This window comes from Hyaena hyaena, unplaced genomic scaffold, assembly GCF_003009895.1.
Source record: "Hyaena hyaena isolate Hyena2069 unplaced genomic scaffold, ASM300989v1 scaffold_914, whole genome shotgun sequence".
NCBI lineage: Eukaryota > Metazoa > Chordata > Mammalia > Carnivora > Hyaenidae > Hyaena > Hyaena hyaena.
Window position 1 is genome coordinate 48586 of NW_024081545.1, and position 130649 is coordinate 179234.

The following is a 130649-nucleotide window of genomic DNA, read 5'->3' on the forward strand; positions in this document are numbered from 1 at the left end:
GTGGACTTACAGATGATTCTTTTTTTGTAAGTTGATAGCATTTTTCTGAAACAGAGAATAATTGATGAAGCAAGGTCCAGGAGAGACCAAAGAGGAAAGAGTCAGGGTGAACACAGAAGAATCTGCCTCAGACATGACAAACACCTCATTCTTCAGAAATGTGTGGAAACAGAATTGGTGGCGATATGGATCAACTGGAGCATGGTCTGTAAGGGTTGGAGAACTGGGAGATGAGACATCTTGCTTTGTAGCCTGGTCTGTCAATAAGGATAAGGATGGGACCCAGGCTTGAGGAGAGTGAAGAAGGTTTGGAATCATCACTGAAGGAAAGAGAAAGGATGATCACCAAGGAAAAGGGAGGAAAAGTACAGTCCTGAAGTTTTTATTACTGAGTCCTAGACATAGCAGCATTAACTGCAAGGCTAGCTATCTGGCCAGAAAGAAGAGAATGGGATTCTGGTGGACTGCTGTATCCGTCTTGTCTCTGCAGCGCTGTGGCTACCTGAGATATTGTCTGTAACCTGGATCACTTTTCCTGCCCCCTCACTCATTCCATATTCTATTGGACACCCATCCATACTCAGGTCTAACAAGTTCCTCTTTTGACAAAGGTTTCATAAATTTATTGAAGCTGATGGAAATCTTAGAAATTCTCTTAGCCAATTTCCTCATTTTGTAGATGAGAAAAATGGTAAATCATAAAGATAAAAGATTTTCTGGTATTGCGGCATAGCTTATAAACAGTGGAGTTGGACTGTCCAACGTCAGTGCTGACTCCATGATGCCACAGAAATCCTGTGTAACCGTGATTAAAATGAAAAGGATACTATGTCTGTGATCACTACAAATATTTATACAGCAAAATTAAAGGTAAGACTTGTGTTTTGGAAATTAAAGAAAAGTACTCCTGTTGAAGGGAATGGCATGATGTAAATATATATTGTAATTAGTTGTATATGAAATGCATAAAATATATGAGGACAGGAGAATAATTTGAATTAATGCATATCCCTAATATCACGAGCTTCTCTGAATTCTAAAATTTGCACCACACTCAAGAACTACAAAACACTATTAGGGGGCTATGCCATGCTTTTAGAAGGATTACAGTGCCCTCTACAGCTTCAGCAGAAATAAACACAGTTTGGGGGGCAAAACAGTAACTTAAGTATCATCGTGGAACTGTGTGCAATTAACAGGCCTCAAAAATTTACTTTACCTTCTTAAACTGAATGAAAATATTTATGTAAAGATCACATTTTAAGCAAAGTACACTACAACATGTACAGCAAGTATTTTTATAAAAATATATACAATATAGGAAAAGAACTATATGTACATATATCTATAGATTAATTTGAGGGTAACATGCCAGGAAATCCAAAGGTGCTTTTGGGATGACAATGGTACCCTGGGGATCAGATGTAGCAAGAAGGTTTATTTTTCACTGTGATTCTTCATGTACTACGTAAATACTTTTGTCATGTGCGTGTATTAATTTTCCAGGTAAGAAAAAATTAATCAATAAACCTTTTAAGTACCTTTCAGAAGAAGGATATGAAACCAAATCTTAAGCCTCTCTCTCCAGAAGTTCCATAACTTCAGACAAGTTGTAATCTGTTTTTAAAAAAAGGCCCAAAATAAAGTCACTTAAGTTCAGCCTCACATCACCAAACTGAGACTTAATTACTGTCTCAGCTTTCCCAGAAATGGAATCTTAAACCAATCAATCAGGAATCACCTAATGAGTATCAGTTAGATAATCTGCCTGATAAACCCTCCTCTCTCCTAAAGGAAAGTAACTTTTCAAAATAACGAACCTGATTTTTTTTTTTTTTTTTTTTGCCTATTATGACTTGTTTATTCCTATTCCCTTCTGCCTATAAAAGTCTCATTTTGTATAGCTCCTTGGGGCTCCTTTCTATCTGCTAGATTAGATGCTGCCTGGTTTGAATCAATTTTTGCTCAAATAAACTCTCAAAAATTTTACTATGTCTCAGTTTAACTTTTAACAAATCTCTTTGCTTTTCCTGACCACTCAGTTTAAAACATATCTTCCTTAACTCTGTTTTATCTTACTGGATACAGCCTAGCATCTTCATAATTTAAAGTAATCTACACTAGTTAAAAAACCAATGAGTAGACTATTTTATACACAGTTTTTATCTATTAACTAATCTCTTAAAAGTTGAGAGAAACAATCTTCATTAATTAAGATATAAATAATTATGAGATAGTATACAATGAAAGGGAAGTCTACTTTCTAACAGTCCTCCGCTCCTAAGCAGATTACTTGTCCTCTGTGCAGCTTTCCCAGAAATGGTTAATAAGTACTTATAAAGTGATTAAATAAGCAACTTTTTAATTGATGTTTACTATACTCTAAGTCTCTTTTTTTAAGTTCATTTATTTATTTTTGAGAGAGAGTATGCATCCATGTGTGCACACATGAGCGGGGGTGGGGCAGAAAGAGAGGGAGATGAGAATCTCAAGCAGGCTAGGTGCTGTCAGCACAGAGCTCCATGCGGGGCTGGAACCCACAAGCCATGAGATCATGACCTGAGCCAAAATCAAGAGTCAGACACTTAACCCACTGAGCCACGTAGGAGCCCCTCTAAGTCTCTTTCTAGATACACAGGGTAAGGTATAAACAAAAATGTTGCTGACCACTAGTTAGAGCTGACACTCTAGTGGGAGGAAACAAATAATACACAGATAAATCCATACATACATATTATTTCTTAAAGTTTTAAGTAATCTTAAAAGAAGAGTAAAGAAAGAGAAGTAGCAGACAAGCGAGTTGTTATTTTATACAGAGTTCTGAAAAGGTGACATCTGAGCAAGATACCAATTTAAATGGAAGAAGAAAAACAGACATCTAGGGTAAGAGCCTACCAGACAGAGAACAGCTAATGCAAAGGCCTTCAGAGAGACGGAGCCTGACTACATTCAAGAAACTGTCAAGAGGCCAGTGTGCCTGGAGTGAAAACAGCAAAAAAGAGAGTGGTACGGGGTAAGGCCAGAGGGATAGCAAGAGGCAATATCATGTCAGGGAGACAGCTGAGACTGTGAGTCTTATTCTGAGAAAAATTGGGGTTGGGAGTGGCACTGGGGGTCTTTAGAGAGCATTAATATGGTCTAACTTATATTTGTAAAAGATCACTCAAATCACTGTGTTGGGAATAGGCTGGTACTGTGGGTGGGCAAAGCCAGAAACATGGAGTAGCAGAAGTTGTGACAAATGGCCATATTCTGGAAGATTCTCGAGGTAGCCCCAACAGAATTTTCAGGAACAGCAAATGTAGACTTTGAGAGAAAAGAAGTTGAGCATGATAACTCCATAGTTTGTTGTCTGGGTAACCACAAAGGGTGGAGTTCCATCAACTGAGTTGTGGAAAACTGCAGATCCATCAAGTTTTGAGGGGATGATCATGAATTTGGTATTAGACATTTTAAGTTTGCAATATCTATTAGATATCCAAGATGGGAGAAATTAAGGCAAATGTTTGCTAAAGACCAATTTATTGAGAACAGGAAATGACAACATCAGACAGAAAGAAGTTAAGCTGGAAGGGGCAGGATCTAGAGCAAATGTGGAGAGATTTCAGAGTGGAGGACAGAGGATGTTCACCTAGTTACAATCTGGAGGATGAGGTAAATGGCACAGACAAGCAGGTCGGTAACCCGGTTGGCAGGAGGCAATGCAAAATTTCTTCTAGCTGCTTCGATTTTCATAGCAAAATAGAAAAGAAAATTTTGTTTGAATAAATGAGGGAATCCCTTTTTACTTCCTTCCATTGGCTTCCCCTCACCATTGGAATAACAGCCTAACATTTTAGCATGGCCCACAAGGCCTCACAGGACCTGGCCCCATGTACCTCTCCCCTTTGCCCAAAATGGTTCAGCCACAGGGGCCTTCTTTCTATGCCTCCGACATGTACAAGACAAACTTGTATAAGCCTTGGGCTCTTTGACTCACTTGTCCCTCTGTCTGAGACAAATAAAAGATGTACTCTTACCTTCCCAAGCTTGGCTAATTCTTGTCATATAAGTCTCACCTCAGAAGTCCCCTCCCTAGACCTTTCTTGAGCATCCCATCTAAAGTGGCACCTCTTTGGAGCACCTGGGTGGCTCAGTGGGTTAAACGTCCAACTCTTGATTTTGGCTCAGGGCACGATCTCATGGTCTTGAGATCAAGCCCCAATGGGCATGGAGCCTTCTTAAGATTCTCTCTCTACCTCTGCCCATCTCTCTCGAACATGAGTGCTCTCTCTCTGTAAAAAAAAAAAAAAAAAAAAACCCACAAAGTGGCACCCCTTCTTATCATAAGACCCTAGAACTACATCTGGCATATAGGAGATTAGGATATGTTCAATGAATATTTCTTTATGACCATATTTGGACAATTAAATGGAAAACTGCATGCAGAGCATACAACAGAGGAGCTGGCACATAGTAAATCTCATTAAATGTTAGCTGCTGTGATGATGGCAGCAAAGACTAGCATGGCAACAATCATGAGCACAACAACTCTGAAACGCAAACCCTTCTCTGCTTTTGAACCACCCCCCTTTGTGTTGTCAGAGATTTTCTCTCACTAATGGCATGTCCCTTCTTCCTCTTTATAGTGCTTCTTTTCAGCTCAATATGTGCAATATTTCACCACCATTTTTGAAAAATCAGTTAAAATATACTTTCCTTTACTCTGTCTTACTAGGTGCATCCAAGTATCATCACATTTTAGCTATGAAAAAAGAGTAATCTAGGGGCGCCTGGGTGGTTCAGTTGGTTAAGCACCCAACTTCTGCTCAGGTCATGATCTCACAGCCCCTGAGTTCAAGCCCTGAGTCAGGGTCTATGCTGACAACTCAGAGCCTGGAGCCTGTTTCAGATTCTGAGACCCCTGCTCTCTCATCCCCCACACTCTCTCTCAAAAGTAAATATTACCAAAAAGAATTTTTAAAAAATAAAAAATATAAAAAGAGTAACCTATCCTAGCTCACAGCTAAGTGATCAAACTCATTTTTTATTTACTGTTTTTTTTTCTATTAACTAGTTTCTTCAAGTTTAACAACTAAATATTTTCATGGTTACAATATTACTAATTATAAAATATTATACAATGGAAGGTAGATCTACTATCTAACTCATCCTCCCTCATACCAAGAAAATTAGGTATATTCTGTTTATCTTTCCAGAAATTATGTATGTATTACCGGACACATAATTTTTTTTTAAATATCAAAGAGGATCATATTGTGTATAAATATGACACCTTGGGTTTCTTTCAGTTAATGAAACACCTTGAACAGCTTTCTAAAGTACATATTAAGACTGGGGCACCTGGGTGGGTCAGTTGGTTAAGCATCCGACTTCGGCTCAAGTCATAATCTCAGTTTGTGGGTTCGAGCCCTGCGTGGGGCTCTGTGCTGACAGCTAGCTCAGAGCCTGGAGCCTGTTTCAGATTCTGTATCTCCCTATCTCTCTGACCCTCCCGTGTTCATGCATTCTCTCTCCTCTCTCTCTCTCAGAAATAAAGAAAGCATTTTAAAAAATTAAAATAAAGTACATATTAAGAGCTATATCATTCTTTTTACCAGCTACATAGCATTTCATTGTGTTGATAAAATACCATCCATTTAACTAGTCTCAGATTTATTATTTATTGGCACTTAACGTGTTTTCAGCCATTTGCTATTGTAAGCAATTCGGCAACCCATATACATATATCCTTGCACAGTCCTTCAAATACATACATAAATTCTTAAAAGCAGAATGGCCTGCAAAAAGGGCATATATGTTTTCCGTTTTTTATTGATATTGCCAAATTTACTTCCCAAATAGTTTTATTAGGTCATTAGAATTTTCTACTCCTATAAGTAATAAACATTTATTAGTAACTGCAGGTCATATTTTTGGTGAGGGAAAAGGAATACTTCCTGAAGCTCCTTAAATCAACTAAGAAAGGGAATGAAATCACTCTTTAAAAACATGTTAACACTTTACTATGATACATAATTTTTTAAAATAGCACTATTTCCAGGAAAGAATTTTTTAGAATAATGTTCCCACTCTTGGTAATAAACGTTCACCGCATTACTCAAAGAGTTTTTCCAGTGTTCAATAATTCTTTCTAAAACAGCCTCTGAGGAACTCACTGCCATTGGAAATAGGAGTTCAAAGACAAAGGAAAACGTAAAACTCAGAGTTTCTAAGGAGCACAATATGATTCTTACGTTTCTGGGCAGCGCAGTGACTTTCAATTCTTGTCTTTTAAGGTGTTTTTAATTAAATAAAACAGGAGATTCTTAATTCTGTTTGCGGATTTAAAGGTCTTAACTCTTGGTGGGGGGGGGAAATTCTCTGCCTTGTTTTCCTACAGACCGCATACTCTTTGGGGGTGAGGTTTGTAAACAGCTGCCTGCATTTCAGTGGCTTTTAGCAGATAATAGCCAGATAAAATAGCAGATAAAGCCAGAATAGCCGCTTCCGCCTGCTTCCAGCCTGCTTCCGAGTCCCGTCTCTGGGACTCCCTACCCTACTGTCTTCCAGATCCTTTATTCCCCCCTGCACCTTTTACCGTGGACGCGCCTCCGGCCTGCGACTCCCCCCACGCCGCGTGCATTGGAACAATCCATGACGTCACGATACCGCCACCCAATCAGACGCGTAGTTTGGGAAATTTTAAACTTAAAGGCGGGGCGGTCCGTGCTCTCAGCAGAGGAGACGCGGAACGAGACTGTGCCGGTTTCTTGGGATCTAGGCTGGCAGGATGGCGGAGGAAGGGGCTGTCGCGGTGTGCGTGCGGGTCCGGCCGCTCAACAGCAGGTAGGTGGACCAGACCGAGAGCGGGTCCCCGCTGCGGCCTCTGGCGCTGGCCTGAGCCGGAGAGTGGGTTCTCGCTGCCCCTTCCTGCTGCCTGGTATCTCGGCCGCTTACCCGCTTTGTGCCAAGGTGTCCTTATCAGTTAGTGACGACGGGGAAGGATCGGAAGATCAGGAAGATAATTTCCAGCTGTAGGAGTCCTTTAGATGTTAACTTGGGTTTGCCAGCGTTAAAAACTTCAACGCCGGCGCTGCACTCCTTCTCCCCACATGCGCCTCCCACCCCACCCAACTCCACTCCTTAAAGGAAGTCGTATCGGAAAGATTTTTATTGGTACTCATCTGTCATTTTGCACTAAACCGTCTCTCCCTCTTTACTGTATACTCTTTGAGAGCAAGGACTAGTCTGCCTTGTTGCATTGTATTCAAAGGCACTCAAGACTTCAGTCAATGACTCAATTTAACATTCAGAACGTTGAATGGCTGATATTTATCAATACCGATTTTTTTAGTACAATGTACACTACCACACAGACACTACCATAGTTGCCCTGTGGATCTACATTCTAGTGCCCAGACAGAAAATAAAGTAAAAAATATAAAATGTTAAGTTGACATAATGTTATAGGAGTCATAAATGCTACAGAGAAAAAAAGCAAGATAGGGAAAAAATGAAGTCTTTGCTTTTCTCTGATCTGTGGCCCTCACTACAGAATACTAATGTATTTTGTGTTTGAGAAATATTTGTTAAATATCACTAGGTGTTAATAAATGAGAATATCGAAATGAAGAATTTCTTTTTTTTTTTTTTTTTACGAATTTCCTATTTTTAAAGGGCTCATTACCTAATGCATTAGAAGACAGTTATGCTACAATTACAATACACAGTGACAAGTGTTATGATAGGTAGAGAGTGTTTGCTCTAGGAGTCATTAATCCCTCTGAGATGACATGGGGCACAGGGCTGGTGTCATGAAACTCCTGACACCTTTTAAGAATGAAAGAATAGCTAAATTACTTAATGGAAAGGTAAGTCAGGTTTATTTCAGGCACAGAAGGGCTGAATCTCTTATTTTGAAAGGGACTGTCAAAACTGTTTGCAGCTTTAGGTATATATAGGAATTTAGAGCAAGATAACGTTGAAGAGAGAAATAAACATGTTCCAGATCTAGTGTGCCATATTAAGAATTTCAGATGTTTTTTAATAATTTTGAGCAAGAGGCACATAATCAGAGTTGCATTTTGAATGTATCTTCGCAGCAACCAGTACTGGGTAGGAGGGTGGAAATGAAGAACTTCAGGAGAAAACTCCCATGGGAAGGCAGGAGGTCACTGAACCCCACTTAAAAGTGCTGACTCCTCAAAAGCAGATTTTCCATGTTTCTCATATCTAGTATAAATCAATACCTTCTTTTTTAAGTTTATTTATTTTGAGAGAGAGAGAGACAGAGTAGGAGGGGCAGAGAGAGGGGGAAAGAGAAGGAATCCCAGGCAGTCTCCTTACCACCAAGGCAACCTGGGGCTCAAACTCAGAAATCATGAGATCATGACCTGAGCTGAAACCAAGAGTCTGACGCTTAACCCACTGAGCCACCCAGATGCCCCAATACTATCTTTTAAAATATTCTTCAGAAGAGGTGCCTGGGTGGCTCAGTCAGTTAAGTATCCAACTTTGGCTCAGGTCATGATCTCACAGTTTGTGAATTGGAGCCTTGCATCGGGCTCTGTGCTGACAGCTCAGAGCCTGGAGCCTGCTTCCGATTCTGTGTCTCCCTCTCTCTGTGTGCTTCCCCCACTTTTACTCTGTCTCTCTCTCAAAAATAAATATTTAAAAATAAATAAATTTATTTGTTCATTAAAATAAAATATTCTTCAGAAGATAGACTCTTTTAAATTATCTGTCATATAACATGATTTCCATGACCAGTTATACTAAAATGCAGTGTTTTTATTTCAGAGAAGAAGCTCTCGGAGAAGATACCCAAGTTTACTGGAAAACTGACAATAATGCCATTTATCAAGTTGATGGCAGTAAATCCTTCCATTTTGGTAAGCTTATAATAGCATGAAGAGTTAATATCTATCATTTTCCTATTAGGACTATAAAAGGCTTATCAATAATCCTGGATTTGTCATTAAAGATCAAACTAGGCTTTAGTAGAAACTAAAATATTGTTCATCCATCATGATGACAAGTAAGATAATAAATTGATATTTAAAATGCAGTTATAGTCATAGTGCCTTAAGGTTGAAACTAACGTTTTTTCCTCTTATTTATTAATTTGTGGCCTAAAACCCAATAAGCCTAAAATATATTGCTTAATATCAGGTCATCTTTAAGATCTTTCATTGTAGTATAGACTTTCCACAATTATTTTAAGAATAGTGAAGATATTCCTTCTTTTTCTGTTAGAATACAGCAGAGACCTACCCCTGCTTTTTGAGAACTTACCATATGATGAGACAGAGGCTTTAAACAAGTAATTACACTTGTCATGGCATAAGCTTTGTGGGATTTATAGTGGGATCTAACTAGTCTAGTTGTCTAAAATGGTACCACTGACACTAAGACAGAGGGTCATGGAGGCCCTGAAGGTTGACTCGGATGATTTATTGATTTAATATGGATATACTGCTGACAGTGTGCCAGATACAGTTCTCAGCATGTCATATATATTAACTCATTCAATCCTCATAACAAGCTTATGCAGTACGTACTACACAGTAGGTGCCTTTCCATTTCAGCAAGGAACTAAAACAGGCCTGGAGTCACACAGCTCACAAATGGAAGAGTCAGACTCACTAGCATGCTGTCATTTAGGTACTGCTGAGCAACAGTGAGGCCCTCTCAACAACTCTGGGAATAAAAATGGTTAGGATGTTGAAGTAGCATTAAACTAGAAAGCCATCATAAAAGGTTTTAGAGCAAAGATGTAAAGAAGAGAAAACAATTTCTGGTAAAGTACTGTTTTAGAGTATTAACATAATTTTTTAAAAGGTAGTACAATAAATGCCAGAGATTATAAAACCAAGAGTGAGGGATACACAAGCATTCAGACTCATGATCTATGGGTTTCTCTGTAGCCATGTATGCCCATCGTGGATTTGGACTCATCCACCTATCTAAAGTAAATGGCATTTAGATTTGAATCATCCTGCCCTCTGTCCTTGCTCTGAAATCATAATCCCTTACTAAGCAGTCTTCAGATGGCGCTTTGATTTTTCCATAAAGTCCTGCCTCAGGACAAATGTGTGGTCATGAGGCAAACAGTGTGATCACTGAATTTCTCATTGCAGGTAGATGTATTTCCCTCCTGATTTAAATCCATTTCTTGTGAGCTTTTTCATATGAGGCCACCATTGAAAGAGTAGTCCATTTTTAATGTGCTACTTATGCTAACAAAACAGAGAGCCACCTACTCGACTAGTTAATTCATCAATACAAATGTACTCTAAACCCAGCCTCCTTTAGTAGCCAGCCATCTGGTCATTTCTTGTAACATTTCAGCTTTGTTCAGGTCTCTTCTTCCATAGGTGTACATATCTTGGTGTAGTTTGATCTAGGTCCTCTTGCTAACTACGTTATAAACTTTAAAATTTCTCAATAGTAATAGTCCATATTTCCTAAGTATTGACTATAGGTTCACAATAATTCTATGAGGAAGAGAATAGATATCCATTTTACAGACTGGGCACAAACGCAATAACCACCTTGCCCAAAGTCACATAGCTTATAAGTGTTGGCACCAGATTTGCAGACAGTCTGATTTGGTAACTCTGTATTCAGCCATTTTGCCCTACTGCCTCTTAAAAGCACATATGATATCTGAGAAGTCTAACTTGTATTTTTTCTGTGTGAGGACCAACACATCTTACCTTATAGAGAAATATATTTTCAGAGGATATATTTTCAACCAATAAGTTGAAGAGAATATCATGTCTTAAATATTTTATCTTACATATCCTGACCATTTTATTTCTTTGGACAACTACTAGGAATGAAAACAAAGTTGATTTGATTGATTTAACTTCTGTGTGTATGTGTGTGTGTGTGTTTTTTTTCAGATCGTGTCTTTCATAGTAATGAAACTACTAAAAATGTGTATGAAGAAATAGCAGTACCTATCATAGATTCTGCCATACAAGGCTACAATGGTTTGTATTCATTGTAGAAGTATTTTGGTTCAACTATTGATAGTTTCACACCGTATAGACTCATTTTTAATCTTTGCATGTGTGTATTTTGTTTTTACAGGTACAATATTTGCCTATGGGCAGACTGCTTCAGGAAAAACATATACCATGATGGGTTCAGAGGATTATTTGGGAGTAATACCCAGGGCAATTCATGACATTTTCCAAAAAATTAAAAAGGTAAATAACTTGGGTAAATTCTGGCACATAAAGGGAAAAGTAGTAATAGTAGAATGGAAACCTTAATATTTTCTTACAGTGATGAAAGGAAGTAGATTTATAGTTATCTCTTAGCCATGGGTAAAGAAGGCATAACAGATTTATTTTTTTCCCACAAACTTACTGTGTTGAGCAAAAAGTTTTCCTTCTTTTTCTTGAATACTGAAACAGTACTAATCACACCTGGGTGTCAAGGAACAGGAAAATCTTACTAGAATGGTCAGCTCCTATTTGCCTTTGTTTAACTACCAGTGATTTCTTTTTATGTTTATTTATTTATTTGTTTTGAGTGAGGGAGTGTATGCATGCAAATGGGGGTAGGAGCAAAGAGAGAGAAACCCAAGTAGGCTCCACACTGTCAGGACAGAGTCTGACACGGGACTCGATCTCACAAACTGTGAGCCAAAATCAAAAGTCAGATGCCCACCCAACTGAGCTACCCAGGCTCCCTGCTACCAGTGCTTATAAAGGAACAGAGACGGGTGCCTGGGTGGCTCAGTTGGTTAAGCGTCCGACTTTGGCTCAGGTCATGATCTCACGGTACGTGGGTTCGAGCCCTGTGTCAGGCTCTGTGCTGTCAGCTCAGAGCCAGGAGCCTGCTTCAGATTCTCTCTCTCTCTCTCTCTCTCTCTCTCTCTCTCTCTCTCTCTCTGTCCCTCCCCCATTCATGCTCTTTCTCTCTCAAAAATAAACATGAAAAAGAAATTTTATTAAAACAAAAAAGGAACAGAGAAAAGCAGATTTAGAGAAAAGACAGGAAAGAAAAGCAGAAGACCAGAATAAGCAATCTAAGTAATTAAGATTTGGTTTTAGATTATTTTTTCATTACTATTTTAATGGTTTGTAGTGTTTTTATTTGAACATCCATTGGTAGATTTCATTTTGAGTTCAGACAGTTGGACCGGGCATTCTCCTCTTCTAATTCTTTGATGCTATACTTTTCATTATTACTGAAATGTGTTTTTATATTTTTGTGTTTATTGTGAATATAAAGCCACATGAGGTTTTGTTTGATTGTTGCTTGCTTTGCAAAGGTAATTTCTTAGAATATTTTAATATTTAATATTAGCACATAAGTATTCAGTATTAGGTTTTCAGAAATGGATGATCTCTGATGTTTTTACATCTAGCTTCCTGACAGAGAATTTCTCTTACGCGTGTCTTACATGGAGATATACAATGAAACCATTACAGACTTACTCTGTGACACTCAAAAAATGAAGCCGTTAATAATTCGGGAAGACTTTAACGTGAGTAACAGAGTTAGTGTGGTTCTAAAAATAGACTTGCTTCTTGGGATTCATGTCCTTGTTCTATATTTTTTGAACTGTCTCCTGTTTGGTTTATTTTTTAAGTGTTTATAGAGATAGCATATGAGCAACATGTATCATTTTTAAACATTGACAGCTGTAATGTTTTGGTATAAGTGCCTTTAAAAAGAGCAAATGGAAGCATCAGGTTAGAATTTGGTACATAAATAAATTGTACATATCATAGTTTACTTGTTATTTTCATCCATTTTTCACTTGTAACTTCTACAAATGAATTCTATACTAGTTCACATCTTTTGATTTGCAGACTTCTTAGTGACTTCCTCTCTATTCTTAAACTTGTTTCAGAGGAATGTATATGTGGCTGATCTCACAGAAGAAGTGGTTTATACATCAGAAATGGCTTTGAAGTGGATCACAAAAGGAGAGAGTAAGACTTTATACTGTATTTTTCCAAAAACACTTGTAAAAACTATTCAATTGAATGTATTTAGGCTTCAAATCATACTTTTTGGTCTAAAAAAGAAGTTTATATTTTTCTTTGAATTTTAAAATACACACCTGAAATATGACTCCCTTTTTACAGAGAACAGACATTATGGAATTACGAAAATGAATCAAAGAAGCAGTCGTTCTCATACCATTTTCAGGATGGTAGGTAACGCTCTGTTTGGTCTTTGCAATTAAAAGTACACTAATTTTTTTACAAGTTTTCTTTTTTTTCTGTCTAGATTTTGGAAAGTAGAGAGAAAGGGGAACCTTCCAATTGTGAAGGATCCGTCAAGGTGTCCCATTTGGTGAGTATTGATGGACCATGATCCCATACCATATGGGCCAAACCATCATTTAATTTGGCTGCTGGATATTTAGCTTCATAAGAACTGTTAACTGAACCAAACAGGCAAAAATATCTATAAATTGGTAGTTTAGTCTCATCTAGAAACATGAAATTTCAAGCTAAAACATAGGAAGAATTCAGAGGGTCTTTGTTGTTATGTTATGGCTGATATCTCCTAAAATTTAGATCAAAGCACTTTTCCTAACCTGAGTTCTTGGGGAAGAGGTTTTCCATATGCATTTAAGAGTATATTCTTGAAACAAGGGTGGGGGCAATTTGGTTCTTTTGTTGTTTTTGTTGTTTTGACTCAGCCAATAAAATGGAGACTCGTGAGATCAACAAAAGCCTAGCTGGGATGGTTTAAAAAGTAAATCACATTATTCAAGTTCATTCTTCAATAAAATAAGGAAATGTTTTAAATTATAAGCATAGTGTTTGAGACTGGAAATGCGTTGGAGAGTGACATCTTACTCATCTTTATAGCCCCAACACAGTATATGTAGTTTATATTCAGTACTTGTTTGCTGAATAGTGAATTTAATCATGTTCTAAACATTTCTTTTTTCTACATAAGTAAGCCACCATTTCCTTCCTGCTGCAGTGAAGCCGTTCTCTCTCTTTTTTTGTGCTTCCTTCCTGTTCCTTGCCAATATTGCTTTATTCTCCATCTTCAGGGTCTAAATTTCCTAGCTTCATGGAGGATATGACTTAAGTTTATTCTTGAAAACTTTAGGGAAAAAAATAATAAATCTCTAATTATTCACTTTCAGATTTGAAAAATCAGTCTTAATAAATATCTAATTCTTGTTCACCTCAGTTATCTCACCATACCAATATAAAATTTATTTTAGTAGATGGTCTTGCTTTAATTTAACAACAAAACACAGAACCTAACTTCCGTTTTGTTTTCTAAACCCAGTCTGTGATATTTCACTACAACTTTAACTTTTCTCTTAATAATTTCTTTAATACTCTTGACTTGGTCAGTGATCCATTTGATGACCTTTTCATATAATTTGATGCTATATCACCTAGGGACTATAGGACCATCTGGTCCAACCCTTCAGCCTTTCTACTTACTGTAAGTATCTTCTTGGAAAGAAGCCTTCCCCCAAAAGATCATTTTCTGGCTCTTTTTTTTTTTTTTTTTTTTAAGTGTCTTCTGATCTTTCTGGTTCACAACATCCCGGTTCTTTTGGCTGTGCATCTTCTCTCTTACTTTTTGGGAATTCTTTCTCCTACTCTACTCTCCAAGACATCGGAGTGTTCTGCTTCGGCCTGTCTTGCTTCCTGTGTCTGCCCTCAGATGTTGTTATCACTTCTGTATTGATGACAGTCAAATATTTATTTTATCTAGAGTTTCTGAGTTCTAATTCACATCCCTATAAAGATGATTATAATTGTGTGTCCCACTATTACTTCAAATTTCAATGTGTCTAAAACAAAATTAATTACTTTCCATCATAGTGAATATTCCTTTTTTCCAGGAGTACCAACATTATCTTGGTCACCTGGGTGAGACCCGAGTCTGTTCTGACTCCTCTCTTTCAGCCTTCCCCTTGAGTCCACTCATCAGCATTTCTTATTCAGCATTCCCATGGGCATCACACTCATTTAGGTCCTCATCTCCTGACTGGCTTCTATGACTCTGGTCTTCCTTTCTGTAGTCTCCTAGCAGATTTCTGATGTTACGAAGTACTGCTTTTGTTATGTTGCATCCTTTGACAAATTCCGGCCACTCTCAACCAACCTAACTTAATTTCCTTCTACTCCACATGAGCCTTCTCTTGTATATAGATTGGAGCCTCTTGGTGTCTTTGAACACTGATACTTGCTCTCATCTTTATTCCTCAGTTCATGCTGCCTTCATCACCACTCTGCCCCTTTATTATTTATTTAGGTCTTCTGTAATAGATGCCATATAAGAAACATTAGACTGAGAATTTTAGAGAAAGTAGTGTCTGAGATAGGACATAATTAAAACAGGAGTACATAATTACTGCCCATCCGTGAAAGTCTCTGACTTTGTTTTAAGGCACTGAGAATATTTGCCGAGGCCTCATCATGTTCTGAGCATAGTACTAGGCCCTGAGATTAAAAGAATAAGGAAGACATCCCTCCACCACTTACTGTTTTCCGTCTCACCTCACTGCTCCAAGCCACCATCACCTCTCAGATTCCTGCATGAGCAGGCTCCCAGCTACCACTCTTGCCTCCCTGCATTCCTTCTCTACCCATGCTTCTCACCCTTCTCTGCCAAAAGTTAAATCAAGATATGACTCCCACTGCCTTGCTCAAACCCTTTCCCATCACATTTAGAAAATCCAGAGTTCTTGCTCTTGCTTACCATGCCCCGCACCATCTGACCCTTACCCACTTCTCTGACCTGATCTCCTCTCAGCTCCACTTCACCAACTCTGCCCTTTCTATTTTTTGAACACGCCAAGCTCATTTCTGCTTTGTGACTGGGTATACTGGCTGTTCTTTCTATCTGGACTATGGCTCCCATGGGCTTTCATGGTCAGCCCCCTCTTCTCTGTCATTCCAGGTTCTAGCTTAGTGGGAGGACTTCCCTGCCATCAAGTCCAAAGAACCTACTCTGTACCTTCCTCTTTCCCCTTCTAGCACTGTATTTAAATGATCTGTATGGGGGCATCCTGGGTGGCTCAGTCCCTTGAGTATCCAACTCTTGATCTCGATTCAGGTCATAATCTTAGTTTGTGAGTCCAAGCCCTGCATCAGGCTTTGCACTGACAGCACCAGAGCCTGCTTGGAGTTCTCTCTCTGTCCCTCTTTTGCTTTCCTCTCTCTCTCAATAAATAAATAAAACAAAAACAAATTATGTATATTACACTTACCACGATGCATTTCTTATCTTTTTGTCGCTTCTCACCAACTTTCTCCTCTCCCCGTCCTGCCCCATGTAGAATAAAAGCTCAGTGAGAGCAGAGAACTTACTTGTCTGCATGTCTGATTCACTGCCATATCCTAGCACCTAACACACTGCCTGGATCATGACAGGCAATCACTTGTTTCCAACAGTGTTTGTGAAATGAGGGAGAGGCCCATGCTTTTTAAAGGTGCTACAGTATAGGCAGAGACACAAATGATGAGCTCAGCACAGTAAGTGCTGAAGAATAAGGTAGATCTCTAAAGACCCTTGGGTACACAATTGAAAAAGCAGTTAAAGGTGTGGGCGAGGAATGATAAAGATGGCAAAGCTTCACGAAGGAGGTAACAATTGTCTTTGGCCCTGAATAAAGAATAAGGACAGACTAAACATTAGAACTAACTAAACAAAGAGAAAGGCAAAATGTAGGTATTGGAAGCACAGAAGTACAGGAAGCATTTTGGGCATAGTGAGTAGGTCAGCTAGAATTCAGAGTGAGTAACACAAGTGCCAGATTGTAAAGAATTATATTCACTATGGTGAGGGTTTGAACTTTGTGTAGTAAATAGAGAGCCTATTCTGACAACATTATGGAGGCTATATTATAAGGGAGGAAAAAAGTACACACATCAGTTTGATTCGGAAATGGGAAGGCCCCGAACAGTGGAGTGAGAGACCAGCAGACAGAATGGGGTATGCAGGTAAAGCATGTGTTAAAATTGTTCTTTCAGCCATTGAGATTTTATTATTTCAAGTTACCTTTCCTAAAGTTTCATTTTCGTCTCTCTTACAGAATTTGGTTGATCTTGCAGGCAGTGAAAGAGCTGCTCAAACAGGCGCTGAAGGTAATGGGAACTCATAAATGTGTTGGCCTGAGTGTCCTCTTATTCTTTTGCAGAATAAAAAAGTGCTACCTCGCATTTTAGAAACTAATAAAGATAGTAATTTTGTGACAAAACTCCTTAATGTAAAAAAGCAGCTTCCATATCTAACAAGTTATCTATTTTGGGCTACTATAGTATCAAGTAAAAAGCTAAAACTATGCAGTTGGTAGAATTGTATAGCTACAAAGCTCATGAGAGTACCATGAAAACCATCTAAATTTTCATAATTAGTAAGGAAATTCAGGAAGGTAGATACAAAATTAATATATAGACATTAATATCTCCTAATATAAAAAACAACCAGCTGGAATATTTAGTGTACAAAAAGACTCCACTTACAATAATGACTTAATTGATCTGATATCTAGGAAGAAACACGACACAAATTACATAAGACCAGAATAAAGAAAATTTTAAAACATACTTAAAGGATGTAATCAAATATTTATAACAAATGGAAAATCATACTTAGATGGGAAGTTTCAAAATCATGAAGATGTCAAACCTTTCTATGTTTATTTCCTACAGCCTGATGTAGAGACCCTCATCTGAGCATGGCTTCTATCTACCAAACTAGTACAACAAGAAATAAATGCTTGTTGTTTTAGCTGGCTTGTTACAGCAATAGCTAAATAATGCACCTGTAAAGTAACAGCTGTTCAAAACTATTTGTTGTAGTACTTTTTATATATGTGGCATATTGAAAACCTACATGTCCCTTAACAGGATGCTGAATAAGTAAATTCTGATACATCCATACAATGGGATTTTATGCTGTATAAAAGAATGAAAACACGAGTGTTTCCTGATATATTGCCAAGTGAAAAAAGCAAAGTGCAAATTACCATGTATAGTGGGCTACTATTTGTGTAAAAGAAGAAAAGAAAGAAATAAACATATATGAACTTGAATTCCTAAAAATCTCTACAAGAGTCAACTAATAAAAGTGGTTTTCTGGTAGGAGGACAGGAACTGGTTGAATGGACCACAGGATTAGGAGAGAGCTTTTTCAGTGTACTTATTTTCTTTTTCGATATATGACTCATGAGAGCATATCAGTTTAAAAGTAAGAACTTTGTTGGGGTGCCTGGGTGGCTCAGTTGGTGGTGTCTGACTTCAGTTCAGATCATGATCTCATAGTTTGTGAGTTTGAGCCCCACATCAGGCTCTGTGCTGACAGCTCAGAGCCTAGAGCCTACTTCTGATTCTGTGTCTCCTTCTCTCTCTGCCCTCCCCCACTTGCATTCTTTCTTTCAAAAATAAACAAACATTAAAAAAAATAATTATTTTTTATTAATTTGGCTATAAGTCTATAGTTACCTATATTTGGAAGTTTGGAAAAAATAGATTTGATCCGATGAATTAGGCTCTTTGGGGAAATGAACTTCCCTTTAATTTTTTTTCTTAACTATCTTTTTCTCTTTGCTCTTTCTCTAAGGCTCTTTCCAATGCACTTAATAGGTAGGAGGAATAGGGAAAGAGCTCCTTCAACCAGTGATATTAAAGGTGGGCTCAGATCTAATCCAAAGCACAGACTTTATCATCTGGCCCTTAAATTCCTAGTTCTTCTTAAAATTTATTGATAAATAAGTTAACATCTAGTACAGAGGCCAGTCTTAGTTTTCATATTTGCTTAATAAATGCAGGTGTACGACTCAAGGAAGGCTGTAATATAAATCGAAGTTTATTTATTTTGGGACAAGTGATCAAGAAACTTAGTGATGGACAAGTTGGGTAAGTTTATTCCATTGTACATTTACCTATTAATGCTTACATTTTCCATTAGGTTGAGAATTGTAATAATTCACTGACACTCAAACATCCTGATTTCTTCGATATGTTCCAAAGCTTTTGTGATTCTGTGAGCATGCTTAACTTCTTATATATATGACTATGACTTCCTAAATATACTTTCCATTTTAAATATTTTTTACTTAGTAGTTTTGATCTGCTTCATCTAACCTATAAAGGATTAATTTTTAAATTGTATCTAATTTAAGGTTCTGCATTAAAAACCAACCACTTTTGTTATGTAAAAATTCTGACTATTTTTCCCCTAAACTCCTTTCTCACTAAGTGGTTTCATAAATTACCGAGATAGTAAATTAACACGAATTCTCCAAAATTCCTTGGGAGGAAATGCAAAAACCCGTATTATCTGCACAATTACTCCAGTGTCTTTTGATGAAACCCTTACTACTCTACAGGTGAGTTTGATTTTTATTTCAGTATTTGGGGGAGGGAGGATCGTCTTTAAGAAAAATAAATTACCCACTAAAATTAGGTATTTTTTTAATGACATAACATACCTATTACAATAAAATTGATGTATTACCTACTAAATAGTATTCCTTAATTTTCCCAAATTTCAGTCATTCATTTCCCACCTCCACAATTTTGCCATATCTAACTCTATTATACTGATACCTTTCCTTAAAGAAAAACCTCACTATTTCTACTTAATTTATTGTGGAAGGAAACTTTATGTCAGTCCCATGAATGAAGAACTAGTATCACTTTCAACAAATAGGTGCCCCAAAAAACACATATGTATGTGTGTTTTTAATACAATAACTCTTAAATTCCTGCTAGCTGATTGTTAATTGTCTTTGCTCTGAGCCTAAGGCTTACATTTTCTGTTTAAAAAAAAAAAAGGAAAAATAAGAAATGTCAATAGAATAGCCATCTCAGTCCAGGATTGTGTTATTTAACGGTCACCTTCATGGACTCAAAGTTACTCCTGATTCACTCTAAGAAACATTGTTTTAAATAGCTATTGGACACTGGCTCAAAGTAGTATCAGATAAAAATAGAAAGTACAGTCGCTGACTTCCCAATTTATAGTTTTATAGGGAAGGGGTGCCTGGGTGGCTCAGTCAGTTAAGTGTCTGACTTCAGCTCAGGTCACAATCTCACAGTCATGAGTTCAAGCTCTGCATTGGGCTCTGTCCTGACAGCTCAGAGCCTGGACCCTGCTTTGAATTCTGTGTCTCTGTCTCACTTTGCCCCGCCCCTGCTGGTGCTCTGTCTCTCCCTCTCTCTCTCAAAAATAAGTAAATATTAAAGAAAAAGAAAATCTTATAGTACTATAGGGAAGATAAGACCTGTCTTCCAATGTGGTTGGCTTGGATTAATTAACTATTAATTAATGGAATAGAGTTCAGAGCAATCAAAGCTTCAGAGGAGAGGGAGCATTTGCTCTGGACTTTGACAAGTAGATGGGAGTCTAGAAAGCCAGTGTTTGTAGGTTCTCTGTTGGCATATGTATTCGAGATATTTCCCTGATTCTTCTGAAGACTAGCAGCCAAGGCAAGCAACAAGGATAGAGAATACTCTCTGTGTTCAAAAGTATTAAGCCACCTGGGAGGAGGATTGATCTTTCCTTATAAAACTTAATTACAAGAAACCTAAATATTGTTAATGATTTTTCTGATGTTGAACACTTAACACTCTTCTGTTTTTCCCCAGTTTGCCAGCACTGCCAAATATATGAAGAATACTCCTTATGTTAATGAGGTATCAAGTGATGAAGCTCTCCTGAAAAGATATAGGAAAGAAATAATGGATCTTAAAAAACAGTTAGAGGAGGTATGTATGAACCGTGTATTTCAGTAAAGAATAGGGACAGATTTGGGGGTGCCTGGGTGACTCAGTCGGTTGAATGTCCAACTCGATTTCAGCTCAGGTCATGATTTCACAGTTCTGGAATCAAGCCCTGCGTCGGGCTCCATGCTGGCAGCACAGAACCTGCTTGGGATTCTCTCTCTCCCTCTCTCTGCCCCTCCCTTGCTCCTGTACTCGCTCTCAGAATAAATAAATAGAAATTAAACAAACAAAAAAAAGAATAGGGGAGGATTTAGAACTAAGAGCTGCCCAAATGCCCAGAGAGTCTTAACTTACATCAAGAGCTGAGGTCTACAACCTATTTTTTTTTTTTTGGGGGGGGGGGGGGGGTCTGGGTCATAATTTTTTATGGTTAGAAATAACCAAAATTTTACCATTTTTAACCATTTTTAAGTGTAAACTTCAGTGGTATTAGGTACATTAACAGTGTACTGATACAACCACTGCCACTATCTATTTCCCAAACTTCTTCATTGTCCCAAACAGAAACTCTGTACCCATTAAACAATCACTTCTTATTTTACCCGTACCTCCAGTCCCTGGTAATCTCTACTATAATTTATGTCACTGTGAATTTACCTATTCTAGCTACCTCTAGCAAGTAGAATCATACAGTATTTACCCTTTTGTGTCTAGCTTATTTCACTTAGCAAAAGGTTTTCAAAGTTAATCCAAGTTATAGCGTGTATTACAACTTCATTCCTTTTGAGGAATGAGTAGTATTCCATTGTCTGAATATAACACGTTTTGTTCATCTATTCACCTGTTCATGGACACTTGGGTTGATTCTACCTTTTAGCTATTATGAATAATGCTGCTGTGAACATTGGTGTACGAGTATTTCAGTCCCTCTTGTCAGCTCCTCTGGACACATACCTAGTTATAGAATTGCTGGGTCGAAGGTAATTCTATGTATAACATTTTGAGGAACAACCATATGGTTGGTTTTTCCATAGAAGCTATACCGTTTTACATAACCATCACAATGCATGAGGTTTCCAATTTCTCCCCCACTTTAACCAATGTTTGTTATTTTATTTTACTTTTTTTAATATAATAGCCATCCTAGTAGGTATAAAATGATAAGAATGTTTAGTTTTATGAGAAACTCCCAAACTGCCCTCCAAGGTGGTTGCATTCCCATCAAGAATAATTAGGAGTTCTTGTTGCTTTGCATTGTTCAGCAACTGTTATTAGCAGTTTTTTGGATTTTAGCCATTCTAATAGATGTGTAATAGGTATCTCATTGTTGTTTTAATTTGCATTTCCTTAATGACAAATGACATTGTCTTTTCATATGTTTATTTGCCATCTATATATCATCTATGGTGAGTTGTCTGTTCGGATCTGTTGCCCATTTTTAAATTGGATTCTTTTCTTGCTGTTGGGTTTAAAAGTTCTTGGTATATTTTGGATACTAATCCCTAACCAAATATGTGTTTTGCAAATATTGTCTCCCAGTCTGTGGCTTGTTTCTTCATTTTCTGAACAGTGACTTTTACAGTGCAGTTTTTTTTTTTTAATGCAAATATTATTCAATTTTATTTATTTTTTTTACAGGAGACTCTTTTTGGATTTTTAATTTTAGTTAAATCCAAGTTCGGTAACATATAGTGTAATAATGATTTCAGGAGTAGAATTTAATGTTGCATCGCTTACATATATCATACATACTGTTTTTCATTTCCAAAGGCAAAATTTGAGATTTTCAAATGGGCCAAGCAGAGATATTCTTCTAAATTGTCATGAATGCATAGGGAATTAGGTGAAAAAAGAGAGACCATGTATAATTACTTAAAAGTATCTTTTGTATTTTCACATTATCTTGAATTCTTCTGACCCTAAGATAATAATCTAATAAGATAGCATAAATATTTGTCATTATAATTTGTTTTAACATTGTGGTCCCATATTTTGTAAAAATTTTATATGTTATATTTTTCAAAATGAGCTAAAATATCAAATGGAAGTCTTATGAGAACATCTGTTCCTTTGCTGTAGGTATTCAAGTCTTTTTATGACTCTCTGCCTAGTATTTACATATTTTTTGGCAATTAACAGAATTGCTTTAACAGCCTTGTTCTAATCTATATTTCCATCTAGTCACATGGAAAGAAATGTGTATTTTACTTTATTACAAGTTAGAAAATTTACTGATTGTGGCAACTGCATATTAGTATTCTATAGGTAAGATGTATTTTATTTCAGTAAAATTTAAATTCTCATAGTTCACATATAAATTTAATATTTTATTCTTTAAAGCTTCTTTCAAGGCTTGAAAATCTAGCTACATTTATCATTAATATAACTTAATATTATATTCTATAGGTTTCTTTAGAGACTCGAGCCCAGGCAATGGAAAAAGACCAATTAGCCCAACTTTTGGAAGAAAAAGATTTGCTTCAAAAAGTGCAGATTGAGAAAATTCAGAACTTAACACGGATGTTGGTGACCTCTTCTTCCCTCACATCACAACAGGAATTAAAGGTAAAATTTAAAGGAATGACAACTCAGACTTGGTATATAGAGACTAGGATTGGTATTCCTATATGTTTATTATATAGTTATGCATTTCTTATCCTTTGTTACAGTATATTCAGGAAACCCAGAACATTTTGTGTGTTGGCCTATGTGTCAGCAAAACCTAACAGGTTCATTAAAAATACTGATCTCTGATCCTGCATGTAGAGATCCTAACTCAAGAAATCTAGAATAGGGGCACCTAGGTGGCTCAGTTAGTTGATCATCCAACTCTTGATTTCAGCCTAGGTCATGATCCCAGTGTCATGGGATTGAACCCCTTGTCAGGCTCCATACGGAGCATGGACCCTGCTTATGATTCTCTTTCTTCCTCTGCCCCTCTCCCTCACTCATGTTCATTCTCTTTCTAAAATTAAAAAAAAAAAAAAAAATGCACAAGAAGTCTGGAATATTGACAAGGAATCTATGTGCAATATGCTTCTTAAGAAATTCTAATGAAGTTGATCAAGTGATTGGGAACCACAGGTGTCTAGGGTATATGGGAATATTCTCTCTTTAAAGAAACTGAAATATTAATCTCAGGATACTTGATCAAGAATATAAGTCAACATATTGATCAAAATTCTGGCTTCTAGTATGTATACTTTTCTGATCAAAATTCTGGCTTCCAGTATGTATACTTTTTATTTTTGCTAGAGTTAGAGGGTTTTTTGGTCAGATAGGTATCTTTTGGCTGTAATGGTATCATGGTTAAAAGGATGGCCTCTGGAATTTGACTGCCTGGATTTGAATCCTGATGATGCCAGTTCCTAACTCTTTACCTTTGGCAATTTCTTAAATACACTTTGTTGCAGTTTTCTTATCTGTGAGATAGCTAGATCCCCACCTCATAGGAATGCTGTGACAGTTAAGTTAAATAATACATAGAATGTGCCTAACACTACACTTTCCACAAAGCAAATCCTCAATGTATATATGCTCTTAAGGTAACTATTAATAGACATTATGTTCAAGACACCATAGTTGGTGTAAAGAATACATTCCAAGAGCTATTTGTTGATAGACTGATGAGTAGAAAATAGTTCAGTAGAAAGTATAAGGAAGAATATTTTAGGAAGAGATCTACATGTACAAAAGCTTGAAGTTGTGAAAACAACATAATATATTTCTTGGACTTAAAATGTTTTGGTGGCAGGGACATTTTAAACCACAGTGAAGGATTTGAATATTGTGTTATGCTAAGGACAAGGAAAAGCCTTGTATGCAACACAGTCAGAATTGTATTTTAGAAAGGAGTGCATCAGATTGGTTGGGACTGTATAAGGACTGTGACTCTGGAGATGGAAAAGAAGTGGATAAATGGGAGAGCTCTGTGGGAGGGAGACTCAATAGGACTTTATGATTGTTTAGATGTGAGGAGCAGGGATAGGGAGGTATCCAGAATACTTTGCAACCATTGCTAAGCTTGCTGGGTAGCTGGTAGCAGTATTCGTTGTTAAAGAACACTGAATGAAGCTCAGTGGAACTACTCCGTGTTTTATTTGGGACATCTCCAGTTTAAGGTGTCATGCTTGAAAATGCAAATATATGAAAACCAAGTGAAATTGTGAGGTGGAGATATCAATGTGGGCATCAGGTACTGCAGTATCCAAAGTAAAGTCATGGGAATGGATGGGCTTGTTCTGGGAGCATGTTGAGAATGAAAAGAATAGAGAGCCAAAGACCAGACCCCAAGGACAACTTTTAAATAAAGGCAAGAGAATCCCAAAGGGAGCCCAGGATTAGCTCTAGAGTTAAGAAGGAAACCAGATGAATGTGGTCACTAAGAGAAGAAACTATTTCAGAGAGGTAGTGATTAGCAGTGTTAACATTCTTCTAAGAGCTTAATTAAGATAAGTATAGATATGGGGCACCTGGGTGACTCAATAGGTTAAGAGTCCACCTTCAGCTCAGGTCATAGTCTCGCACTTTATGATTTCGAGCCTCACGTTGTGCTCTGTGCTGACAGTTCAGAGCCTGGAGCCTGCTTTGGATTCTGTGTCTCCCTCTTTCTCTGTCTCTCCCATGCTCATGCTGTCTCTCTCTCTCTCTCAAAAATAAAATAAATATTAAAAAATAAAAGATAAATATAGACAAAACATTTTTGGATTTGGATATAAGAAGCTCATTTACAAAAGCAATTTGAGTTATGTGGTAGGAGTGAAAGCCACCTTACAGAGGGTTAAGATGGCCCCGAGGGATGGGATCATGAACACAGTAGAGAGAACTGGCTTCAGAAGAAAGGATCATTTATAGATCTATAAGTAGGATGTAGTAGTAGGATTGTTGAGGGGATCAAATAAGATAATACTTGGACCTCGTAGAGGGACAACAGAAGAGTGGTAGCCATGAAATATGGTAAAACACAAGCAGAAGAGGAGAAACCAGCAAAGCAGAGTGAGAGGTGAGGACAGCTAGCTAGATGAGGAAAGCTAGCTGGAAGACAGAGGTATTTCTGGAAGGATGAGGAAGGAGTAGATGGATGATGAGGAAGAATACAATGGTAGCTCCAGAGAAGTATGCACTGAAGAGGTTGTTTTTTTGTTTTTGTTTTTGTTTTTTAATAAAATCGAAAGGAAATAGGGTACCTGGATAGCTCAATCAGTTGAGTGTTCAGTCATGACTCAGGTCATGATCCCAGGGTACTTGGATTGAGCCCCAGGTCAGACTTCCTGCTAAGCATGGAGCCTGCTTAAGATTCTTTCTTGCTCTCTTTCTCATATGCATGCTCATCCTCTCTTTAAAAAAAATACTAAAATAGAAGTAAACAATGAGGCTTGAGCATGTATCAGGCTAATCGGAGGGAACTGGTGAAGATGACAGATGAAAAGATAACCCTGGGAGCAAGGTCTCACGGGAGAAAGGAACAATGAGGTCAGGAGCGCAGGTGGAGGCATTAGCTTTCCTGAACTAGAAGAGAACTGGCATTGTGAAGGCTGTGTGTGTGAGATTCACTCGCTGAAGGAATTTCAAGTGGACTGTCTGTCCCTTGTCAGTTATAGCTGGATGCTCAGAAGTGCTCATTTAGGTAGCTATTGTGTGGCTGCAGCAACTTCCCTTCTAGAGAACACTGGATTACCCTCTTAAAGGGGTTTTGAGTCCGCCAAATTCTTTCAATTAAGTCCCAGAAATGTTTGTAAGTAAACCTTCAAATACAACATGAGATTTATTTGTTTCCTCACATTTTTTTATGGGTTAAACACTGATTTTAAAAGTTTGTGTTCTTGCAGGATGTCCTTAGACCAATAGGATATTATGTAGGCTCAATAAGAATTCTACCAAGTTAGTGGTTTCCAAAAATGGAAACTAACTCCCTTGTTTTATGATGTTTGATTCCAGATCTGTGAGTGGTAATTATAATTTCTTTCTCTTTAGGCTAAAAGAAAACGAAGAGTCACTTGGTGCCTTGGAAAAATTAACAAAATGAAGGACTCAAATTATTTAAATGAATTTAATATGTCAGCAAATATAACAAAAACACAAAAGGCAGCTGTAACTATGATAGGAGAAATTGATGAATGTGAGTACTTTTTCAGCTGCTTTTAATTATAAAAGCATCCCTGTAGGAGCACCTGGGTAGCTCAGTCAGTGGACTTGATTTTGGCTCAGGTCATTGTCCCAGGGTTGTGAGATTGAGGCCCATGTCGGGCTCCACACTCAGCATGGACCCTGCTTAAGATTCTCTCACTCCCTCTGCCCCTCTCCCCAACTTGCTCTCCCTCTCTCTAAAATAAAAAAATAAAAATCAAAACAATGAAATATCCCTGTAAAGAAAGATTTTGTTTGTAATCCAGTTAATTTGGTAAACACATTTAATAAAATGTATATATTTTAGATATAATTACAGATAGAGATAATGATAAAAAATATTAGTAATTTTAAGAAAGTAAACATTCTCTATTATTTTCAAGTCTCAAGAATAATGCACAGTAGTTGAAACACATATGACATAGTTTTATTGTTTGGTTTTGTTCTAATCGTTACCCAATTAAATTGATACCTATAAAACATCTGCCTTAAACTTTGTTTAATCTAGGAAGGGAGACATTACACATATGTTTCAAAATAATGTCTCCAATATTATCAGTATTTTAAAAGGGCATTTTAAAGTCTAATTACAATGATCAAATCTCAAATTCAGATTTTTGTCCCTATAATGTAGGCTACTATATTTTATTAAGGATCCATATTTTATTACTAATTCCAACCGGGGATCTTAATTCATACAATACTATAAATGATCATATCTGTTGTTAATATATTCTTGGCAATCATATTGTGAGCACGTTAGCTAATTGGAGCTTACTATAACCTTTGATCAGATTTTTATTAACATTTTTATGGATAAATTTCTTTTTCTCCTCGTTATAGCTATCTCTTCAGAATCTGATATTTTCAGTAGCACTCTTGATCCATTAACGGAGGTAGAGTGGAATCCAGCAACAAAGCTACTAAGTCAGGTAACTTAAGTGTATTTCACAGACATTATACTTTCACTCTTTATAAAATTCATTTTTTATTAGTGTTCACTGTTGAAACACATTACAATTACTAACTTAATTTCAGTAACAGTTTTGGTTCTAATTACTGATTACATTGCTAGTTGCTAACTGGCGTGTGGAGGAGGTGAAAAATTTCATACTGTAGGTGTATCATAATAGACATACCTCTGCTTCTGGTTCTTTACCAGCAGATCTTGGTATCTGTGATTTTTTTTTTCCTTAGGTTTTTGTTTTTACTTAGACTCCTAAGGGTAAAAAGGTGGATTTTTTAAGAGTCAAAATTCTCAGGCATATCATAGAAAAATGACACATCAGGAAGGGGGATAATATTGCTGAAATACCGAAATATACTGAAAAATAATACTGAGAAATAAAAGTAAATGCATTATATATGGCCTTGTCAAAACTTTAAATAAGGAATACTGTAGTGAATACCTTAGTGAGTATAGAGTCCAAGTTTACATTCTAGGCTACTAATATCCAAAGAAATACAATATAGTTTTATAAATGTATTTGTTAAGAAAATTTTATTTTAGTTTTAGAATAAAATTGCAGTGATGCTTGGATATTATTACCATTAGTTAACCATCATATTAGTTACAATTAGGAGAGTATTCTAGATAAAGTGCTTTTATGTCCCCAAAACATCCTCTAGAAGTGAGTTATTTTTGGGAAATTCATGGTGTTTATTTTTGTTTTTATAGCTTACAGTTTATCTCTTTCTATAATAGTATGGAAAACAGAAACAAGTCTCTTTTGAGTATGGTAAAACATGGCATTAGAGGTCAATAAATAATATTTCTGTTTCCTTTCCTAACTTCAGACCTGTCTGAGAAATAAAACAGGCATCAGACAGGTAGAGAATTAAATTATCAGCTTTATTACTAAGGAACTTAGGAAACTGTGGTCAAATGAACTTTCTAGTATGCGCTTCCCTCCCCAAACTCCTCCTCCCAACTTTTCCAGTTAAATATTGGCAGTGCATTGTTTATACGATATTTCCTTTCAAAATTGTCTGCTCTTCTAAATTAGCTAGTTTACCAAAATGCACACCCTTTATTTTACCCCAGATTAAACTAGACCATTAGAAAGATACTGAAGAAGAGTCTACTTCTGAAGCCAAGACAACACTGTAGGTTAGCTAATTTGAGAATGAATAAAATTAAGTTAAAAAGAAAGATATTGAAGAAGAGAATGGCCTAAGTTACTACATGACATAAAGTTAAATTAATTACATGAGTAATCTAAAAGAAACAAAGAATATATGATTTGAATTCTGTGTATCTTAAAATCTGGTTTTGTTTCTAATAGGAAAACTTAGAAAGTGAGCTGAATTCACTTCGTGCCAACTATGATAATCTGGTTTTGGACTATGAACAACTGAGACGAGAAAATGAAGAAATGGAATTGAAATTAAAAGAAAAGAATGATTTGGATGAATTTGAGGCTCTAGAAAGAAAAGCAGAAAAAGATCAGGAGGTAAGAGATATGGAAAGGTGAAACTAAAACCATACTTTAAAAGAAGTATCATTCTCTTAAAGACACTTATTTCTAAGGTTGATATAGGAACCATTTTCCATATGTAGACACAATTTAAGAAATAATTTATTTGTGTTATTTTAAAAATATTTAAGCATATTTGTCTCACTTGTTCTCATGCACAAGAAGGAAAAATTGCAAATGTCTTTGGGAAGGTTTGGTGCATCTGCCTATTGGTGGATTTATCTTGAAGAAATTATTTCATTGTAATTTGTATGTTATCAATTAATTTGTTGAGCACCCCAGAAATACTATCTAAAGTATAACCATTTTCTACTGAGACCAATATAAATTTTACTATCTGACTTAATGTTTTATGCATGAATACCATGTATTAATGGATTTCATTTTCTTTAAAAAGTATATTCTAAATATTTAGAACATTACTAGAATAGATGGGGAAGCTGATTTTGTTCATGTCTTTTTCCATATAAGAGAGTTGTTGTGAAAATTAGTGTAACTACATACTAAATACTTGTAATGAAATTTTTAGAAATGAAACAGATCACTTAAATTTTCTAATTTTTTTTAATGTTTATTTTTGATAGAGACAGACAGAGCATGAGTGGAGGAGGGGCAGAGAGAGGGGGAGATGCAGATTCTGAAGCAGGCTCTAGGCTCTGAGCTGTCAACACAGAGCCTGATGTGGGGCTCAAACTCACAGACTACAAGATCATGACCTGAGCTAAACTCGGACGCTTAACTGACTGAGCCACCAGGTGGCCCAAATTTTCTAAATACATATTATTAGGCTGTACGTTAAGAGAACCTAATTCAGAAACCCTCAAATTTCAGACACTTAGAAATTGTCCAAGAGATTTAAAATTTCTTAGAGCAGACAGTCCTCAACTTAGAGTTCAGACATTATAAAATTATTTTGCAGAATTTTTGAATGCATATTCATTTTTCTGGAATAAGAATCCATAGCTGCTATCAGACTATGAATCCATTCCTACCCTCCCCCCTCCCCCACCCTGCCAAGTAAGAGCCAGTATTCTGGGGTAGTTAAATTATGAGTTAATTTGCAACTACTTCTAAGATTTCTGTATGGATAACCCAAAAGGACACAATGCTTTTTTCCTCAGTATCATTGTATCATTTCTCACCCTCTTTTTTTCTTTAATAAGGAAGAAAGAATTCTGTGCTAAAACTATTATTTATGTATATACAAATTAAAGTTAATCCTACATTCATGATTATATATCCTAAGAGACAGTCTGTATGTTCTCCACAGCGGTTTCATTTAACTTGATTTAAAATTTTTATTTTTAACAAAACACAAAATGCATATATTGACCCATGGACTTCAGTCAATAAAACGGAGTTTTATAAGGAAGGAGGTGGTCTGGTGTCATGGTTAAGAGCATTGTCTTTGGAGCCAAACTGCTCAGATGCAAGGCCTTGAGCAAGTCCCTGAATTTCTTGGGGGCTTACTTGCTGTGTCTTCCACCCTGGAGGTTGAACCAAGTGCTTGCCAAGGCCCGTTCTAACTCCAAATTTCATCTAATTGTTTGTAAAGTACTTGTTATAAACAATAGGACATAAAATTAACTTTGAACATAAGTATAGCGATTATTTCTCTTTTTTACATGATTTCTATATTCAGTTAATAACAACTGAAGCTCACTAGATTGTCTCACACAGAAAAAGATTACAAAATAACACATAAGACTTGACTCTCACATCCCAATTTTTTTTTCCTTTTTAACCACAGTCAAGGAGGGAAATAATCCTATTCTCTTCATCTTTAATTGGACACAATTAAAATTCTAGGTTCAATAAGGTAACCTAATAGATTAAGTAATAAAAACTTAACTCTGTTCAAAGGTCTTTTGGCAACGTCCATTCATTTTGAACTAAGAACGTAAGTCTGCATATACAGTAAAGGTGTTTCCAAACCTCCATTTTGGAAAACAGCTTAACCAGAAAGGAATAAAAAGTCAAATTATGGCCTTAAGACATGTGGGTATTGCTCTGGTTTGCCAATGGTCTTATAAATCACCAAGGCTATGGATAATTTTCAAATGAGAATATAGAAATACAGAATGTTTAAATAGTGATTTTAGAAGGAGGGTAAACACAGTCAAGTATGATGCTCAGAGAACAAAGTAAATTCCAATGCTTTACCTGTTTTAACTTGATTATTTTTAGAATTTTAACAAGTTGGAGGCTTTTGTCATAAGTTAAATATTTTTATTTCACCTGCTGAAAATTACAGTTGAAATCCATATTATGTGGCCAACAATTAACTTTTTTTTTTATAAAAATTTTTTTTTAATGCTTTATTTATTTCTGAGAAAGAGACAGGCAGCGTGAGCAGGGGAGGGTCAGAGAGAGAGGGAGACACAGAATCGGAAGCAGGCTCCAGGCTCTGAGCTAGCTGTCAGCACAGAGCCTGATGTAGGGCTCGAACCCACGAACCGTGAGATCATGACCTGAGCCGAAGTCGGACACTTAACCGACTGAGCCACCCAGGCACCCCCACCAATTAACTTTTGATTGTATCATATATACTTTCTCTTTATGCTCAGCATCTTAAAACAATACATCTTTGGGAAGTTACACTTGGAGCTTTACAAAAGTTACTCAATCTTTTTTCTGTTAATGAGAATCAATAGTTAAAGTGCTATTTCAAATGAAAGTAGGATAGTTTTTCTTTCTAAATGTTTATTTTCTAAAATGAAGATTAAATATTTAGTTCTTCCTTATTGGCAGATGTGATTTTCTCTCACAAAATTTAGAAACAGGAAAGAAAAGATAAAAGATGGAGCCAATTTAAGTTATAACCAATACAAATGTCTAAAATTTTGCTGAACACTTGGTAGCTACTTACCACATTTGGTGATTTGAGTATTTGAAATATAGCCAGTCTCAATTGACTTAAGTATGGGGAAGAAAAAATGTAAACTATTTCCTTAATTTTTATATTGATTACATGAACAAATGATAATATTTTGGATATTTTAGGTTAAAATATATTATTAAAATTAATTCTACTTGTTTCTTTCTTTAATGCAGCCAGTAGAAATTTTAAATTACAAATTTGGCTCACATAATATATCTGTTGGAGGACTCTGACCTAAAATAGGAACGTCAACACTAATGCTAGTCTGAATCTGAAACTAGTTAGGACTGAATTAAACATTGATAAAATATTATTCGAACAAGATGCTGTTTTCCTAAGTCCCTTCCATTCTCCTAGAATTTGCCTTTACTTTTAAAGGATTCATCAAGTTATGAAGATTAAATAATTCTAAGGGAAAATACGTTTATCTGTGGTAAATTGTCATTTACTTGTTTTGACATGTGTATCTGGAAATAAATATCTCAAATATTTAATGCTTCAGATATTTGATGAAAAGAAAAATTTTAATAGAAATACTTGTATCTTTAAGTATTCTTTATACTTTTAGACAATTGAAAAATGTAAACCAATAACATCGTCTTTTCAGTATTTTCTGTAGACTGAATTGACAAGGGAAGAATCGAGATAATCTCATACATATATCTGTAGCTTTGGTGAACAGTAATATTATTGTAAAGAAACCACATGAAGTTACTTTAATAAACCTAAATTCAAAACAAAAATCTATTAAAGGTGTGTTTAAGGGGCGCCTCGGTGGCTCAGTCGTTAAGCGTCTGACTTCAGCTCAGGTCACGATCTCACAGTTCGTGGGTTCGAGCCCCGCCCAGGGCTCTGTGCTGACAGCCAGCTCAGAGCCCGGAGCCTGTTTCAGATTTTGTGTCTCCCTCTCTCTCTGATCCTCGCCTGCTCACGTGCTCTCTCTCTCTCTCTCTCTCTCTCAGAAATAAAAAATAAAATAAATTTAAAAAGCCACATTAAAAAAAGGTGTATTTAGAAAAAAAAATTTATGTTATTTTTGAGAGTGAGAGTGAGCATGGGGGTAGGAGCAGAGAGGGGGAGACACAGAAGCTGAAGCAGGCTCCAGGCTCCAAGCTGTCAGCACAGAGCCTGACGCGGAGCTCGAACTCGCAAGCTGTGAGATCATGACCTGAGCTGAAGTTAGACGCTTAACCAGCTGAGCTGCCCAGAAGCCCCTTAAAGTGTATCTTTTAAAAGTTTCCTCCAAGGAATGCATACTAATTTGCTTTTAACTTTATTATAGCATTATTAACAGATGATATAACTGTTAATTGGGTCATGCTGAGGTTTTTTTCTTGTTGGCTTGTTTTATGGGCATTGGGGATTTTCTGTTGAGTTTGTTTCTATCTGTTTAATGGGGTTCTCTGTAACAGTAGCTTGAACAATTGATCTCTCAGTCCCTTCTTATTGTTTTGGTGATTCTTAAGTGGTGAATAAATGAATCTGTTTTGGGGTGGTTCCTTATTTTCTTTTTTTTTTTTTTTTTTTTTTTTTTTTTTTTTTTTTTTTTTTTTTTTTTTTTTTTTTTTTTTTTTTTTTTACTATTGGTTTGCTCTGTTGCCTGTTCACATACTCTTCCAGATGCAACTANTGGGGTTCTCTGTAACAGTAGCTTGAACAATTGATCTCTCAGTCCCTTCTTATTGTTTTGGTGATTCTTAAGTGGTGAATAAATGAATCTGTTTTTTGGTGATTCTTAAGTGGTGAATAAATGAATCTGTTTTGGGGTGGTTCTTTTTTTTTTTTTTTTTTTTTTTTTTTTTTTTTGCTTTATTAACTATTGGTTTGCTCTGTTGCCTGTTCACATACTCTTCCAGATGCAACTAATTCATGAAATTTCCAACCTAAAGAATTTAGTTAAGCATGCAGAAGTATATAATCAAGATCTTGAGGTGAGCATTTATGTTGGTATTTCTACTGATAAGGAACTAGGCCTAAAATGTACATGATACATAACTGAACATGATTTCAGAAAATACAAGAATATATTTATTTTTTTCAATATCAACTTTTTAAATTTTACTGTGTATGTAAACTATTAAATATAAGTTCTTTTTAAGCCCCCCCAAAATTTAAATCCAATTAAATATGTTTCTCTCTTTTTTGTTTCACACTTCTTTTAGAATGAGCTGAGTTCAAAAGTAGAGCTGCTTAGAGAAAAGGAAGAACAGATTAAGAAGCTACAGAAATACATAGACTGTCAGAAGTCAGAACATAAGTCAGAAGATACAAAAATGGACTTGTCATACTCATCGGTAAAAATCAGGTTTATTTTGTTGTGTACTCATGTAAGCATTTATAGTACATCATCATTGTTATAGCAAATGCTTATATTGAATCTGCTGTGTGCCAAGCACTGTTGTAGTTTTACATATAGTATTTTATTTAATCTTGTCAACCCTATGAAAGAAGGACTATTGCTATCATTGCCATTTTATGGATAAAGAACTATTCATAGAGAGTTGAAGATACCATTCTTTAAGTGAATATAGGTAAGTTAGGGATGAGCTTCCATTAAAAATCAATAATTTAAGAATTTTTTTATTTTTTTCAATTATTGTATGCACATGCATGCAGAACCATATAGTAAGTGTCTTCAGATGAGCACTTATGTTGGTATTGATAAGTACCTGGAGCTATACGGGTCACATGTAACTGAGCATGATTTTAAAATTTCATCAATTTGATTAATATTAATGCATGCTCATCATAATTTAAATAACTATTTTAACAGTTTGTTATTTTTCAGAAACTGTAGCTCTAGATAATTTTAGTTGGTAGAAGATAATGACATTAACTAACATTGAATTTCGTGATGAAATCAGTAATTTTTGCTGTTTGCTTTCTATTCTACTTGCTTTCAGTCCTCCATGATTACTTCAAGAAAGTATCAGTTTGATTCTAGTTTTTAACACCCTTTTTAAGAAAGCAGCAATTTCTAGCTGGAACTTTGGTTTCCATCATGCTTTTGTTTCCATTTGAGTTTTTCAGGGTACTTTTTATTACCGTCTGTTAGTATTTTTCTGTCACCTGTTACTAATGACAAATGATTTTTTAATAAAAGTGATCTTACTGTTCTAAGGCCCTGAGAAGAAAGGCAGGTTTCACATAATCCCAGAGTGTCTGTTGATAGAGTATCAAGCAGAATTGCACACTTTTTAATCATTATTATTTCTTTTTCTTTCTTCATCCAATTCATTCATTCATTCATGCATTAATATTCTGCCAACACACATGGTTGAATTTATATAAGCTAAAGTCATGTTAAAATGCCACTTCTCAGGGCACCTTGGTGGCTCAGTTGGTTAAGCTTCCGACTTCAGCTCAGGTCATGATCTTGTGGTCCTTGAGTTCAAGCCCCATGTCAGACTCTGAGCTGAGCCTGCTTCAGATTCTGTGGCTCCCTCTCTCTGTCCTTCCCCTGCTCATACTCTGTCTCCTTCTCTCTCTCTCAAAAACAAACATTAAAAAAAAAATTTTTTTTTAAATGCCACTTAAAAATGAGACCGTAGATCTTTTTCATTTGTATTTTCTCCTCTGTGAGTTGCCTATTCTTTTCTGTTTTTCCATTGGATTTTTGTATTTTTCTTTTCAATTTGTAATTTCATATCCTTAATTTTAACTATTAACTACTTACCTGTTATGTTTTAGAATAACTTAAAAATACATAGGAAATTTTAACAAGCTACCTGAACAATTAATTGTGTTAGCCTTTTTTAAACAATAACCAATTTCTTAAATCTATACAATGCTTCTGTAATTTAGAAAAAGGCAGGATTTTAAAAATATTTTTATTATGGGAAATATTTTTTCATCTTTCCTAAATAAACATTTGGTAATTGTCATATTTTCACCTTTTTTTTATTAATTCAGAATAACATCTATATGTACATGTTCTCTGAAGTGTTTTCCAACTCTCCTAAAGCTAGATTTCACTAAATTTTTTTTGTCATGTGTGTAGGAAAGCACTGAAGACCTGAAACAAATGAAACAGACTCTGCTTGATGCTGAAACTGTAGCCCTTGATGCCAAGAGAGAATCAGCCTTTCTTAGAAGTGAAAATCTGGAACTGAAAGAGAAAATGGTAAGTGACTCCTATGGTATTTATAATAAAGCAGTTATTATGATCAGTACATTTACGTAAATTTGCAATGTTTCTCTCAATAGAAAGAACTTGCAAGTACATATAAGCAAATGGAAAATGATATTCAGTTATATCAAAGCCAGTTGGAGGCAAAAAAGAAAATGCAAGTTGATCTGGAGAAGGAATTGCAATCTTCTTTTAATGAAATAACAAAACTCACCTCCCTTATAGATGGCAAAGTTCCAAAAGGTATTTATAATTTCAGACTTACCTCTTTGCAGGTTTGACTTTCTCTAGAAACCTACATAAAGAATTTTGCAACTACATTCTTGTAATTAAAAATCTATTATTCTTGATCTGATTTTTTCAATAGCCTAATAAGTTTCAATATCATTTGGTATCACTGTTGATAAATGCTTCTGTGGACTTCAGATTCATAAGGGTTTAGGAGTTATTTTTCAAATAATTTTTAAAGAGTGATTGAAGAACTATTAACAATTAGATTACCTGTTAACCAACATTGGCTCTTTCTTTAATAAATTTTATATAGTCTGATTCAGGCATCTAATTTTGCATGTAATTTAGATTGTCCCAGTAACTACAAGCTGTTTTAATTAATTTACCCAAAATGTGCTAGATTTGCTCTGTAGTTTGGAACTGGAAAGAAAGATTACTGATTTGCAGAAAGAACTGAATAAAGAAGTTGAAGAAAATGAAGCTTTACGTAAAGAAGTTAATTTGCTCTCAGCATTGAAATCTTTACCCTCAGAAGTAGAAATGCTGAGGAAACAGGTAAATGCATTTTTAAGCAAATAAATCTTCTTCTGAAATAAAAACTTCATAATAGCACTTTAAATATTTTGCCGTAATTTATTTGAAATTAGCAGGCAAGAGACCGTAAACATTTGACTAATTTGTTAGGAACAGAAATGCATGTAGTTCCTCCTCTAATTTCTCTTATATTACTAGATGTAAAAATACATTTTCAGAGTGTATTTAACAGTTTACTTAGTAGCACGAGCCATGTAGCAGACATTTCTACAGTCCTCAAGTGTTTCATTTAAACAGTTCTGTGGGGGTGCCTGGCTAGCTCAGTCTTTAGACTTAATCTCCAGGAGTTGTGAGTTCGAGCCCCAAGTAGGGTGTAGAGATTACTTAAAAATAAAATCTTTTATTTTTTCATGTTTTTTTTATTTTTTTTATTTTTATTTTTTTTTATATTTTTATTTATTTCTAGGAGAGAGAGAGAGACAGCCTGAGCAGGGGAGGGTCAGAGAGAGAGAGGGAGTCACAGACTGAAACCGGCTCCAGGCTCTGAGCTGGCAGTCAGCACAGAGCCCGACGCGGGGCTCGAACCCACGAACCGCGAGATCATGACCTAAGCGAAAGTCGGACGCTTAACCGACTAAGCCACCCAGGCGCCCCTGTTTTTGTTTTTTAATATAAAGTGAAATCTACTTTCCAATTTGAAAAGAACACAAAATGGCAAGAACTATGTAAACCAGAGGGCACACACCTACTCTAGAGGACCAGCTACCATTCAGCTCCAGATGATTGTTGCCTTGCTAGGAGGACTTTATTATAGATATTCTGGTTTTTCTTTTTTTAAATTTTTGCTTCATAGTTTATTTTCAAGTTGTTTCCATATAACACCCAGTGCTCATCCCCACAAGTGCCCTCCTCCATGCCTATTACCACCCTTCCTTTCCCCCCACAAAAGCCCTCAGTTTGTTCTCAGCATTCAAGAGTCTCTCATGGTTTGCCTCCCTCCTCCCAACTATTTTACCCCTTCTCCTCCTCCATGGTCCTCTGTTAAGTCTCTCCTAATCCACCTATACATGCAAACATATGGTGTCCGTCCTTCTCTGCCTGACTTATTTCGCTCAGCATAACACCCTCAAGTTCCATCCATGTTGCTACACAAGGCCAGATTTCATTCTTTCTCATTGCCATGTAGTATTCCATTGTATAGATAAACCACATCTTCATGATCCATTGGTCAGTTGATGGACACTTAGGATCTTTCCATAATTTGGCTATTGTTGAGAGTGCTGCTATGAACATTGGGGTACATGTGCCCCTATGCATCAGCACTCCTATATCCCTTGGGTAAATTCCTAGCAGTGCTATTCCTGGCTCATAGGGGAGTTCTATTCTTTAACTTTTTGAGGAACCTCCACACTGTTTTCCAGAGGGGCTGCACTACTTTACATTCCCACCAGTAGTGTAGGAGGGTGCCCATTTCTCCACATCCTCGCCAGCATCTGGAGTCTCCTGACTTGTTCATTTTAGCCACTCTGACTAGCGTGAGGTGGTATTTCAGTGTGGTTTTTGATTTGTATTTTCCTGGTGAGGAGGGATGCTGAGCATCGTTTCATGCATCTCTTGGCCACCTGGATGTCCTCTATGGAGAAGTGTCTGTTCATATCTTCTGCCCATTTCTTCTCTGAATTATTTACTTTTCAGGTGTGGAGTTTGGTGAGTTCCTTATAGATTTTGGATACTAGCCCTTTATCTGATATGTCATTTGCAACTATCTTTTCCCATTCTGTCGGTTGTCTATTAGTTTTATTGATTGTTTCCCTTGCCGTGCAGAAGCTTTTTATCTTGACGAAGTCCCAATAGTTCATTGATTCCCTTGCATTTAGGGATGTATCAAGTAAGAAATTGCTGTGGTTGAGGTCAAGAAGGTTGTTTCCTGCTTTGTCCTCTAGGGTTTTGATGGTTTCCTGTCTCACATTCAGGTCCTTTATCCATTATGAGTTTATTTTTGTGTATGGTGCGAGAAAATGATCTAGTTTCATTCTTCTGCATGTTGCTGTCCTCTTCTCCCAACACCATCTGTTAAAGAGTCTGTCTTTTTTCCATTGGATACTCTTTCCCACTTTGTCAAAGATTAGTTGGCCATATATTTCTATGTCCAATCTGAGTTCTCTCTTCTATTCCATTGGTCTATGTGTCTGTTTTTGTGCCAAACCAAACTGTCTTGATGATACCAGCATTGTAGTAGAGGCTACTAGAGGGATAGTTCTAGCTTTGAGAAGAATGCCAGTACAATTTTGATTGGGATTGCACTGAATGTGTAGATTGCTTTGGGTAGTAATGACATTTATTTATTTATTAGTCTTCCAGTCCATGAGCATGGAATGTTTTTCCATTTCTTTGTGTCTTCTTCAATTTCCTTCATAAGTTTTCTATAGTTTTCGTCATACAGATCTCTTGTGTCCTTGGTTAGGTTTATTCCGAGGTATTTTATGGTTTTTTGTGCAACTGTGAATGGGATCAGTTTCTTGATTTCTCTTTCTGTTGCTTCATTATTGGTGTATAAAAATGCAACCGATTTCTGTACGTTGATTTTGTACCCTGCAACATTGCTGAATTCATGGATCAGTTCTAGTAGGCTTCTGGTGGAGTCTGTTGGGTTTTCTATGTAGTGTATCATGTCGTCTGCGCAAAGTGAAAGTTTGACGACTTCTTTGCCAATTCTGATGCCTTTGATTTCCTTTTGTTGTCTGATGGCTGATGCTAGGACTTCCAGCACTATGTTAAACAACAGTAGTGAGAGTGGACATCCCTGTCGTGTTCCTGATCTCAGGGAGAAAGCTCTCATTTTTTCCCCATTGAGGATGATGTTAGCTAAATTACTTTTATGATGTTTAAGTAAGTTCCTTCTATCCGGACTTTCTCGAGGGTCTTTATTAAGAAGGGATGCTGTATTTTGTCAAATGTTTTTTCTGCACCTATTGAAAGGATCATATGGTTTTTATCTTTTCTTTTGTTAATGTGATGTATCACATTGATTGATTTGCGAATATTGAACCAGCCCTGTAACCCAGAAATGAATCCCACTTGATCTTGGTGGATGATGCTTTTTATGTGCTGCTAGATTCGATTTGCAAGGATCTTGTTGAGGATTTTTGCATCCATATTCATCAAGGATATTGGCCTGTAGTTCTCTTTTTTTGCTGGATCTCTTTCTGGCTTGGGAATCAGTGATGCTGGCTTCATAAAATGAGTCCGGGAGTTTTCCTTCGGTTTCTATATTTTGGAATAGCTTGAGAAGAATGGGTATTAACTCTGTTTTAAATGTCTGGTAGAATTCCCCAGGGAAGCCATCAGGTCCAGGGCTCTTATTTGTTGGGAGATTTTGTCTATTTGGGTGCTCTTTCTTTTGAGAAGCCTGGCTAGAGGTTTATCAATTTTCAAAAAACCAACTCTTGGTTTCACTGATCTGTTCAACTGTTTTTTTGAATTCAATATTTTTCTGCCCTGACTTTTGTTATTTCTCTTCTTCTACTGGGTTGAGGTGCTCTTGTTGCTCTCCTTCTAGTTCCTTTAGGTATGCTGTTAGATTTTGTATTTGCGCTTTTTCTAATTTCTTGAAATAGGTCTGGAGTGCAATGTGCTTTCCTCTTAGGACTTGCCGTTGCCGCATCCCATAGAGTTGGGATTGTTGTATTTGTATTTTCATTTGTTTCCATATATTTTAAAATTTCTTCTCTAATTGCCTGATTGGCCCATTCGTTCTTTAGTAGAGTGTTCTTTAACCTCCATGTTTTTGGAGGTTTTCCAGACTTTTTCCTGTGGTTGATTTCAAGTTTCATAGCATTGTGATCTGAAAGTGTGCATGGTATGATCTCAATTCTTTTATATTTATTGGGGGCTGCTTTATGTCCCAGTATGTGATCTGTCTTGGAGAATGTACCATGTGGACTCGAGAAGAAAGTGAATTTCATAGCTTCAGGATGTAGAGTTCTATATATATCTGTCAAGTACTTCTGGCCCAATGTATCATTCAGGTCCTTTGTTTCTCTAGTGATTTTCTGTCTAGTTGATCTATCCATTGCTGTCAGTGGAGTATTAAAGTCCTCTGCAATTATCACAATCTTATCAATAAGATTGCTTATGTTTGTGATTAATTGTTTTATGTATTTGGCTGAGTCCAAATTTGGTGCGTAGACATTTACAATTGTTAGCTCTTCCTGATGGATAGACCCTGTAATTATTATATAATGCCCTTCTTCATCCCTTCTTACTGCCTTTACGTTAAAGTCCAGTTTGTCCGATATAAGTAGAGCTCCTCCAGCTTTCTTTTGACTTCCAGTAGCATGATAGATATTTCTCCATCCCCTCACTTTCAATCTGAAGGTGTCCTCACGTCTAAAATGAGTTTCTTGGGGCACCTGGGTGGCTCAGTTGATTAAGCATCCGACTTCGGCTCAGGTCATGATCTCACGGTTCATGAGTTCAAGCCCCGCATCGGGCTTGTGCTGACAGCTTGCTCAGAGTGTGGAGCTTCTTTCAGATTCTGTGTCTCTCTCTCTGACCCTCCCCTGCTCATGCTGTCTCTCTCTCAGAAATAAAACATCAAAAAAACAAAATAAAATGAGTGTCTTGTAGACAGCAAATAGATGGATCTTGTTTCTTATCCATTCTGATACCCTGTGTCTTTTAATTGGAGCATTTAGTCCATGTACATTCAGTGTTATTATTGAAAAATATGGATTTAGAGTCATTGTGTTCTCTGTAGGATTCATGCTTGTAGTGGTGTCTCTGGTGCTTTGTATTCCTTGCAACATTTCCCTCTTAGAGCCCCCTAGGATTTCTTGTCGGGTGGTTTAGTAGTAATGAATTCCTTCAATTTTTGTTTGTTTGGGAAAACCTTTATCTCTCCTTCTATTCTGAATGACAGGCTTGCTGGATAGAGGATTCTTGGCTGCATATTTTTTCTGTTCATCACATTGAAGATTTCCTGCCATTTCTTTCTGGCCTGCCACATTTCAGTAGATAGATCTGTTACTACCCTGATGTGTCTTCCTTTGTATGTTAGTACCCTTTTATCCCTAGCTGCTTTCAGATTTCTCTCTTTATCCTTATATTTTGCCAGTTTCACTATGATACGTCATGCAGAAGATCAATTCAAGATATGTCTGAGGGGAGTTCTCTGCCTCTTGGATGTCAGTGTCTGTTTTCTTCCCCAGAATGGGGAAGTTCTCAGTTATAATTTGTTCAAGTACTCCTTCAGTGCCTTTCCCTCTCTTTTCCTCTTCTGGAATTCCTATGATACAGATATTGTTCCATTTGATTGTATCACTCAGCTCTCGAACTCTCCTTTCGTGATCCTGGGTCAGTTTATCTTTCTGTTTCTCAGCTTCCTCTTTTTCTATAATTGTGTCTTCTAATTCACCTAATCTCCTCCTGCCTCTTCAATCTGTGCATTGGATGCCTCCATTTTATTATGCACCTCTTTTATAGCATTTTTAAATTCATCACAACTATTTTTAAGCTCCATAGTCTTTGTAGCAATAGCTTCCCTGATGTCTTCCATGCCTTTTTCAAGCCCAGCAATTAATTTTTTGACTATTGTTCTAAATTCTCGTTTAGTTATGTTGCTTATATCTATTTTGAGCAGTTCTTTAGCTGTCATTTCTTCCTGGAATTTCTTTAGAGGAGAGTTCTTCCGTTTTGTCATTTTGGCTAGCTTTCTGTCTCTTGTTAGTTTTAAAAGCTTGTTGGGGTGCCTGGGTGGCTCAGTCAGTTGGGCGTCCAACTTCAGCTCAGGTCATGATCTCATGGTTAGTGGGTTCGAGCCCCGCGTCGGACTCTGTGCTGACAGCTAGCTCAGAGCCTGGAGCCTGTTTCGGATTCTGTGTCTCCTTTTCTCTCTGACCCTCCCCTGTTCACGCTGTGTCTCTCTCTCTCAGAAATAAATAAAACATTTTTAAAAAATAATAAAAAAAATAAATAAAAGCTTGTTATGTGCTCTGCACCTGCGAGTACTGCTATATTAAAGGAGGCTCTTTGAGTGTCCAGGGCTTGTCCATTCAGGAAGTGTTCTTTTAATGGTGTCTCTTGGTCTCTCTCACTGAGACTTTGGTCATTTTATTTCCCTACTCATACTGGTTTGGGACTCTCCACCATGTATACTTTGGCTTGTTTCTTGAGGTAGCCTTATGAAGTTGTCTTCCCAGTGGACTCTGTATGTTTTCCTCCCAAACTCCTGTGGTTCAGTGTCCTATGGCTTCAGGCCTTCTCCGTTTGAGAGATGGAGGTGAGTGAAATGTAGAACTCCCTACTTCTCCACCATCTTGCCTCTTCTCCTTAAAACTAAAATCTTTTAACAGAGTTCTGTGGGCCATCCTTTTTTTTTTTTTTTTTACTAGTCCTATCACTATGTTGAATACAAGAAAGTAACGAGACAAAAGAGAGGGCACTGATAAGAGTTTAGAGATCAGTGTAAATCTTGCAGGCTAGTAAACAATCCTGTAAACCATCTGCCAGCCTTTCTTTTCTCTCCGCCTTTCTAAAAGAAATAAAAGTGACAGTTGTTTGAACAATCTATGGCAGACATCATGCTAAAATACTCTAGCAACATTATTTTATTTAGTCATCCTAAAAACTCTTTTAAGTAGGTGCTGTTTTTTAGCTTAACCAATAGTTATGGGACCAATAGTTGAGCTGCATAGATATGCCTCCTCTCCTAGCCCAGTGAAACAACTCTGCTGTGTTACCTCATCTGTGGTCTCCACTTTAGCTCACCCCTCTCCTTCCCACCACTTGTACCTTACCTTTCACAGTGATTTTACTGTTTATAAATTGGATATGGTTTATTTAAATAATAAAAAACTTGATTATTTAAATTATTCTTGGATTACGTTTTTAAAAATCAGAGCTGCATTCAAAGGGTTTAGGTGAAAAGAGGTCAAATTCTAAGAAATACCATGAATTGTCTGATACACCAAGAAGTTAGAAAATACTTTAATATGATAGATGAGGAAATAAAGGCATGTCATGAAATAAAGTGTTTCTAGTGAGTGTCCTCCATGCAATCTTTACTCGAACCCAAAGAGATTAAAAACCAAAACTTTGAAGGTAAAGTTAAACTGAGTAATATATTGTTAAAGGGATGGTAACAATAAAAATGTTGCATTCCCTCAGTCAGATCTTTGCTTAATATCAATGTCTTTTTTTTTTGCATAGAATTTTTTTTCCTTCAAACTGCCTCACTAGACCATACACTGCTAACATAGCTAAGTTTTATTTCTTTTCCTTAGATACATGATAAATCTGAAGAGCTCTGTCTAATAACATCGGAAAGAGACAAATTATTTTCTGAAGTAATTCAAAAGGAGAATAGAATTCAAGATTTACTTGAAGAAATAGAGAAAACTAAAAATGACCTAGCAACTACCCAGTTGAATTATAAAAGCACTGATCAAGAATTCCAAGATTTTAAAAACCGTCATCTTGAATTTGAGCAAAAATATAAGATGGTCCTTGAGGAGAATGCGAGAATGAATCAGGAAATAGGAAATCTCTCTAAACAAGCTCAAAAACTTGGTTTAAGTTTGGATGCTTTGAACACAGAGGTTGGTATAAGACACCCCTGAGGGAAGCAGTCTTTAGTCTTCTGAGGTTTAGCTTCCATCTATGTCCCATAGACTGCTCTACTTTTCACATTTATTTGTTCTTGTTTTAAAGCTTTCTCCCAAAACCAAAGAACTTCAGAAAGGAACTGAGAGTCAAGAAGGGTTAAATGAAGTGGAAGAGCTAAAGGAACAATTAGAAAGTAGAGATTCTAGGCTGCAAACTGTTGAAAAGGAAAAAGCACTGATCGCTGAGCAACTTCAGCAAACTTTAGTGGAAGTAAGAACTTTAACCCAAGAAAAGGATGACCTAAAACAACTCCAGGAGAGCCTGCAAGTTGAGAGGGACCAACTCAAAAGTGACATTCAGGATACTGTAAACATGGTAAGGCTTTGATTAAATGCTAAAAACTGAGAGCCTTTATGAAAACATTATAGGAGCCGTCACTTACTATTCATGATCAAGTAGTCACTGCAAAATTCTATGGTTTCATATTATTCTAATGGAACTTGTTCTCTGTTTCTCTGACAAAGAATATAGACACCCAAGAACAATTACGAAATGCCCTTGAGTCTTTGAGACAACACCAAGAAACAATTAACATGCTAAAAATGAGAATTTCTGAGGAAACTTCCAGGAATTTGCATCCAGAGGAAAACTTTGGAGAAACTAAGGATGAATTCCAAGAAAAGGTAAATGGTATTTCTCTTCAAAGCTTTCATATTTGTTTAGAAGAACTTTTTCTTTAACTTCAAACACTTAAGTACATAATAGTAATCTCAATCTTGTTTATTATTCACAGAGCTATATAACTAACAATAATTTACAAGCATAACCCTAATGTCTTTAAAATAACTTCAGATATAACTACTTACAATCAGTTTGAAAAAAAAAGGCAAAAATTAGTTCAGACTTTGAGCTGATATTTTCTGAGGCTTGATGTTTTGTAAAATCTTTAAAAGCCCTTCTGAATTCTAAGAATATAAGAAAGATTGCTAATTATTATGTTAAAATATTTGTTTTATATAAGATTATACTAAACTTGCTTAGCATTCTATAAAATCAATGTGTATATTGTATTTATGCCTGTTTCTAGGGCTTGTGCTATAATTTTACTATTAGGTGCTTAAATCTCACCTTAACTTATTCTAGGTAGTATGGTTCATTTTGTCCTGACACCTTAGGAGCATACGGTGTTGACTGGTTCTATAAGTATATTCAAGAAAGGCTGAGAAATGGTACTGATAATTTTTTTTAAGCGGGGGTGTATCAGTCTACTAGGCTGCCACCATAGAATAGCATAGACTGAGTGGCGATAACCTTTAACAGAAAGTTACTTTCTCCCATTTGTGGAGGCTAAAAGTCCAAGACTAAGGTGCTGGAAACTTTGGTTCGTGGTAAGTCTTCTCTTCCCAGTGTGCACATGGCACCTTCCTTCTGTGTCCTCTCATGGCCTTCGTCCTATGCTTGCGCTGAGGAGAGTGAGCACTGGTGTTTCTTGCTCTTCTTAGAAGGACATGAGTTCTACGGATTAGGGCCTCAGTTGTTTGTTTGTTTGTTTGTTTTTTATGTTTAGTTTTGAGAGACAGAGAGAGATAGAATATGAGCAGGGGAGGGGTAGAGAGAGAAGAAGACACAGAATCTGAGCTGTCAGCACAGAGCCTGATGCAAGACTGGAACCCTACAGATTGAGTTCATGACCTGAGCTGAAGTCGGACCCTTAACTGACTGAGCCACCCAGGTGCCCCAGGGCCTCAGTTTTATAACCTCATTTAATCTTAATAACCCTCCTTAAAGGCTTTATCTTCACATACAGTCACACTGGAGATATGGGCCTCAATGTAGGAATTTGAGGGCAACGCATTTGAATCCATAACAAGGGATTGCCTATAATTTCATACAATGGATTCATTTACTGTATGTTTCTACTGTCAGAAATACCTTTGATTTATATTATCAACAGAATTTTTTATACTATCTTTCATTTTTATTGCAGTACTTTTTAAGCCAGAATATTTACAACTAGCAATTTAAAGCATTCATCAATAAGATATTGGTGAAATAATCTTTCATACATCCATAGCTCAGAATATATACACATATAATATGTATACCTATGTATATATATATATATATATATACACATACATATATATATATACACACACATATACATAAAACTGGGCTTTATACAGTTATATAATTTTTTAAACTACATTTTATATGCAAACAGAAAAATCACCGGGTTGGACATATTATTAAATAAAAATAAATACTACTTCAGAATACTGTAGTAAGCCCCAACTTATATAAATAAATCTTTATATAGACTTATATACTATTACTCTATAATGAGCTTTTTTTTCCCATTTACCCCAGGGTACAGTATTCTTGCCTTGGAAAAGCTTTCCCTCTCTATCCCTATGCTTCGGTTCTTCTCTTCTAGAAGAGCATTTTTGTTTGTTTTATAGCTTGTGTTTTCAGCTTATCTATAGTTTGGATCAACCAAATGGGCCAAAAGATTTGACCTTGATTTGAAATTTGTAACTTTTAACTTTCATTAGGGGAAGATTTTTTAAATAAGATACAACAATCAATACCTGCTTTTAAACAAATGCAGAAATGTAATCATACAACCCCCATGAGAAGGGGCAATAGCAGAGGAGTGAGGGAAAAGGAGAGTTATTTCCTGGGACTAGCTGGTCTGTGTTACTAAGCTTATGCTGGATCATCTCTGTTGATAAAAAGGTGTGACTGGGGCTCTGCTGTTTCCTGGGGCTTCTCAAATCTGCGATGGCAGGGTAGGATCGGTTTGGTCTTCTGTTACCACATTCATGCTAGAATCCCATGCGGACCCCTCTGTTCACCTGGACCCAGAGGGCCCCATTAGTAGGTCTATAATGAATCGTCTTAAGAGTGTCCATTTCCATTCCTGCTTCATGTTTCTCTCTCTAGAAATGCAGTTTCCCTCATGTGTCTCAACAGAAATTTAAAACAATGATTAGTAAGCTTATCTCAAAGCACACAATTCTTATTCTATTATTTAATAATAAGATCTGTGGTAGCTGAAATAGTTGCTAGGTTGAGTTCTGTTCTGCGGTGTACCTCGGGTATTATTTCATAGTTTGTCTCAGCCTCCTCTGTTTTTGTGTACATTCCTATACTTAGGGGTACAGATGCAAAATTCTGAATCACAGTATCTGACAAGATAGTCCCAATGACTGTATTCCTTACCTTAGATTCTCATGAAGTTAGCTCTGTGCTCACCATTGTCAGAAACTCATGGATATTACCAACAATAAAAGAATAGTTAAGTAAAGTATGTTCTGTCCATACCCACTCTAGAGAATTGAGCAACTATTAAAAGTTATAATTTGAAGATTATGTGACAACATGGAAAAATGCCTATGATCTAAGTGGGGAAAAAAGCAAAAATGAATTTTGTATATATATTAATCATAACTACTATGTTCAAAAAATATTTTTTTCATGGACAAACTCTGAAAAGAAGTATTCTAAAATTCTTTTTTGGGGGAATTATTCTGGAATTCTAGTAGTGGGTTGTGTGAAGCTGGTGGCATGGGGTGATTTTTTTGCTAATGTAATCATAGACTATTATAAAACTTTTAAAAATATATGTGGCCAATATGGAGCTGTATTTATTTCCTGGATGTATGAGGTTATATAGTGATACCCTAATTTTATACCAGTGATTGTAATATCAGTCTTTGTCTCTGTTTATCAGGGAGTACACATATTATGTTACCTTTGCTTAAGGCCTATTTATGGATAAATGAATGTATATAATGTGCTTTTCTTAAACAATACATGAAAGTGTATATTTAAAAAGGTGGCTTTTACTATTAGAATGTGAAATCTATTTCTATCAAGATTATTTTGCCCTCTCATACAATGGAACTCCAGCCTTTTGTGAATATGACTGCTTCTGAAAATCACCATTTTTTGGGAGTCATTGCCAGCTTTTGATGGAAAGAAGGTGGTTGAGTTCAAGGTGGCTTACTCTTCATAAAATTAAGTTAACCCATCATCATTCATGAAGATAATTATTAATTATCCATAGCTGTCCAAGGAGTTCTTATCCATGAACAAGAGTATGAACAAGGGCACAAACTGGAGCCAGACATCTTGGTCAAAACATGAGTGACCTTGGGCAAGTGACCTGTCATCCTCTTTAGGATTCAGTTTTCTCATATGTCAAGTGGAAATAGTACTAGTGCCTACCTTATAAGGTTATAGTTAAGATTAAATGTGTCCATATATGAAAATAGTGCCTGGTAAATAATAAATAATACTTTTGGGGGCAATTTTTATTATTATTAAAATTGTTATTAACTGAGAAATTCTTCTTTATCTATATTTTAGATGGTTGACACAGATAAAAACCAGAATTTGAAAGCCAAAAATACACAAGCACTAATTACAGATGTTGCAGATAATGAGCTGACTGAGCAACAGAGAAAGATATCGTCTTTAATACAGGAGAGAAATGAACTGGAACAAATGTTAGAAAGTATTACAGCGGAAAAGGAACAGTTGCAGACCGACCTAAGGGAAAATATTGAAATGGTAGGATTTAGCACTGTATACTTAGCAATATGTTTTTCTTTGCGTGTTTTAGATTTTTACAATTTTACTGAGGCATAATTTACATGCAATAAATGTATCTGATAAAAGTATACAGTCTGGTGACTTTTAACAAATGTCTCTATCGGTGTACCCTCCACCCCAGCCAAGGCATAGAACATTTCCCTTATCCTGTAAGGTTCTCTCGCATCTCAGCCCAGTCAGTCCTACCCTCACTCTCTACCCTAGATAGTCACTGTCCTGAGTTTTTTTTCTCCTTAGGTCACTGTGTCTCTTCTAGAGTTTCATACAAAAAGAATCATACAGCATGTACTCTTTTGTGCCTTACTTTTTTACACTCCTTTTTTAGTGCTGGATAATGTTCCACGTATGAATAGGCCACATAGTTTGTTTTGCCTTTCTCCTGTTGATAGAAATTTGAGTTATCTCTACTATTTAGCTATTGTGAGTGAACTTGTTATAGACATTCTTATATAAAATCTCTTTGAACATTTTTTAAAATTTCTCTAGGGTAAGTATCTAAATGGAGCAGCTGAGTCACAGGGAGGCATATATTTAACTTAGTGAGATTTACTAGACTGATTTCCATTTTACGTTCCCATCAGCAAATTAAGAGAATTCTGATGACTCTACATCTTCACCAGTGCTTCACATTATTCATGTTTTTAATTTTAGCCTTTCTATTGGGTATGTACCTCATTGTTTTCATTTGCCTTTCCCTAATGACTAAGAACATTGATCATGTTTTCATATGCTTATTGGCCATTGCATATCTTTCTATAAATTATCTGTTCTCTCAGTGATATGTTATAGATCTTAATGTACATGTCTTGTCCGTATTTTGTTAAATTTGTTCCTAAATGTTTCTCTTTTATTAATTTGTTGTCATTTTTAAACTTAATTTTTAATTATTTGTTGTTAATGCTTGCCGTATTGCCATATCTACTTTAATTTTTGTTTCTGCATTTAGGGACAATATAATATATACAGAATGAAATTAACATTTTTAGAGGTTTGCTATGGATTGCAGGAGAACCGAACTTTTGTGTAATTTTCCATATTTCTTGGGATTGTCTAGTCAAAATGCTGAGTATAAACAAGAATGCAGATAAAAATCATAGTCTCTTATTGGTGTCAAGCTTGTAATGATTTTGTGGCCATACTTGAGGATGCCACTGTTAAGCTTATAAGTAGGATTAGCCCAAGTCATGCCAGCAAAAGATGGCTGCCACTTTGAACTTGCTGTTAACTGGTGCCCCAAACCAAAGCCATGCATTCTAGCATTTGAAAAGCCTGTTACTGTAGTTTCATCATCAGTCCATGAAAGCTTAGAAACCATCTCCTTTGGTTTAGGGTAGCAAATGAGCAAACCTCTCAAGAATAGAATACTAAATCCTGTTCTAATTCTCATAATAAGAATATAAATGTAGCAATAAAGAAACTGTGTAAAGGGTACCTGACTGGCTCAGGCTGTGGAACCCTGATCCGAGAGTTGTGAGTTCAACCCCCACTTTGGCATGGAGCCTAAGTAAGGAAGGAAGGAAGAAAAAGCATATAAGAGCAGATGTTTGAAATCCTACATGATTAAATTAAAGGCTGACTTTCTTTGTAAGATAGTCTTTTCCAGTAGAGTTTGCCATGATTTCTTCATTTTTAGGCTGAGGCAAATGCTGATTTTTACCTCATTATAAATGTAAGGTAATATTATTTATTTTAATTTCAACTTAAAAAAAAAATCCCCAGACTATTGAAAACCAAGAAGAATTAAGAATTCTTGGAGAAGAACTTAAAAAGCAACAAGAGATCATTGCACAAGAAAAGAACCACACCGTAAAGAAAGAAGAAGAGCTTTCTAGAACCTGTGAGAGATTAGCAGAAGTTGAAGAAAAGCTAAAGGAAAAGGTGAATCTTTAAAATTACCTTCCTGGCCATATTAGATTTCCTTATTAAACTTTTTTCTTTAAGTTTATTTTTTTTATTTTGAGAGAGAGCACACAAGCGGGGAACTGGCAGAAAGAGAGGGAGAGAGAATCCCAAGCAGACTCAGCACTGTCAGTGCAGAGCCTGATGCAGGACTCGAACCCACAAAGCCACCCCTAAAGTTCTTTTTCCTTTTTTTTCTTTTAATACATTTTGATTGCAATAGAGCTGAATTCTAGAAATAGTATGTATGTCCCAAATGAACAAATCTTAATGCTAATATTGTGGACAGTTTCAATTCACACCTAGATCTTAACCAACATCCTTTGTGAGGATATATTATCGTAGAGTCTTTAGATGAGAGAGAAGGCCTTCATTCAACTAAACTAATCATGGAATATATTCAATCATAAGAAATTTATTGGGAAGTACCATAGGCCAGGTGTTGTTCTGGGTGCTTGAGATTCATTAATCATAACATAAAGATCCTGCCTTTATAAAGATGTGGTAGTCATTCCTAAAATGTAAGATTTGTGACTTTACCATCTCTTAGATGTATACAGTTTCCTGAGTCACTTTTATAGAAGTAAGATGTTGTAATATTTGTATAAGAGATAAGATTGTTATAATAATTGTACTGCCCAAGTAATTTTAAAAATGCACCCACTGAGATCTTTGTATTTTTCTAACGCCTATACCACATCCATTATGAATAATATATTGTGATTTCTGTGGAGTGTATTTTTCCTAGTATGTAGTCTCTTAATTCTCCTCCCTTTCACAATCACCTAATTAAATTTGCTAGAACCTAATGTCTGTGTCATATTCATCCTAAAGAAGTGAAATTCATAGGCTTATGTAAAAGTTTATGACTCAGTGTTTTTTTGGCCCACCCATAAGGACCTTTTGGAAATAAAAATAGATGATACAAAAAGATTTTAAGAGATGAGGAATTATAGTTATTTGGCAGCATATACTTGCATATTTAATTAGTCACTTTTCAAGTTTTTCTCATTTTCACTTTACCTTCTTGATTAACCTAGTGACAGTATGTTAGTTTCCTAGAGCCTCTGTATCAAATTACCATAAACTTGGCAGTTAAAAAACAACAGAAATTTATTGTCACATTTCTGGATCCTAGAAGTCCAAAATCAAGTTGCTGGCTATACCATGCTCTTTCTGAAGGCTCTAGGGAAGAATCTTTTCCTGCCCCTAACTGTCCTTGGCTCCCACCTGCCTTGACTGTCCACAGCTTGTAGCTCTATCAGTCTTACCTCTGCCTCCATCTTCACAAGAGTTTCTCTGTGTCTCTGTGTGTCCTTTTTTTGCTTCTTATAAGGACACTGTCATTGCATTTAGAGCCCACCCTAATCCAGTAGGATTTCTTTTCAAACCTCAATGACATCTGCAAAAACCAGATTTCCAAATAAGATCATACTCTGAAGTTCTGAATATACTTGAATTTTGGGTAGGATGCTATGCATCCACTATAGACACCATGCCTAGAAGGTTACTTTATTTCCAAGTTGTTTGTCTGTTTACATTGGGGTTGTTGTAGGCAGGGCTACAATAATGATTATTTTGGTGTGGCAAAGTACATTTTCTATAAGAATTTTAAGGGACCATAAGCAAAATGATAATTAAACATTTTATTTATCAAGAGCCAACAACTACAAGAAAAACAGCTACAGCTTCTTAGTGTACAAGAGGAGATGAATGAGATGCAAAAAAAGATGAATGAAATGGAGAACGTAAAGAATGGATTAAGGAGCCAAGAATTAACATTGGAACATATGGAAATGGAGAGGCTAGAGTTGGTGCAGAAGCTTCATGAAAATTATGAGGAACTGAAATCCATAACCAAGGAAAGAAATAATCTAAAGGAATTACAGGAATCATTTGACATAGAGAGAGAGAAACTTAAAGAATGCATAAGAGAACTCGAAATTATGGTAAGTTATACACTTTTCTTTCATCTATTAAATGTTTCTTTAAAGCTGAGCCAGTTGGAGAAGGGAGAGGCAATGCTACGTTGACGTTGTAATATTCTTTAAATTCCACTTGCTACTAATAAAGGGTCTAGAAACAAAAGAAGAACTAAAAATTGCTCACGTGCATCTCAAAGAACAACAAGAAACTATTGATGAACTAAGAAGAAGCATTTCTGAGAAGACGGCTCAAATAATAAATATTCAGAATGACTTAGAAAAATCCAATACTGAATTACAAAAAAAGGTTTGTCTCTTCTTCTTTCTCTCTTTGTCCCTCTTTTTTTTTTTTTGAAGGAAAGGTGAGAAGTTAAGTAGTGACTGTGTTACAGTTCATTTATCAGGTAGTATTTGTTGAGTGTCTAATGTGTCAGACAAGGTCCTGGGTTATAGGAAATAAAATGGGAACAAGCTGGACAAAACTTCTGTGACCGTAGAGCTTACTTTGTAGTGGAAAGAGTTAACTGGTAAATAAGCAAACAAATGAACAAGATAATTTGAGATAATGGCAAATATATAGAGAAAATGAAACACTGGGATAACTGAACCAACCTATGTTAAAGGCCACTGTGTACCTGCCTTTGAAACTATGGATATGAATAAGACACTCTTCTCTCCCCCTAATTTGGGCATATAAAATAATCCCTCCATCCCAGTAGGACAATTACAGAAATATGATATGCAAAGTTATAGGGGGAATCAGCCCGTGTATGTAAACAATTTGAGAAGTAGCGTTGGAGGTCATATGAGAATTAGGGACCATTCATTTATTGAGATATAATCTCAACATAAAATGATTTTTCTCCTATAGCATTTGGGCACTAGTATAGAAATGAAGAAGTATGCAACTGACTGAATGAACAGTGTGCTAGTTAGGTATAAGAAATGATTCACTTTGGATGTAAGCTGGAAACAGAAAATTATGGCAGAATGTGACCAGCAGAAAGGCCATGAGTAGCTTTGGCTACTCAAAGGAAAATGAATAAATTGTGAATCAAAGGAAAATAAATAAATTGTGAGTTTATGATCCATAGTAGGCCATGGGATCAAGATCACTTTTATTTCTATGGACAGTATTCTCATCTTTCCCTTTAAAAAATTATGATAATGATCTCCAGATAGTAACCTTGGTATTTCCTGCATATTACAAGATGCCAGTGCTTCATGAGGAACAAGAATTACTGCCTAATGTGAAAGAAGTCAGTATTACTCAGGGAGCAGTGGATGAACTGGAGCTATTGGAAAAGCAATCCAAAACCAACGAGTCAATGACCTCTGCATGCATAGAAATGGAAAGGCTTGGGTTGGCTGAAAAACTTCCAGAAAGTCAGGAAGAAATGAAATCTCTAACTGATGAAAGAGACAACCTTAAAATGATAGAAGAAGCAGTTCAGGCTGGACGAGACCAGTTGAAAGAAGACATTAAAGAAACTTTGGCTAAAGTAAGTTTCATCCTTTCCTTCTATTTACTAAGTGTTTTGTAAGAATCAAGTCTTTGGGAAAGAAAGCACTTGTGTTATAGTGATAATGTTACTGCAGTGTTTTCTTTAAATGTCTCCATTATGAAGTGGTTGGAAACAGAGCTAAAATTTTCTCATAAATACTAAAAAACTATTGAAATTGAGAGAAAATGTTTCAGAGAAGACAGCTGTTTTCTTAAATATTTAAAATGATTTAGAAAAACCAATGGTAAATTATAAGAAAGGATAAAGCCATAAAAACTATTTTCTTTCCTTCTTTAAATCTATTCCTGTAGCATCTCATAAGGTAGTTCCTCAATACCTGAGACAGAAATCTGAAAATCATCCTTCCCAGTATCCTTTCCTCCCACTCACTTTATAATCCAAGCTTCAAACCTTGTTGATTTTGAGGGGTATATGTGTGTGTGAGAGAGAGAGAAAGAGAGAGGGAGAGAGAAATCTTCCCTCTTTCTCTCCACATTGCCAACACTGTAATCTGAGTTACCATGATTTCTGTCCCTGGCTTTCTGTAATAGCCTCATACTGGTCTCCCCATATTCAGTCCTTTACTTCTCTAATTCATTCCTCATTCTGAGCGCAAGCAATCTTTTGTTCTTTAAACCTTTTAATAGGGGTAGCTGCGTGGCACATCTGACTCTTGATCTCAGCTCAGGTCATGATCTCACAGTTTGTGAGTTCAAGCCCTACATCGGGCTCTGCAGTGGTGGAGCAGAGCCTGCTTGGAGTTCTGTCTCTCCTTTTCTCTGGCCCTCCCCGACTTGTGCTCTCTCTCTCTCTTTTTCTCTCTCTCAAAATAAATAAATAAAAATTTTTAAAAATTTTAAAAACATTTTAATAGCCTATTACTACTCTTGAACTAAAGACCAGAATCCCACACGTGGAGTATGAGGCCCCAGATGCCAGACCTTGCTGGTCTCCAGCCTTATTTCTGTTCCTCTTACCCTTGCTCATCATGCTCCAGCATCGTGCTTTCTCTTTCATGGCTTTCGGATGTCTGGCCTCCCTGCCTGCAGCATTTCCCTACCCCCTTGCCTACCCCGTGCTGTCATCCTTCATGTCTCAGCCGAAGCTTTCCATCCCCCAGGAAGCCCTTCCCAACCACTCAGGGTCATTCAGTGGCCCCATACCTTGCAAGGACCCAGCACCTCTGTTTGGTTTGATTTAGCATAATGTCTGTCTTTCCCTCTAAGGTGTAGATCCCAAAAAGGCAAAGATCGTATAAGTCTCGTTTACCATTTTACCTCTAACCTCTGACGGGGTACTGATGGCACAGTGAACCCTCAGGAAAGAAGCATTCAATTCCTGAGTGATGACGAGTGGGCGAGTGGAAAGAATGCTCCGTAATGAGCCACTGAGCCCCGACTTATTTGTTGTAGAAACTATCCTGATTTCTTTTCTCCGAACGTAAAATAAAGTATCTTTGGATGTCAATTCTGTTGTTTTTAGGATTCTTTTAAGATCCAAGAGGCTCAAGACAAACAAGAACAGTCCTTCAATATGGAAGAAAAAGATGGTGCTACTGAGAAACTAAGGAGCGAGACGGAGCAACTGAAGGAGCAGCTCAAAGCCACAGAGTCAGCACTGCAAAGAATGGATGTGGAAAAGCTTGAGATGGCTGAGAGGCTTCAGGAACACTGTGATGAACTGAAATGTGTAACTAAGGAGAGAGATAACATACAAAGACTGCAAGAAGTTCTTCAGTCCGAAAGCAACCAACTCAAAGAAAACATGAGGCAAATCATAGCTAAGGTAGGTTTCATCCTTTACCCATGCGCTTTTTTTTTTAACCTTTTGTAAGCAGATATTTTTTGCAAAAGCTAAACTTTCAGGAAAAAAAGAGAATATAATGGTTATAATATTTCTGTAAATTTCTTAACATTTCCTCTAATAATGAAGCACCTGGAAACTGAAGAGGAACTGAAAGTTGCTCATGGTCACATGAAAGAACAGGAGGAAACTATTGACAAGCTGAGAGTGAATCTTTCCAAGACGGAAAATGAGCTGTCCAGCCTTCAGAAGGAATTAGAAACAACCAATGATGAATTACAGAAAAAGGTAAATTGGGGGTGAAGGAAGTATAGGAAAAAACCTGAGGGAGCTAGCTAACTGAATTATAGAAGCTACTTGTGTATACTAAACTGTTACAGAGAACATCGTGGGTCCTTTTCCTATAAAAACAAAAACATACATATGTATACACACATACACACACATGCACGTATAAGCAGGATTTATGTGTATGTATATTTTAGCTATTATTATTATTATTATTTTAAGATCCAAGAACTTCATGAGAAGCAGGAACAATTGAATAGCACCAAAGAAACCATTGAGACTCAGGACAAAATGAATGAACTGGAGCAATTAAAGGAGCAACTCAAAGTCAAAGATTCATCACTACAAAGTATAGAAAGTGAGAGGCTCAGGTTGACCGAGAAACTTCAGGAAAGTCAAGATAAAATAAAAACTATAATTAAGGAAAGAGATGAACTGAAAAGGGTGCACGAGGCCCTTCAGATGGAGAGAGACCAACTCAAAGAAAACATTAAAGAAATTGTAACCGAAGTAAGTTTCCTTCCTCTAGTGATTTTTTTAGGTACGAAAATAGTGGTAAAGTGGTTAACAGTAGTATTCATTACTGCTTTACTAATTTGTATCTAATCATGAAGGGACTGAAAATCAAACAGGAACTAAAAACTACTTATATTCTTTTGAAGGAGTACCAAGAAACCATTAGTACAAGGACGTTTTCAAAGATGACAGATCAAGAAGCAAATATTCAGAAAGATTTAGAAAATTCACATGCTGAATCACAAGAAAAGGTAGGTCTTGTTAAGTTGGAAACTGACATCTGATTATTGTGTTCCTCATATCCTTGTGGAAGAAAATAGCACATATATTAGATAAAATGTAAAGATGATTCACTTGATTTAGAAACATTTCCTTCTTTTCCTAAAAATTTGTGCCTATGTCCTAACTTGTTTTTTTCTCAGATTCGAGAACTTCAGCAAAAAGAACATCAGCTTCTTAAGATGAAAGGTGTCAATGAGACTCGGGAAAAAATGTGTGAAATAGAACATTTGAAGAACAAATTTGAGACCCAGAAGTCAATTCTGGAAAATATAGAAATGGAGAATGTAAGGTTAACTCAGAGACTTCATGAAAACCTTGAAGAAATGAGATCTGTTACAAAAGAAAGAGATGATCTTAGGAGTGTAGAGGAGACTCTCAGAGTAGAGAGAGACCAGCTCAAGGAAAACCTGAGAGAAACCGTAATTAGAGTGAGTTACTGTTTTTCCCCCATCCAGTAAATATGACACTATGTCGTAAAAGAATCATGGGCGATAGGGTTGGCAGGAGTGAAAACTGGTCCAACCTTAGGGAAGGTTGGAGGAGGAGATATTTGATAATATCTTCCAAATATTTCAATAAGTTTATTCGTTGACCCAAAAAGCCCAATTGTAGCTACTTATCTTACACACATTAACACAGTTGTACAAAGATATCTATAGAATATTCATTGCAGAAACTTGTAATAACAAAACAAAGCAAACCACAAAAACCAGGGAAAATGCTAACTGTCCATTAGCAGGGGACTGGTTAATGAGTGCAGCACACTCAGTACTAGGCCATGGATAAAGAATGAGGCAGCGCCATGGTGGCGATTTGGAAGTATCCTCTTGGGGAAAGAGATATGTTGTGGATTAATGTATCTAGCATGTATTGACGTTTAAGAGTAACTTAGAGGATGAGGCCTAAGAGGGTGGGAGGCATATTTACCTCTTCCTACACACTGAATTTTATTTCTCTGAAAAATCATTTTCCTTTCTCTAATGACAAAGGACCTGGAAAAACAAGAGGAACTAAGAATCACTCTCATGCATGTGAAAGAGCACCAGGAAACTATTGATAAACTCTGGGGCATTATTTCTGAGAAGACAGACGAAATATCAAATATGCAAGTGGATTTAGAAAACACAGATACTGCCTTAAAAGCACAGGTATAGTTTGTATTTGAAAGTTTATATTAGGTCTTTTGTGTAATGAAACAGGATATAAATTAGCCTAAAATCAAAGACAAAGATTTGCCTGCTTAATTTAGAAAATACTATTTATTGGGTGCCTGGATGGCTCAGTTGATTAAGCATCCAACTTCGGCTCAGTCCATGATCTCACAGCTTGTGGGTTTGAGCCCTGTGTCGGGCTCTGTGCTGACAGCTCAGAGCCTAGAGCCTACTTCAGATTCTGTGTCTCCCTCTCTCTTTGCCCTTCCCCTTCTTGCACATGCATTCTCTCTCTCTCCTTCTCTCTGTCTCTCAAATAAATATTTTTTTAAAATATTGTTTTTCAATATCAATCTACATCTTTATTTATTGTATGATTATCTCAAGATCCTAGAACTTCAGGAAAAAGAACGTCAACTTCTTAAGGTAAAAAATGATCTCAGAGAAAATATATATCAAACAGAGCAATTGAAGAAGCAATTAGAGGCCCAGAATTCAATCCTGGAAAGTGGAGAAATCGAGAAGTTAAGGCTGAGTCAGAAACTTCATGAAAACCTTGAAGAAATAAACTGCATTACTGAGGAAAGAGATGGTCTACGAAGAGCAGAGGGAGCCCTTAGGATGGAGCGAGACCAGCTCAGGGAAAGCCTCAGAGAAAAAGAGTCTAAAGTAAGTTGCCCTTCCTCTGCTGGTGAGTAAATGTGTGTTTTTCTGAGAGCAGTGAACCGTGCTTTGATGTGAGTGGTGCTATTGGTGTGAGTGAACTGATGGAACCTTTTGCAAAGGCAGGTAATTTGGTATTGTTCTTCACAATTTTTAACTCTGTGACCAGTATTTTCTTTGTGAACTTCATCCTACATGTATATTTATATACATAGACAGACACACATACACCACAGGGTGTCCACTGTAGCAATTTGTAATAAAAATTGGGAAACAATCTAAATGTCCATCAGAAGGAAACTGGGTAAATACGAGCAGTATGTCAGATTACTATGCAACACAATTTTTAAAAAATGAAATAGATTCGGATGTTCTAATTTGGAAGCCCAAATAGCTCATAAAGGGAAAAGCAAGCTGTAGAATAGTGTATGTATCATGTGTTTGCCTCTCAAAAGTAGGAGTAGGCTGTGGGGAGGTGAGGACACGGAAAAGGAGGAAGGGAAAGCTTGTAACTTTCTAACATCTTAGATGTAGAGTAAGAAGTAATTGTTTTAGTATTTTTACTAAAAGAAATATCACTTTCATAAAAAAAGAATATACTAGTCAATGTTAAGCTGTGTAACCATTCTTAAAATTTCTTTAATGACAAAGGACCTGGAAACACAAGAGGAACTAAGAATCGCTCGCATGCATGTGAAAGAGCACCAGGAAACTATTGATAAACTCCGGGGCATTGTTTCTGAGAAGACAGATGAAATATCAAGTATGCAAATTGATTTAGAAAAATCAAACGCTAATTTACAAGAAAAGGTATGAACAGTGTGCTTGTTTGGGTATTTGATTTATTTGTTCCTAAATTCTTACGGGGACGTAAAATGGTTTAACCACATCAGAAAACATCCTGATGGTTTTTACTAATGCTGAACGTACAGCTGCCTGTGGCTCAGCATTTCCGTTTCTTGGGTACGTACCTGAGAGAAAACAGTGCGTACTTTCACATAAAGCTACGTACAAGAATGCTCATAACAGTTCTAATCATAAGAGCAAAACATGGAAAGCAAGTGAAACGCCTGTCATCAGGAGAATGGATAAAAAACATTGTGATTTTTCACTTGTGGGGATGAGCACTGGGTATTATATGGAAACCAACTTGACAATAAACTATTTGTAAAACAAAACAAAACAAAACAAAAAACATTGTGGTTTTTAAGTTCAAAAGGAGGCAAGACTCCTCTAGGATGAAAAAAGTTCAGAATAGTGGTTAAGCTCTAGAAGGAGGCATGCAGGCACCTTAAGGGGTACTAGAATTGTTTTACATTTTAATCTGGTCTGTAATTATATAGATGTATACGTATGCTGAGAATAATTTAGCAATACACTTAATATTAGTGTATTTATGTATATTATACCTCAAAAGAAAATAAATTTTGTGTGGATATGCAAAATATTAACAAATGACGTGGGAAAACTATTGCCATAATCAATTTAGAAACTTTATCCTTCCCTTAAAAACTGTATGTATCCTAACATGTTATTTTCTGATTATGTTAAGATTGAACAAGTTAAGGCAAATGAACATCAACTTTTTAAGTTAAAGGAAGATGTCAGTGAGACACAGAAAAAAATGTCTGAAATAGAACGATTGAAGAACCAATTCAAGGACCAGAGTTTAACCCTGCATAAAATAGAAATGGAGAACTTAAATTTGGCTCAGCAGCTTCATGAAAACCTTGAAGAAATGAAATCTGTAATGAAAGAAAGAGATAATCTAAAATTGGAGAGAGACCAGCTCAAGGAAGACCTACAGAAAACCATAGCTAGAGTGAGTTGGGCTCTTTCTATTTATCCAATTAACATGTTTTTCACATAAGAAGCTTCCTTCTTTGGAAATAAATAACTGTTGGTGAAAATGTAAATGTTATAAACTTTCCAGGGAAACAGTTTGATAATGCCCTATTAAAGATTTATCAGCGTATATATCTGCTGCAACAATTCCATTTTGTAGGAATTTCTCCTACCAGTATAGTCACACATCTGGGCAGAAATACAACAGCGTTCACCACAACACTGTTTGTGCTGACAAGTGTGGAAGCAGTCCCAGTGTCCACCGATAAGGCACTGGCTAAGTGGGGTTCATCTGTACCATGGAGTACCAAGCATGAGAAGAGGGCCCTGTTTCTGTGATAGTGATGTCAAATGATGTCCGAGCGCTATGAAAGAAAGGAAAGCAGTTGGCAGAGTTCAACAGGAAACCCAGCTAGGATGGTGAGGCCAGGAACTGGGACTTGACTGTATAGCCTTCAGTACTACTCTCATTTGGGGATGGTGTGCTGCTTGTGAGCGTGCATTTTTTAAGATTTTGTTTAACTAGTTCATCACTAAGGAAATGTAATATGCCTTTACATCATAATATTTCTTAATTTCTTCTTATAATGAAGGATCTGGAAAAACAACAAGAACTAAAAATTGCTCATATGCATTTGAAAGAACACCAAGAAACTATTGATAAATTCAGGGAGAGCGTTTCAGAAAAGACAACTCAGATTTCAGATATTCAAAAGGATTTAAATAAATCTAAAGATGAATTACAGGAAAAGGTATATGTCGTTCTTTGGGGAGTAACTGTATCCAAAATCCCTTGTGAAATGAGAAAGAAAATGTGTACAGATATTTAGAGATAGATATAGATGTACATTTATAACGAATAGACAGGAATTCTTTTTGCATTCTAATTTGTTTTATAATTATCTCAAGATACAAGAACTTCAGAAAAAAGAGCTTCAGCTTCTTAAAATGAAAGATGTCAATAAAACCCATAAAAACATAAACAAAATGGAACGATTAAAGCAGCAGTATGAGGCCCAGACTTTATCTATGCAAAGTGTGGAAATGGATAACGTACATTTGACTAAGAAACTTCATAAAAGACTTGAAGAACTAAGAATTGTAGCTGAGGAAAGAGATGAGCTAAGGAGGACAAAAGAGTCTCTGAAAATAGAAAGAGACCAATTCAGAGAAACGTTAAGAGAAATGATAGCTAGAGTGAGTTCAGAATCTTCCTTATCTAATAACTGTAGGAATTAAGCTTTTTTGGCAAGGGGAACAATTTGTTTTTTTTGTTGTGGGGTTTGGGGATTTGTTTTTTATTGTTTTGGGGTTTTTTTTCCTTTTCTTTTTGGAAACTTCTACAAACAGTAAAGGGATAATGGGAAAACTATTACTATAATTTTTCACATAAATAGAGAATACAGTTTTAAAAGCAGCCAAAGTGTTTTTCAGAAAATACCATTTTATTTATTTTTAAGAAAAGATTTGTTACACAAAGCAGACTATTTTCCTTAATGTAATTTTTAAAAGAGTTTTTAAACCAGGAAATGACATTATCTTTACTGAAGAAATGTTTAAAGGACTAGATCTATGAAAGAGTAAGTGTGCCATTTCTCTGCCTCTACATGACAGAGTTTTAGGCATGGGCTCTTCTCTCCCCTCAGTTTGAGAAGCGGCCAGAGACACAGAGAGAAGAGCCCAACCAGTAAGACTATAGGTATTCAGAATCACATGTCTTAAAAAAACCCAATTGAGCCCTCTAGAAAATAACATAAAATTCAGACAAATAAGAAATTGCATCAAATCTATAAGAAATCTGTTTTTATTCTCATAATTCAACAATAGAGCAGAAAACCACTCTATTAATCATCTGCGACATTAATAGAAACATGAGACACTTGGGAATCATCTTTATGTGGGCCCTAATGAAATTTATAAAAAGATTTAATTCATTCAACAAATACTTATTGAACAGTCGTTCTTCTAAGTACTGTAGTGATAAATGGGAGAAAAGGTTTTGTGTTGTTCTTTGAATCAGAAGTCCAAGATGTAATATGATGTGCATTTTCTATCCCAAGGCGCTGGGAAGAGTCTAAATAGAGATATTTCAGGTGGTTTTGGTAGTGTGTTATTTGGCAGCGATTCAAACTAATTCTAATTTGGAGACTTGGAATAGTAGGAACCAGATATATAATTCCAAAATCTAATTTGCAGTTGTGGCGGTTATGGGAATAAATCCTATCTCCAAAAAATATGTGGTTCTTCCACATTTTTTTCCAATGAGTCGAGGTCACTCACTACAATAATTAGGGGAACTGTTACTCATTTTCTGACCATCATTCTTTTGTTTTTGAGTTACAAGTTTTTAATTCCATTATTGAAATGGTGTGAAAAAATGTAATCGGAAAAATATATAGACCTTAAATGTGAATGTAGTTATAGTTGAAGCCTTGTTTATTTCTTTGTATAGAAGCAGGACCAACAGAACCATAAAGAGGTAGTAAAATATGAAAAGAAGTTACTATGTAATGGAAAACACCTCACAGAAAGCCTGAGAGACAAGTGCTCTAGGATAAAAGTAAGTGTCCCATGTTAAGATCACAAATAAGTAATTTTTTTAAGTAATTCCAGAAGCCTAGAATGGAATCAAAGGAACCTCTGTGAAATGATTAGATAGTGCTCAATGTTGTTTTTTTTTTAACTTTATAATCTCATATAGGTGTGCATGTGTGTGCATATGTATATACATAAACATACAAAATGGCCGGGATGCGGGGGAGTGTGATTTTTAAGGCCCCACTGGAAAGGTGATATTTGAGCAAATACCAGAAAGAGATAAAGGATTGAACCATATAGCTATCTGAGGGAAGAACAGGATAAGAGAGAATAACAAGTAAAAGCTCCTGAGGCAAAGCATGCCTGGTGGGTTCAAGAAGGGAGAAAGCTAATAAGAAATGAGGTCAGAGAGTTCATGGGGAAGATGCAGGCTGTGCAGGCTTGAAAGATGTTTGGGTTTTAGTCTGAGTGAGATGGAGATTTATTGAATAGTTCTGACCACAAGAGAGACATGATCTGACTTACATTTTAGAGGGATGACTCTAGTGGTTGTGTTGGAATAGAGTGGAAGTAGGAAGAGCATTTGAGAGAAGAATTTCAATAATCCAAGCAAAGATGATGGCGGCTAACCCAGAGAGGAATCAGTGAAGTCGTGGGAAATGTTTGATTCTGAATATATATTGAGGGGAAAAACGAACAGGATTTACCATCAGTCCTATTAGAATGCAAGATCCCTAAATATGTTGTGTGTTTTTTATGGCTACATCACTTAGCACGTTCCTAATGGAATATAAATTTACTAAAAGTACAAACGAATGACTACACAGTGCTGCTGCATACCATAATATGATTCATACTAAGATCAAGGCAGGAGATGAATGAACAGCTAGCTTTTCCTTAAGTTATTAAAAAGGAAGCTCATTATTGTCAGAAGCCCCTTGTTCTATTATTTAGCACCCTGAATTAAACATGTTATTTGTTATATGACTGTAGCAATTTGTACTACTGTGTTCTTACACCTGCACTTTCACCAGTGTGTCCCCTGCCTGGCTTCTAGTCATTTGAGCTTATAGGCCAGGCTCATTGGGTATCTTCCATATGCTAGGCACTATACCAGTGCTTTACCTCATGAGATACTTATTACTCCATTTACAAAGAAACTGAGGCTTAGAGAGGAAGTTTAGTGCCCAAGGTCACATAGCTAGTAAGTTGGTAGAGTCAGGACATGAAACCAAGTGTAAGTTGAAAATTTGAGTATAGAAACATTTTTACAAATATAATTTTATTTCCCTTAAGCTATAATGTCTGTGTATATTTCATAGATTATGTAGATATGGATATCATATTTACTTTCCCCTAGAAAAGTTTGTGGGACTCATTATAGTCTTTATTTGGTTGTTAAGAAAATGGCTCAATGATATCTGTAGTCAGGAATTAGAAGAGATAGAACCTGAACTCTAACTGATAAAAGGTTAGAAAACTCAGGTTTTAGGCAGACAAATAGAAATGTGTAAAGAGGCTACACCAAACTGGCAAATAGTTCAATTCTTCATCACTTGTTTTACCTGCAGACTCACACTGCCTATTGTGAACATGAGCCAGCATTCAGTCTTGAGCTATAATATATACTAGATTGAATTCACTCAAATTTATCTTCAGACTTTGAGATGGTCATTTAAAACATGAATGCTTAAAGAACTAAAAGAAAATGTATCAAAATGATAATAGGGATTGTTTCTGGTTTTCTGTGTTATATTTAAAATTTTTAAATTTTCACAATAATTAAATAGAATTTCTGTAATCCAGAATCAACAGTGAGCCCCCCTCCCTTTTTTTAACACAAAGGTCTTAATTTGTTTCTGCATTACAGAAGATATTAAGCTTAAGTTTTGTTAAAATTCTAGGGCAAGGACTATTTTTGTTACATTAGGATGAATTGTTAAACTAAATGAATTCTAATTTTCCTTAGGAGCTTCTGAAGAAATACTCAGAGATGTATAATAATTATGAGTGCTTAGATAAACTATCCCTTGACTTGGAGAAGGAAGTTGAAACCCAAAAAGAGCTTTCGATTCGAGTGAGAGCAAACCTCTCACTTCCATATCCACAAATCAAACAAATTCAAAAACTTCTTACTGCAAACCAAAGATGTTCAATGGAATTCCACAGAGTCATGAAGAAACTTCAGGTACCACTTTTTTTAGTAATGTCTTTGTAAGTATTGCTATAATTAGTTTTAACATCAGTGTATGTAAGTCCTACTTTGGGTGTTGGCATATTGGCTATTTTGTGTATTTACTACCAAATTAAAGGTTATGTGGGTCTCAGAATAGTACGCACAAGATCCACTATGCATCTAGTACCTGTTCATTCAACAAAAAATGAACTCTCCCTATGAGCCTAGATACTGCCAAGGTGCTTGGGAGACAGATAGGACTAACATCTCTGTTATCTCCTGGTCTAGTGCATGAAACAGATGTATAAGCAGGTAGTCTAAGTGTGGTGACAGAAGTATATGAGGGTTGTGTGACATACCAGATAAACCGTCACAGAAGATGAGACTGCAGTAGAAGCTGGACTTGAGCAATAATGCTTGGAGTTCATTTTGCAGATGATGGGGAACCACTGGACAGTTATTTTAAGTAGTGGCAGGAGCATGATCATACCATTTTAGCTACTTCACCATAGAAAAACAGTGAGTTTGTGGCAGAGGGAAGAGACAAAAAGCAGTTATGGTGGTCCAGATGAGATATTGTAGGTGACTGTTCTACCAGAAAAGGATTCATAGGGATGGGGAGGACAAAGGAAATTAAAGAAATATTCAGCAGCTTGGGGTACCTGGGTGACTCAGTTAAGCATCTGACTCTAGATTTCTGCTCAGGTCATGATCTCATGGTTTGTGAGATTGAGCCCCATATCGGGCTCTGCACTGACAGCACAGAGCCTGCTTAGGATTCTCTCTCTCCCTCTCTTTCTGCCCCTCCCCCCACTTATGCATGCTTGCTCACTCTCTTAAAATAAATAAACTTTAAAGAAAAATAAAGGTTTGGAAGTCCTCAGCTTATAGATGCTAGATAATATAACGTGTGTGAGTAAGGTCACCCAGAAACCGTAATAGAAGAATAAGAGCCTTGGGATAAGAAGAGAGCTCTAGAAAAGATAAATTTTCAAGAGTCAGTAGCAGAAAAGACAGCAACACATGGGTTTGAGATTGGAAACGTCAAAGGAACAGAAAAAAAAAAATCAAGCAGAAGTGTTGTTGCTCAAGTCTGTAAAGGACAACATGTCAAAGATGAAGAGGTCAGGAATGTCAGATACTTCAGACAGTCAGAATATGAACTGAAGAGATGCCCTCAATTTGTTGACTGATAGTAGAGCTCATTGGTGACCTTTCTCAGAACAGTTTTAGTTGAGTGGTTAGGGAAAGGGCCAGATTATAAGAGGGTTAAGGAGTAGTGGAAGACTGAGGAACAAGGGAGTTGATGTTTGTCTTTTCTAGGTAGTTTGCCTTTCAGGCCCTGATACCCCCTCCCCTTTTTTTTTTTTAAAGTTCATTTATTTATTTTGAAAGAGGGAGTATGTGCACGCAAACAGAGGAAGAACAGAGAGAGGCAGGGAGGGAGAGAATCCCAAGCAGGCTCCGCACTATTGGTGCAAAGCCTGACATAGGGCTTGATCCCACTAACATGAGATCATGACCTGAACAGAGATCAAGAGTTGCGTGCTCAACCGACAGAGCTACCCAAGTGCCCCAGGCCCTGAAATTTTTCCACAAATCCTGGCAATCAGATACCCAGAATTTATCCAGGAGGTCCATGGAACATATGGCATTCAAATCATTGTTACCTTGATGCCAAACATCTAACTACATGTGTGAAGTACATCTTGACGCTGGCACACTCATATTGGTTACCCAGTCAAGGTAGGCAGGACAGGATGTTGAAAATGTATCTCAGGCATCTAGCTGGGAAACCTGGGTGATTGGTAGAGAAAGGTGAGTTTATAGGGAGATATTATGCTACATTTTAACATTGAATCTAAGGTAATTGTTGAACATCTATGAGATGTATCCAGTAGGGGTTCCAAATTAAGGAACTTGAAGTCTGGAAGTTCTCCGAAGATACTAAGAAGAGAAAACTAGGGATAGAGAGAGACTCTTTCCTTCTTCCTCACTTACTAGAGGATCTAGATAAACAAGAGATGCGATCCCACCTCTTAGTCTTGAGGGTTTAAAACTTCCTCTAAATGTGATAAAAAGTTCATTTCCCAATTTGTTTAATGTTTTTCTACAAGTATGTGTTAAGCCATGTTACAAAGATAAAGGAAGAACAACATGAATCCATCAATAAATTTGAAGTGGTTTTTGTTGATGAAGTGGAAAAGCAAAATGAACTGCTAATTAAAATACAACAGCTTCAACAAGATTATGATCTGCCATCCAGAGAATTAATGGACCTTAAATTGAGCCAGAATATGGATCTACATATTGAGGTATAATTTATTTAAATGGTTTCATTAGATTTTAAGCCTTTATATCACATAGAGAAGGTACCTTTCCATGTGCTTAGAGCCATTTTAGTTTTCCAGAAAATAATAATAGGTTGCAGGGTGACAGGTGGCCAGATGTATAGAGTGCCACATAATGGACTAACCTCCCTTTTCAGAATTCCACAGAAACAGGAAATAGATTCAATACCAGCAAGTGGGAATTCATAGAACCCCGGAATAAGTTTGCAAATGCTTTCTAAATCTAGGTCTATGGCTGGGAGTCAGGAACATTGTTATTGCAGCGCCTCCCCATGGAGTGCCTTGCTCTTACCCAGCAGTGTAAGGCTGGCACCCAACTCCCAACATGTATGTGAGGCCTGAGTGCACAGGAAAGCTACATGTGCAGAAGCACTTCGTATATTGTGATTATTGGTCACAGATAGTTTTGACAGTTTTTTATTCTAACAGGCAGAATTCATGGACATTCCTCTTAAATAGCCTCTACTGCCAAAATTCTATTATTCAAATCACTGGGATAAAGTTTTAAATTAGAATTATATTTCTAATGTTAATTAAATATTCTAATATAATTAGAATAATTAGAATTACATTTATTTCAAAATATTAAGAATGAAAGTTCAGTAAGGTATTTTCCCCTTTTAATGATATCTGTATGATATTTAGATGAAAACTTTCCTAATGTCCAGGTGATTAAATACTTATTTTTCACACAGGAAATTCTCAAAGATCTCTCAGAAAATGACTTCCACCGCATAAAGGCTGAATTTCAACAAGTGCTAAGTAATAGGAAAGAAATGACCCAGTTTTTGGAAGAATGGCTGAATACTCATTTTGATACAGAAAAGCTTAAAAATGGCATCCAGAAAGAAAATGATAGGATTTGTCAAGTGAATAACTTCTATAATAACAAAATAATTGTAAGTAATGAAATTTTTTGTGCTACCTCATTCTTTTTGTTGTTTGCTCTAATTTTTCTACCTCTTTCTTAAAAAAGACGTAGAGCAACTTAATCTTAGGTATGCTTTCTATAATTTATTTGTATATACTTTATTTTTTTATTTGAAGAAAACTGTGTAAAACATGTTCTTCCTCTTACATGTTATGTATGCTTCCTTAAGATAATTAATCAACTTACACTCATAAAGAAGATAAAATTAGGAGGCCTGAGAGGCTTAATCAGTTAGGCATCTGACCCTTGGTTTCACTCAGATCATGATATCACAGTTTGTGAGTTCGACTCCCACCTCGGGCTCTGCGCTGACAGCACAGAGCCTGCTTGGGATTCTCTCTTCCCACTGTCTCTGTTCCTTACCTGCTTATGCATGTTCTCTCTCCTAAAATAAATAAACTTTAAAAAAAAAAAAAAAGAGGATAAAATCTTGAGGTGTAATAATCAATTTCCACTTATGAAATCTTGAATCCTCTTTCCTTTCTCAGTTCTCAATGCTTTTTAGGAATTGAGCCTTTTCCCCCAGTAGCCTCAGAGAGGGCAAGACATGAGCCTGTTTGAGAGTTACAGGCAGCAGCTGTGGTCCTGCCATAGACAAGCCTGGCAAGCTCCTTGACAGAGGCCTAATTTGCTTTTCCTCTTGGTGGTATCACTACCGGATGCACTGAGCTTCCACTCTGAGATTCAGAGATGTGGTTTGTATCACTGTTCCTGAGGTGACTGGCTCCAGTGTATAGATTGGCAAGAACCAACATTGCTAAAGATCATATTTGTTGCACTTTCCAATGATGAGGATATTCATTCTGCTCTCTGAAATAATCCCTACCTCTATACCTGGTAAAATATGCAGTAATCAGAAAGTTGCTTGTGTACATGCATCTGGAGCAAGGGGAACTAGATCTTATCATAGCTTCTAAGATCGATTTTATATTTCATATGTTTGGGCAGTTCTTTTTTTGACATTTTAATTTCATCTGGAAACTATACTTAAATCACACTGAAGTATAGATAATATTTTCAAAAACTGTTTTCCTGTGGAGAATCATTCCTGTTTGTTAAATACCTTAAGCTAGCAGAATAGTAAAAGCTATTTAGGGGCATGGTGGGGAGGGGGGAGAGTCCACAATCAACAGGGAAAAACAAAACCAGTATATGGCTAAGATAATCCCCATATTAAGTCAGTATTTTTCTTGTGATATTGAGGATCCAGCTGGGAGTAGAAAATTGGAATTCCTAGTGTGTGGATGAGCATAGATATGTGGCTTCCTCCAGCATCCTGAGAATAGGAACTGATAACTTTGTGTGGTATGAGGCCAATAGTCTAGAACCCAGGAGAGTCCAGGGTGCCAGCAAGAACACAGCTAAGTTAGCATCCAAGTCTGATAGAAGTGCCTTAAAGCCACAAAGTTATAGGTGAGACCAATAAGGCATTAATGCATGATGAGAGCAAAAACTACATTCCATAAGAATTAGGAAGTAAAAAGATATGAGTAAAAGTTAGCAAGGGTATTGAGTTACTGTTATTTTCTACACAGAGTTACATGATTTTCAGATTAATTACCAAAAGTCAGTGCAGCACTTCTCCTATAAATATTGAGATTTGAAGTGAAACAGGAAAATAGATTGCTGTTAACTTTATTGAATATGCTCTGCTAATACATGTCAGTTAATCTTTAGATAGGACATTATAAATAACATAATGCAGGAGCACAGTGAGTTAAGCGTCTGACTTGGGCTTGGAGTATGATCTCACGATTCATGAGTTCGAGCCCCACATCAGGTTCTGTGCTGACAACACAGAGCCGGCTTCAGATCCTCTGTCCTCCTCGCCCCACTCATGCATGCGTGTTTGCACACACTCTCGCTCTAAGACAAACATGAAAAAATTTTTTAAGAAAATAAATATCTTAATTTTTATCTTAAAGTTATTTATCTTAAATAACTTTAACCTGTACAGTTTTGCAGATTCTTCTCCATAATGTTATCACTGATATAATAAAATGAGATTTATCATCTTGTAAATCAATATGAATCCTCTCCAGGCCTTATTTTTTATTCTCTTCAACATCCAGCATCTTCTGAAATTTTAGGAACTGATGCAAACCACAAAGAATGTTCATATTCTTTTAAAGTACTGTTGTAGAATGTTCTAAGTAATGAATTTCAGCATATACCTTGTCCTAGAATTCTAATAGTTTTCACAGTATTTTTATATGTAATTTATTTAGAGTTATAATAGTATTTTACTATTCAATAGGCTATAATGAATGAATCTACAGAGTTTGAAGAAAGAAATGCTTCCGTAACTAAAGAATGGGAACATGATCTGAAGTCAGTGAAAGAGAAAAATGAACAACTATTTAAAACCTACCAAACTTTGAAGATCTCCCTGACATCTGGTATCCTTGTTAATCCTGTTACAGAAGACAATAACAATCTTCATATTACATCAAGAGCCTCACAACTAACCACAGAGGTATATGATTTCTTATAAGACATTTTTCAATTTGCAGATTGATCACAGACTTAAAAGATGCATTTTATGTAACATTTCAGAGCAAAATTATAGTATCAAATGTATTAGGAACTGTGGGTCATGTTTGTGTTTGTGATGGGCTTGTTTTTTATTATTTTTTTAATATTTTACTTATTTTGGGGAAAGAGAGAAAATACGCAGAAGAAGGGCAAAAAGAAAGGGTGACAGAGGATCAGAAGCAGGCTCTGCACTGACAGCAGTGAGTCTGATGCAGGGCTCAAACTCATAAACCATGAGATCATGACCTGAGCTGAAATTGGACACTCAACTAACTGAGCCCCCCAGGTGCCCCAATAGGCTTGTTCTTTAAATACAGTTCTATTGTGGCTACCACTCAAATAACTACAGAATTCTATAGGGATCTTCCCTTTGAATTATTAAGCAGAAGTAACTCATAGCTTAATTAAGAGATACATATACCTCCTCAAGAGCTATTACTGTACATTATAAATTTCTTCAATCATGTAACTTTTTTAAGTTTATTTATTTTGAGAGAGAAAGAGAAAGCATGAGCAGGCTAGAGGCGGGGGGGCGGGGGGGCTCGCGCAGCAGAGAGAGAATCCTAAGCAGCATCACGTATCAGCACAGAGAGAGCCTGATGCTGGACTCAAAGTCACAAACAGTGAGATCATGACCTGAGCCAAAACCAAGAGTCGGATGCTTAACCAACTGAGCCACTGAGGTACCCCACAATCATGTAACTTTTTATTAAACTAATCTGTGTCTGTATATAGAACTAGCTTAGAGGGCAAGTGCAATTCAGCTTTTCTCCATCATCAAAGTCTTTAATATTGGTTTATGTTATATCAAAATTAAAATGGAAAAGGCTAAAAATATAACAAATGTCTTATGCATATTAACCTGTATCCAATAATCAATACGTTATTTGAATGATTCAGTTATAGGGGCATAGTCAGTTAGGCATCTGACTTCAGCTCAGGTCATGATCTCAAGGCTCATGAGTTTGAGGCCCACATTGAGCTCTGTGCTGAGAAATCAGAACCTGGAGCCTGTTTCAGATTCTGTGTCTCCCTCTCTCTCTGCCCCTCCCCCACTCGTGCTGTCTCTCTCTCAAAAATAAGTAAACATTAAAAAAAATTTTTTTTAGTGAATCAGTTATTTTGTTACCTAGCCTTATATGGGAATCTGTGAACCAAACATACGATTTTATTTTGTTAGCACACAAAATGACTTCATGAAGAACCTAAGAGTAAATTATAATTTATCATCTTGACTAAAATAAGCACTTAGAATAAAATGTCAACCATTAATTTAATAATCAGTTACCAGTGGAAACTAGAAGATCACTTGTATAGTTTATCCATTTGCTAATCACTACAGACCTCAGTCAGTTGGTGGAGACAAAAATAGCCAAAATATGAAACCCATCTACCAAAGCAATAAAGAAGCAGAAGAAAATTCCATCTTCAGTGACCCCAGGAAATACCCCACCCAATAGTATATACTATCCAAATTATATACTATTAGTTTGGTAATTATGACAAATCAGAGTAGCATAGAGCAGTTCAGTACTGATATGGAAATGACACGGAGCAGTGGAGCAGAGTAGAGTTCAGCAGTACACCCAAGTAAGGATGAGAATTCAGTGTTTAATAATGGTAACAACCAACTCAGTGTGGAACAGAGGGTTTATTGCATGTTACGTTCCAGACAGCCAGCTAGCCACCTGGAAAAAAATAAATCTGTATTTCTGCCTCACTCATTTAAGCAAAAATAAATTCTAGATGGGCCAAAAACAAGCAGACATTTTCTAGGAAAACCTGCATGTGTATGTAGGTGAATAATCTTATAAATATGAACAAATTCAGGTATTTTTGTACTTGCAAAAAACTGGAAATAACCTAGATGTTCACTAGTGGCTGACAAGTTAACTAATTTACAGTACCTCTGTGAAACAGGAGGTATGTATCCACGAAAACAAAACTGTGGAGAGATCTCTATATGTTATTAATGGAGAGATCTGGAAGATACATTGTCAAGTTAAAAAAAAAAAAAAAAAAACAGAACTGGGGCACCAGGATGCCTCAGTGATTAAATGTCCAACTCTTGATTTGGGCTCAGGTCATGTCTTGGTTCATGGGATTGAGCCCTGAATCAGGTTGTCTGCTGACAGCTAGGAGCCTGCTTGGGCTTCACTCTCTCTCCCTGTCTCTCTCTGCTCCTCCCCAACTTTCTCTCTCTCTCTCTCAAAAATAAATAAATATTTTTTTTTAAAACAACTGTATATTCCTATACAGTGTGTTATGTTACAGTATGTTACAGTATGTTACAGTATGTTACAGATCAGTATGTTCCTACTCTGTGTATGACTGACTCTTTTTGTAACTGTATACTCACGAACGCTTAACTAGGCATGGAAAATTTCTGGAAGGATACACTTGAAAGAGGTTAGTAGTCATTACTTCCAAGTCACCTGGGGTTCTGAGATGGGGAAACTCCACTTTCATTATATGCCTTTGAATTTTTCCACATACTTGTATTTTTTAATTTAAAAACTAGGTAACAAAAATAAAGGAAAAGCTATATTACATGCATTACTTAGTTAACAGATGGCACTTTCTTTAAGTAGTGTTAATTTAAAATGTAGTGTTTTTTTAATATGCTTAGCACTGTACTAACCAGTAAATAAGATAAACACTAAACCTTGTAATATAAAATTTGGTCTTTTTTTAATCCAAAAATCATCAACTTCTAAATAAAGAAAATAATACATGTATAAATTGAATGACATTGGCTTCTCTTCTAACCTTTCTTAATACAGTCTGAAAAATTAATACCTGTATATGATTATCTTTGTCTTAAACATATTGTGTGATTCTGCCTTCATGGCACACCTTATTTATGCATGTTTTTTCTCATAGAAAATTCAGGAGTTGGAAACTTCACTGCGTGAAGCTAAAGAAAGTGCTAAGCACAAGGAAAGCAAGATTATAAAGCTGCAGAAAGAACTTGAGATGACTAATGACGTGGTAGCAAAACTTCAAGCTCAAGTTAATGAATCAAATAAATGCCTTGAAAAAACAAAAGAAATGATCCAAGTACTTCAGGTAACAAACTCATTTTACAATAAAAGGGTTGGGTTTTTTTCTTTTACTGTAGAATTTGGCAGTATATTTGGGACTCTAATCTTTTACTTGAACTTCCTGTTACTTATGTATATATGAAGTTCAATACTCAAGCTTTAAGAAAGCAAGTGGAGGGGTGCCTTGGCTCAGTCAGTTAAGCATCCGACTTCAGCTCACGTCATGATCTCACAGCTCTCAAGTTCAAGCCCCGCATCAGGCTTTCTGCTGTCACTATGAAGCCCACTTTGGATCTCCTGTCCCTCTCTCTGTGCCTCTCTCTCTTTTTCAAAAATAAATAGTTCAATAAGCAAGTGGAAACTTAGAAATCTAGGAATCTATTTCTGCCTGCCTCTCTCTCTCAAAAATAAATAGATAAATAAGTAAGCAAGTGGAAACTTAGAAATGAAATGTAGGAATATATTTTCATGCAAAATAATTATTTCTGTATTCCTAGAAAAATTATTTTTAAAAGGCATATAAATATTATTCTAAAAGTTCTGTTTCATTCAATAAGACATCAAACAGAGAGGCAATAAAAAGCAATTTCATTTTGTTTAATGTAAAACTAAAAAACAAGAAAATCAATTGTAAGTCCTTAGAATTTTTTAGAGGAATTATTTAATATTTCAAATCACATTTTTATTCAATCAAGAAATATTTGTTGGCTCTGCTGTATGTTGGTCATTGCTCTAGATGTCAGGTGTACAGCAGTGGAAAGAAATAAAAGTCCCTCTCTTTCTTCTAGGAGCTTACATTCTTGTTCAGGAAGACAGAAAATAAGCAAGTATATATGTGTGTCAAATGGTGAAAAGTGCAATGGGAAAAAAATTAAGTTAGACAAAGGGTGCATGGGTGCTGGGTGAAAGTGGGGGTGGGAGGGAAACCTCTTATAAGGGGGAGCTGAGGAGAGCCACACCAGTAAGAGGACTTGAAGGGATGAGTGAGCTATGTGGTAGCGGAAGGGCCTTCTAGGCAAAGGAAACCTCAGAAAGCCTACACATGTTTAAGAAACAAGAAAGGCAGTGTCTCCTGAGCAGAATGAGCAAGGGGATAGAGGTGGGAAATAAGGTGAGAAGTAGCAGAGAGTCCGATCGTAAAGGGTCTCACAGGTTATTTTAAGAACTTCAGTTTTTATCTTGAGGGAGCTAAGAAGTCTTCAGGATTTTGGCAAAAGGATATAATGGTCTGACTTAATTTTAAAGGCTGCCCTTTGGAAATCAAATCCAAGAGGGTGTGTTTGTTAATGTGACACGCCAGCTGCTACAACAAAGGGAAGCAGACTGTAACGACTCAAATGAGAGACAGCCTTACTTCTCTATCTCATCTCAAAGTGTGAGTTCCAGGTTGAAGGAGGCTCCATACTGCATGAGGCTCCCTTCTATCCCACCCTGTTTCTCCACCACCCCTTTGGTGCTGTTCTCATCTGCATGGTTAAAACCAGGTCGTAAGCAGTTTATGCTCTGGCTCAGGAAACGGACAGATGGAGAAGCTGAAATTCATCTTAAAATCCCTAAAAGAAGGCTTTGGCCCAGACGTGGCACACATCCCTTCCTCTTACGTTTGTTGGAGTCAAGACACTATGCCAGAGTTTTGGGCCCAGACAACTAGAAGGATATAAGCATTCTATAAAATGCAACAAGTATCTAACTCAAGACTTAACATAAGAAAAAAACTTTTAACCTATTCACCACTATTTGCAGACATCTTGGATATAGTTGTCCAGCATAATTATTGTAGGGTTTATTAAGTGAATAGAGAAGAGAGTAGTTTGGGCAAATGAATCATTAAAATTTTGTTTAAATCTTGATACATTTCTTCTGTTGTATCATTAAAAAATGTTTTTATCAAGTAACAGTGAATTTATTAAAAATTTAAACTACATTAAAACTTTAGGGACATCCTGCATCATGGGGGGGAAAAGATCTTTTATTTTTAATGTTAATTTTTTTGAGAGAGAGAGAGAGATAGAGTACAAATGGGGGAGGGGCAGAGAGAGACACAGAATCTGAGGCAGGCTCCAGGCTCTGAGCTGCCAGCACAGAGCCCAACGTGGGGCTCAGACTCAAAATCATGACCTGAGCCACCCAGGTGCCCCTAGAGAAAAAAGCTCTTATTTATAACGGCCACAAAATCTAAAATAAAATGCTTGAACCTTAACAAAAAATGAGGAAAACATATATGAAAAGAGCAAGAGAACTTTAAAAAGAAATACAGAACGTGTGATTTATAAGAAACACTCCATTTCAAGACTGTACAAGCCTAAGTTGTTCCCAAGTTAATTCCTGAAATTCATGTAATTCAAATCAGAATTTCAAAGGAGTTCTTTCTCAGGTAGAGCCAGGAAACTTTCTTAAATGAATCCATCGAAAATGCACATGATAAATAGGTGATGTTAACAAATTTATGTTTTCAGTTTTTTCAGTTGATTAGTGAAACTATTTAAGTCTCAGTATTTCTTGAGTGCAGCCTTGGTCACACACTGTATGTTTGAAATATGGAATTCTGTTGTCTTTCATTTCTAATTCAGTATTTGACTTCTCTTAACATAAGAATGTTTTAAACAATGTTATATGTGACTAATTTATTTCATTATACCTTGGCAAAAAACTGTAATCTCTGCATTTCTAGCATATGTTGAAATATTCTTTTTAGTGTCATAAGTGGATACCTTTTTTTTTTTTTAGAGTTCTTTGAACTTATAAAACAGTATATAGGGGTGCCTGGGTGGCTCAGTCATGTAAGCACCCGACTTTGGCTCAGGTTATGATCACACGGTTTGTGGGTTCGAGCCCCGCATTAGGCTCTGTGCTGACAGCCATCTCAGATCCTGGAGCCTGCTTCCAATTCTGTATCTCCCTCGCTCTCTCTGACCCTGCCCTGCTCACGCTGTCTCTCACTCTCAGAAATAAGTAAAACATTAAAAAAGAATAAAAAAAAAAACAATATATAGACAAGTAGATCAGTGGAAGAGAATAGAGAGCTTAGAAGTAGTAAGTAGTCCCACACAAATGCAGTCAGCTGACCTTAGAACAAAGGCTGTTCAGTAGACAAGGATAGTGAGCGGGAGCGCAAGCAACTAGTGATGCTGGAGCAACTGGACTTCCACACGCCAAAAAACCAGTCTTGACAGAGACCTCTCTCTGGCACAGAAATTAACTCAATTGATCAAAAATCTAAATGTAAAACACAAAACTAGAAAACCCCCAGAGGAGAAGATAGAAGATCACGGTTTGGTAGTGACTTTATTTTAGATAACAACACCAAAAGCACAATCCATGAAAGAAAGAACTGGTGAGTTGGACTCCACTTAAATGAAAAATATCTGCTCTGTGAAGGACAGTTAAGAAAATTAAGAAGACAAGTTACAGACCTAAAGAAAATATTCTTGTAAAACACATATCTGATAAAGAACTGTTGTCCAGAATGAACAAACTCTTTAAAAGTCCATGATAAAAACAACCTGATCAAAAAATAGGCAACAGATCTAAACAGACACCCTACCTGAGAAGATACACATGGGACAAATAAGCATATGGAAAGATTCTCAGCATCATGGCATTAGAGAATTGCAAATTAAAACATAACTACACCTATGATACCTCAGAATGCCGAGATGGCCAAAATCCAAAACATCACGCTAAATGCTGGTGAGGACCTAGAAAAATAGGAACTCTCTTTCATTGCTGGAAGCACTGCAAATGGGACAGCCAGCTTGGAAGAGTGTTTGACAGCTTCTTAGAAAACTGACAACACTTCAGCTAGCCACATGCTCAGGGAGTTCCTGATATGAGTATCTGACTCAGGAGGTGGGGACGGGAACTGGTGCTGTGACTGAACAGTGGGCTTCTCCAAGAATGGGCTTATCTTATCCAGTCATCAGCCTCCTTAAGATGAGCACTGTCATTCTGCATATTTTTAGTCTTATGCTAGCCATTGTGTGCATGTGAATGTTTCTATGGGGGTTGGGGTGAGAGAGCCTAGAGGAATAAAGAGAGCTCTCTAGGTCCCTTTTTATATGGGTTTTATTTTTTATTCAATATCTATTTCTCCATTGTATTGCTGTGGTACAGTGATAAAAAGTTATTTATTCAGCAATAATAGGAAATGAGCTAAAAAGCCACAGAAAAGTGAGGATGAAACTTAAAGGCACACTACTAATTAAAAGAAGCCAATCTGGGGCGCCTGGGTGCCTCAGTTGGTTAAGCGTCCATCTTTGGTTCATGAGTTCAAGACCCGCATTGGTCTCTATGGACAGCTCAGAGCCTGGAGGCTGCTTCAGATCCTGTGTCTCCCTCTTTCTCTCTGTTCCTCCCCCACTTATGCTCAGTCTCTCTCTGTCTCTCAAAAATGAATAAAAAAACATTTAAAAAAATTTAGAAGAAACCAGTCTGAAAAGACTTACATACCTAATGATTCCAACTATGTGACATTCTGGAAGGCAAAACCAGGGAGACAGTAAAAAGATCAGTGATTGGCAATGGTCTAGAAGGGTAAGGGAGGGAATGATGAATAGGTGAAACATGGGATTTTTAGAGCAGTGAAGGTATTCTGTATGATATAGTAATGATGAACATGTGCCATTATACATTTGTCAAAACCCATAGAATGTACAGTACAAATAAAAAACCCTAATGCAACCTAAAACATATCAATATTGGCTCATCATTTATTACAAATATACCACACTAATATGTGATGTTAGTAATTGGGGAAATGGGCAGGGTTGGGAGGGAGATGGAGTGTGACAGGGGCATATGGGAACTCTGTACTCTCTGCTCAGTTTTTCTATAAACCTAAAGTTGCTCTAAAATATAAAAATCTATTTGTTAAAAAAAATTTAAATATATATAAGTATGTAGTTGTGATTTTTTTTCTGTGAATGGGAAGTAGACATATTTATAGCACTGGATTGAACCATACTTGAGTACACAATGTCCCAACACTTTATTCTACTTTGTGCTTTGGTTCAGTTCTAGTTTGATGTTTGTATTGCCATTCTGGCATCTTTTCGTTTCATTTTCCTGATTTGCCCTCCCTGTCTCCCCTGTCCATTATTTTCAACATTTGTTGCATTGTTGAAGTTTATCATTTTTAATTGGAAAAAAAATTTGTTTTAAGAAATGGAAGTCATATGTTCGTCATTACATATTAGCTTCCAGTAGTTTCAAATATACTTCATTCACATCAAATATCTACTTGTTCATTTTAGGATTAAATTTTGTGCCTTTTTCTGCTTTCCATATATTTGAAGTTTGCTGTTTTAAAATGTTCCTACCAAATCAAGGTAGTTATAACAACTCTTTAAAACTGCTCTGAAATTATTTTATTTTTCTTTTCTCTAAAAATTTAGGACAAAGTTGCTTTAGGAGCTAAGCCCTACAAAGAAGAAATTGAAGATCTCAAAACAAAGCTGGTGAAAACAGACCTAGAGAAGATGAAAACTGCCAAAGAGTTTGAAAAAGAGTATGTCTTTACCTTAATTGAACATGGCTTTAATAGCTTAAGTTTCCCTTCTAAAGTATATAAATTTGTTTGTATTGGTTAACTTTTTTAAATATGTGGAAATATTGTTAGTCCTTTTTAAAATAAATATCCACATCCACAGATTTTAAACTTGTTAAATTCTCATTACGTATCCAAAGTTTTTTAAAATATGCATAGATCTGGTCAATTACTAACACAATATGGCTTTTGATGCTTCTTGCTTAGTTGTATATGAACAGCTTAAAAATGGCCTTTTTATGCTTGAAAATGAATATTAAGAACCTGTATGTGTGTATGTGTGTCTAGCAGTTTGACTAAGGTTTCTGTTGGTTCTCTTAGTCCTGTTGTATTTGTGTAAAGGTTGTATTTCCTTTTAAATTATGGTACCTAGTATCTAAAAGCATAACCTCTATTTATTTATGTATACTACTGTACATAATGGCATACCTAAAATGCTTTATGATATGTCATAATGAAAGAACATTAAACAGAGTCAGAGATAGTGAATTAGAAATATGATATTGCCACATTATTATATCACTTTACATTGGCTGTTCAATCTCTCTGGGCTTTATATTCATAATCAGTAAAAGAATAAGTTTGTATTAGAGGATTTCTTAAGATTCCTTCTGGCTCCTAATGCTTTTTGTTCTTCCTATAGATATTTAGCAAGGATACCGAATTTGCCCAAAAAGTAGCACTCTGAAGCTTTCTGCCTCCTAACTAGCCTTCCATTGATAAGACTATTGGTTTTAGCAAAACATATCTATCAAGTTCTTCATTATAAAAAAGCAATTTTACTTATAAAATAAGATCAGCAGATAACTTTCAGAGTCTCTAAAGGCAGAAAGTCTCATGATTTATCACTGCTGATTAATGCTTAAGCCAACATTTCATCAAATACTACTTTCTACTGAGCAGAATTTGACCTTTGACTGTCACATTGGCTGGGAGCTGCAGCCAGGGTATGCTTCCCTGACAATGTAGAAATAAGTAGAAGTTTTTTTCCACTTTCACGCTCTGATAATTGTTGTGTCCAATTAATAGCTACTGGGCTTCCAGAAATTTAAAAAGAATTATTTTAAAAGATTACCCCTGCAACCAAAGAGACTGCTTCCAATTTGATGGCGTTATGCCTATAAAACACTTGATACCAGGCGGGTATCTGCTATTACTTATGGGTTTTATGTCAGTATGGTATATCTTATTAGAAAGTTCTTGACAGCAGTTCTGTTTATTCTTCCATTAAAAATTAGTTGCTAGGCTTTTACATATTTCCATTATTCTTTTTAGAATTACTTCTACAAAAGCCACTGTAGAATATCAAAAAGAAGTTATAAGGGTATTGAGAGAAAATCTTAGAAGAAATCAACAAGCACAAGATACCTCAAGTAAGTAGAAAATGCTGGTATTTCCAGAACTTTCCATCTTACTTCTCAATACACTTTGACATTCTGCATACTATTATATATGTGACAGTCAAGAATAAACATGTTAATCATTAATTTAGAAAGAACTGTTTTTGAAATGAACTTACTGGGATCATATTTATCCTATGACATCTCCTTAGTTTCCTATAATTTCAACTGTTTGTCCATTATAGATTCTTAAAAATTTTTGAATTTTACCTTTGCATCATCAGATCTGTACATAGTAGTGAAGACATTCACATCTTAATAGATTTTAACCATATGCACAGTAAAAATGCAATCATTATTAGAAAGAATAGTAGTGTTAAAGAAATAATTTCCTATTTGTTCTTAGTACTGAAAATACAGAGATGATGCTTATTTGCAAACTCTGAAATTGTGTCAGCTCTTTGAAATTAATTTTAGACACAGTTTTCAAATCTAATGATCAAATTTTTCATACGATTTCCTCAACCTATACCTTTCTCCATATTTTTATCTCATGTGTTTCATTTGAAAAGAGAGGATGCTGAACAGTACTTGGGACAGTTTTGTGTAGTAAACACTGAACTAAGTCGGGGCAGGTCACCCGCACTTCATGGCCCTGTGAAATCATGGGGACAATAATACTTTACCTTCCAGCTTATATACACACACACACACACACACACATACTTATTGTAAGGATCAAACTGAAAGTTGTATGTGAAAGCACACTGAAAATTGTAAAGCACACTGAAAATTGTAAATGTCAAGCAAATATAAGGTAATACTTGTGTGTATTTTTATCTAGTCATTAAAAAAATGTTTTAAAAAGTGAAATAATGTTAAAGATGTTGTCTAGTACATATGTAGACTGAACTACTCTAGTGGCTATTGCAGGATAATTGCGCCCTTACCTGGAAAATTATAAGGGTTAAAACAGTAGAAATGAGTATGCTTCGTCGTTACAAAAGGATCAGGATAATTGCATTTGATTTGTGACTTTCAGTACACATTGTATCTGAATCCAGAGTAATTCAAAAGAAAATGGACATTGAGTATCATCTCCATACATATCTTACCTGCTTTTATAAATTGTCAGTTACGCAGTGGCTTATTGTACAATATAAGCACCTCGCATTTTTATGCAATTTTACCTGAAGTTTACAAAATCAACTCCTTACATCACTTTCACGCACATAGTGTAGAATACTTAATAATATATGCTCTCGTATCATTCTGAGGTGTATTCAGTTAACAAGTACGTGTCGAGAACTTACAGTGCGCTGAGTAACTGGCGGTGGACCCCGCGCACACACACATTCTGTGCTGTAAGAAGCCCGCTGGGTATTTCCACTGATCTAAAGGAGAGAGAGTGAAGGACCGCACTCCCTGGGGAGACTGCCATCCCTGCCATCATTGTGCAGGATTCCAGTGAGCACGGTGGTGGGAGTAGACTTGGTGGGTTGGAGAGGTGCAGGAGGAGTCTGGAGATGATTAGAAGTGTTGAGCGGGTAGGCACGGGAGGTAAGGTAGAAGGAGGAAGGCAAGGTGGCTTCTAAGGAGATGATGATCGAGATGGTCTGGATTTTACAGTGACTTAATGCTCTCAGTGACATTCCCTTTATTTTGAACTTTGGGGAGAAGTAAAATTATCACCTATTTGTGTATCTGCCTCCCTCACAGTTGTATCAGAATGTACGGATTCTCAGCCTTCAAATAAACCCTTAACCTGTGGAGGGGGCAGTGGCATCATACAGAGCACAAAAGCTCTTATTTTAAAAAGTGAATATATACGGCTAGAAAAAGAAATCTCTAAGTTAAAGCAACAAAATGAACAGCTAATAAAGCAAAAGAATGAACTATTAAGGTAAGATCTGCTTACATGATACCGAAATTATGCTTCTGGGTATTACATGAGGGGAGCGTGGTATACACACATGCATATATATTTTTTGCAATTGGCAACCCTTCACACAGATGGGGAAAGTCATTTTTAGAGTATATGTAATAAATGTCTTTTTTTTTTTAATTTAATTTAAATCCAAGTTAGCTACCATATAGTGTAATAATGATTTCAGGAGTAGAATTTAGTGATTCATCACTTATATCCATCACCCAGTGCTCATCCCTACAAGTGCCGTCCTTACTGTCCCTCACCCCTTTAGCCCTTCCCCCCACCCAACATCCTGCCAGAAAGCCTCAGTTTGTTCTCTGTATTAAAGAGTCTCTTATGGTTTGCCTCCACTCTCTGTTTTTATCTTATTCTTCCTTCCCTTCCCCTATGTTTTTCTGTTGTGTTTCTTCAATTCCATGAGTGAAATCATATGATATTTATCCTTCTCTGACTGACTTATTTCGCTTAGTATAATATACTCTAGTTCCATACACGTTGTTGCAAATGGCAAGATTTCATTCTTTTTGATCACCAAGCAATATTTCACTGGGTGTATATATATATACATATATATATACACATGCTTGGATATATATGTATATATGTACATATGTATATATGTACATATATATGTATATGTGTATATGTATATATATATATATATATATATATATACACATATACACACACCACATCTTTATCCATTCACCAGTTGATGGGCATTTGGGCTCTTTCCATAATTTGGCTATTGCTGACAGTGCTACTAAACATTGGAGTATATGTGCCCCTTGGAATCAGCATTTTTGTAATATATGTCTTTTAAGAGGAATAAGACTATGGTAGCACCATTCCAGATGCTTGCTATCTATCAATTGACCTATTTTTAATGAAGTCCAGAAGCAGAAAGTAAACAAATCTTTGAGGGGCAGCTCAAATACACCACAAGTCAGTATACCCAAGTCAAAGGAGAACTCCTTAAGTCTATTATTGTATTTACTTTTACTTCATAAACAGTTCTAACAAATTTAATTATTTGGCTTCTTTTTTTTTTTTAAATGTTTTTTTATTTATTTCTAGGAGAGAGAGAGAGACAGCGTGAGCAGGGGAGGGTCAGAGAGAGAGGGAGTCACAGACTGAAACAGGCTCCAGGCTCTGAGCTGGCAGTCAGCACAGAGCCTGACGCGGGTCTCGAACCCACGAATCACGAGATCATGACCTAAGCGAAAGTCGGACGCTTAACCAACTAAGCCACCCAGGCGCCCCTAATTATTTGGCTTCTATAAGAGATTAGAATCTTGTGCCACGCACTTCACTAATGATATAATAGAAGAAAAATAGGCATTAAATAAATAACTATACAAGCAATGAATTTTTTGCAATGACTACTATTAAACAGCAACAAAAAAACACAAGTAGGACATTACCTAAGTGTGGAGAGGGGTAATGACGAAGAAACTGATAGAAGAGCAGTTATGGAAAAGGGTAGACGTTAGGCCAGATGAAAGGAGAGACAGGTAAGCTTCTAGGCAGGGGCAGCATGTGTGCGGGCTTTCAGTCAGAAAGAGTAACCTGTTGGTGGAACTGAAAGACACCCAGTGCAGTCGGGGTATAGGGAATGAAACAGAGTAAGGTGCAAGAAGAGATGCCAGAGGTCACTGGTCTAGGTCACATAGGCCTTTTTGGGTCACTCTGAGGAGGCTTGGGTGATAATCTGCAATATAATGAGAAAGTTACCTCCAGTGAGGATTTAAAGCCAGGGCCCGATGCGATCAGACAGCATCTCTGGCTCTAGACCAAATAGGGAAACCCAATTTAGGAATTATTTGCTATAGTCCAGGCAAAAGATAATTTTGGCATGGACTAGAATGGTGCCAATTGGGATAAATATAAGGTGATAAATTTGAGAGATTAAGTGTGAGGTTGTGTCCATAGATCTAGATGACCAGATAAAGGAGAGCAGGGCCTCTGGGATTGGTCCCCAGGCTTCTCTCTGGATAAATGCTGGTGGCATTTCCTGCAACAAGGAATACTATAACTAATCCAGAAGCATGGTGTAATATTTCTTTTAAAGTAACAAAGGTACACTAAAGGTTTGTCTATCCAGAAGACTAATTTGTCAAGTTATTGCTGTAAGGTATCAATAGGTAAACCACTCTGGATGATCTCACTGATTCATTTGAAAGCCCGATGTCATACTCTAAGCTTTCTCTTCAGGACTCCATAGTTACAGTTGTTCAATTAATATGACCTCATTTCATTTTCTGAACTATGAAATAATCCAAGCAGGAAGCATTAAAAATATAATTTTTAATATAAGTGTGGAATTTAAAATATAAGTGTGATAAAATGGTAAATTATAACAAACAAACAAAGGGGGTTAGAGAGAGACAGACAAACCAAGAAGCTGACTCTAGCCAAAGAGAACAAACTGATGGCTACCAGAGGGAAGGGCAGGAGGGTGGGTGAAATAAGAGACAGGGACTTAAGAGCACACTTGTGAAGAGCACTGGGAGTCGTACGGAAGTGTCAGATCACTATTTTGTACACCTGGAACTAATATAGCACAGTATGTTACCTATACTGGAACTAAAATTTAAGATTAAAAAAAAAAAGACAAAATGGTAAATTATATGTTATATATATTTTACCAGAGTTTAAGAATTTCTTTAATGTAAGTATGAATAAATTTCAGGAATTCAGCAGACTTACAGTCTCTTTTTTTTTTTTTCTTTCTCCTACATTCAAGCAATAATCATCATCTTTCCAATGAGGTCAAAACATGGAAGGAGAGAATCCTTAAAAGAGAGGCTCACAAAGAAGTTACTTGTGAGAATTCTCCACAGTCTCCTAAAATGACTAGAACAGCTTCTAAAAAGAGGCCACATACGCCTTCTCAATGCAAGGAACGGAATTTACAAGATCCTGTGCCAAGGGAATCACCAAAGTCTTCATTTTTTGATAGCCGATCAAAGTCTTTACCTACACCTCAACCAGTTCGCTATTTTGATAACTCGGGTTTAGGCCTTTGCCCAGGTAGGTAAATATACTGGTTCCTTAGAAATCAGAGCATATCTGTCACAACTTACCTTTAATTTGTGGCCCCAAAGGGCAAGTTTAGACACGATGTAGTTGAGCAAACTATGGTGCACAGACTTTATTTGGCATTTCTAGGGTGAAAAAGTTTCTCCAAAGCATGGTACTAACATGCATTATTTTTTAACCCCAAGCTGTCTTTTATTCTGCCTCTTACACCTTCAGCTTTTCCCTGAGAGAAATAAGCAACTCTCTTAAGCACATGAAGACACTACTCTGTAAACAAAACTTTTACTGAAGAAGCCCTTCTTACCAATTCAGTGGGCCAGTATTTCCAATAGCATTATATTTGTTTTCCACAAGCCAGATCATAGACTTATTTCATTTGCTTATTAATTCAATCAGTCAGCGAAAAATTTTGATCTCCAACTTTGTGTCAGATACATTGATGAGCAAAACCAGACATGGTCCCTTACTCTACTGGAACTTACAGTCCAACAGGAGATACCGTAATCAGGTAGTCAAAAATAGACGGGTAAAATTCTAGAGCACAAAAGGCTGCGAGGCATTTTATGGGTCTTTATTTCAAGAGTATTAAGGAAGTCTGCCTTGAAGAAGGAAACAGATCTAAGAGGTTAACATAAATTAGCTCAACAAAGAAGAGAGGGAAAAGTATTCTGGCAGATAGAACAGTGACAGCCCAAGGTAGGAGGAGCCATAACCAGGGGAAGCATTGGAAGAAAGATGGTATGGCCAGAGCACAGTTAGCACAAGCTGCTGTGGTTGGAGTCACCGAAGACAAAGAGAAGAGCCTGGTGTGTGGGAATTCGTAGATTGTATAGAGGAAGCCTTTGAAAGATTTTAAACCACATAATGGTGGGGGATCATAATGAGTTATAAATTTTGAACACATCACCTTAGTTATATAGTAACCAACAAATAATAGGAGCAAGAGTTTATGACCATTGTCTAAGCAAGAGGTCACACTAGCATGGACCTGAGCAGGTACAATAGAGCTGGAGAGAAGTGGGTGGACAGGAGAGATCTGGGAGTGAAAGCAGTGCTGGGCACCTGACTGAATGGAGGAAGGGGTGCTGGACACAGAGGTGTGGAGCATTGCAGGAGGAAGTCTGTAATACTGCGTTTCCTGTCCTTCTCGCCACACAGCATTGATCGTGTGTGTGGCCAGAGCCCTTGTACTACAGCAACAAAATTGTACACTAAGAAGAGCAGTTGCCAAATCATTTTTGGCCCCAAGCAAAGGTTGCCAGGATTTGTGAGAGCTCTATCGTGTGACTTTAGAAGAAATCTGTCCATTCTCATCAACTTCTCACCAAAATTAGGTCAAGCCAGCAGTCTGAAAGTGCTCTTTGGGATATAGGAAGGCACCAAACAATTTGAAAAAAATTTTGAACTATTCCATTTTATGGAATAGTATTTTACAAACATTTAAGGACCTGCCATTAGCTAGCACCAAATGGAACTTTTGATGTGTATGCACACATACTATTTGAGAAGAGTCTTCTGAAAAACCAAGAAACTTTTAATCACCTCGATTTTATCTGATAATGCCAGAGGCACATGCATGGTATGAATTAATTTAACCACAAGTAGAAATGCTTAAGTGTTTTTATCAATATATGAGTCACTCTGGTACTTTTTAAGTAAAATAAAGAGTAGCCTGAAGGGACACCTGGGTGGCTCAGTGGCTGAGTCAGTTAAGTGTCCAACTCTTGATTTCGGCTCAGGTCATTCTCATGGTTCCTGAAATCGAGCCTTACCAGGGCTCTGCACTGACAGTGGGACCCTGCTTGGGATTCCCTCTCCCTGTCTCTCTGCCACTCTCATGCTCTCTCCCTCTCTCAAATAAATGAACTTTAAAAAAAGAATAGGCTGGAAGAATATATGAATCAAAAACCAACCCATTCAGACTTAAAGGACATGGTCCCAGCCTGAATTAGTAAAATGCCATTCTAAAGAAATTTTAATGTTTTTATTTTGAATTATAAAAGATAATTTAAATTTTCTCAACAACTTGAGATGATTGCAAAGACCAGGTATGCAAGATTTACTTTTATGAATATAACCACTTGAAAATTAATACCATTTACAAACAAATAAATGCAGCTGAAGTGCTTTTAAAAGGCTCAAAGAAAGTTTTCCAAAGATGGCTAAATATTCTCCAAAATAAATACTGTTTCTTTAGCATAGCATTTTTCCCCCTAACATTTAGGCAAAAGAAAACCAGACTCAATCTGTTTGATTCACTTTGAATCTCAGAGTGATGGATTTCAGTTGAGACTTTATTACTTCTTGCTTTTATGTACAAAATCTTCTTCCTAACAATTGATTTTATGAGAAAATGGGGAACAAACTTCTCCAACTCTGATAAAGTGAAAGAACTATCACTTTTTAGTGACCAAACATGAGGCTAATGACCATATTGTCATTTTTCGTTCTTCATATCTCTGCTGTCCTAATGTTTACATTTCCAGTTCTATTAGAAGTGTGTGTGTGTGTGTGTGTGTGTGTGTGTGTGTGCGCACGTGTGTGTGTGTTTTAATAAAATATGGTTACTTTCGGGTTTTTTTCTTTTTGTTTTTTCTCAGAAGAACAAATGGCTGGAGCAGAGAGCACGGGTGCTCAGCCGAGTCTTTGGCACAGCTCCTCAAGAAGAGATATGCCCGAGTGCAAGACCCAGTAGGCTTCTCTCCTGTCACTTTCCCGGGGGCCCAGCATTCCCTGTTGAGAAATGACTGCGCTTTTACTTTCTGTGCCTATCCCGGCAGTGTTCTCCCAGTCCAACTTCATTTCAGTTCAGTTTTCACTTTGCCACTCGAATTGGAAGATGAACAGGAGCTTCATGCATTCCAATAATTTAGAATGACTGATAGCAAGACCTTCTTCTTGAATGTGGTAATACTTTCGAAATTGAATTGTTTTATTTATTTATATATTTTGTAAAGAATAAAATTATTGAAGGAAATCTCCAGTCTTTCCATGCATACACAAAATGTATTCGTCTTTATTAATGTAATGTTATACCCATGACTTAGATAATTCTAAGGCATAATACAGAACTAAAGTGTCATTTAAGTAACAAAATTATGAACTACGTTTTAAGCGCCTTAAGCATTGAATAAATGTTTAACTAGTGGTTCTGGATCACAAGTTTATGTAATATTGATGGTTTCTTGGTGGGGTATTCAGGATGTTTTTGGCTGTACTCATTTGTTAACTTTCAGAATTTTGCTATGAGAATATATACATGCTTCCTGGATTTAAGTTGCTAAGGGACAACAAAGTGCTGTGACCTCTTCATTTTCTAGTCTGACCTTTGTTTTGCTGTAATAAATACAAAAATTCTCTCTGCTTTTCTGTACCCACCCACTCCGTGTACAAGCACTCTAGATTGGTTGGTTTGTTATGAGACTGTGTGAACTCCACTGCATTTTACTCCCAGCTGCAAGAACTTAATACCACTTATCCTACCCTTTTATTTCAGACATGAGGAAACAGCACCTGAGTTTCTATGAAAGTAGAAAATCTTAGAAACCCAGAGTCCCCACAGATAAATTAAGGCATCTGTGGATGGGCTTCATGCAGTCTGTAAAACCTCTGAAATTTCATGGTAACTTGTATGTAAATTTATTTTTCTAAGATACTCGGGTGCATATTTTTATCATATTTTTAAAGGGATCTGTCGCCCTGTAGGAGGTTAAGAACTATGGTTTTAGAGAGCATCTGTTATAACTTTTATATCATATGACTTTAAAAAAACACATAAAACAGTAAGTTGCATAAGGTTTAGAACAGTTAGTGATTTCAATGCATTCTTGGGTCTGATAAGATTCATTCAAAGGAAGAGGTTGTGAATTACATCATAGTCATCATTTTACAATCCATGGATGGATATTTTCCTTTAATATACTATCATAGGCATTCACTAGGGCTAGGGGAAGGTGTCCCTTCCAATAACTGTCTCCCCCAAGCCAGTCCCTTCGGAGTTGTTTTCCTTTCCAATTTTCCCCAAGTAAGACACAATAGCAGAGTTACAGATTTGACAATGTCTGCTCCTCCACTGAGTAACAGTAACTCAAGGTAGTAGATAATAAGACTAAGGCCATTAAAAGTAATTAGTCATCAGGTATCCAGTCTAGTAAAACATTGCTTAACTCTAGAATTTGAATGACCATTTCTTTTCTCAGATTTGGGAAGTTTGGGGTCATTATTTCTTCAAGTAAATTTTTTGACCCTCTCTCCCATCTTGAAGTCCCATAATGCATATATCGGTCCTCTTGCTGATGTCCCATAAGTACCTTAGGCTTTCTTCACATTTCTTTATTCCTTTTCTTTGATTCTTTCTGCTACTGGATCAAGTCTGCTATTGAACGTCTCTAGTAAATTTTTTAATTCAGTCATTATTCTTCAGACCCAGGATTTCTGTATGGTTCTTTTTTATAGTTTCTATTTCTTTGTTATTGTCATTTTGTTCATGCATTGTCTTCCTAGTTTCATTTAGTTCCTTATCTGCATGCTCTTATAGATAATTGAGAATCTTTATTATTTTGAATTCTTTGGTAATTCATAGATCACTTTTTCTTTGGAACTGGTTTCTGGAGATGTATTTTGTTCCATTGGGTCATGTTTCTGTGTGTGTGTGTGTGTGTGTGTTTATGTGTGTGTGCGCGCATGTGCGCACAGTTTCTGATTTCTTTTGCTGAGTTTTATGTATTTGAAAAAGCAAGCCACCTCTTCTAGTCTACAGATTGCTTCATACAGGGGAACACATCCACCAATCAACCTGGTCAGAGATGCTAGGGGTCTCTGAAAGCTTTTAAGGGGGATGTGACTTATCTGGGCCGTGTGGATACTTTGCCAATTAGAGAGGTTTGCCAATTTCTTTTCTATGAGCTGGGTCTCTTGCTCCCTCTGGTGTCTGAGACACAGCATGTTCTTTAATGCAATAAGAAGCCACTAGCTCTTCTTTGTTCTCATGAACCCCCAAAGCTAATGATATCCAAAGCATATCAGCCTCCCATTAGCACCCCAGGTAGGCTGGACAAATATCAGTCTTGGACAGCCCTCCTCAAAAAGAACACCAAGCAAATGCTCTCCTCTTCCTCCTTTCCCAAGTGTGCTGAACCATTTCGGCCTCCTTCTGGGGCACCACAGGCCTCTAGTGCCAACTATGCCCGTCCCATCAGCACTCCCAAACCAGACAACACAGAAACCAGTCCTTGGAGCTGCCAAATAGAATTTTGGATGAATTTTCCACTCTTCTCTTTTCCCCTATTCCCCTGGGGAACATAGGAGCCAGAGGCTGAACTGTGCTAGCCTGGGCAAGGGATGGGGTGGATGGAGTCACAGGTAAGGTGAAATGGTCCTTCTTGCCCATTTCAATACACCTGTTCTCAGCTTCCCCCTTACCCAGGGTACTGCAACTTTTTAACTGGCTTAAGTTCTCATAAAGGTATTTTGGTTCATATACTGTTTTAATTCAGTGTCTCGGGGTGGGGGGGAGGGGACAAAGGTGGGACTTCCTTTTCCTCCATGTTGTTGTCATCTCCCTCAGAATGTTGCTAAACTCTTATGATTTGGGTTTCAGTGTCATGATGAATGACTGAAGGGATGATGACAAAAGTCAACAATGAAACATGCAAGAATGTTAAAAAGCAGTAATACAGGCAGAAAACACTAAAATGGTCTGAAAATAAAGTCAAGACTGAAGACAAATAGATTATTGTTCATAGGAAACCACTTGAGAGCCTGACAGAATTATATTCAGGAGAACTGAGAGCCTGCTATTCATACTCGGCAAATACTTAACAGCCGTTTACTGTGTGCCAATCACTGGTCTGGGCACCAAAAGGTACTGTCTTAGTGAAATGCATGTTTATTTAGTTGGAAAACAAATAACTCATAATATGTGCTGATTGCATATAAGGGTGAAAAAGATACGGCCTGTGGTCTTGAAGAAATTTAGTCCATGGAAAATATAGATGGGTAAGCAAATTTTTGCAACACCGTGTTACTTAGGCTGTCACATAGAAGGCCTTGTTGAAAATCTGGGGACAAAGGGAGTCTGAAGAAAGTTGCCCCCAGAAAGAATGTTAAGAGTTGGCCTTGATTAGAGAATTTTCATATAAAATCTATTTTAAAATCCTCAAAAGTTAAAGGAAAGACAGTAAAGCAAGGAGCACAGCTGGGCATGATTAGAGATCATTAGACTCCATTAGAAGCTACCATGGACAATGAGGGACAGTTACCAAAAAAACTATATGTAGATATATGCAACAATTAAATCAGGATTTTTAAAATCAATTTTTGCCATCTAATTGAATTTTAATAATCATTAACGTTTATTAAGTATAAATGTAACAAATGTGCTGGTAGCTGTACATGTCTAGTCCTTGCTCTTCACATGCCTGAGGTGGGTGCTATGGTTACCTTCATTAACAGATGAGAAAACTGGAGTTTGGAGAGTTGTTACTTACGCAGCTAGTAAAAAGATGTGGGACTTACCTTCATCTTTCCGACTCCACAGTCTTTGTTCTTAACTGTCATGACTTTTATGAATACTCATGGCTCCAAAGAAAAAACCTGGAGAAAAACATAATCTAAAGAAGTTAACTTTTCCTCACATGAGGAGAGCAGAGTTAGGCTTGGGCTTGGCACTGAGGCTGTCTCCAAGGCATCAGGTTCCTTCCCTCACCGGGCTCTGTCCTTAATGTGTATCTCTGACCTTGTACCGAGTCACAAGATGGCTGCCGTGTCCCAAGGCATATTCACGTTCCAGGAAAAAGCAGGGAAAGGGCAGAAATGGAAAACATTTCAGAGTGGCCTTGCCTTTCTATCCAAGAAGGAAGTCCTCCTCAGCTTGTGTTTCCTTGGCCAGTTCTAGCAGCAAAAAGAGTTATGAATTTGAGAGTTTTGTTTTCCAACCTTTATAAAATAAAAGGCAGAGGAAAGTGAGGTGGGTGGATGTTGAGTAAACCAACCTAAACAGTACATGCACAAAATAACCTACACAATCATTCTGCTCAATTACACACCTGCCAAAGTATGAGTGACTAAGTCTAGCACACATGACCTCGTCCTTTCTTTTCAATCTCTACTATCTCCGTTCTCTTCAGCCAAACTTGATTTTTTGCTCTTACCCAACATGTCCTTCCCTTTCAAGCCTCCACACCTCCTCCACACTGTGAAGCTCAGAGTGCTGCCTGGACCCTGCCCCCTCAGGGTAGTCAGGAGGCCTGCACTCTGCCATTAAATATGTACTAGTGTTATAGAGTAGACTGTGACAAAACAACCATAACTATACCTTAAACATGAGAGAATTTTTATTTCCCTCAAAACAATCTTGGTGAAGGGCCTGGAAGGAAGCCTCCACTATCTTAAATAATCTAGGGTCCTTTTATTTTATTCCTCTCCTCTTCCACATGAAATTTCTGACACATTAAATTTTGAATATCCTAGAACAGCACATAATAGGCCAGAACAGACAACAAAGATAAGTTAAAGTAAAGCAAATGATTTCCTCATCCTAAACTGTAATGGGCTTTTCCATTTTTCGCCTTCTCCTTCCTTGGAGTTAACAGTTCTAGATGACCTCCACTAGATGGAAGCACACACACACACAGCGTATGCGACTCCTTGAAACTGAAAGAAACTACAAATCCCAACATGCATTATTAAGCACCTGACTTGCTTCTGCACAAAGGTCTCAAGTTTGTTGCTCGCACGGGGATCTGGAGGACGCCATCCACTTGCTCTAAAGTAAGATTTCCTAATTTTTTTTAATGAAATTGTAGCGTGGTAAAAGAAGAGGTTTGGATTTTTGCTTTGTTCTGCAAGTTACCTATTTCAAGATTAATCTTAGCAGTTAGATCAGGGTAAGGATGTGTTTTTAACAAGTTTGAAACTCTGGTATATTAGTTTTTCAATGTGTTTTTCACGTTGTATTTTACCATTTGAGGCCATGTTTGCACTCGTTTTCCCAAATAAATACATTTTAGTTTCATAGTGTCGTTTATTCTAATAGTGAGGCTTTAGCTTCAAAATCTGGTCTCAGAAAGCCAAGGCCAGCTAGGGGAGAGATCGGAGTGAGCAAAGCAGCTACTCTGTGGTCCAGCAGTTGTTCAGTAAGTGCTTCTCCGGGTGTCAAAGATTCCCAGGGACACCTTTGGTGTGTGCCTTCAGTGTCATGCGCCTAAAGCCAGCAATTGACAGAGGTGTAAAATAATAGCTTTTTAATACATCACGCCCAGGATTTGGCGGGGCGGGGGAGGGGGGGGGCGGGAGGGGATAAAGACGATTGGATTCTCTTACTTGCTAAAGTATATATATGATTGTATCTCTCAACGCTTTACATGTTTAAAGTGAAAACGTATCACTCGTGTAGGAATAAAGACAAATAGCGAAAATCCATGGCATCAAAGTAGGTCAGGCAGTGTAAAAGCTCAGTTTCTCCGGCGCATGACCAACGCAGATTTAACCGAGATTATCAGTGAGGCCGTAAGCAGGTCCCTGGAGCCCGTGGTTCGTCTGGCCCTCAGAGAAGCAAAACACCAAGACGAAGGTAAACGTGCAGGAGGGTTATTGGGGGAAACTGTCAGACTACGAGGGAGGCCCACCCACGCCGGGCAGAAAGGCGCCGCAGAGGCACGAAGGTCCGCCGCCAGCCCAGCGGCCGCGTGCGGACTCACCGCGGGGCAGTGGGCGTGGGAGCCCGCGGGACCCAGGCCAAGCACAAGGTGCTCTCCTGGACCTGCAATCCGGAGGCCTGATGCACAGCCGCGAGGCGCGGCGCAGGCCACCTGAGCCCTCTGACGATAGTGCGCTGGTGACCCGGCCTTGTCTCACGTCTCAGACGCTTCTCTCATCCAGCCCTCTCCCCATTCCTATTTCACCCGCGGCCCTTCAGGCCCACGCAGCACCCTCCCAAGGACACCACCCACTCCCCAAGATGGGTTCCAGTGATCTTTCTCAAATACGTGTCTGCTTGTGTCACACTCTTTCCATCTTCAGTGCGCTTTGCCCACGGGAGTAACTGGCTCCTCAGCATTCCGAGCTTAGATAAAGTGTGAAGGCTCGATTACAGCAAAATGCCAAGGTTGGCTGAAGACAGTAGAGATGGATTCACAAAGAGCACTAGATCATGTGAGCCCTCTAGGCAAGACTAACCTGTTACCTGTATTTTATTAGGCAGGTAATTGAGCAGTGATTGTGTAGGTAGGTTATCTGTACACGAACTATTTAAGTAGGTTCACTCAGTACCCAACCAACTGTGCACCCCCTCCGACAACTTTTCTCTTCATAGAGGCCAGAAAACAAAACTCTCAAATTCCTAGCCTTTGCTGCTAGAGCTGATGAGTGAAATGTGGGCTGAAATATCTGAGGAGGGCTTCTTTACTGACTAGAAAGCGAGGACTCTCTGAAAGGCTTTTGTTTTTTTTTTTTTTTTGGCTTTTATTTCCCATCACCACCCACTTTTTTTTTTTTTTCTTTTTGCCTGTAATATGGGTGAGATGGCTTGGGACCAAGTAGCCATTTTGTGACTTGGTGTGAGATCAGAGGCAGCCATAAAGGACAGCAAGGTGAGAAAGGCACCCAGCTTCTTGAAGACAGCCTCAGCTAATCATCATCTGACTCTTAACTACCCCCAATCTCATCATGAGCCATTCCTCTCATCCCACAATCTACAATCCAAGCACCAGATATCTTATGCATACCTTATTTTCCCTGTGTCAGAATTTCTCAGTCTCCAGTTTGAAAAAAAACTGATGTATCTGATAAAGTGTTACTACTCCATGGTTAAACTTTAAGAGAGGATCAGCAGCACTGTGGAGTGGGTTTTCACCTAGCAAAGGAGCCGGGAGGCCCAAGCTTAGTTCTGGTTTTTTCATAACTGGCTTTGTGACCTCGAGCAAGTCAGATCAGTTTTCCCCTCTATATAATGGGAGTGTTGGACATGATTTTATCTTTCCAGCTCTTTTGTTCAATGACTCTGAGGCCAATCGTGAAATCTCTGCAAGGAACAAGGAAAAGCCATAGACAATTGATAGTGCAAATCCCCACAAAGTTTATAGCAGAGGAATTGGGAAGCAGCTCCAAGAAGTAAGGATACATACAATGCCATACAAGTATGTCTAGAGAGACTGAGGGAGAATGGTGGTGGCAGTGAGGGGAAGGACTCCTCCCCTGCTATATCGGTATTAGAGGCTGTCTTCTCTAAGTAGTGAAGAAACGAAACAGTAGGTTCAAGTCCAATGTCTGTCCGATGCCAGTTATCACCTCAATGAGTTATGCAAAATGTGTTTCATTACAATGCTAGTATCTAGGGTCAGCATTCTTGGAGAATTCAGATGATGAGACCATTTGTACAGAAATGCTGTCGTTAAGTTCATTCTAGATGTCACTGCGCAGAACCACATGCTACAGTGTAAGCCATTAAATACACATGTCTCTAGATTGAACCACAGGTTCCATGATGGGTCGACTTGATGGGAAGGTCATCGTCCTGACCGCTGCTGCTCAGGGGATTGGCCGGGCAGCTGCCATCGTAAGTGATTATCTCTTGTTTGCTTACTAACTTCTGAGGTATTAAATTATGTGGACAGAGCCCTTGGTTATTTAATTCTGCTCTAGTTTTTGGTTGTTTTGGGTTGTGGTTTTGTTTTTGGGTTTTTTTGTTTGTTTGTTTGTTTACTTTTGTGCCCCTGTTATCTGAAGTTACAAAAAGAAAACTCACTGGCCCCGACCCAGGGCAGATGAAGGAATGAATACCGCATATGTTTATTATATGACATCAATGATAATCTTGGACTCTGAGAAACTTAACTCTCTGCCTCAGTTTCTCTCCACAATGATATATTTACTGCAGGGGACCTACAGGAATGTATTCCTTTCTGAAATTGTCAATTCAGATGTAGGACTCCAGAGATACAAGACTATCAGGTTACTTTCACCTTCTAATTTATATCAGTTTCTTGTACATTATAACCCAGAGCTGAGCTCATTAATGCACTTACAGTGTAATAGGATATGGTTTGACATTTATGAAAACAGTAGTATAGTCTTAGGAGAAAAAGTGTGAAAATAACCCATTCTGTCTTATTATTGGGAATATAGTAAGAAATGGAAAATAATAAGAACTAGCTCAGAAATGAAATACAGGCTATCACATCACAGAATAGTATTTTGAGAGGTGTCAGTAACAGAGTCCTAGTTTTTAGAAACACTCTTTTATTTGATAACTCTTAAAGGCACAAAGTCAGATGAAAAGCACAATGTATGTCACGTTGTTCTAATTAATGGTAAAAATAATAACAATTGGAAGGGTGAAGTGAGAGCAGAGAGCTTAAAATTCCACCTATTTTATAGGGAAGACAGTGAAAATAAGATAAGGAGGGAAAGGCTAAATGACTTTCCACTCATGAGAATGGAATCAAATCAAACAAACAAAGGATTTATTTGTACATTGTGTCTACCAGGCTTTTGCAAGAGAAGGTGCCAAAGTCATAGCCACAGATATCAATGAGTCCAAACTTCAGGAACTGGGAAAGTACCCTGGTAAGCAACTCAGCGGTTTGAACTTGGGATTCAGAATCTGCAAGGTATTATAAAGCAAGAGTGTTCACATGTTGAAAGAAAATTCCTCAGCTGCTCGGTTCTGCTGGCCTTTTTTAGAGACTTATTCTCTGATATCAAGTCTATATTCTGTGTAGGGTGCCTGGGTGGCTCAGTCAGTTAAGCATCTGGCTCTTGATTTCAGCTCAGGTCATGCTCTCATGATTTGTGAGATGGAGCCCCATGCTGACAGCACAGAACCTGCTTGGGATTCTCTCTCTCCCTTTTTCTCTGCCCCTCCTCTTCTTGCATTCTCCCTCTCTCTTTTTCTCTTGCATTCTCCCTCTCTCTGTTTTCTCTCTCTCAAAATAAACATGTTTTAAAAATCTGTATTCTGTGAACCTACAGACAAAAATCTACATATGTAAATGTATTAACAAAATTTAAGGCGTATCCTTAAAATTTTTTATTTATCCAAAATATTGAAGAATTCAGTACTCAATTACTAAATTACGTGTGAAAATTCAGTAGATGTTAACTTTTTTTTTTTTTTTTTTTTTTTTTAAGTAAGCTCTAGTCCAACAACAAGCTTGAACTCACAATCTAAAGTCAAGAGTCGCATGCCCTACAGACTGAGCCAGCCGGGCACCCCTGTTATGTTAACTTTTGATGATGACTTTCCACTTCTCTGCCTCCCTCTGAGGGAGACGCTGTCCAGTAGAAACATGACATGAGGGGCGCCTGGGTGGCTCAATCAGTTGAGCGTCTGACATCGGCTCAGGTCATGATCTTGTTATTCGTGAGTTTGAGCCCCACATCAGGCTCTGTGCTGACAGCTCGGAGCCTGGAGCCTGCTTCAGATTCTGTGTCTCTCTTTCTGTCTGCCCCTCCCCTGCTCATGCTCTGTCTCTCTGTCTGTCAATAATAAGTAAACGTTAAAAAAAAAAAAAAAAGAAACATGACATGAACCACACGTGCAATTGTAAACTTTTTACTGGCTACATTTAAAAAGTAAAAAGACACACGTGAAATTAATTTTAATAATGTATTTTACTTAATTCAATGTATCTGAAATATTATAATTTTAACATGTGCAATATAAAAAACTACAATGGAAAATTTTACATTTTTTAATACTAAATCTCTGGAATCCATGTGTATTTCACACCGACAGCACATTTCTGTTCAGATTAGCTGCATTTCATGTGCCCGGTAGCCAGCCACCTGTGGCTAGTGGCTACCATATTGGAAACAACTCGGCCTTAAAATCACGTATGACCAGAAACTATAATAGATTAACTTGGTTAGGTGCATATTGCCCCTAACTGTACCACACCAAACCTAACTCCAACATCAAAGGGCTTTGATTGGCGTTACTCAGAAAGCAATCAGGACATAGAACTCATTTTAAAGTTAACTGTTTCAGCAAAATGGAATCGGTGGCATGATCAAACACAGTTTAGTTCCTTGAATTAGTTAACTGAATAAGACTGAGTTGAGTTATCATTTCAACAAGTCTAAAGGAAGCTGCTGTCCTGGAAAAGAAAGAGAAAAAGAAAGTCCTTCTGAAACTCCATTCTAGTCCTCCCTTGCTTTATTTGTAATCCTTCCTTTCTGTATCCAAAAGGGAAGAATAAAGTAATAAACCATATATTTTTTAAATCATAAAAATTATGACTGCCACTTTCATTAGATCATATATTTTTTTTAGTAGCGACTACAAGGTGTCAGTCTGAGACTCCATGCAACTCTCTCATGGTTAGTGTTTCCTCCCTCCCTCTGGCCTCTCATTTCTTCTTGGAATTTAGTCCAGAAATAAGTGATGGTACCTGTGACCAACAAAGTCATTTCTAGTCGATAATAGAATTGACATAAAGGTCAAGTACACAAATAGAAGCGATGTCTTATCCCACTGCGCCTGCCCTTCCTCCTCAGACAGAATTCAGCATCACTGTAGCAGTGATTCAACCTCTGGGTTGAAAGAAGGGCCTAGGGGCGCCTGGGTGGCTTAGTCGGTTAAGCATCCGACTTTCGCTTAGGTCATGATCTCGCGGTTCGTGGGTTCGAGCCCCGCGTCGGGCTCTGTGCTGACTGCCAGCTCGGAGCCTGGAGCCCGTTTCAGAGTCTGTGACTCCCTCTCTCTCTGACCCTCCCTGCTCACGCTGTCTCTCTCTCTCTCTCTCCTAGAAATAAATAAAAACATTAAAAAAAAAAAAAAAGAAAGAAAGAAGGGACTAGAATGAGCCCACTTGCAGCTATTGCTGCTGGTTTACTGAGAAGCAGCTCATATAGAGGTACCTGGCTGCCTCAGTCGGTAGAGCCTCTGACTCTTGATCTCAGGTCGTAAGTTCAAGCCCCAGGTTGGTTGTGGAGTCTACTTAAAAGAAAAGAAAAAAGATGGAGAGGACTTTAAGATTTTTACCAATGAGATTCTCAAGATTGATAAGACCCTACTAATGACTGACAATCCTGTGAAGCCTAACTGCACAAATACTGCAGTCTTCACACTTCAGAATAGCTAAAGCTCCAAGGTTAAATATTTTTATGAGTAAAGATAGTGTGCCTTGCTTTATTTTTCAGGTATTCAAATTCGGGGCCTTGATGTCACGAAGAAGAAACAAATTGATCAGTTTGCCAATGAAATTGAGAGACTTGATGTTCTCTTTAATGTTGCTGGGTAATTCATACTTTTTTATTTCACTCTCCCTACAGAAAGCTTTCTATGACTTTTATTTAAAATTTTTGAAAAGGGGCACTTGGGTGGCTCAGTCAGTTAAGCATCCGACTCTTGATTTCCGCTCAGGTCATGACTCTACAGTTTGTGAGACTGAGCCCAGTGTCAGGCTCTGGGCTGACATTTCAGAGCCTGCTTGAGATTCTCCCTCTCTCTCTGCCCCCCTCTGGCATGTGCTCTCTCTCACTCTCTCAAAATGAATAAATGAACTTTTTTAAAAATTTTGGTAATAAAGCAAAATTATCCATCATGAACCATAATATATTTCTTAGAAAATACAGCTAGATTTTAGACACAAACTTTATTCCAAGTAAGATTCAGCAAGTAAGACAGCCATGGAAGTGAGCTCAGGCTCTGTGCTGATAGTGTGGAGCCTGCTTGAGATTCTCTCTCTCCCTCTCGGTCACTCCCTGCTTGCATGCACATGCACTCTCTCTCTCTTTCTGTCTCAAAATAAATAAACAAACTTAAGGGGAAAAAAAGAGAAGTGGACATGGACTTGAGTCCTAAGGAAAATGACAGTCTACTCAAGAGAACTGGTATTAATCCAAACCGGTTAAATTTCTTAAGGCTGGTAACAGGCTCACGCTAATGGACTAACTGTGAATGCTCCAGTAAGACTTATAAAATAAAATGAAAAGCCATTTCCCAGTAGGTGTCTTTAAAGCAAAGTGTATTTACCAGAAACAAAGTGTATTTCCGTTTATTGAAATGCAGGTGTTCCCAATTTTTTGCCAAGACATTCTAGCAAGTCCTTTACAGATCCCAAGCTCAGTGTTTCTTACTGGGACACTGAATCCCACCCACCAAAAGAAGTTTCCATGTTGCATCTCTGTATAGAGCACAAAGAGAATGGCTTAACTGAACTTACTCAGTGGTACCAAACGCGCTGAACCCTGTATGAATGAGGAGAGGCTGGAACATGGAGGGCAGCTCGTGCCAGTACTTTCCCTGCTCAGGCGTGACAGTAGAAATCAGTACAGCCGACGTTTACACAGGAACTAAGTGACATTCCACTTTCCTTATGTACTGTTCTATTTGTACTGCCGCATTGATGGAAAAATTCCAGAGCCTTCTAAGACATTTTTGTTCTTCTTCCTAATCATTGTTTCCTGACCAAAAAAACAACAACAACAACAAAAAACCTCTTTCTATATTTCTATAGTTTGTCAGATGTTACACTGTGTAAATATTAAAGCAACAATTTATGACAGTCTATTACATAAATAAACTGCTCATCCCTATATGAGAATATACTCAGAGCCATGACAAAAAATCAGTTAGCAGAACTGGTTTTTGAATATCTACATATTAAATTCTCAGCAAGATAAGGGATACAGAAATAGAGCGTGTGGTTCCTGCTGTCATACAATGGATGAGCAGGTTATTTAAGAGTGTAACTTGAGGGAGGCCTGGGTGGCTTAGTCAATTAAGCATCTGACTTCGGTTCAAGTCAAGATCTCACAGCTCATGAGTTCAAGCCCTGTGCTAACAGCTCAGAGCCTGGAACCTGCTTTGGATTCTCTGTCTCCCTCTCTCTGTCCCTCCTCTGCTTGCACTTTGTCCCTCTCTCTCTCTCTCTCTCAAAAATAAATAAACAGTAAAAATTTTTTTAAAAGTGTGACCTGAAAAGGAGTGAAGGTTGCTTAAAGAGTTTTGTTCTGCTTTGTTTACTCAGTACTTTAGAACCATATGATAGCAATGTTGCTTTGCTACCCTGAGATGTTGAGACCATGGTTTTCCTTTGCAATTTGATTTCCCTTCGAAAATGCTAAATCTCTGCCACCTGGGGGCACTGTTGCTTATGAAATAGGAGGGCAGGTATCGTGTTCTCATTTGTTTTTGATATTGTTTTTGATATTTCCTGTGCAGTTGCCATAGAGCTTTTTCTTTCTTTCTTCTTCTTCTTCTTCTTAAATAGTTTATTGGCTTATATATAATACCCAGTGCTCATCCCAACAAGTGCCCTTCCCCATTCCCATCACCCCCCCTTCCCCTCACCCCAATTCCCATCAGCCCTCAGTTTGTTCTCAGCATTCAAGAGTCGCCATAGAGCTTCTTAGGTTTGGTGGCCCCAAGCCTTGCCTTTCTCTTCAAAAGAAGGATGTTGTTTTCAAATAAATGTACTTAGCTAAGTTAAGCTGTTGGATACTTACTAAGTGATACTACGAATTGCTAAACTCTTCATAAGGTCTAAGTCAGTAAATGATGATATAAAATGATAAGGCAATGCAATAGAAATCTTAAATGATCATTTCTCCCCACTGATTAATCCCTCTTCCAGTTTTGTCCATCATGGAACCATCCTGGACTGTGAGGAGAAGGACTGGGACTTCTCGATGAATCTCAATGTCCGCAGCATGTACTTGATGATCAAGGCATTTCTTCCTAAAGTAAGGACCACCGTCACTACGATAAGTAGGCCTCCACACTGGGCATCCAGAAAGGGTCCTCACCTTTCTGCACTGAAGAGTGACAGTAGCTAACACAATGACTAACCTGTACTGAACATTCATATTAAGACACTTAATACAAACTCCCTTAACCTTCTAGTTAAGAAGTATTCAAGAAATATTAAGCACTTTCTTTATGCAAGTCTCCATTCTAGGTGCAGAAGACACATCAGGAAACAAAGTCCCTTCTAAAAGAGAGATCCTATTTTGGGGAGACAGGATAACATATAATTAAATAAATATATAACTTGGGGAGTGGTTAGAAGTACTATGAAGAAGGGGCACCTGGGAAGCTCAGTTGGTTAAGTGCCAAAGTCTTGATTTCAGCTCAGATCGTGATTGAGTTATATGAGGAAGAGGGTCAGAGGGAGGGAGAGCAAGGAGGCGTGTGGGACCAGAAGAATGCGATGAGGTAGGTACTACTTTGTCCATCCATTGTACAGAGGATAAAACTGGGAAGTGAGGTAACTTGCCCAAGGTCATATAACTAGCAACTGGTTAGAGCCAGGATTTGAACCCTAGAGAGAATGGGCCCCTTCCTGAATTTCATTGTCTAGCCACGTGCTCTCAGATGGATGTACCTCATTGCTTTTCTGTCCCTTGAGTGTTCTTCTTGCACTCCTGTTTTTAGCTAAGCCACAGAGGAACCAGAGAGGTGAGAGACAGTGTGTGCTAAAGAGAGAGCATTCCTCCGAGTCGGCTACCCTTGAATTCCACAGCTTTTACACAACTCATTAATGCTTTTCATTTTGTTTTACAAGCATGACATGCCTTTTGATGCAAAGTATACACTAGGTGTTCTCAGGGAGGGGAGTGTAAATATTGAAAACCACTGGGTTCAAATGAACTTGTAAGCCAGTAATGAGCAGATGGCACAAGCTCAGACAATGAAAGGGATTGACTGCATACAGAACCAGCTCAGTCCAAGGTTGTAAATGGAACCCTAGTGAAATGCAGAGGAGCCATTCTTCTCTTCCATCTCAGCTGCATTAGATGGCAGAAATACTGAATGCTGCCAACCCAGTGCAGGAGAAGAGCTTTTTAAAGGTAAGGCAGGGCTGATGCTTTACTCTGAACATTCAACTTAATGTCAGAAAAGATCCTGGGTCACTTAGGCCCCTCAGTCAGTTGAGTGTCCGACTTCGGCTCAGGTTATGAACTAACAGTTCTTGGGTTCGAGCCCCATGTCTTGCTCTGTGCTGATAGCTCAGAGCCTGGAGCCTGCTTTGGATTCTGTGTCTCCCTCTTTCTCTATCCTTCCCCCAGTCACGCTCTGTCTCTCTCAAAAATAAATAATAAACATTTTTTAAAAAAGAAAAAAATGAAGAAGAAGGATCCAGATGAATTGTGAAAGGAAAACTAGAAAAACTGACTTAGTAACAAAGGAATTTGTTTCCATCTAATCTACTTGTTTAATGCCTAGAAAGGATCTCCTAGTGGGTCCATGGAATATGGAACTAGCAATTTGTTTTTCAAATGTTTGTTTATTTTCGAGAGAGAAAAAGGGGTTTGGGAGGGGCAGAGAGAGGGAGACAGAGGATCTGAAGTCATCTGCTGATAGCAGATAGCCCGACATGAACCTCGAACCCACAAACTGTAAGATCACCTCCCAAGCCAAAGTCAGATGCTTAGCCAACTGAGCCACTCAGGTGCCCCTAGCAAATTTATTTTTAATATAAATTTCATTTTTTTGATTATTTGGAGTTTATGACAATCTGTTATTTGGTAACTTGGATTATTTTTTGAAGCCTGGTTCTTAACCTAGGATTGGGAGAGAAACAGAGGCTGCGGTAAAAGGAGAAAACTTATCTCATAGTGGGTAAGACTATCACACGTGCAAAACCAGCCTACTTCATGTCTGCAGTGCTTGACAAATACGAGTGAAGGGAGCAGGCGTGGGGTATGGTCCAGCGGAACTGAAATTTAAACTTGTCAGTAGTGTTAACTTTTGAAATAGCAAACACTAACTTGCAAATTAGTGCGTTTGCCTATAATTTAAAACATCTTAACAATAACTCATATGAGCCAGTAATACTCATTTGTAAAAAAAAAAAAAAAAAAAAAAAACTCCAAGAGATTGGGATTTATTGACTGAGATGAGCAATCAGAAGAAGTCAGTGCCACTTATTAAAGTGACAGTAACCAACCTGACCCTGGATTTCCAACTTGCGTTACAGCCTGAACTCTCCCCCTACTTCACCATGTGCCGTGGGAAATGGCACTTGCACTTTGTTCTATGTAAAATGAGGATGAGATGAAGTACCTGGGTGGCCCAGTCAGTTAGGTGTCCAACACTTGGTTTCATGTCAGGTCATGATCTCATGGTTCACAAGATGGAGCCTCGATGTGGGGCTCTGACATTATGGAGCCTGCTTAGGATTCTCTCTCTCTGTCTCTTTCTTTCTGCCCCTCCCCTGCTTGTGCTCTTTCTCTGTCTCAAAATAAATAAACTAACTTTAAAAAAACAAAATGAGGGCGAGATATTACACGATTCCTTTCAGCCCTAATTGTCTGGGATCTTCTGGGTTCATTAACAATGACGCACATATAACAGGTTAGAACTTTCCAGGGGAAGTCAGGATTTGGAGTCTAAGCAGATCTGAAAAGTCAGGTGGTCAAAACATAGGAACACTTGTAGGAAATTTTTGATCATGGTTAGACACAGAAAATCGTTCCAAAACTGGAATATAAGTCAAAAGGCAAAGAACAAAATTACAGAGAGGGAAGGAGGCAAACCATGAGAGACCCTTAAATACTGAGAACAAACTGAGGGTTGATGGAGGGTGGGGAAGAGGGGATAGTGGATGATGGGCATCGAGGAGGGCACTTGTTGGGATGAGCACTGGGTGTTGTACGGAAACCAATTTGACAATAAATTATATAAAAAAAGATTTTTTTAAAAAGGCAAAGAACAAGCTGAAAATACTATAAGAAGAGGTCAGTGCAAAATCCAAAGTCAGGCAAGTCTCTGATATGTGGAGGTTTTTCCCCTTTGCCATATTTTAGAAGATTCTCTAGTACATAGAGATACTCTAGCAAGTATTTGTTGAATGAATACATGAATCTAGGCTGTCAGTCCAGGTAGAGGCCAGACACGGAATCCTCAAAGACCCAAGAAACCAAGGTGAGCCAGGTTTAGGAGCTGAGCTCAGTGGGGACAGAAAAGCTAGGTCAGGGTAAGACAACTAGATTGACAGCTGGAGGGAATTTCCAGAGCTCTTTCTAGCCCATGTCTGAGCTTCTGGGAGGTGAGTCCTATGTAGAATTACTATATACTGGAGACTTCACTGTATAATACCAAGTCATATTTGCCAGAGGGGGATGTTACATGGGGAGCCAAGAAGAGCATGCACACTCTACCAGCAAGTGCTGAGCCGGCAATGAGAAAACAGCATGGAAGGGTGCTGAGCATGGACTGAGGGCTCTAGATCCAGCAGACTGGCCTGCCTGAATGGATAGCACAAGTGTTAAGGGGCAGCACTAGCATCTCCTAGGTGACTGAACTCCAAAGTTTTGCCTGAGGAATTACAGTATTTCCAATGCTTGGACACTGAATGTACTTAATAGCCCATCTTTATATACTCTATTAGAATATATGTATTCTACAGGCATGAAAATGAATTATATGTGACAATGATAGATCAAGAAAACTGGAAAAAAGTAAAAAAATAAGTAAAAATGGATCATTTGCTAAACCGGATAAGAAAAAATGTTAAAGCTTCGTTTCCAACACCATTATACTTTACCAATCTTCCTGGTCGTTTTTGTGAGGACCCCATCTCATTATGATCCTCTTTATCGCATAGACAAATGAGTAGGGTTAAATATTTTCACCGCTACCATTATCCTTGGCTAGATTGGGTCACCTCAGCCTCCCTCTGTACCCTTTAATCCATCCAACACAATGCCTTAGGTTGTTATAGATTCTCTGCTCTTGCATACAAATAGTAACTAAGTATCAGAACACAAAGTCAGGAGAATACCACGGGGAGATCTGTCATCTTCGCAGCGCCCTCACCCCCCGACCATCCAGTCACTCCCCTCCATCCCGACAGCTCTCTGTCTGAAAGCTGCTGGAGAAGCTCACCCCAGCAGAAGCAACTTCTCTTTCTACACTGACTGCTGAGATTCTTCCTTTTAAGAAACTCGTTCTCCGCTTGACTTTCATGGCACAGGATATCCTGCTTTTCCTTCCTCTGTTCTCGGGTTCTTCCTCTGTTCTCTTCCACGTCCTCTCAGCAGTTGTTTTAACTCCTCACCACTCTCTGTGTCCACCATCCCTCCCCCCACCTTGTTCTTTACAGCCATCCTCCCAGCTTCTGATTTCAATGGGAAGGTAGAGCCCATAGAGTAGGAATTCTCTCCACCTCTTGCTTCCTCATGGGTACCCACGCCCTTGCACATACCTACATGCCCTTGAAAGCACACATATGTATTATACTTAAGTAGAAGTGTATTTGAAAACATTTTTATTTTATAGCAGCTTTTTCATTCATATATTCCTTTACACCAGGGGCAGGGCCCAGCAAGCAGCACTTTAAAGTAGCCCCTCAAGAGATTTTGATTCATCACAGTGTTTTGACCACCTACTGTGTGCCCTGTCTAGGAGGACAAAACAGCCCCAGACCCTCCTCAGACCTTCACCCTTGGAGTGGGGGAATTCTGAGGGAGGTGTTCTTAGAAAACACGGCTCGCCCTGAGGGAGGCAGGCCTCACTGCGTGTAAGCACTTACCATGTCCTGCCCTTACCACCTCACTGTCTCCCGCTGTAACTCATAGACATTTCTGCATCTCAGCTTTTATTAGTCCTTTTGAAATCACTGTATCAGCTTCCAGTGTTCTCCTCTATGTCGTGCCACAATAATCTTAGAAGTCCCCAAATCAAAACATGCCACGTCTCTGCATTAAATCCCTCATTGTCACCACCACAATGCCTCCAGGGTTTAGCCCAAGTTCCTAAAAGTAGCCCCTATTGGCCTCTGCAGCCTCATACCTCCCACTCTGGACATTCCAGCCAGACCCATCCCTTCCTCCCAGCTCTGTGCTAGCGCCTTTATACATGTGGTCCTCACTCCTTAAGACACCTTTCTCTTTTATTTTTCTAACTAACACTCCAGTGTTCAAATATCAGCCAGCCGCTTTCCTCCTCAGGAGCTCTCCTCTGAGTGTCCCACAGCCTAGTTTGGTCCCTTCCCACCACCCGACCCCTCTCTCTGGAGGTCTCCACTGTCTCTGGATGCTGGTTATGTCAGCCCGGCCAGGCCCCTGGCAGCTCTGCATAGGCAGAGAGGTGTCATTTATCTCCAAATCTCCTGGACCTAGCACTCTATCTGAACACAGTAGGTGTTCAACAAATATAGGTTGAATAAAGTAAGAGTTTTCCAACATTGGGAATACAAAGTAACAATGTTCATTAACCTTCCATTTAGCTCAGAGTTCCTCCTTGATCTTGCTGATGCTCTTGTGCCAAAGGAAGGCAGTAATCCCCCTGGGAAATGCTCTTGCCAGTGAGTGCGTCAGCATGCCATCAACTCCTAGCAGTGACTGGGTGAGGGTGTAGAGAAGCTTAACGATGCTTAATGTTAATAGCTAGGAAGATGGTTCTGCAAACCATAAGTAAATGCAAATCTTTTAAAGAGATATTATTTTTGTCTTGCAGAGTGGCAATTTTTAAAAGTTTTTGTTTTGGCAGATGCTTGCACAGAAATCTGGCAACATTATCAACATGTCCTCTGTGGCTTCCAGCCTCAAAGGTAGGTCCGTCTTCTGGGAATCACGATGCACATACTCCCAAAACTTTATGAGCTGTGGGTTTTTCGAACAAACACAGCAGGGATTATAAAACCCACATATAATTTCAATACCACTTTTTTAAAAATTGTTATTAAGTTCCTTAATATCAGCCCTTTCTGCCTCAGTGTAAACCAGTTGTAAAAAATAAGTTTTGTTTCATTTGCCCTTCCTCTGATCACTTCCAATGGATATGGAAATGGAAATCAAGTTGGAATAAGGAAATATTTATCCATCTAACTAACCAAAAAAGATGTATTGAACACTACACATCCCTGCCCAAAACAACTCACAATCCAAAAGGAAGAGAGTCAGGCAGATGCAGGTCTTCTATAGTGTGGTAAAATGATAACACAGGTTTGTGCAAAGTGCTGGCATGATATGGTGGAGGGTAATAATTTGGGAAGTGCTTCACAAAGTCAGTGGATCTGGGCCCTACACAAGAGGTCAAGTTGAAGAGCCAGGATCACAGTGCCATCTGGAATAATGTCAAATGTCACAGTGTGGCAGATAGATTTGCAAGTTTAAAATGAAATCACTACTGCTGAGATAACATTCCTTCTCTTCGCAAGAACACATAGTGAGCCTGCAAGAGAGGAAGGCAGAGAAATGCCTCAGACCCTTGATTGTTTTGGTTTGGTTTTTGTTTTGTTGTTCTTTACCCTGACTGTCTTTTGAAATCTACCAACTAATGATGAAAACCTAAGGCTATTGCCATCACCTATGTGCAGCATCTCAACACCTAGGTCTCAACTGAGTTGTGCCAATAATGATCTTATTTTCCCAACTAGCCCCATGAAGGAAGAAAACCTGATATCAAATTTTATTATTTTTTTAAGTGTATTTATTTATTTTTAGAGACAGAGAGAGGGTGAGGGGCAGAGAGAGGGAGAGAAAAAAAATCCCAAGGTGACAGCAAAGAGACCAAAATGGGGCTTGAACTCACGAACCTAAATAAGAGTCGGACACTTAACCAACTGAGCCAGCCAGGCGCCCCCTGAATCAAATTGTAAAAAGGATGGCATGGGAGGAAGTAGGACAGTTATTTGTGTTCCCTTTCTAATGGAGACTTTTTTGTTCCTTCAATGGTTGAACCTTCCTTTCATCCTCAGGGGTTGTGAACAGATGCGTGTACAGTACAACCAAGGCAGCCGTGATTGGCCTCACAAAGTCCGTGGCTGCAGACTTCATCCAGCAGGGCATCAGGTGCAACTGTGTGTGTCCAGGTGAGGTAGGCATGAAGGGCTGTGCACTTGTCCTTCCTGACACCATGGCTGGCACTGTGAAACATACGCACAGAAGCTTGTTTACCACATGCTGTACTGTGTCCTGTCATTGGGAAAAGCTCAAATGAAAAAGGGTCTAGGCTCACTAAGCTAACAGTCCCAATAGTAGGTTGGCAATGAGATTCTTAGTCATTAGGAATGAACCACAGATGGAAAGGATTTAAGTGGTATTCACATGTGTAGAACAACTCCAAATCTCATGGCCAAGACACATCATTGGCCAGAGCTTGGTGCTTTGGAAGCAGACCAGAGATGACCTTGCCAGGCAAAAGATGAAAAGTAGACCGTGTTCACAGAACCACAGGAAGAAAGTAAGAGGAGCCTCCCCGAACACAGAGAGCTACCAAGTCTTGTAAATCGCCTGGGCTGATAACCAAAAAGGAGGGATTAAAACCTTCCTTTACGCTACAAAAAGGGGTCAGCAAACATTGACCTGCAGGTGGAATCTGGCCCACCACCTGTTTAGTAAATACAGTCTTACTATAACACACCCACACACAGGTTGCGCATGTACGGCTACAGGCAGATTGAGTAGTTGTACCAGACCAAAAGGTTCTCAAAACTAATATTTCCTTTCTGGCTCTTTACCAGAATGCATGCTGACCTCTCATATAAAGGAAACAAGAAGAGCAGAACGTCTTATTAGTAGAAAGGACATTCAATCTGTCCAAACAAAACCATTCTATAATTTATTTTGTAGGAATAACTTCTCATTTTCTTAAGAATTATGGGTATGTCTGGGGCGCCTGGGTGGCTCAGTTTGTTAAGCGTCTGACTTGAGCTCAGGTCATGATCTCAGTTCGAGCCCCACATCTGGCTGTGCGGACAGCTAGCTCAGAGCCTAGAGCCTGCTCTGGATTCTGTCTGTGTCTCTTTCTCTTCTCCCCCACTCATGCCCTGTCTTTCTGTGCCTCTCAAAAATAAATAAATGTTAAAAAAAAACAAAACTTTTAACTGCTTCAAAGTGAAGAGACAGCCCAGAGTATGTGAGAAAATATTTGTAAATCCTGAATATATAGAGAGGACAATTACAACTCAACAACATAAAAACCCCAATTGAAAAATGGGAATCATGGGTTGCCTGGCTAACTNGATTCTGTCTGTGTCTCTTTCTCTTCTCCCCCACTCATGCCCTGTCTTTCTGTGCCTCTCAAAAATAAATAAAAAAAAAAAAAAAAAAAAAAAAAAAAAAAAAAAAAAAAAAAAAAAAAAAAAAAAAAAAAAAAAAAAAAGAATTATGGGTATGTCTATTAAATAGATATGCCCTTTTACCTGGTTCCACTGACCCAGAATGAATACAGGTTGCCTAAGAAGAATTATTAATTTCTTCTCTGGAAAGGAATTAAATATCACATATCCAGAATCAAGCTTGTTCTCTGTCGTTCACAACTGGTCCTGGGGGGCTGGGGAGAAGCAGCATTTCACAGTTACGTATGGAACTTTTCAAAACGTGAAGTGCACGCCAGAACTTGGGGAAAGAGTTGATGGGAAAAATTGTGTGTAGTTTGGAAAGTTCCACATGAGATTTTTATATAATCCACCATGGCCTCCCCTCAGATTAAAAGCCACTGACTTAGTAATTTAGAAGAGGAATGTGAAATACCTTTCAAGCCGCAGAATTCCCATGATTGAGGTGTTCTCTTTAATTTTTCTTGGATTAGAAAGGTAAACATAGGTCACACTAAGAAAAAAGAGGATACGGAAGAGTTTCACTGGGTTTTAACATACACACTGGTGATACTTGACTCTAGCTATTTTTAGTATCATTTACCCAGTGGAATAAATGGGAAAATGGTTTGGAAAATGTGGTTGTTTTAGCAGCTGGACTTTTCAGAAGTTTGGAAAATATATTATCAAACTGTGTGGGACAAGGAACGAGTTGTGACTCATGAGCCAGTCAGGGAAGAAAACCTGACAAGGAGTGAGTGAGTGTGTCTGGGATGGCGCTGCTGGTGGTATAGTCACACTCTTCAACACCAGGCTTGTGTAGACTATGGCATGCTGTGTGGTCCATGCCATGAACACAGTAGAGTTGGGACAATGGAATTAAGTAGAAGGCATAGGCTTGCTCTATAGTTTCATTAATAGCCATTAATACCAGCCGTATGAAAGAGATGATGCTCACTTGCCTGAGTGGTAGGAAGCTGTCAAAGTTGTATTTTAAAACTGGATTTTGAGGCCATTGTTCAAGGGAAGCTTAAGGTGTCCTGAGCATACTGTTGGTAGGATTTGGGACTATAAGGGGACTATGGATGAGGGAAGTGAAGAAAATATTATCAGAAGATGGGTATAAAGGAAGCTTTGTTACTTGGTTTCAGAAAGTTTATCCACACTATTGTCTGCAGCAGTGTGGAAGGTAGAAAATATTCCTAATGGATCAGGTGACCATTTCTAGTAAAGACAGTTTCTACTCTGAGTGTCAAAAGTGCTTCCCACTTACGATGAAATATGAGAGGAGACAGGTAAGCTAAAGAAAGGGTATAAACACCAAGGAGCTAGAACTTTCTGATTTTGAAGATTTCCACCCTCTCCAGAGAAATGGCAAGTGATGGTAAATTAAGAAATGGTTGGGGCTCCTGGCTGGCTCAGTCAGTAGAGCATGTAACTCTTGATCCTGGGGTTGTGAGTTCAAGTTTCAAGTTGGGTGCAATTACTTAAAAAAATAAAATGTTTACAAAGAAAAAAAATAAAAGAAGTTATTTCCTAGTAAACATCATCCCTATGGCACTCTTAGGAGCAGAGGGTATGACTTTAAAATCACTTATGACCTTAGAAATACCATGTGGTTGCCCAGAGTACTGTCAGCAACCACCCCCCACCCCCTAAAGGCCCTCTAAAGAGAATTTACAGATTACAAAAATTAACAAAAAGTCTGGGAAAGTCTCTCTGTAGGAGCTTGAACCAAGTGGTATTTTAAAATGTTTAGTGTCATTCTTACTTTTTTTAAAGTGAAATAATTCCAAATTATATTTCTTATGAGAAACATGAAACAGTGGTGAAAAATAGGAATTTGAAACCAATGAAAATAGGCAAGATAACGAAGAAAATGTTGGGCCATCTAATTACAGAGGACCATGACAGGCATCACACTGTCTCTGAGAATCCCCAGAGTGAACCTGACAGCAAAGAATGGTTTTGAGATCATCAAGGCAACTGGGTTCTTTCACTGGTGAAGTACTTATATGGTTGTATTTACATTCCAGGGTTGTTTTGAGGAGTAACTGAGATAATATACGTAAAAATGCTTAAAATCCATAAAGTGTCATGCAGTATAATGTGACTAAAGTATATCTTGGGGATGCAGGGTGACTCACCCAGTGTCCTTGCCTAGTGTCACAAACAATTATGGCCTGTGGTGTTTGGGTTTTTTTTTAATGTTTATTCATTTATTTTGAGAGAGAGAGATGGAGGGATAGAGGGAACAACGGTGGGAGGGAAAGGCAGAGAGAGAGAGGAGAGAGAATCCCAACCAGGCTCTGTGTTACCAGCACAGAGCCCAGTGTGGGCCTCAGTCTCACAACTATGAGATCATGACCTGAGCTGAAATCAAAAGCCGGACACTTAAACAACTGAGCCACCCAGGCGCCCTTATGGTCTATGTTTTTAAAAATCCTAAAAATGGAGGTAAAATTATCATTCTAAGTTATGGGGAAGGATTTCGTTAACTGCTGTATCATATGGAAAGGAAGTTTAAAGTTTGTCAATTTCTTTTTCACTTTGAGTAATTAACCAAGCTGAATATTTTCATTTAGGAACGGTTGATACCCCATCTCTGCAAGAAAGAATACAAGCCAGACCAAATCCCGAAGAGGTATATCTACTATTTTAAATGTGTTTAAATATTCTGGTTGGAAAATGTCCTCTTCCTTACCTAGAGTAGATAAATAGAGACGGATAGAAGGGCAGCCTCCAGGAGCTAGGGGAGGAGAGAACAGGGAGTTAGAGGATAACAGGTATAGAGTTTCAGTCTTGCAAGATGAAGAGAGCTCTAGAGATCTGTTGCACAATAATGTGAATGTACTTAACACTACCAAACTATACACTTAGAAATGGTTAAGATAATAAATAACATATTATGTATATTTTACCACAATTTAAAAAAAAATTTTTAAAGCCTTCCTCTTTAATATTTACTTTCTGATCTGACACAGTATCTACAGGTTTTAGTATAGACACAGTGTCTATAGGTTTTACTAGTTTGAGTAGCTTGGAAGTCACTCTAGTCCACAGTTAATGATATTCTCATGTTATCATGTATTATACATGAGTAATCAAGGCAGCAAGCCAATGGTACCTCTATAGATTCCTCTTGCCTTGGACCTCCTGAAGGAGTTGCTGGTGAATTCAGATTTCACCTCACAACACTGATATCTGGTTTGGTTTCTGATCTCAGGCACTAAGCTCTTTCCTGAAGAGACAGAAGACTGGAAGATTTGCAACCGCAGAAGAAGTAGCCCTGCTCTGTGTGTATTTGGCTTCTGATGAAGTAAGCACTATTCTTCCCAGGGAGTTCATTATTCTTCATTTGGCCATGATTTGCTTATCAAAATAATGTCATTTTAGAGAGTTGCAACGTATATATGATAAGAGGTTGCAATTACAAGATAGGGATAAATTCTAATTTAATTTGCTCAAAGAAAGGCCACTTTGATCTGAGCCACCAACTCTTCCTCATTCAACTCTGCGTGTCACTAAATCTTGTAGCAAATGATATGGAGGATTGAAAAAATTAAATTGCTCAATTGTATGAGAGAGAATTATTTTCAAAAATTATAATTGGGGAAAATCTAATTAAATATAAGTTGAGCAATTGAACCTCCAAAATTATGAGAGCTTCAGGTGAAAAGGGGAGAGGGCTAACCAGATTTAGTTGTGTCTAGAATACACAGAATTGGCATCTGGTGGTTTTAGTTTTACTGGTGACTCATTTAGGAGAATCTCACTGGCTATTTTCTGTGAGTTCTTGTTTGTTATCACATATAGAAATTCCTAATTCTATCTCTTTCCATTTTGTACCTATTTACTAATCAGTTTCTTCCTTAATGGCTATTGCACATTCTTAAATGGCATACAACTAGGAGAGTAGAAATTACATTTATAAGGTAAAAAGCACAGAAACACCCCCCTGTTTGGTGTATGTGAATATTACATGGCCAGGGAACTGCAGCATTTGAGATGAGAGGAAGACCGGGAGTAGGCAGGACTGAGGAGGTGTGTTACTGATCTGTTAGCTCTTCCTTACAGTAACTTGCATGCCAGCTACTTGGTGAATGTAACACATAGTGGTTGAAATGTTCTCATGACCAAAGTTACACTTCTCAGGACTGTTAACAGCAGTTTTTAGTAGCTGGGAAATTGCTAAACAAATTACTACTAATGCAACAAGTTATTGGCCTTTGTTGTTTCTCTGAATCTGTATCTGCAGAAGAGTTCATTTGAATCAGGGGGTACTGCTGATGAGCTAAATTGTCCTTGTTTAGCCAGAGCTTAAGTTTACCAAATATTTGGAAATGTTCTGGCTTGAAATGTGCAATAAAAAAATCTTTGGACTTTTAGAGGAGCCCCAAGGTGTCCATATGCCTAGCAGAAAGCTTGCTTTTTAAAAAAACCTTTGGGGAGTTGGTGATAGTTTATCTACAGTATGTGATCAGTTTTCATAGACTGAACTTTAAAAATGTCTGTACTCATACTGTGATGTCTTTCCTTCCTGTTTCTTCCACTGTGTCAGGCTTCAGATAAATTTAAAAATAATAACACAAATTTAACATCTGTGTTTAAGTTAAAAGATTTTTAAACCTCTACCACAAGGTTTACTTCAGCTTTATTTCTTTGGACAGTGCAAAATTCTGTGCAAAAACAATAGTAATTTTTTAAAAATTCCATTAGTTTTGTACAAATTTGGATATCTGAAACTAGTATAGAATATTTTTTCATATTTAATAGATACAATAATAATTATTATTCATATACATTTTAAAAACACATTTAGTGTGCCTCAGCTTCTGACAATACCTATGTATTTTGCTCAACTAAAAATACAATATCTTCTATAAAAATTCTGTTTGGTAATTAACAAGACCACTTTATGACTAATACACTTGATGATGTTCAAAAGTTTATTAATGGCATAAAACTCAGCTACTTTAGAATAGTTCTGAATTTCAAAATGAAAATGTACTATTTTAGCCTACACTTTATCCTAATTTAGGGAATGGCTGAATATCACTAAACTTAAATTTCTGATTCTGAGACCAAACACCTGTTTAGAATATGACATGTGCTAAAACACTAGCCAGAGGCCAGGTAACTCTAGCTCACAAGAACATGTTAGCAGTTTCAGATCATCCAAAATTTAATTCAGATTTTTCCTAAAATCTGTTTGTTAGGTGAGTTTTCCTGTTACCATGAGGGTACATTGTTTAGCAGTATGAGTCATGGAAAATTTGAAGAAACACAACCTGTGTTAAACCTGGTTAATTGTTCTGTCTCTTGTGTTTATCATTGCAGTCTGCCTACATAACAGGTAATCCTGTCATCATTGATGGAGGCTGGAGCTTGTGATTTTAGAATCTTCTTGCTGAGAAGGCAGGCTCTTCCTGTCCATAGTGAACCCCCGATTAAGAAGAAAACTCACCCATCATGCCTCTCCTGTTAACAGCATATTAATGAAAACAAATAAGTTCTTTTTAATGATGTCATTGTTCACAATGTTCACAATGAGTCAGGTTCTTTAAATATATTAATCTCTTTCTAACCTCTTCTGAAATCATTGTAGGTGGATGACATAAAAGATAATGAACTCACTGCAAATGAAGAGTTTTAAAATAAACCACAGTTTGTAAGCATATAAGATTAAAAGTAAATATGAAAAATGGAAAGTTTTTAAGAAAAAGGTATTTGTATTTTACTTCTATTTCCTAATATTCAAATATTTCATACAATTCTGCATTAGTCTGTACATGGACTCTAATTTTAAATTTTTACACCATCATAAATGAATACAAGGTAGGAAAGAATTTAGCTTCAATAACTTATATTAAATAAGAGTTTAGATTCAGAACTATATTGTTAATCTGTTATATAAAAGACAAATAATCATCAAGTGTTTATTTTTAACAGACGTTATCACCCATAATTAAGTACTATTTTCTTAGGTTAACTAAAAAATCATTATTAAAATAAACAATGATATTGGCACGGGCCTAAGAAACTTACAGTGAACTAGCAGTACTGTCAGTTTGAATGTAGATTTTTTTCACCAAATTCCAGGTTAACAGTAAGAGGACATGAAATTTAGAAACAATCTCTGGATAAATAAATATAAATGACTCATATAACAGGACACAAAATTAAAGAAAATAAAATGTTCAAGAGATGGGTGAAATAGATAAAGAGAATCAAGAAATACAAACTTCCAGTTATAAAATAAATAAGTCACAGAGATGAAAAGTACAGCATAGGGAATACAGTCAATAATATAATAATGTTGTATAGGAACTATACTTAATCATGATGAGCACTGAATAATGTATAGAATTATTGAATGAATTATGTTTTACACCTGAAGTTAATACAACATTGTATGTTAATCATAATTCAATAAAGAAGGGTTAAAAAATTTTTTTTCAAGAAAAAGTTTAAGCTAATTCATGGACTGTAATTATATAAGAGGTTTTTAGGAAAAAGCTTGTTTTCTTTCAGTTTTAAGGTTTTATGTTTGTTTTTTACTTGTTGCTACTTCAAAAGACCAAATGGTATGATGCACATATACTCAATAAATGAGCAGTCATTCTTAGCCTTTCCTCTTAGAACCTTAATTAATTATTAATATTAATTACTATTAACAAGGAAAATTTTGAAATGGACAATGAGAGGATAACATTTTATGTGTGAGGAAAACCAGTATGTGACTGATGAAAAAGAGTTAAAATTGACAGCAAAGGATATTTTGACTAGCGTCCCAAAGAGTCCATTGATAAAGGATTTGTTTTGGGGTTCTGGACCAGGTTTCCACAACTGCATCACAGAAAGCTTGGTTAGTGACCCAAACCAAGTCACTCAATATACCTTAGATTTTAGATTCTCGTTTGTGAAATTAGGGAGTTGGGCCAAATGACTTGGATTTTTTTTTTTGTTCTTTGTTTTTGGTGTATCATATTCAAAATGCTATAACTTCTTATCAAGTGAAGTAATGGAACACTGAAACTTACAAGTACGTTATGAAGTACTTTATGCTGTAAGCAGGTATACATGTATATGTATAGCTATGACAGATGAATTCTAAATTAACAGAGGATGAATTCTGCAAACTGAATTCTAAAATTAACAAATGCTTCTTCAGAGACTTCATTCTCTCCGCTAACTATAAACTACAGAGCATTAAAAACAATAAAAGCACAGGTAAAACCTAACTAAAAAGTTCAATGTTCTCCTCCAAAGTCATGTTAATCAAATTCGGTGATGTGTCAATGAAGATCATATGACTGAAAGAACAGGAAAAATATATTTCATTCCTGTGGTAAGAGGAAAGTGGTACCACTAGAAATTTCGGCAATGCCTTAGGAGAGGAAGAATTTGGTTTAGGAAAATACAGTCACTAATCACTTTAGATGCTCTGAAGAAGGTTACTGTACAGAATGTAGGTTTATCCATCCTACCCACAAAGGAGGCTGAGAGACAAGGTGAGTGGTTTCTATTTGGTGGAGATACTTACTTGACATTGTCCCCCTTGCTTGAAAAGCAGTGATTAAAACTGACCCAAGAAGTGAAAAACATTTCTGAAGGAAATGAAAATTATCCAGAAAGGGACGCGCGCATATACCCACGCTTACTTGGAGCGGGGAAATAAACACACAAGGAAGACACAGAAATGGAAGGGAGTTTAAAAGGAAAAAACAAAACAAAACAAAACAAAACCTGCTGATGGGAAGATTCAAATCTAAATTTGGTAAGAAGGTTTAAATTTGTTAAAGAAGCGATACAACGAGGAAGGACAAGACTTTAATCCCGCCTAACTGACCACCTAAACAAAGGATGCTGTCTTCCCACTGCATCAGAGAAGACACTTGGGAAAGCACAGCTGAAAGGTGGAGTTAAAACCCAAAATGTAGAAGCTGGTTTAGGGAACGTTAAACCTTGTAACTGGCAGTCGGGCCTGCACTTCGGGCTGGCCAAGAGCCAGCGCTGCGCGTCCTCACCAGGATTCTCGGCACCGCCGGGGTCCGCGCTCGCTGGGCGGCCTTTCCAGTGAGTTCCCCTGGGGAGACGCGCTCTTGCTGGCACCGGGAGCGGCCGCGCGGCCGGAACGCACGACTGAAACAGCACAGTGCGAAGCCGAGGTCTCGGGAGGCAGGCCCGTGGTCCTCCGGGCAGCCGCGCCTGGGAAGGCCGCTCGCCGCCAGGCCCCGACCCAGCGGAGGGCCAAGTGGGGCGGCAGCCTGGGGCCGGGCCCCTCCCGGGCTCAACCAGGGTATTACTCAGGCGCCGCGGGGCCAGAGAAGGCGGAGCCTCGGAAATCCTCCGCGCGCCCGGCTCCCGAATAAAAGCGTGTTTCGCAGCCTCCGGCTCCGCCTGGGGCGATGTGCGCGCGAGGCTGGAGCTGGCTACCCTCGCAGGTGATTTAGCCCGTCTCCCACTCTTCCCGCGCTGGACACCGCGAGGTGAGTAGCCCTCAGAGGACACTGAGGGTCCAAGAGCATGTTTTCCTTGTTTGTGTTTTAGTTCTCAAACACCAGCGGCCGTGCTACGTTAGCACCACCGAGGTGCTGAGAACCATCAGATCCTACTGATTGGAGAACACAGTCATATGCCGAAAGAGCACAGTGTCTGTGGCTTTTTTTTTTTTTCTTTTTTTTTACTTACCAGACATCAGCTTGTTATCTCATCCTTGTCATCTCACCGAAGACTTTGGTGATTTGTTGCCCTAAAAGATTAATATCAGAAAGCCACCATTGACTTTAGCCTCCCTTCAAGAAATGGATACCACCAGTGGACAGAGAGAAGGCAGGCACCTTCCATAGCCTGGTTAACCTCTGTTTTCACTGAAAGACGGATACCCTATTCCCCTACTCTAATGGGGCCTCCACCTGTCATTGCTGCTACAAACTACTGTCATGAAATTCTGGCTTACTGTTTCTAAGTTCAGAATGAACATTTAACTTAGCAGATATCTGTATGTCTTCTCTGGGCCAAGTACGTGTGGGGACAGGAAATACAAATATGAACTAAATACAGTTTCTGCCATTCAGTACCTCAAAATTCAGTGGATCAGAATATACTTAACAAGTTACGAAGTAGTGTGATTCGTGCTATCCTAATGACACGAGCAAAGTGATTTACATAATACATTTTCTAGAATGTTAAGATCTTTAGAATTTTAACCCTATTGAGTGAATGTTTGCTTTTTTTTTTTTAAAGAGTTTCTATAAAAGTGGGAAGAAGTCAGTGATACAGGTCTGTCTTGGAGTCTTCTCTAGAAGTTGCTGTGTTGGATATACAAGGTTGGCACTCATCGATCCCCACCTGCTTCTAGCATGCCTTACTGTATAGGAGAAACTGGAGAGCTAAAAACACTTCTTTAGACTCCATTCCAGCCAGAGTTCTAGATGTAACATTAGGGTCTGGCAAGTAGATGAACTTGTCTGCGATTTCGAAGGCAGAGGTGAGGCAGAGGCCATCTCCCTGCTATTTTTGGCTGTTTTTTCTTGGCAAGGAAGGTCCAGGAGTCCTAGTCCCCAGAACTGTGGGTGTGGGGAGAGACTTACAACAGTGGTGACAGCCAGACTCAGTGTAGTCATATTGAATCGCCAGCTCTGTGGCTATCAAGAAGCAGTTGAGGGAAGTGGTGAACATAGTCTGTGTTCCCTGCCCAGGCAGCTTCCAGATCCCAGCTTCTTGGAATCATAGCTACAATGACATTCTTGAACTCCATAGTCCTTGTGGGGCCTTCTGATTGTAGCAAGAATAGTACATTCCTCGTGGTTCATTTAGTACTCTTCTAGAAGTCATTCGTGGAGGCCCAGCCTAGAACCTGCTCTTCTAGCCTTTAACAATTCACTTAATTCCCTGCATAAAACCTCTTCCTGCTTAAAATACATGAAGTGGTTTAGATTTTCTGCACTGACTGATTAATATGTTTGCTACGTGACCTCTAAGGGTCACATAAACCTAATCTCTTTCATTTCTTTTTATTTATTTATTTACTTATTTATTTATTTGAGAGAGTGAAAGAGAGCATATGTGTGAGCAGGGGAGAGGGGTAGCGGGAGAGAGAGAATCTTAAGCAGGCTCCATACTCAGTGTGGAGCCTGACACAGGTCTTGATCCCATGACCCTGGGATCATGACCTCAGCCAAAATTAAGAGTTGGTCACTCCATGGACTGAGCCACCCAGGCTCCCCTAATCTCTTCCATTTCTTTAGAAGGGAAATGAAACCATGAGATTAGATTCAGGGGCTTGCAATGATGTGAATGCCTTCAGTTGGTCTCTGCCTTCGGCAGTTCCCATGACTAGCAGTTATAACAGATAAACTCCAAAATCTCAGTACCTTAACACAGTAGAAGCTTATTTCTACTCAGGTGAAGTCCAATCAGGTGTTCAGTTGATGGTATTCTATTCAGTGTTTGAGGAAGCCAAACTCTTTTTAGATTATGGCTTTGTCATCCCCTAAGACCTTAAAAGTTCTTAGTTTCCAGACGATGGACAGGAAAAGAGAGGGTATGTTGTGGATTGCATGGAAGTTTCTTACAGGTAAAAAATGGAAGTAGCAGACATGAATTATGCCCACATCCCATTGGCCACACCTCAGTGACTTGCCGCACTGACATGTAAGGGAGAATGGGAAACGTCTATTATCTGTGTGCCCAACCTGCACAAGAAACTGGTTTGATGAACATACATCAGTCTCCTTCCCTCCCTAAACAACAGACTGCATCTCAGTGATCTTTGTATCTCTTGTGCTTTACAAACCACAGAAAATCAGTAAAAGTCTGATGAACTTCGCCAATTGTAAATGGATAGAGTTGCTATCTCATGTGCCTAATATCAAAACTTATCACCCTTTATTATGGTTGTTTAAGGAATGAGCTATCATTCTCTGACTAGGTTGCAGCCTTTGAGTGTAAGAACTATGTCAGACTGTTCACTTTTGTGCGTGTGTGTGTTTTTATTGAAGTATAGTTGACACACAATGTTACATTAGTTTCAGGTGATTGGACAAGTCTCTATGTCATGCTATGCTCACCAGAGGCGTAGCTCTGTCACCATACAATATTATTATAATACCATTGACTGTATTCTCTATGCTGTACCTTTCATCCCTCAAACTGTTCATTCTTGAATCCCCAGAACAAGGGCTAAAATCTGGCAAGAGCTTAATAGATGTTTGTTGAATAAATGAAGTAATGAGTCTTCAGAGAGAAAAAGGAGGGACAGAGCTAGTCTACATGAAGTTAAGAAATACTAATTGAGAAAGTGACGTTTAAGTTAGATCTTGAATGGCTAGTAGAATTTTACCAAGTAGAAAAAGCAAAAAGTGAAACCCCAGGCAGTGATAGTAGTGATAGTAGTGCTGTTTTCTTGTGGTTTTGTTTGCTTCATAAATAGACACTTAGAAAACAATCAAATGTTTATAAGCCCAACTTGTTTTTATTCAGTATTCAAATATTACAACCAAACTTTAGGGATAGTGAAGGAAAATATATAACCTTACAGTTTCTATAATCTCTATTGGCTAAAAGAATGGCACTAAAAACCTTGACACTGATTTTTTAACTACTAAAATATTCTTTTCTGGATATTTTTGATAAATAGCAATACAGAGGCAGTGTTCTGATTCTTCATCCTCCATGAAGATTTTACAGCATATCAAGAAGCTAGGAAAACATGTATGAGCCAAAGGTTCCCCATTACTGCTCATCAAGAGCTTCTCTGAGCTGGCTCTGCCTCAGTCACCTATTATATTGATTAGGATACTTTTGACTGCAGGTAATAGGAAGTTCAGCCAAAATTGTCTTCAAAAACACAAGTTTATGGGACGCCTGCGAGGCTCAGTCAGTTGAGCATCCAACTTTGGCTCAGGTCATGATCTCACAGTTTGTGGGTTCGAGCCCTGCATCGGGCTCTATGCTAACTGGTCAGAGCCTGGAGCCTGCTTCAGATTCTGTGTCCTCCTCTCTCTCTGCCCCTTCCTTGCTCATGCTATGTCTCTCTCTGTCTCAAAAATAAAGAAAACACTTAAAAAAAAATTTTTAATACAAGTTTACTTATCTCACACAAGATATGTGGAGGTAAGTGGATCTAGCGTTTCTTCCATAGCCCAATGATAATCAAGGTTTAGTTTGCTTTCCATGAGCTAATTTTATCTTTTTCTTCATGGGTAAATGATGGCCGCTAGAATTCCAAGAAACACAGTCACCATCCTTGGCTCCATCCAACCCCGCTCCCCTACACATACACACAGTTTAAAGACAAAAAGAGGAGAGGAAAAAATAAATAGTAAATAAATAAATAAAATTTTAAAAATTAAATAAAATTTAAAATTTAAATAAATATTTTTAAAAAGGAGAGGGTTCTTGCCTTTTTTTTTTTTTTTTTAGGAAGGAAAATAATATCCAGTGGTCCCCAACAGCCTTGCCCACAGAGTTCATTGGTGAGAAGTTAATCATGCCCAGCCCTAAACCAACAGCTGGCATGGAGGAATGGTGTCACAGAGATTGATTTAGACCAATAATGATTTATCCTAGGGGTGGGGAAGGTACACACTGGCATACCTGAGTAATGGCTATTAGGTAATAGGTTATGTTGCCACATGAAACTGAATCTCTGGAAATTTACATTTTTGTAGGTCTAGAGGTAATATTTTAAACTTTTAAGTAAATGCATTTGTCCTTGGGAGAGAGATTGGAAAGGAGAGAAGCAAGTATTGGGTCCCTTCTCATGTAGGAGTAATTTCCTTATATTCATATCTCATTATATCGTGTTTTACTTCATGATGATTCAGCCATATCACTATATCAGTTAGCCAAATAGAATAGCAGTTGTTTTCCTTTGATTACTTGGTCTCAGCACACCTAACACTTTCAGATAAGGTAATTTAGTTCAGGGAAGCATTCTTACTCATTTCAGTAATTAATTCAAGGAAATTTTAAGTCCCACCCTTCACTTGACCTGAATTCCTCACTGCGGGGTGGGTCTCCTTTTGGGGAATGAGCATTAGATCACAGTTGATTAGCTGAGTCCAGAAACAGAAAAGTTTCTATATGTTCTACATAGACATATACATAGACATATCAGACTGAGAACCTCCACTTCCAACACATGAATGGATGAACACCAAAGGTAGGAGCTTTTGTTACGACCATTGTAGGGTATATAACGGACAGTCATAGAGATGTTCTTTCAGATGTATGAATAGCATATACAGGACTCCAGCCATATATGTAAATTCTTACTAAGATTACCCCATTAAGTGTTGGCCTGTCCCTACCTCAGACACAAATATTAATAACCAGCCTTTATCTATGAAATGATCCTTTAGCAGTAAGTTAACTGATAGCAGTAAGCATATTTTACTTGACCAAGAGTCTATGGACATTCACAGATTGAGAGTTCATTTATTTCCTCTGGAATATTACAGAAAGCACTTTAAAACATTTAGATTAATAAGATAACCTGAAAAAGAGAAGGCTGATTTAACAGCCTTCTGTATTTGAGAGCATATTTGCAGAAGTGATTTTCAAAGTGTGTTTCACTTGGTAGGAGAAATAGGGGTTAGTGGACAGGGCTCCTACAGCCCCCCCTTTATTTGCCCCTTTTGTTGGATTCCAGGGTAGGGGTTGATTTGATGAAAGATTCTTTTTTGGCCTAAAAAATATTTGAAAACTGCTGTAGAAGTTGCTAGCCAGTTCCCCATCTTTGAAAACCACAAAACATTTATTTTGTCTTAAATTTGTAGCAATGGGATTAAGCTACCTAAAAGGAAATTACCAGATTTTATCTCTGAAAAATATTCTTACTGAGGAAAGCTGTATCATTTTCTTTTCTCTAAAGCTTTAAGAATTACATAACATTGTTTAAATGTATTTTGAATTGCATAAGAAAATCTTACTGCAAAAATGTGGAGAATAAAAATGAAATTCCAGCCACTCTAATTCCATTTCCCTCCCCAAAGGCAACTACAATTTATAGACTTTTTCTTCTATTTATTTACATGCAAATGCTCATACATAACTGTTCATATTCTTGATCTGTGATTCTTCATTTGCAATTTTCTCTTAAGTTTGGAAGAAAGACTTAGGAAACTGTTCTTTTCAAGTCCACAGCTCTATGATTTTGGTGGCATATGTTTCTAGTATTGCAACATAAAGCTCAGATTAAGCCAAGATGGCTTCTAAGCATGTGGATCAGTCCTGTAGGAAATTCTGTATACTGGGAATGCTAAAGAGAGGCATGAGTGACCAACAACCTTTGAATATGTTTTTAGAACTTGACCAACTAACCTTCTAGCAAGTGGGCAATCACAACAGTCATAACAGCCACATCCTTTGGCTTAGGTCAGACTACATTCTTCTTAGATCAAATACAGATTCTTGAAATCTGTATTTGAGTCGCAGAACTTTGATTAAGTTAGCATGATTGACTGAATTATGAAATCTATAGAATTCCACCATTTGAAGTGGGATAAATTTTTTAAATGTGGTTATTGTTGTATCAGTCAGAATAATGCAATGTCTTGATTGAGAAAAAAAAACAACTGTTGCTTTTGTATATAGGCACTTTTAGTACTTATCCGAAATGTGCTTTGCCTTCCTATTTCTCAGTGTCATATTTTTATATACAAAAATCTTTTAAGGCTTCTTAGTCTAACTGGAATTTTTATCTGATGAGATCGGGACCGTTCAGGATGGTATGTCAGTAGATTAAATGGATTTTTTAAAAAGATTGCTCCTTAATCCTTAGAATCTTAAGGCATATTTAAATGGCAAGTTGTCACTTAGCCAATTAACTAATAATTCAGAATATGTAAATAATATATGTCATTAGAACAGAATAAAGTTCTTATTTATTTTGTCACCAATATTGTGCAACCTAAATGGACTAATAAAATATTTTGTTTATTATAAGCTCTTTCATAGTCATAACAAGGAGAAAGAATAAAGCTGAAGGTAGTACAAGATAGAAAATAAAAATATTTTCCAAACTTATTATGGAATGTGTATTCAAACTTAACAGTTAATTATGACTATATGTGAGTGGGATTTTAAACAAAATATTACAGAAAAAAATATGTAAAAATATAATGCAGTGATTAGGTAGAAATGACATGAAATCAAAGATATACGTTAATAAATTCTCTCATTTCACAAATATTTATACAGTTTTACCATGAGACTTGGCTGATATTGGCTGTGTTAGTTGAAAACGGTCATTTGCTTCTCTAGGCTTTAGTTTTCTCATGTGACTATTAAAGAAATTGGACCAAGTAGTTTCTAAAAACCTTTCCAACTTTTATCATTCCATTAAACTGATTCTTAATTACTAGGAAATCAACTAGTTTCTCCATATTGCCCCATTTTCTAATTTCTCCATTCCAGACACCCAGCATCTCAGCTTAACAGCTTTTGTGAAGCTTTACTGGGACAAAAGATTTTAAAAGACTTTCATGAAAACAATGAAAAAATTATTTGTCTCATTTAAATAGCATTTATTATGGAAACCCATTTGACAATAAATTATATTTAAAAAATAACATTTATTATTTAAATAGCATTATTAAGTGACACCTTGGTGGCTCAGTCAGTTAAGCATCCTAGTCTTAATTTTGGCTCAGGTCATGATCTCATGATGGACATGGAGCCTGCTTGAGATTCTCTCTCTTCCTCTCCCTCTGCCTCCCACTAAATTAAATAAATAAATAAATAAAACAAGCAAACAAATAAATAACATTGTTGAAAACAAAGCATTTCACCTAACTTTCTGGCTGACACCTATTTTATTGAATACCGCAGTTTCTTTAACATTCTTTTTACATTGCTAAACCATACTATATGCTTTAATACCTCTTAAAAATGAAAGTATTAATTAGCACATCAGGTTTTTTTTTTTCACTTTCTTGAAGATATAAAACCACCTTCCTATTATACAAGGGATCCTTCAGGGCCAATTCAGTTCTGAAGGTTCTTACTGAGGATTCATTGGTGGCAAATGATAGAAACTCAACTCAAACTATCAAGGACTTCCATTAGCTTACCTATAACTGAAAAGGAGCTGCTGCCTCTTAAATCAACAAAGTGATTATTAATTTGGGGCTTTCCTTTTCTCTCCTTCCATATTAAGGATCTCCTTTGCTCTGTGGTCACTTCATTCTCTGGAAGGCTTTTCTGTATGTCACAAAGATTGTCAATAGTGAGTCTGGGCTTAGCAACCCCAACAGAAAGAAAGCTTTCTCAGTGGTTCCAGTGAACACCTTAAAGTTGACTTTCACTGGCCAGGTATGGATCACCTGTGCGTGCCTAAAACAATCAGTATGACTGGGGAAGAAGTTCCCTCATTTACCAGGCCTGTCCTCAGCTCCAGAGCACTGGTAGAATATGGTGATAAGGAAGTTGACAAAGACATGAGTCTCCCATAAGCCACATGGATGGATACTAGAGGAGGTGTGGATTCCACAAAAGAAAATTAGTATGCTGTTACCAAAAAGGTTGGGGGGGGGGGAGGGGAGATGTTTGGCAGGCCAAAACTACAAATAAGGAAAAATTATATATCTCCACATTTTATAGCCTTAAATTGCTATCTTTCCATCTCCTTCCTGTCAGCTGTCACTTAGGCTGCTTTCAGTGTGCCTCTATCACTGTTTCTTCCTATATTTAACTTATAACATCTTTTCTCCTGAGGGTTTGGAAACCAGATGAGGAGAATCATTTGAATTGTTTTCAAAGTAAGAGTGAACTCTGAGTGAGGACTTGAGAGCTTCTCTATAAGAAGTATAAACTTTCTACTTTGTAATGGATTTCATGATATATCTAATCCCCTCTGAAACATCATTTTTGTGTGTTTTCTCATTTCTTTGCCAAGGCTCAATGACTATGAACAGTAAGTGCCATAAACATGGTTGCTATTATAAATAGCCATTTATTCTTGCTGGTTATTTACAAATATTTTTCATAAATCACAGAATAGGCTGAGTTTAGGAATTTGATAAAGGAGACGATTCTAGTGACATGGTGCAAGAGTTCCGATACAATTCTACTAATGAGACAAGTGAAGAAATGACAGTGGCGAGTGTAACGTCCATCTTATCAAGAAGTTGGCCTTGAAAGAAAGAGGTAAAGGGCATCATCAAAGAAAATCAGTGAGATTAAGTAGTAAATTCTTTAACTTGGGACTGGGGGAGACCTTATCTTGTTTAATAAGGAAAGCAAAAAGAATCTTAGAGATTTATGTTAAGTAGGGAGAAGGAACATGAGTGGATCATAACCAACAGGATTGAATGCTTACCAGGTACATGGTTGAAACCACTCTTATCTCCATATTATAAATAATTAGTTACAAAGAGGCTAAGAAGTTTGGTATATGATAGAACTAGACTACAGACCCAGCTTTATCCAACTCCAGACTCAGCAGATCACCGCTTACTATATGAGGGGGTTATTCTCTACATAGAGTGAAGAGTAAGTGCCATGGTTTGGGATATGATATTCTAGCTCTCCCGCTTCATTTCCCACCTCAGCCTTCCACCTCATGCTCCAACAAAGTTTCCCCTTACATCCCACTGGCTTCCGTGCTTCCATACCTTCAAGACAAGGGTTCTCTGAACCCAACATTTTTCCTATCAAAATGCCATTCTTTCTCATTATGAGTCTAAATTTTAGAATAAGTGTATAAATTTTAAAAATTATATCTACATATATACACACATCTGTCATAATATGTACATTAATTTATTATATATAACATATTATAAAAACCAAACTGAAGGTTTTTTTGAGATGTCACTCTGGCCAACATTGTATTTTGTGAGGAAGAAAAATGGTAGTGGTGGTGATAGTGACGGTAGTAGTGGTGGAAAAGATATAATTTTCTTGGGAATATTAAATGCAAACATCCTGGCACCTTTTTAAACAGAAAAATATTCCTTGAGGCAGGGATCTGGTCTAATTAATCCTTATCTTTATAGTCTAGCATAGTGTGTGGCACATATTAGACACTCAAATGTGTTTTTTTAGATTTTCCCTTCTCTCACATAATTTTCCCTTTGCTTCTACCAGAGTTTGTAGTTCATGCCTCTATTATAACATCATTATACTTGTTGCATTAGGAGTAAGTTTGATTACTAGTAAAAAGAACACTTGACTAACAGTAGCTTCAACAGTTAACTTGAAGCTTGGCCTCTAAGACTGATGGAGCAATTTAGGGATATTGTCAAGGAACCAGCTCCTTCTATCTTAATTTTCTACTCTCCTTAGTATTGGGCTTTCTCTTCTCATGGTTGAGAGATGGGCACTGGCCCTCCTGGTAGTGTGTCTACACTCTAGGAAGAAGACAGAGAAATGTTAGAGAAAAGAATAAAAGTATGATCTTCTAAAGGCCTTGCCTTATAGTCTTATAGGAATTAAAGCCTTCCCCAGGGACTCTCACTTATATCTCATTATACAGAACTGTGACACATGGCTACCTATAATTACAGAAGTGGCCAGGAATTGGAGTATTTGGCTGTTCAGCCTATATAGCATGAGAAGCCAAGGGAGAAGAGATTGAAGTAGTTTATGGAGTCAACCTATAGGTGTATCCTACAGGTTTTTTAGTTACTTCATGTAAGTTTATTTTTCCTGGTATATTGTTGGCCTATAGAGAATAAAAAATTTATGTTTTGATAATCTAAGGATTACCTACAATGACTACCAAGATGTCTCAGGTGTCTAAGACATTGTGGCTACTCAACCAATGTTATTATTTTAACTATTATTTTAACTTTAATTTAGAAATATGAACCAGGCAGAAATTAGTGATTCTAGTTTCTCTGAAAATGATGGAATCCATAGATTTTTCTTTGGTGACTCATTTCAACATTGAAAGATTGCCTAGAGATTTCCTATTTCATCAACCCAGACCATTAGAGAGAACGATTTAACAGTAATATTGCTTGGGATATTTGAAGTATAATTCAAAAAACAGAGTGGGAAAGGCATCATATAAAAATATAATAAACACGGGCTTTTTTAAGAGAGGTAAAAGGCAAATAAGAATT

The 130649-nt window shown here is 37.5% G+C and overlaps 2 protein-coding genes and 1 long non-coding RNA gene across 5 annotated transcripts; 2 read left to right on the top strand and 1 right to left on the bottom strand.

Moving 5' to 3' along the window:
- The first annotated feature begins 6772 nt into the window (after positions 1-6772).
- CENPE (centromere protein E) lies at positions 6773-89951 on the top strand. Its single transcript, XM_039220823.1, has 51 exons — positions 6773-6828; positions 8782-8873; positions 10890-10979; positions 11080-11198; positions 12368-12487; positions 12857-12938; positions 13095-13162; positions 13240-13305; positions 17030-17081; positions 18767-18854; positions 19198-19327; positions 20589-20708; positions 23073-23231; positions 26640-26784; positions 27636-27724; positions 29078-29245; positions 34007-34081; positions 34313-34444; positions 36151-36273; positions 36357-36522; positions 36911-37065; positions 44328-44642; positions 44755-45024; positions 45174-45332; positions 49024-49227; positions 50989-51147; positions 52827-53117; positions 53242-53400; positions 54305-54595; positions 56081-56383; positions 56531-56689; positions 56912-57199; positions 57352-57456; positions 57628-57915; positions 58477-58635; positions 59026-59307; positions 59953-60111; positions 60854-61123; positions 61740-61898; positions 62056-62343; positions 63599-63706; positions 65654-65872; positions 67978-68175; positions 68907-69110; positions 71400-71618; positions 74561-74746; positions 80115-80227; positions 81542-81639; positions 83326-83509; positions 86283-86569; positions 89179-89951. The coding sequence occupies exons 1-51, from the start codon at positions 6773-6775 to the stop codon at positions 89271-89273; spliced, it is 8514 nt and encodes a 2837-aa protein (XP_039076754.1). The 3' UTR covers positions 89274-89951.
- A 4308-nt stretch (positions 89952-94259) lies between these two features.
- On the top strand, positions 94260-117787 carry BDH2 (3-hydroxybutyrate dehydrogenase 2). 3 transcript variants are annotated; one of them, XM_039220825.1, is made up of 10 exons: positions 94260-94348; positions 97042-97133; positions 98065-98143; positions 100721-100817; positions 103159-103267; positions 109020-109080; positions 110230-110343; positions 114156-114214; positions 114797-114889; positions 116911-117787. In XM_039220825.1, the coding sequence occupies exons 2-10, from the start codon at positions 97059-97061 to the stop codon at positions 116962-116964; spliced, it is 741 nt and encodes a 246-aa protein (XP_039076756.1). In that variant the 5' UTR covers positions 94260-94348; positions 97042-97058; the 3' UTR covers positions 116965-117787. The 3 variants fall into 3 exon arrangements, with proteins under 3 accessions (XP_039076756.1, XP_039076757.1, XP_039076755.1); XM_039220826.1 differs by lacking the exon at positions 94260-94348 and adding an exon at positions 96108-96168; XM_039220824.1 differs by lacking the exon at positions 94260-94348 and having other exon boundaries at positions 97032-97133.
- Positions 110338-119849, bottom strand: LOC120222822. The gene is made up of 4 exons (XR_005526123.1): positions 119601-119849; positions 114275-114319; positions 111676-111798; positions 110338-110397 (listed from the first exon to the last, which is right to left on the bottom strand). It is a non-coding gene; the product is annotated as an uncharacterized LOC120222822 (long non-coding RNA).
- Between the last annotated feature and the right edge of the window lie 10800 nt (positions 119850-130649).

Coding starts and splice junctions, on each gene's coding strand:
- CENPE (XM_039220823.1), top strand. CDS start 6,773: ATGGCGGAGGAAGGGGCTGTCGCGGTGTGCGTGCGGGTCCGGCCGCTC. Junction 58,636..59,025: donor ATACTGCCTTAAAAGCACAG/GTATAGTTTGTA, acceptor GATTATCTCAAG/ATCCTAGAACTTCAGGAAAA. Junction 74,747..80,114: donor AAATGATCCAAGTACTTCAG/GTAACAAACTCA, acceptor CTAAAAATTTAG/GACAAAGTTGCTTTAGGAGC.
- BDH2 (XM_039220825.1), top strand. CDS start 97,059: ATGATGGGTCGACTTGATGGGAAGGTCATCGTCCTGACCGCTGCTGCT. Junction 103,268..109,019: donor TCAAGGCATTTCTTCCTAAA/GTAAGGACCACC, acceptor TTGTTTTGGCAG/ATGCTTGCACAGAAATCTGG. Junction 109,081..110,229: donor TGTGGCTTCCAGCCTCAAAG/GTAGGTCCGTCT, acceptor TTTCATCCTCAG/GGGTTGTGAACAGATGCGTG.